The sequence below is a fragment of the Empidonax traillii genome, unplaced genomic scaffold, assembly GCF_003031625.1.
Source record: "Empidonax traillii isolate 1590-97213 ecotype Southwest subspecies unplaced genomic scaffold, ASM303162v1 scaffold745:size721762, whole genome shotgun sequence".
Classification (NCBI taxonomy): domain Eukaryota; kingdom Metazoa; phylum Chordata; class Aves; order Passeriformes; family Tyrannidae; genus Empidonax; species Empidonax traillii.
Genome location: NW_020955938.1, coordinates 453,261 through 588,931, shown reverse-complemented (window position 1 = coordinate 588,931; position 135,671 = coordinate 453,261). Strand labels below are relative to the sequence as shown.

Here is a 135,671-nt window from a genome sequence, read left to right as displayed (position 1 = left end):
AAGACCCCACAAAAAGACCTGGTTGATGTGCAGGTCTCTGGGCTGTGCCTTTAAATTTTTCTAAACACTGGAACTACACTGACATTACTCTAGTCTTTTGGAGTTTGATCATTTTTCTAAGATCTGCTAAACCATGGTGTTGGCTTGAGCTAGTTCTTTCTAGACTCTTGAGCATCAGCTGTCCGGGTGATCTGCAAATGCTGAATTCGAGGAGATCATGCCTCACATCCCCCATTGTTACAGATGGCAGGATTTATATTCCATCCACAGTATCATCTGGAGATGAATATATCCTCCTGCTTCATTCCAAATACAGAACAGAAATATCTACTAAACATTTCTGCCTTTCTGCACCAGTCACCATCTGGCACGAGCAGGGAAGAAGCGGCACTCAGAGCCAAGCTCCAGCGGTACCCGTGGGGAGCCTCGTGCCATCCAGACATCCCACACACCCCGCTGCGCTGGGTGGCCTTGGGGCACCCCACAGCCCATTGCCAGGACTCTCCCTGTGCCTTCACCTGCACTAACCAACCTGGTTCCTTTCTGAGCCTCGCTGCTGGCAGGGGGCTGGGGCAAATGTCCAGTCCTTGCCTGCTGCCTCAAGGCCAAGCCAGCAGTCTGGCACCAGCGAAATTCCCCATCTGACCCTGGGCTGAAGAGGCCATTACCATGCAAATAAATCACTGAGGCTGGAGGGCAGAGAATGAGTAGTCGCCTTGATGGAGAAGGATGAGATAAGGGGACTTTTCTTGAAATTCAGACATCTTTTATTCTTTTCCCACCAGCCAGTCAAACTGCAGCTGAAAGCCAAACTGGGGCTTGTATGAGGCTTGTTGGGGGAAATACTGTGAAACACTCAAACAGTGCTTTGAATGTGTTTCTTGGAGTGCAATCCACCTCTTGTGCTTCTCCAAGTCACCCCCCTCCTCTAGTCCCCCTTCATGGTCTGGAGTGGCATCCCCATCGCTGTCACACCAGCTGGGCTTGATGGTGCTTTCCCGGCTACCCCTGGTCCCTCCCAGCTGCAGGGCCAAGGGTGCAGAGCAGGCAGACCCACAGCCCTGCAAACCAGACATTCAGGGAACCCCAGAGCCCCGGGGCTGGTGTGAGTGAGATCCAAGGGAAAGGATTCCCAGCCTTTCCCTTGATCCTCTTTTTTTTTTTTTTTTTTTTTTTTTTTTTTTTTTTTTTTTTTTTTTTTTTTTTTTTTTTTTTTTTTTTTTTTTTTTTTTTTTTGCATCAGTGTTCTTTATTTACTCCTTATTGCATATGGCAAAGCCAGGAGGAGAGAAGAAGAGAAAAAAGGCACAAGTCTGCAGGGGAGAAGAGAGAGGCGTTATTGTGAACGTGTGTTTGTCCCTGGCTGGTGGCACAGCGATTCCGTGGGATGCGGGATTCCCTGCTCCAGGGGCTGCCTCGCTGCAGAGCCACAGGCAGTGGGGGCTGCTTGGGTTGGAGAATCACTGCAGGCAGCAGTCGCTGCACAGAGGGACGGGTTAGCCTGGCTGTGTCCCCCTCAGCAGCAGCACGGACCCCGTTAATAATTAACCAGGTGTGGAGACAGGCATCCCACGAGTAATGGCATCGCAGACATCCGACACTCCTAATGGCCTCCCTGCCCTCCCTCCCGCACCAGGGCTGGCAGCTGATCCTGCCGCTGCTCCTGAAGGTCATCCCTGTGGTGCCATCCCCTCCCGTGGGCTGTGCCCGAGCCCCCCTGCCTGCATTCCTCCCCCCAAATCCTGCCTCCGGGCTCCGAGCAGGATCACAGCTTCACCTCTGGGATGGTTTTTGAGGAGAGCCACCCTCTCTGCAGCCCCCCAGTGCCTGCAGGAGGGCAAGGCTAAACCAAGCTGGGGTCCACCAACCAACCATACTGGCGAGGAACCATCCTACCTTTCATCCGAATTAATTTCTCCACCAGGGAGAAGCCCTTTGCCGCGGGCCAGTGGTCCCTGTGCCAGGGCCACGATGTGCTGCATCGGCACTGACTGCACGTGCTGCCTTTGCAGACCCACACCTGGGGGATGCATCCCTGTGGCTCCTTCTGTGCTCCCAAGCTGCCAGAACCTGTCTGAGGTTGTGTGCAACGCTGGGCACAGTGAGGCAGGAAACGAGCCCACCGGGAGGGAAAGACATTTGGCAGCAGCTCAAGCGTTGCCGTGGACGCTGGGGCTCGGGCACAACGCCCCGTCTCCCTGTGCCAGAGGGAAACCTCTGCAGCAGTGCTAAAACCAGCTCTGGCCCTTAGGAAAACGGCACCAAACTTCAGGAGGTCCCCCTGAAGAGACCACCCTGCTGAGATGAGGCACCAAAGTCCCTGGAAAATGAAGAGGAAGGTTCAAGTAGGGGATTAACAGGTAGGATTAAAGGCTCAGCGGTTCTTGAGGTGGATCTGATCGCACTCTAAAGCAGCCCACCGCAGTTCTGTGCAGTGAGGAATTGCTCCTTGTCTGGTTTAATTATATCTTGGAGCAATTCCTTGCTTGCTGTCTGTGCTCACCTTTCCCAGAGGTCACAGTGAGGGCGCCCTGTGTATATCTGGCTTGGTCATCACCACGTTTGGGACTGGCACCTGGTGAGGGTAAGGAGAACAGGGGCAGAGCTGCCACCAGAAATTCACTTGGAAACGTGGAGGAATGTCTTTCATCCATCAAACTTCAGTCACCAACGAAGGGATTTAATTTTAAGAACCGTGTGATTTTAAAGGGCCAGAGTCTGCCACCACCAGTGACATCCTCGTGGATGTTCCCAAATGCCAGGGGAGGTTTGTGCCTCCCTGGAACCCCTGAGCACTGGCACTGCAGGACAGGGAGCTTTTTACTATGCAGTGACTTTTCACAGCCAGAAAAACTCTCATATTTCCAAAGACAAGTTGGGGGGGGGGAATGGAAGGGGCTCTGCTCAGCTGTGCACATCTCCTGACAAAGGGATGAAGGGCTGATCAGCCTTTTCCCTGGGAAAAGGGCTGATCCATTACTGATTCCAATGGTGGATATGTGGAAGAGTGTGGATGGCAAAGCAGCCAAATGGGGCTGGGTGAAGCCTCTGGGCACTGCCAGCACTGTCACACACAGAAAAAGCACCAAAACAGGAATTTCCTCTCAACCAAGACTTGGTCACAGCTCATCACCCCACCTGGATAGTGCTTGGTCTCTTGCTGAGCCAGGGCAGCCACCAACTGCACTGGGCATGCACCAGCACCCACTTTTGGAGTGGTTTCCATTCTTTTTCCAGCATCCATCCATCCATCCAGCTCCTTGTTGAGCCTACAGGGACATTGAGGTCTCTTATCTGAACAGCAGCTGAAAGCCCTGCATTGACAGTGAATGCTGGGGGTATTTTTCCACCGTGTGCTGCATTTTGCATCATCTGACTGCATTTCACCCCCTCAGCTACCAGTTTTGCAGCCCACTTGTGGCCCTGGGGACCACACTGGCTGGGGACACTGCAGGGCTCTGGGGGATGCAGAGGGGATGCAGAGGCGAGTGGGACAGGCACTCTCCTGTGCAGGGTTGCCATATCAACAGGTTCTCTGGGAGCCTCTCACTGCAGATGCAGCATTTTGGGATGCTGTGATGAGAGCTTGAGCCCTCCTGGCTGCTTCTGTGGCCCAACAACCCCTCAGGTGCCCTCTCCTCTCTGCCTTCTGGGGGCTCTGCCAGGAAACGTTCCCAGGTGCATTTTGCTTCTCCTGGTGTTGCTGATTTGCAGCCTGCTGATGGCATCCCTGCCTGCATCCATCCCTGCCAAGCAACAGCACCCAGTCATGATCCCAAGGCAGCAGCGTGAGCTGCTGTAGCTGGTGCTGAGGGGGTCAGGAGGGACACTGAGCCCACAGACAGGTGAGGAAGGAAGAAGTGGGGACCAGTGGCTGCTCCCAAAACCCTGCAGCATCCATGCCCTCACAGCAGGGCTGCTCTCCCCACCCCCCTCAGCCCACACAAGGCAGAAAGTGGGTGAAAGGCAGCTGCCTTTACTAATTTCAGAGCAGGAAGGAGAGTTTTATGGTCTGACACAAGCCAAAGCATCAGGCAGGTTCCCTATACTGGAGTGCCCTAAAAGCCTCTGAGCCCCTTCCAAGGCTGCTCCTGCCTCAGCATGCCTGTTCTCCAGGTGCCAAAATTGGTGAGAAATGCTGAAATCAGTGAGAAATGCTCCTTGACCGCTGGCAGGGTTCTATGTCAGACATTTTTCATCTGGCAAAACCGGTCTGAACTGAAGGCTGAGGCTGCCAGAACAGGAGGGGGGATCACCACCACCCTTAACTGGGGCTCCTGGATGGATGGGGTGACAACGTGGGCTGAGCTGGGAGGCTCCCAGGGAGCCAGGGAAGAGTCAGGCAGAGGGGAAGGAGGCAAACAGACGTGTGGGGTGAATGAAAAGAGGGGGCTGCAGGACAGCAAGGGGTGGACATGTCCCTGCAGATCAGGGCAGGAGGCCCCCACAGTTGATGTAGGAGGCAGAGTGGGAGGAATTTGCTCTGGAGGCATTTGCTACTTCAGATAGCTGGGATGCCGGAGTCGGGAGGGTGTTTACATTCCCTCTCTTATCTGCACATAGGCACCATGGGGCCCCTTTCCTGCTGAACAGGTTCTTTTTGGTGGGGGAGAAGTGGGGAGCTCGGCGCCAGTGCTGGCCCTGCACCCTCCTTGCAGGTCATCCTCTCGGATGGTCATTGCCGGACAGCAGGAGGGAGGGAGGAGGGAGGGAGGGAGCCGCAGAACTCTTGCCAGGACTAATGGCAGCTGGGCAGCGCTGCCAGAGTAAGGAGGGAACTTTCCAGGGATGCAGAGTCGGAGGGGGCTGTGGGAAAGGCAGAAGCTCCTGGAGCCCAGCAGGGCTGGCCCTGCCCCAAACCACGTCCCCACTGGGATAACCACAGCCACACGGAGGACCACACCTCCCACATCCAACAGCCTTCCAGGCCCTCATGCAGCTCCAACATCATCTCTCAAAGCTCTGCTCCTTCTCCCCAGACACCCCACGAATATGTTGAGCAACACAGAGCCCCCGGCAGAGCCTGCAGGCCCCCGCAGCTGCCCTGTGCTGGGATGACAACTGCCCCTTTATTCCTGCTCTGCTCTGTCTCTCTCGGTGAGCCTTTGATCCATGGCAATACTTTGCCTCTCGCTCCACGACAACTTAATTTCTATAGTAACCTCCTGTGCTGGATTTCTTAGAAAGGCCTTTTGAAAATCTGAATAAACTGTTGAGTGGTTTTTTTTTCTTCTACCCACTCTTTACTGAAGTATTAGAAGAACTCTAATATAAGAAATGATGCTGGATAGTCCTGGCTCAAGCCAAACATGTTGCAGTCATCCAGCCACTCAGGTTTTGGTAATTGTCTCTGCCAATTTGCCAAACACAAAGGATTTTTCCTCGTGATGCTCCTGTGTCACCAGCAGGGAGACCCCTGCCATAGCAGTCCATGGGGACAAACCTGGGGACATGTTTCAGGAGAGTCCCAACCCTGCCCAGGGCCAGCAATGAGGGGGACTGCTGTGAGCCACTTCAGCTTGCTACAAAATTTTAATTAATCTACAAAAATTTCCTATCCGCAAATAATTCAGACCTTATGAAATTCCAATCTAACCATTTATCACAGCTGGCAATTTGACGCTGGCAGCAGAGCTCTTGGACGCTCGGGGAGTAATTGATAGCCTAATATAATTTCAAATTAGGGTTTGTGTTTTTAATTTCAGCCCCCTCCGAAACCACCCCTTTGTTTGGACTAAACCCCGCTTCTCCCGTGACCCTGCCGGCACTGGGGGCAGAGGACCCCAGCATCCTCCGTGCAGGCTGTGACACGGGGAGCAGAGCAGGCTGGTGACGTGGCTGTGCATCCCCTGGGAGCAGGGGTGGCTCCCGAAGGGACGAGAAGGCTGGAGAGGGGTGACAGAGCTGAGAGCAGCCTGCACCCACGGGCGGGGCTGAGCACGACCCCCCACCACTTTTGCAGCTGAATACTCGATCCGAGTCATTTACACTCACGCACCCATCACCTTTCAGGGAAGTGGGATCCTTCTCTCCGTGCTGAGTAACATCCCTGCGTGTTGCTAAACAGCTATTACACCCTGTTGCGTTTCAGAGGTGGGAGAAGGAAAATGATCCCTCTACTTAACATGGTCTCAGTTCCATAACATGCTCAGAAGATACTGAGTAGTGAATGTGTAATGTCAGCTGAAATGTGACAGTCCCACCACCCCTCCACCACAGCAGCCACCTGTAATCCCAGTGACAAGAGGAGCAGCGAGGGACAGACCCCACAGCAGGGGAACGTCACGGGAAGCCCATGGGCACTCCAGTGCTGCACTCGGGCTCTCTGTCCAGGTAAACTGGGAAAGGGTGGTTGGTGACATGCCAGGGGACCTGGGAAGGGTTGGGACATCAGGGATAGCGAGACAGGAGAGGCCAGTACAGCCAAACAAGAGAGGAGGACGAGATGCAAGGCGAGAGCTCGTTTGATGTGGTTCATTAGTTAATGGGCACGCCGGGCTTTGGAAGTGCATTAAAGAGGTGCAAAGGATTTCATGTTTTAAATTATTTATCCTTTTTTTTTTTTCTCCCTCTTTCTAACTAGATGCTGGGAGGAGCAGCCCACGCGTGGCTGACCAGCAGCAGAGTGGCCTTGCTCGAGCCTGGCAGGAGGGAAACTAATGCAGAGCTGGGTTTCATCTGCTGCTGCCCAGCCCTGGGATTAGCACCGAGAGCCAGACCCGTGGGGCAGGGGCCATGTGTGGGGCAGCACAGCTGGTATATACTCACCCCTGGCCAGGCATCACCCAGGATGACATGGGGCCACTGCCACCAAAGGGCAGCTCTGGGGGCCTGGGACCATTGTATAGGGGTTCTCATAAATAACCACTGTCCTCTTCATCTCTGCCCCTGAGCAGAGAGCAGCTGCTTAACCCTTTCTTGGGGACCATCAGGACACTGAGCCAGAGGTGTAATTGAGCAGGGGGGGGCGATTATCGCATTGAAAATCTGGACACAACCCCGTAACAAGATTTGCAATTTGTACCAGGCAGGCAGGCAGGCAGGCAGTCTGCAGGGTACTTTCCCCATTAGGGGCCACATGCTGCTAGCAATCACATTAGTGGGGCTGGGATTTAGCATCAGGAAATCGAAGTGGTCCCTGCAGACCCCAGCCCACTGCAGGATGAGCCGGGCAGCCGAGGGGCAGGGAGGGGCTGCTTATCCCCACACACTCCCTGCTCGCAGCTGGACCAAGCTATGCTGAGGTCCTCCTTGCTCCTGCCAGCACTGGGAGCCACAGGGTCCTCCCACTTGGTCACCTGGTGGCTGAGCCTCCTTGGATGTCACCTGAACACAGTTTGCTCTGCTCCCAGCTGTGCAGAAGCCCCAGCAGAGTCCCAGCCCTTGCTGCCGTGCTGCTCTCATTCACTATTTTATTCTTCAGATCTACTGGTTAAACAGATTTTAATCTACACAGTCTGGAGCTATTGATACCATGCCGTGCTAATTTGTTAGCCGGCTGTCAAGTAGATGAAGTGAAATGCCAAATATTAAATGAAATGTATTGTGTAAAACAGGCCAGCGCCGAGTTCCCCATTCCCCATGTGGCATCCTGCTCCCACGTGGGGCTCAGGGAGATTTATAGGTCTCACCCTGAGCAATGAGTGCTCTTGGGCATGTGGGACACCTGCAGGACTCCCCCGGCCCCACCGTTTTGAGAGGACCAGGAGCTGCCCTAACCTGCACAAGAGATGGAGCACGCAGCTGCCTACATCCCGTCCCTTGGTCTCTTACTCCTCTGTCCTCAGTGGGGAGGATCTTCTGCATCCCAGCACCCATGACACCCCCAGCTCACTGGGTGACCTCTCTGCCCCCCCCAGAGTGTGGCCCGAGGGGTCCTGTCACCCCCTCAGGAGATGGCAGAGGATGCTCTGCCCTGGGGCGGCTGTGCAAGTGCAGGGGGCCCGTGCTCCCCGAGCGCCGCGCCTGGGAGATTATTTATTTGGTGAGTTATGACTTTGTTTTTCCCTGTGTAAATATCTGGGAAGCGCAGCTAATGTTCTGTGCGCGGCTGAGGCAATTAAAGCGCAGCTCCGTGGCCCCCCCGACCCCCTCCGGCAGATCAGCCCAGCCCAGCCACGCCCCTGCCCCGCGCAAAGGGAGAAAATCCTATTAAATCGCCACAGTGAAACACGGCCAGCGCTGCCCACAGCCCTCGGCAACCCCACTCCGGGCCCTTGGGGCTCAACATGCTCGTGGGGCAGCCCCACATGGTCCAGCTGTGCTGGGATTATCCTTCCATCCCTGCCGGGGCCATTCTTCCAGCTGTGCCCTTGGTGGTCTTTACAGCTGTTCCAGGGGCTGCAGAGGTGAAGGGGTGATTTTTCAGCTGTGCCTGGGGGTGTCTTTTCAGCTGTGCAGGGGTGGGAAGGGGCTCCAGCTGAGCAGGGTTGGCTTTTCCAGCTGCAGCAAGGAGTGCTCAAGCTGCCCCCAAAAACGTAAGGGAAGAAAGAGTCCCACGGCCTCGCACAGAGCAGGTACAGCCCAGACCTCTCTCCTATGGGCAGGAGTGGGGCTGATGCTCCAATCCCCCCAGCTGCTGGTTTCACCACCCAGAGCCCGGTCCACAGAGCCTGGGCAGCAGTTGTGTCTCCCAGGCCCCGGCCCCTCGACGACAGGCGGCCCCGAATCAGCTTCATTAAGAACCATTGATCTGTTTCCTGCTTAATATATTTTTCATTTCCAAATGTTTTTTTTTCCAGGCTCCACAGCGTTTGCAGCTTGTACCAATTAAGGCGGCAGCACAGAATGAGTGCTGCAGCCCATTAATTAAACTTACACGGGGAGATTAAGTGCCCACTCCAGTCTCCCTGGCAGGTCTCTCTGAGCAACAGGCGTGCCGGGGACGGAAGCAAGGCTGAGCATTCACGTGCCGGTCACCTGCCCTCCATCCCTCCCTGTCTGTCCTGTTCCCAGATGGCCATGAAGCCCCTGGTGACAGATGGCTCCACGAAGCCAGGCCTGGCGCCAGCCCCTGCCCCATGGGTGCTCACCTTGGGCACAGTGTGAGCTGTGGCGCTGCCAGAGCGGGTGGAGAGAGGGCTGCCAGGTCCCCAAGCACCAGGGCTCGGGGTTGGCTCCTCCTTGCTCTGCTCGGAGCGGGGATGCTGTGCTCAGTGTTGCACGTAGGTGCATTCATTTTGGGGAAGGATGCAGGGCACACGGGGATGCCGCCTTGCCCTGTGCCTTCCAGGGATGGGGGTTCATGCTGGCAGCAGGCCTGTGGCACCCGCTGCATTGCCATGATCCTGAGCAGCTTCTGCCCTCCCTGCAGGGCAAGGAGGACCCGAGGGAAGCATCCCTGGCTCCCCACACGCCTCCACGGAGCCAGCTGTGGGCACAGCTCTGCCCCCACGCTCACAGAGCTGGCCAGGGACCAGCTGTGGGTTTGCTGGGGCTCAGGGCAGCCCTTTGCATCCCACCATCTGCAGAGGGTTCCCACGCTGAGCTGTTCCCTCCGGGAGGAACACCCTGACGGGTGACCCGATCTCCAGCGCCGGCACCAACGCCGCGGAGCAGCAGTCGGTCCTTACGCTGTCACATGCTGTTGCCATGGAAATGATCACACTGTCACATGCTGACATCCTCCCACCCAGGGCACCTGGGCAGCCCCTCTGGCACTCGCTTTGGTGCCGATGATGCCGGTGGGCAGCCCTGCAGCAGGAGGGGGATGCGGCAAGAACCTCACGGGTGCAGCAGGGGCAGGTCTATGGGGGCAGGTAGATCACCCCGCTGCAGAGGTGTCTCGTTGGTGAGTCCTCCAGCCATTAATTTAGACAAAACAGGAGAAAATGGAGCCATGCCCAAAACATGTGCTGGAGGCAGAGCCAATTGCCCCTGGACCAGGATGGCAAAGAAAAAGGGATGGTGTGAAAAGCAAAGACCAGGTGGGGAGGTGCCGAGCTCAGCAAAATGACAGGGAGTTCTTCTGGGGTCATGTCAAAGATCCAGGAGGGGACCTGCTGTGTATCCCACCTCAGCCATGGACCCACAGCCTCTCTGAGCAGGAGCAGAGCCTGGCAGGCAGGGACAGCAGCGCCGGCAGAGCACCATGGATTTCTCTTCAGCTTCCACTTATTGCCACGTGACATTTTGATTAAAACCGTGTTTTATGAGGAATTAAGAGGGCACAGTAGATGGATTAAAAACCTGCTCATAGACAGATTTCCTAACTGGTCTTGTTAATGGGGAAGCATTAGGAAGAGGGCTGTGCCAAGGAGAGGCCCTGGGGACCAAAACTATTTACTCTTTGCAGCAACAGGCAATGTGAGATTGCAAAAACTTTGCTGGTTTGAGGAACGCTTGATTAATGACAGTGAGGAAGAAGATGGTTTGCTGCAGCATCACAGCCTGAGGTGCCAGGACATGGCACAACAGAGTGAGCTGCAATGTGAGGGGTGACACTTGGGACATTTTTAGATGGAAGGTTAAGAAGAAGTTGCGTTTCCTCCTTCCTGAAACAAATTTTAACACAGTTCTCTGAGCAAGGCACATTAACCTGGGAGTTTTCTATTTGTTTGGGTTTTTTTGCCTTCCAGCAAGCAACTGTTCTGAGATGCAGGAGAGGAAGATCCCATGGAAAACTTGCCCCTATCCCTGCTTTGGGACACCCAGTCTGGCCGTGGGCTCTCCCCTTCCCCTGACACCTTCTTGAACGCAGGGCAAAGGCAGGCTGTGCCAGCTTGGCAGGGGTCTGTGGGGCTGAGGAAACCTGCAGTAGGTGATGGCTCAGAGCAGGAGTGACAAGCAGTAAATCCAGCCTTGCCCGTGGGCTGCAGGGAAGTGCATGGGGTGAAGCAGGGGGGAGGCAGGGTGGCCCCCACAGGCTCAGCCACCAGCAGCGAGGCTGGAAATGACGCACAAAGCTGTGGGGTCAGGTTGGGGTGTGCCAGGGCAGGACCACCATCCCCTGCCTGCACTGTCACCAGCACTGGCATGGTGGCCCCCACTGCATCGCTTGGTGCTTCCCTGCCTCATTGCTTTTGATTTAGCAGTTGCTAGAGAAACTGAAAGTTGCAGTTTAGGGAGCATCTGCATTTTAATTAGTAATTACCAGCAGTGCTGCTCCGGCCCAGCTGTTGCCTGCAGGGTCCCTGCTGCCTCTTAGGGCCGCCCTGCTGGGGTAGCAGGAGATGCCCTCACCCTGCCCGCCCTGCCCTCCTCCCCGTGTCAGCAGGTGAGCAGAGGGTTTGGCACTGATGGTCCCCAGCCAGGGAGGGGGATTTGCTGGGCAGGGCTCCGTGTGAATGCACGGGGGTCCCAGTGTCCCAGCTGCAGCCCGAAGGGAAAAGAGCATCGCTGTGGCATCTGCGGCCGCAGCTGGTTTGGTTTGTGCTGCAGCAGCTCCCTCCCTCCCACCCACTCCTGTGACTCCCTCTGCTAATGCCTGCACTTGTCCCTGCTCCTCCACCTGATTAATTCCTCATGTGTCTCTGTGAGTGCTGCCGTGATGCCCAGAGCAGGGAGACCTGCGTGCCCCCTCTGCCTGGGAAGCCTCTTGCCCAACAGACAGCCTGAGGTAGTCCCCAGACACTGCAGTCCCCTTCCTTGCTCCCCTCTGGGTTGGTGCCTGATGCCCCCACGTGAACCCCCCACCCCATGCCAGATTGCCCCCTGCGATTCCTGCCCCGTGGCCCCAGGACCTGCAAGGTGGGTGAGGGAGCCAAGGGCAGAATCCCCCTGCAGAGCTCTGCTCCTGGCTGCTCCAGCCCCCTCCTCGGCTCACTGGGCCAGCGGTTCATTTTAACAAGGCTTTTAGACTTAAGTGCTGCTTGACATGACTGGGAGAAATTGATATTTTGAGAATGAGCTTGCGAGGGGCCATGAATAATTCACGCCGGGGCGGTTCCGTTCCCATAAACAGGCTGCTAAAAAAGCCAAACCCAGCGCTTAACAAGGAAACCAATTCCCATCCTGCAAAGCCCCAGACCCCAGCTGGCTCAGCCTCCGCTGAATCTTTCATCTCTAGAAAGGGGTTCCCACATGGCAGGGGCAGCGAGGGACGCTGGCCCCTGTACCCTTTCCAGATCATCCTGGCATGGCACTTTCTCCTCACACCACCATGAGCAGCACTGCCCAGGAGAACCCTGCTGGGGGTACTGGTGGCAGTGGCACTGAGGCCACGTGAGCCAGGGGTCAGCAGCGTGTCACCACCCCCACTGGCCTGGTTTGACCACTTTCTTTCTTCGGGTCCCTTGTTAAGGGTGACCCATGGGGCTGAGAGTAGGGGACAAGCGGACGAAGCCTGTCACACCCACACCTGGGGTGGCTCTGGGAACAGGGAATGAACACCTCCAGCCCCAGGGCAGGCAGCAGGGCAAACAACCTGGCTGGGGGCACAGGACAAGGAGCTGAGGAGGGGAACTGGGCTCAGGTATTCTGACAAGCATCCATTTGTTCATCTGAGGATGTCCCCATCCAGACCTGCATCCCCCAGGACTTGGAGGGCTTGGGATCTCTCTCTCTCTCTCTCTCTCTGAGCACTCTGTGAGGATGAGCACTCAGGAGGGCACAGCACTGCCAGGCTGGAACACAGCACTGGCTCAGGGATGGGTTTGAACTGGCCATGAATGAATTTAGGCTGGAAATTACAAGCAGGGTCCTCACTGCTAGAGCAGCCAGACCCCATGTGGGCCCAGGCTGGGACAGTCCAGGACATGAGCTCAAACTAGGCTGGAGAGAGAGCCAAGGGAGGGAGACAGGGAGGGAGGGAGGGAGGGAGGGAGGAATGGATGGATGGATGGATGGATGGATGGATGGATGGATGGATGGATGGATGGATGCTAGCAAGATTGCAGGAGCCATTCCCACGTGCCCTTCCTCCTGGGTGTGCCCACTCCAAGCCAGCAAGGCCAATCTGCCAATACTGTTGTCCTCTGCACTGTATCTGGGGCACCTCTGTGCAACCTGGGAGCATCCCCCACCTGCCCCCGTGCTGCTGCAGGCTGGGACTCCCTTCTCCCCAGAGGGGACAGGACAGGATCACCTGCTGCTCCCATCCCTTGCATTGGGAAGTGTCTCCACGATCCCAGGGCCAGGCTGGCAGCCCTGGTGTGCCAGAGCCACTGCGCGGTGACAGCAGCGTCTGTTTGCTGCCACTGAGGATCCCTCTCTCTCTGGCTGCTCATTACTGGACACCTTCCAAGTGACAGGGCTGGATGACACTAATCTGGCTGGTTTCACAGCAAGAGCCCACGCTGGAGAAGGGCTCATGGGCTGCCCCACAGTAGCTCTGCCAGGGAACTGGAAGCTGCCCAGGTTTGCCCAGGGATCCCGAAGCATCCCGGGGAGGAGGGACCCAGGGTGGCAAACACTGTGGCCACAGCCAAGCTGTCATGACCCTGACTATCAGCACTGGGGGCCACTTTCAGTGAGCTCAGGAAGACAGCTTTCCCTGTGCTCCAGCCTGCAGGAAAGGTGGACACCCTGTGGCCCAGCTGTCCCCACCTCTGGGCTGCACAGCAGCTGGGCAGGGTTACCCTGGCAAGTGCTGCCATCCTCACAGATGCTGGTCCTGTCCACCTGAGACCCCCAGGGACCAGGTTGCTGATGGCTTGAGGGGGATGATGGTGCGTGACAGGGGAACTGGGGATGCTCAGTAAGAGGGGAGGGGGACAGCGCAGGCATCTGGCCCCTCTGCAGGCACCTGCAGCCGTGGCTGCAGCAGGAGCTTCGCAGCCCCTACACCATCCCATCCGGGCTGGATGTGCGGTGGGGACACAGCCTGCCTCGAGCTGGATGTGCGGTGAGGGGGCAGAGAAAACCCCCAGTCCTCCAGCAACACCCATCGCCCTGGGGACAAGGATTCCCGAGGGCACTGAGGGCCAAGCCGGGAGCACAGGGGGGACACAGCATCCCTGTCCCCAGGGAGAGCGGGGGGAGCCCCGCGCCGGCGCCTCGGCGCGGAGCCGTGCGGGTGATTAGCGAGGAAGAGCCCTGCAGCCCTGCCTGTGCGCGGGGAGAATTAGCGGTAATAAGTCATGATCATCCCCTGATGACGAGCACTTAATGTGTGCCGGTTCTGCTATCAAAGTGCCTCTTAAACCCCAATCGCCCTGTCGATAGCGATGGCAGTGGCTGATGGATCCCCAGTCGCCCGGCCGCCCGGCCAGGTCGCTCCCGGCATGCCACAGGCAGGAGCATCGATTTCCCACAACTGCAAAGAGGCAAATATTTGAAAAGTGATAAATAATGGGAGCTGCTGTCTCGGCTGTGCACGTCAGCACCCGGGATTAAGGCAACGAGGTGAGACTGCCCAATTAAATCCCAATGAAAATGGCTGCAAATTCAATTTTTCCCCTCGCCCATATCCATCCCGAGGGCCTGGGGGGGGCTGATAACACGGGGGTCATCGATTGGCACTGCTGGGAAGAAATCTCTCTGAATTCAATTAGTTGGGAAAACACACAAGGGGCGTTGCAGGGAGCGGGGTTGAACCTGTGTGCCTTCACCTACCCCAGGGCATGGAGCACCAACCACCTGCTGCAAGTCACCAGAGGGCCACTGGACACCGTGGTGACAGCACCCGTGGATGCCCACACCACCCTGGAGAGATGGGGGAGAAACACTGTGCATTGGTGTTTCTCTTGGATTGAAACCCCCTGGGGAGGGTCACCCCTGGTCTGGCACCCCACCAGCATCTGCAGGACATGGTAGGAATGTGTGGAGGAATCAAACATTCCGGTCCCTCCGAGGCACTGATGGAGACTGACAGGGAAAACAGCTTGTGTGAGGCAAACTGTGCCCCTGGGCAGTGCCTGGCTGTGCCGACCTGCACAGAGCAGGGGGATGAGGCTGTGGGTGCTCAGCTGGTCCCAGCAAGGAGAGGAGCTGGGGGGTGCCAGGGCTGGGGGCTGCAGCTGCTCCCCAGCCCCTTCTTCCAGGGCTCCAGCGCAGAGGGATGACCCTGCCGGGATGAACAGCCATTATGTCTCATCACCTTGGAAACCGAGCAGCAGCTCTGAGGAGCCTCTCCACCTCCTCCTTCTCCTCCTCCTCTTCCTAGGTGAGCCCCATGAGAAGAGTCTGGAGAGAGATTTGGGGATTTGGGGCTGGGGACAAGCCCAGGCTGCGCTGCTGGGGTGCAGGCATGGCAGCTGCCTGTCCCCACCAGGCACACTGCTACCTGCTGCCTTGCTCGGTTTCCCCTCCCTGTGTGTGAGAAATCCCCCAGCAAGGCGCATGGTGCTGAAATTAGTGTGAGCAATGGAGAAGTCTCACTCTGTCCCCACACTGGAGACGCAGGGTGTGCATTCCAGGTGCTGGGACCGGCTCGGCACTGCCCCTGAGCAGCGGCTGCCGCCGGCCGGGCCGGGCTGCGCTGGGGTGAGAGGTGTTGGTCGGGCAGTGCCCTCACGGTGGCCTTTCCCTGCGTGACATCCGAGTGCTGTGGCGAGCAGGAGCACAGCCTGCTGGCTGCCGGCTGCACGGCCCGGCCCCTGACTGCTGCCTGCCTGCCTGCCCTCCGGCGGGAGCGGGACCCACGCAGGGCATCGCTGTCGTCCCAAACGCAGCATCCTCGTGGTCCCGCACAGGGCATCCCTGTAGTCCCAAACACAGAATCCCCGTGGCCCCACGCGGGGGTTCCCCACAGCCCAACCTGCCTGCTGCATCCCTGCCAGAGCACCGGCGCCCCCAGCCCCACCACGAGCCCACAGCATCCCCAGCAGTGGGGCACGCTGAATCCCCCACACGATGGTGGGTGAAGGGCAGGGGGCCCAGCTGGCTCAGAGGACAGGATCCCCTCGCAGCAATAGTGACAGTGGCTCCATCCTGAGACTGCAGCAGGAGCGGTGACACACAGCTGGGGCTTGCTAACAGTGTATGCAGGCATGGGGCCACCATCGCCTCAGCTGGGAGGCAGCAGGGTCAAGGCAGGTCTCTGCCTCCTGCTGCCATTTGCCTCATTGCCCTCCAGCCCTGCAGGACTGCGTTGCCTGGTAACCTTCCTCCTCCTCCTCCTTCTACTCTTCCTCCTCCTCCTTCTCCTCCTCCTGCCTGCAGCCCAGTGTGAACGTCTTATAAGGCTGAATAGGACTGGGGGTTGGGGGACAGCATTGCTGGGGAGCCCTGCAGCCCCAGTTCTGGTGCAGGCTTACCTGGCACAGGGGTTAGGGGTCACAGTGCAGTGCAGAGTCTCCCCCAGAGCATTTGTGGGTGGGTAAAAAAGGCCCATACAGGACCCATGGCACAGGCAGGTGGTGGCTGACGTGTGTTCCTGCTGCATGTGCCCCATACACACTCTTCTGCTGAGCCCACAGGAGCAGGCAGAGCTCTTTTAGCTGGGTTTTTCCCTCCTGCTGCAACGTCCTGGAGCGGCTCCACACCCCAAAGCTCCTGGGGCCTGGTCTGAGACTTGATATTCTGCCCGCTCCCCTACACACATTGGCAATTAGATCATAATTGTAATATTTGCATATTCATAACAGCTGAAATTAATCGCATTTGCATAATGGTAATGAAAGGGACTTCATTAATTACCGCTTTTTTTTCTGGGGATTTTGGATGTAAGTGGATTCCATTAGGCAGGTTGAGCTGCGGTGGGTGCAGCGGTGGGACGGGAGCCGAGTCACCGGCCTGGGATGGAGCTGTGAGGAACGATGGAATCGCTGCCACCCTGCCTGCCCCAGCCCACTGTGCCGCAGCACAGCCCCAGCCTGCCCTGCACTCGGCCAGCACGGCTACCTGCTGGCAGGGATGCAGGGGTGGGTAGAGGAGCAGGCAGGGAGAACAGGGATTTGCTGGCACAGCCATGCCAGAGCCAGGCAGGGGAGAAACCCTGTCCCAGGGAGCTGTGGTGGCCACAGGCAGTGGCCCCTGAGTGATTCCACAGCTCAGGGCTGGCAGTCACCTGGCACTTTCCTGTCAACCTTGTCCCCTCACTCTGCCTGTCCTCTGGGCAGTTGGTGGTGCCTGGGGAGCTCTGCTGGCACTGTCCCTAGGGCTGCTGGGAGCAGCGAGTGTGAGTTGGCAGTTGGCAAATGCAGGTGAGAAAAGTCTCAAAGAAGCTGTTGGTGGCTGGTAGAGACAGGATGTACTGATTGAAGCAATCAGAGAGACAACAAACACCAAGGAACAACCCGGTCTGGGAGCGGGAGAAAGGCAAAGAAGCTGCAGCATCACTCTGTCTGTCCCCGGAGGCTGAACACCTCCCTCTGCTTCCCAGCCCACCTGTGGGCCAGTTCAGACCCGTGTGTGCTGGTGCCAGCAGCAGCTGAAATAATAAACAGGGACCAGATTTGGGTGGAGCAGCTCCGGATTGGTGCCTGGAGGTGGCAGGTTTCAGTTTGGCCCGGGCCATGATCTGCATGTGGACAGCCTTGCTCTGCTCCGGGAGGATGCTCCAGCCACGGGGCACTTCTGCTCTGCTGCGGCCGGGGAGAGGCTTTCCCGGGAGATGGAGCTCGTTGCCTCCTTATTGATGACTCTTCCCCTCTTGCACGGCTGGGGAAGAGACCTGCGGAATAAATCAGTGCAAGAGTCAGATTATGGCAGCTAAAGACTCCAAATGAGATGATAATTGCCGTGGTAATGACAGCGAAGACCTGATGCTGCTTATAAGGAAACATCTCTTGTGCTCTTGGCTGGTGCCCGGCCAGGGGTTTGGCACAGGCGCATGGCAGGGGCTGTCTGTCCCCAAGGATACCAGGGACAGGCAGCAGCCAGGGCTGGGTGTCCACGGCAGGAGCGGTCGGTGCTGGTCCCCGCAGCGGCAGGGCTGGGTGTGCTGGGGGCCAGGCGAGGGGCCCGAGGCGGGCGGCAGCCCTGGTGGGGCCGTTCGTCTGGTTCTCCCGCCGGCTGCATGTCAGCTCTAATTAGGCGAACTTCTGTATTCATTGCGAGCCCAGCCAGCGGAGAATTCCACAATTGAATTTTAATGCCCTAAAAACACATTACAATCAGCCTGATTAATTAAGAGATGGCTTAACACGGTGACCGGGCTGCAGCCGACCATGCTGGGGAGGGGGGACACGCGGGTCAGCTCCTGCACCCCACGGCACGGGCCACGGGGTTGGAGTGTGCCAGGGCTGGCAGAGCCGGGCCTGGTCACTGAGCCCCGTGGGGTTGGGAGCCAGGGACTGGCTGTGCCCTGGAGATGCAGGGCTGCATGGGATCCCTGCACCTCCAGGAAGGGGACGGATGAACCCAACCCCTGCTCAGCCAGGTGGGCAGCAGTTGGAGCATCCCCTTCCCTCCCTGAGCCCTGCTCTGGCCCAACAAGTTGGCCACTGGGGCCCTGCCGAGTGCCTGTTCCCTGTGTCCCACCCTGTCCCCACTCTGGGCATGGGGACTGACATGCCATTGCCATGAGCAGGGCACTCTTGGGTCAGCCTGCTTACTTTTGCTTGTGGGTGAACGATAACAAGCTGGGAGGCTCCTATTAATAACAAATAACTATTATTAACTAATAACTAATACATACTATTAATAACTAATGACAAGCTGGGAGGTTCCAGTTAATTTGTCTCTGCAGTGATTCCCTGGGGTGCTGGTGATGCTGGCTAATGGGCTGCCACTTCCCTCAAGGCAGCTCTGCTCCTGCTCCCCAAGCCACCACTTGCTATCACTGTGCCCAACCCAGGCTGTGTCCCCAGACGTGTCACTGCTTGGGGTGGCTTCACCAGCCCACCCAGACACTGTGGAGCGAAGCGTCTCCAGGGGAACCCTTCCCGTGCACCCCACCCTGGGTGCTGGGTGGTGGGAGTGATCCCTGCACACCCCTGCTGTGTTGAATTCCACAGGGCGCTCCTGGTCGGGGAGATGATTTCACCAAAGCCCATCCTGCTGCAGCGTAATGAATGGAAAAGGGAGGAATCCATAAGCACGGTGTAAAGGAGAGGGTGTAACCAGCAGGACATAAATCAGAGGGAAAGTGATAAAGGGAGCCTCTCAACAGGAGGGGCCGGCAGTGGAGGGAGGGATGGCGACAGCATCATGAGGCCAAAAGAAATTCTGGCACGGTGATAAATCCTGGAGCGGCTGGAGCCGCTCGGGCACTAATGATCAGGAGAAAACACCAGCCACGTTTAACAAATATTTCTGCTCTGTATTTGGAGAGAAGCAGGACGACAAGCTTGAATCGTACAAGAGTGATGAAACCATCTATTAATTACTGCCGGGAATGTTAAACAACATCTGCCAGCTCAGCGGGCCCAGGCACCGCCCGCCCTGGCCTCCTCCAAGAGCTGGAGGAGAATTTGGCCTCCTCATTAATTTCCTGTGAAATCTTGGAATAACAAGAAAATCCTGGCCGGCCGATGGAGGGCCCACCGATGCTGGGAGCAGCAGGGACACAGGGGGTGCTCAGTCCTCATTTTGGCTCCACTGAGATTTATTTCACATTCCCACCCAGTTAGATCCTCCCTGGTGAAGAACAGCCATAAATTGGCAAAGGCTGTGCATTTGTTTCCCATATCATGGTGTGTAGACTTTTTTTTTTACACAAGTGGTTTTGGAGGCTGTAAGAAATCGAGGTCTGAGAGGGGTAACATGCTCCTTAAGGCATCTCTCATCACAGGTTTGGGAGGGACCGCTGTCTTCCCCTGCATCCCCCACTGTGCTGTGCAGTGCCTGGAACCAAAAAAAGGGAGGGAATGGAGGGACAGAGGGGATAGAGGTTTGGGGAAGATGAGGACAGAGGATGGAGGGGATGAGATATGGAAGGGATGGAGGGGAAGGAGTGGAGGAGGAAGAAGAAATAGAAGGCAAACATGAAGAAGAGGAGGAGGAGGAACAAGAGGAGGGAGAGGAGGAGAAAGGAGTTCCCATCAGGAGGAGGAGAACCCTACAGGACTGGGGCAAGCCCCAGCTGTGGCACAGCCCTGCTGCACCCCATCATTAGCAGTCCAGGCAGCTCCTTCATTTCAGGAGGAGGAAGTCACCTCCTCCACTGAGGTGACTGAGCAGCAAAGGTGGCTGCGAAGGGCACAGCAGACTTCGACAGCAGCAAAACAGGTGGCTCAGCAGCAGAAAGATGCTAATTAACAAATTAACTCTGCACGGGATGCACGGACCACAGTAAGAGGAGAAGGACCTGACAGAGCGACGATCCCACCAAGAAGTCCCCAGATGGCACCAGGGCTCGTGCCTCCCTTTCGTGCCAGGCTCTTGAGCCAACCCATCACCGGTGCCCAGGGCCATGAAAAAAAGGGAGGTCCAAGAAATTCAGGTGGGATTCTGGGCAAGGGGAACTGGGGATGTAGGTGCAGCTGGCAGGGTCACATTGCTCAGCAAAGCCTGCCCCAACATAGGGGAGCAGGGGTGGGGGGTGTTTGGGCACAGCCATCGTGGGGACACACTGGCTGTGGGGACACATGGCTGGGTTGGTGCTGGATCCTGCTGGAGAGGCTTTTCATCTCTTGGTCCCTAAGCATCCCGAGGGGATGGGTTTAAGGAAGACTGTCTTTGGTGAAAAATCATGAGGTTTAATACAAGCAGCTGCCTCTGGAAGATGCTGGGTCACGTGTGGATTATCTTTCCCAGCCTTTTTCTACACGAAAAGAGGCTAGAATTTACTCCCTATAAAAGCCCAACCCCAAACCTGGTTGCAAAATATTAGGGTGCTTTAAGCAGAGAAGGAAGCTTGGGAGGAAGGGATGCCTGGGGTGCCCCCTCCCAGCCCCAGCCCTGGATTGCCTCGCACAGCCACGGGGTGCAGAGGGATGGGACAGATCTGGGGGTGCCCAGGAGGGACAGGGATAACAAGTGTCAGTAGGACTGTGCCAGACAGCCACCCTAGCCCACAGCACCTCATTCCTCACGGCCCCCAGGGTGCCAGCTGAGCCACTTGGGAGCCTGGGACAGGTAGTTAAAATACAGAAATGTCAACTTAAAATTAAAACATGTTTCATAAAGGAGAGAGATAAAACCTTCCCTGCAGCAGCACAATGTGCTGAGGGATTTATGGTATAGGGAGGAGCGGTGCCCCCACTTCAGTGGGCTTTGGGTGGGGGGCTGGCTCAGCTGCTGCTGCTGTTGGCACCCCAAGGCACCGTGCTGGGGCGCAGGAGCACCCGCTGCCTCCCCACCCTGGCCATCACAGAGGCCAGAGCTGGATCTGCAACGAAATGTCAGCTCGATAATAAAATGGGCAGGAGCTACAGTGTTCCTTGTGCCCATAAAACTCCTGCAGCAGCGGGGATGCTTGGTGTGGAGCTGCCCTCCCACACCAGTTCGGCCCCCTCCTCATCTCCCTGGGGGACGCAGGTGCCTGTCTGACCCCACACTCATCATTCCAGCTCCCCAAACAGTGGGCACCGGGCACAGGCCCCAGCACCAGCGTGGCACAGGGCCCCAGAGCTGCAAGTAAATCCACTGCGTCCTGTCAAGGTAAAGTGACAAAACACGGTCCTGCAATGCAGGAACCACAGTTATAACAAGAGAAAATCAATGCAATATATTACCGGGGATATAAAGATGCCATTAATGCTTCAGCGCGGGGCCCAGCAGCTTCACCTGCCATCAGCAGGGCAGGTTTGCCTGAGGAGTCCCCACATTCCCATCTGGCTGCTGGGGTCACCCACAGGCTGGGGCTCAGCCCTGTGTTCATTCACTGACAACCCCCTTCCCCCAGCAAAGCTTCCCAGCTCCACACACCAAAAATCCTGGGCTTTGACCCTGCCAGGTGCCTGGGCTGCAGCTGGAGATGTGGCCAGGATAGCCAGGGCTGGAGCACTGCATGGCCTCAGCAAGCGCCTTTCCGAGCCCCCTGCACTGGGGACACGTATTAGGAGCATGGATGCCACTCCCTGCGATGGAGAGTTTGGATTATTACTCAGAAATTGAGCCAAGCCTATTCTAATTGATTAATCAATAGCTTTAATTGAGTTGAGACTGTAGCGGGTAACTTCATCACTGCTTTCCCCTTGGCTGGCACTGCCCTGACCTCCCACCAAAACCTGTTGCTGTGTCTGGCATCTGCCCAGGCGGTGCCGCCGCTGTTCTCTCTCGAAGAGAGCACTCCAAACACCGCCAATTCCTGGGCCTTGCAGTTTCCTGGGGCTGCAGAGGGCTACTGCAGCAGTCGCAGATGAGCCGGACCGTGCAGGGCAGGCAGGTTGGAGTCCCTATGAACAAGGTGAGTACAAAGGGCTGCAAAATGTCCCTGGCTCATGGTGCCCCTTCTGCCAGCCGCGGCACAGCCCCTGGGCATGGGCTGGACCCGACACACACCCCACCTGTGATGCTCCCTGGAGGCACAGGGAGCACCGGGATGGGGAGTGGGAACACGGGGACGAGGCACAGGCACCGCCGGGGTCAGACTCCTGCACGGCGGAGCCACAGCTCTGCAGAAGCGGAGACGAACATTTTATGGTAAAATATGCAGAGCATGGGACAAAAGGAGAGAGCGTTTCTTGCATAATGAGACGCTCTCAGAGACAAGCTCCCCGGGAAACCAATTAGCAGGGGCGCTCTGCGTGTGTCGGGCCAACACCTGGCGAAAACACCTCTCCCGGAGCGGGCGCGGGCCCCGCAGCTCCCCCGGCGAGGGCAGGACCCCCACGCGTGTCACAGGCGGCGGGGGCCGCTCACCCGCGGGCACGGAGCGGAACGAGAGCTGCGGGGGGAGCGGCTGAGCCCAGCCCTGCCCCGCTGACGGGGCTCGCCGCGCCCCGGGGCCGCTCCCGCACCGCCCCCGCCCGCCCCAGCCATGGCGCTGCGCTTCTCCGCCAACCTCTCGTGGCTGTTCCCGGAGCTCCCGGCGCTGCCGGCGCGCCTGGAAGCGGCGGCGGCCGCCGGGTTCGAGGCGGTGGAGGCGGCGTGGCCGGCGGGCTGCCCGGCCCAGGCGCTGCGGGCCGCGGCCGAGCGGGCGGGGGTGCGGATCGCCCTCCTCAACGTGCCCCCCGGTACGGCCGCGTCCCCCCGGGTGCGCGGGGCGGCCGAGACCCTCCGCTGAGCCCGCCGTTCTCTCCCAGGGGACCCGGAGGCGGGCGAGCTGGGGCTGGCGGCCGTGCCCGGGCGGGAGGCCGCGTTCCGGCAGGGCCTGGCCGAGGCCGTGCAGTACGCCAGGGCGGTGGGCTGCCACAGGTAGGTGCCGGGCCGGACCCCGCTCCTGTGCCGCCCTCCCGCTCCAGCTCTTCGCCCGAGCGGGGCTCGCCCTTTGCCCAGACTCCCTCTCTGGGAGCTGCCAGGCACTCGTCTGACTCTTCCCTTCCCCACTTCCACAACCGTCCCCAGGATAAACCTCCCTTTTTCTTCCCCAATTACACCAGTCGTTGCCCCCAGGACACCACCACAGTTGCTTTATTGAGGCCACGGTGCCTGGAGGCAGCAGAGACGCCGTAAGAGATACAATTAGCCTGGCACGCTTCCCTTCAGAAAACCAACGGGGCCCTTTTATTGCATTTACTTTGCATCGTTCTTTCCTGTTGAAACTCAGTCCAAAGCCCTGGAGAGGGCAAGGACCAGGCGGGCCAGAGGCTGCCCAGCCCCCTGCTTGTACAGGCAGAGTGAAAAGGTTTTAATATCCACTGTTCACCTTCCCCCGACGGTGGCTGAAGAGCCTTGCTCTTGGATGGACCTTGAGCTCTTCCCAGCAGGGCAGTGCAGCGTGGGCCCCTGTCCCCTCCCTCTCACAGCCAGTGAGCAGTGAGAGCACATGTCCAGGCTGTCCCTGGAAGAGGCAGCATGCCAGCTGCCCCTTGTGCTGGCCTGGAGGCAGCCCGAGGAGCAAGACCAACCAACCTCAGGGTGAAAGAGCTGGAAAGCAGCTGCTGAAAGAGGAAAGAATCAAGGTCTGCGATTTGTCAGGCAAAAGGTTCAAAGTCATCCCTCTGTGTGTTGAGGTGGAATAGTGCATGTTGCTGCCAGTGACTGATCTCTCCGCGCCTCTAGGATCCATGTGATGGCTGGGCGGGTTCCCCTGGGCGCAGACCGGGCTGCAGTGGCAGGCGAGATGGAAACCACCTTCATCGAGAATCTCAGATACGCCGCTGACCTCCTAGCCCAGGTAGGTAGGGAATGTGCCCTGCTCTGGGGGGGCAGCTCTTAGGGTACCCAGAAACATCCCAGCAGCCTGGCTGGGGTGACATTACAATGTTACATCACCATAGGGTGACATTACTATGTTACAGGAAAACATGATTGGACTGGTGGAGCCCATTAACAACCGCATCACTGACCCTCGCTACTATCTGAACACCCCACACCAAGGTAAGGCAGACATCAAGAGACTCCTGCAGAGGAGGATCCCCAAAGTCTGAAAGGCAGGAGGTTGCCTTACCAGCCCAGAGATGCTGAGGGAGCTCAGTTGATGAAGGGGAGTCTCGGGGCTTCATGAAGCTTCTACCCTGGGGCAATGGTCTCTTAATTTCTTGCACTCTTAGCTGCTGCCATCCTGGAGAAGGTGGGACGGCCCAACCTGAAGCTGCAGCTGGTGAGTCAGCACTGAAGATCTCCATGGCCCACCCTCCACCAGGGAATTTTGCACAGGCCCACAGGGGAATTCTGGGGGGTCTGTGGGCTTGTTATCCTCTCCTGAGAACGTGGAGAGAGAGGCAGGGCCTGCAGCACAGCGCACTGGTGAACAGCTGCATCCTTCCTCTTCCTCTCTCCCCGGCCAGGACCTCTTTCACTGCCAGATCATGGATGGCAATTTGTCACGCAACCTGGACACGTACTTCCCACTCATCGGTAATGCCCTGCACCCAGACCGGCTCCTCTGTGGCCGTGGGGCAGGAGTGGCTTTGAGTTAGAGCCCTCCTGCCCCAGGCTCTGCTGTGGCTGCCTGAGGGTGTGGGGCTGCTCACCTTGTCTCATGGCCAAAGAAGGCTCCAGGCAGGGCTGCCTTGGGCACGGCCTCTCCCGTTCCCTCCCTAGGTCATATCCAGATTGCACAGGTGCCAGGGCGGCACGAGCCCGACAGCCCTGGGGAGCTGAACTTCCCCTACATCTTCGAGCTCCTGGAGTCCCTTGGCTACACTGGCTACGTGGGGTGCGAGTATGCTCCCAAAGGTGAGTGGGCCTGCAGGTCTGAGCCCCAGGTCAGGGCCAAGCATGGACCAGCTGGCTGGGAACTGTGCAAAGACAGGCAGCTCCTGGGGAGCAGCAGGTAGTGGGTGTCAGAGTCCCTACCTGGGAATGAGAGCTCTGTCCTGAACAGAAGCTGCTCCAGCTTCTCCAGCTGCAGCAGGAAACCTTGTCTGTCACTGCAGGAGACACCCTGGAAGGTCTGGGCTGGCTGCGGTCCTACTGGGAGAGCCGAGGGCTGCAGCGTGGTGGGACCAGCAAGGCAGCCGAGTAAAACTAGAAAACCATGGGAATAAAAGACAAAGTAATGGCCTAACAGAGGAGCACGTGTCTTTTCTAGGACGGGGGGGATGGGATGATTCCTAGACCGATGTTAGGAGCATCTATGTCATATTTCCCTTCCCCAGGCCCTACTGGGTCAGCCCAAGCAACTGGACCCCCCTCTACCCAAGTGCCATCTCTAACGTGTCGTATTTAGGGATGGCTCAGGCAGCGCTGTAGGTGACTTCAGGTACACAGACTTTCCACATCCTAGCCTACAGCAACTGAGCAGAGATCTGGTTCAGTTTATTTCACAGATACACCAAATAGCTTAAATATACACCTCCATAAAACCTTCCTGTGGTCCAGTTCACCTTTCCTGTCCCATCCAGTGCTCTCCTGAGGAAGACAAAGGGCCAGAAGCAGTCAGCCTCACTGCCTGGAGCCCTGAAGTCCGGGAGTCTTTCCTCACAAAGCCAGAGCGCTGTGTGTGCTCCTCTGTGCCTCCCCAGCAGGCAGAACTCACCTGCAGACACCAAAGCCACGTCCCTGAGTCACTCTGCTTCAGCCAAAGTGGCCACGCTCCTGTCCTTGTGGTTCGGTTCAAGGTCGTTCGGTATCAAACCCACTGAAAACAGCACACGAGGGCCACACCAGCCCACCAGGCTCCCCAGATCAGTAGCCACGTGTGCCACTGGCGGCGCTGCCTGCAGTGCCCAAGGCACAGGTCCCCTCACAGACCTGCTCTTCCCCGTCGCCACCCGTGGCACGGCCGTGCTGAGGTCCGGCACGTGTCTTGCACCAAGGAAACGGGTGCCAGTGCTAGAGCAGGCCCGTCCAGAGGTTGAAGCAGGCAGTGTTGATAACTGACTCCAGGTGGTGGTATGTTGACACAAGCTGTGGCAGAGGACTCTCGCTGTTCTGGGGCTGCACGGGGAACGGCTCCCGGAAAACCACGGTGAGGCTCTGCCGGGAGGGAGGAGAGGATCAGGGGGGGCAGGATTCAAACAAGCACTGTGCAGTCCCTAGTCCAGGTGTGTGAGCACTTCTTTTGTCAGTTTTAGGCAAATACCGGGAGAAGTCCCAAAATGCCAATAGCACTAATTAGGCTAGTGCCTTCTCCTGTGACAGAGCATGTTTAAGCCTCCTCCCATTTCTTCTGGGGGAAATTAGGTGCAAGGACTTGCCCACTCTGTCCCTGCTCTCATGCATCTGCAGTTATACCAACCCCAGCAGCAGCCTCAGGAGAGGAGGGGATCCTCCACATAATAATAATTTCAGGGATATTGGAGGGAAATTTCTTCTTCCGAGGCAAAGAGTAGGAGCGCAACTAATGGGGAAAGGGAGGAGATTAAATGTAATAACTGCTATCCTAAAAATAAGCGCTGCCTGCTCCATTCTGATTAGTGACTGCACTTACAAGGCAGGGCAACGGCAGAGGGAAGCAGGGAACAAGGTTCAGAAGAACAGGTTGCAGGACCTGAAGCAGAAGAAATGCGAGCAACTCTGCGCTCAGATCAGCAGCATGGAGGGGACTGGATGTTCTCCAGAGCTGAAATGCAGCATATCTAGTAGCCAGCGTCCCTAACAAACTGGTAAAGCCATGAGAAGAGCTCATGGGGGAAAGAGGGGAAAGAAAGTGATTTGTGAACCCAACTCCAACAGTGTGCAAGGTTTCAGAGCAGGCTGGGAGAGAAAGAACCGTGAGGGAAATGCAGCTCAGTGTTACCAAAGTGATGTGCTAACGCTAAATTTCTCTTTGATAAGGTAATATTTCTAGACAAGGGAATCATGGTACATCTTATCTAAGCTTCAGGAAGGATTTGATGTGGTGCCACATGGGAAATTTAGGGAAGCTGAAAAGATGGGAATTAACTCAAATTATAAGGTGAGGATGGCAGTGCTGAAAGGGGAAAGAAGAGAGGTTACAAATGGAGTTCCTCCAGGACAGGCTTTGGGACTCACGTTGCCCAGTACTTTAATGAGTCTGGTACACAGATGAGGAACGTGCTGATAAAATTTGAAATTTGAGGTACTAATACAGAAGATAATTGGGATAATGCAAAAAAAAAAAAAAAAACACCAAACCAAAAACCAAAAAACCTTGAGAGAGTTTTGAGAGGCCACAGGAATGGGATCAATGCTAAGCACAAAATACAGTGTGAGGAACACAAGACGGGAATCACTAGGAGAGGGGATGGAGGGTCTGGGTGTATCATATCTATGATCACAAGGTGACACTATGACCATTAGGTGGCAAAAGGCACTGAGAAGCCTTTCCAGCAGGCACCACCTCTTCCGTCTCCCCTACCTGCTTTTGAGACGGAGCACAGTTTATTTACAAAGGGATCAGTTATGCTGCAGTCTCTGCAAAAGCCTCACTGTGGACAGAAGCCTCTTGCAGATGCCCTGCTCTCTCATGGAGTTGCATTCCCTGTGACCCATCCTGTGCCCTGCCTGGGAGCACAGGTGAAAGAAAAGTGGTTTTGCCCTCACGTCCAGTGAAGGCAAAGGTCCTTGCAGGTTTAGTGGCACCCTCACAGTGCAGGTCCCCTTCCCTTCTGCCCAGGTAGGAACAGCCCACAGCACTGGTGACCCCTCCCAGCCAGACCCAGTGTGATCTGGCTTGGACTAAAAACAGAAGGACTCTTTAGCCTGAATAGAGACAGCTGAGAGAATGATCTAAAAGCAACCCTGTTGGTTGGATCAAGAGTATCAAGTGCTCACTGTTTTCTAATGCAAGAGCAAAAGGGCATCACGTGGAAAGAACAGTAGAAGCTTCATAAGCAAGTCAAAGAGCTCACCTAGACTGCAACTGCCTCATGGAGCTGCAAGACAGAGGAAATCATGGATGCAAGAAATTAACCAAAGGAAAGCTGTGGAAGGCTATTAAATAAATGAAAAGGCTGCTTCTAGATCAGGATGGGCCTGAGCTACAGATTTTCAGATGCCGGGAAAGTATTTAAGGGAGGTGTTACAAGCTCCTTGACCTGCCCTTGTTCTCATGCACACCTGGCCTTGGCCACTGCTGGATCAGTCTAGACAGATTCTTGGCCTAAGCCAACATAGCTGTTCTGTTCCCAAGTACTTACCGTCTTTCCTGAATGAGAATCCAGAAACACAAGGACGAAGCAGTCTGTGAACTTCTGGTTGAGCACGACCTGTCAGGAGAGTCACAGCACACATCAGAAAGGAGACAGAGATCCCAGGACGGGGACACAGGGAGAGAGAGGCTGCAGGTGGGTGACGGGCTGTGTCCTACCAGATACTGGGTGCCGGTTTCAGCGTTGTGGAAGTGCCGACAGCTCTGGGGAAAGCGGCTCAACAGCACTTTGATGAGGCTCTGGTACCAGGAGACTGTCATGGTGAGGAAGCATTCCTGCAGGCATGGAAAAGGGCTGATTTCAGCCTCCCTCTGGTCACGGCAGCCATAATGCAGCAGCAGCCTTCAGACCCTGGATCTGATGCATCCCTCACAGCCCACTGAGCCATGCTGACCGAGAGCTATTTACTCTCCTCAGACAGGTCCATGCAGTCTCCCCCCCTCTCGCTGCCAGCTAGGAGCTCTGTTCCTGCCTCTACCTCCCCACCAAGCAGGAAGGGACGTGTCCTGCAGGCCCTTCACCTGCCACCCCACTCCGCCCCGAGCTGAACAGCAGCTGCTGTGCACTGTGACTCCATCCATCCCTGCCGCTCACCAGCTGGGGGTCGACATCCGCAATGGATTTCCCGTGCACGGCGTCGAGCAGCTCCTCCAGCTCCACCAGCGAGAGCTTGCCCAGCTTCAGCTTGTCGGACGCCAGAGGCTCCAGAAGGAAGAGGCGCTTCCAGAGGTTGTCCCTGCGGCAGTGGCACTTGGCCAGCTGCACCATGCTGCTGAGCTGCTTCTGGGCTGAGGCCACCTCAGAGGCCAGCAAGGGGAAGAGCGGCGAGGTGTAGAAGAGCCCCGGCCCCAGTTTGACTTGTGTGCCCCCCGCGTAGAACTCGCCGCCGTCCTCCACGTCCTGCCACAGCTCCCGCTCTGCTGGCAGCTGCCGCCCCAGGCTTGTCTCCGGCTCCGCTGCCTCCCAGGCTGCCCGGCCCACCACGGGCTCCAGCACTTCCCGCTGCAAGCGCGGCAGCTTCTTGAAGCGCCGCATGTCGGCCGTGAGCCGGGGAAAGAGCTCCCGCTGGCTGGTCATGATGACGTAGAAACGCAAACTGAGGGCAAGGAGACACTTGTGACCTGGGGAAGGGCTGCTCCCCTCTCAGCTGCACTGCAAAGGAACCACAGGCCTCTCTGTCCCTGACAGAAAGGGTGCTTCTCTGCCCAGACCAAGACAGACACCACACCGCCCAGGTCCCCACAGCAATCCTCCCCCAACACCAACAACCCTGCCTGTGTTGTCCCAGACAGAACCAGTCCCTCCCAGAGCCCTCCTCCCCAGCCGGGAGGCTTTGGTGTCATGGGCCCCCAGTGCTCACCGGAGCATGCGTCTCTCTGCCTCGCTCTGCTCCTCGAAGGGTGCTGCACTGTGACACACCAGGAGGGACACATCAAAGTCATCGTGATGACGCAGACCTTCAGAGTCCTTGTAGGAGCCCGAGCTGGGAGCAAAAGCACATCAGTATGAAGGGAACCTCACTTGGTTACCCCAGAGCTCTTGGTCACAATAGAACCATTGGGCATGGGGAATTCCACATAGCAGGACTCCCAAGGAGCGCTACGGGAAATATTAAATGCACGAGCACAGATGCGCACCCCCCCATCTCAGAAGAGCTGGCCAGAGCTGCTGTCTGGCACTGTGTAGAACAGCCAGCTTTTGCTGGCACCTTGGGGCAGTGTCCCCAGGACTGGCAGGTCGCCACCAATCTCCAGCAGCTCCAGGAACCTGCAGCAGATGCGCACTCACCTGTTCCAAATAGAGACCAGTGCATATTCGTTCTGCTCCGTGCCCGGTGCTCCCTTCTTGCTGTCGTTGCCCGTGGCCGGTCGGGCCATGCGCAGGGGTTTCATGTGGTAGGTGTTGGCATGGTCAGCGATGTAGTTGTACAGCTGGTGTGCAGTGATCATGTTGGTGGGCAGGGCCAGAGTGCCTGGTGGAAAAACACACTGCTGTCACAGGGCACTCCCTGCCTCTTACCTCGGCAGGGCAGCGTCCTACAAACTACTCCATGGGACAGAGCAACCTGCACCCCACAGCAGGGCAGCAAGGACTTCCCCTGGAGCTTGGCCCCTCATGTCACCCTCACCCTGCCATCTCCCTGAATACTCCAAAGGTCAGGTTGATTTGGGAGCCTTATGCCAAGTTACGGGCTGGTGATCAATCCCAGGTCGATCACACGTTGAACTACATACCCTGGAAAATGTGGTTACGGCCGAATTTGGGGATATCGGAGTGGTGGGCAATGAAATCCTCCAGGAAACTGGTGAGATGGTAGCCTTGGCGGAGGGTCATGTGGGAGCCCAGCAGGTACTGGTGGACTATACGCAAGTGGAAGTCGTAGCTGAAGGAGTGCACGTGCATGAGGTCCCGCACCTTGTCACACTCCTCCGTGAAGAGCATAGAGAGCTGTGGAGGAACAGGGAGTCAAGGTAGGAATGTTACCAGGCCCCTCACACCCTCCTGCAGAGCCCTGCCGACCACAAGGCACTGCAGAGCCAGCACAGCTGCCCCAGCTCAGAGCAGGATGCAGCCCAGAACCTGTGTGCACAGTGCAAATAGCAGACCTGCAGGCCTTGGCCCCAAAGGATCCAGCCTGGTGGCTCATTCCACACCTGACCTCACTCCTGGTCTCCAGCAGCAGCACAGACTAATCGGCACTGCCTCCCTTTTGGCCTGAGGTTCATCCCTGCCTTGAGCTGAAAGCCACGTGGCTGTGGAGGAACGCACAGCCTCCTTTCAGCTGAGCACTGCTCCGCACTGCCTGATTCCCAAGGGCTACAGGACGCACCAGGGCTGAAGCCCCAGCAAGTTCTGCAGCTACAGGCAAAGACCAACTCCCTGAATGTCCCTTGAGAGCAGGAGGCAGCACAGGGGCCTCTGTGGAGTGGCTGGACCCAGAGATAGGCAAGAGTAGCTAATGCCCTGTGCTCAGTAACTAACAGGCACCCAGGCTTGCTGCAGGGAAGGCAGATCCAGTGGTGGCTGCTCTGTCACAGCTGTGCCCAGAGAGGATCCCTCCATCATGTGGCCATCTCCAGCTGCATAGTGTGCTGGTTCTTCACCAGGGCAGCACCAGCCTTCACACACTCACCCCTGGCCATGCTCCCAGCACAACTGCAGCCCCTGTGCCGGGCACAGCACTGGTGAAGGCCTCAGCCTTGCCCTCATGCCAGGAGCCCACAGTTTTTTTGGCTCTTTGGACATTTGACTCACATCACAATCCCTTGGTTTAAGAGGATGGCAAGCAGGGAAAAACAGCAGGTAGAAGGCACTGGGAGGAGAACAGGCTGCCCTGGCTCTCTGCATCACCTGCACTGCTGCTACATGAGCCAAAGGGCAAATAGCACAGCCAGGATGAGCCCAGAGAGGAGCAGAGAAACTCATCTGCCCAACCTGAGGGAACTGAGGGCTGGTCCCGGCACACGGGAAGACTGGCTAGGCCTCTGCAGCAAGTCCCAAGCCTCTTGCCTGCTGCTCCTAGGACCATCCCACTACAAGACCAGGCAAAATCTTTCCCCAAGTCAGCCAGAGAGAGCCTGGATGTTCCCTGCAATACCAGATGCAGCCTGGTAACACCCCCCTGTGCACATATGAGCTTTCCAGGAAAGGCTCAGCAAACCCTCAGACAAGGTCCTGGCAGGCTTAAGCTTAGGAGAGACACTCTTGGCATAGATTAAGATGCAGCCTTGCTACAGAGCCACCTTGGAAAGGACACTATGGTCATGCATGCCTCCTGTCTCAGACAGGGTGGGGCTGGTCAGCCTCAGGCAGCCACCCAGCGCCCTGGGGACAGGCAAGGAGGCACCCTGACACATCAAAAGAGAAGGGATCAGGAAGCCCCGCAGTGTTGTAGAGCAAGGCACAGAGGTACAAAGGAACGGGGCTCATGATCTCCTGTGGCAAAGGGCAGCCAATTATGTTCACAGATCCTTGTTCCCATTTCACTTCTTTCTTGTTCCAAGGGAAGCAGAGAGCTTCTGGCTTTCCATGCACTGACTTTCCCTGGAGCAGTCATCTTTGCCAGAATGGCTCCTATTCCTCCCCAGTCTGTTGTGTCTTCTTCCCCAACCTAGGACAAGAGTCGTTCTCGTGCCAAACCTCCCACCCCCTTTCACAGCACTCCGGATCTGCTCAAGCAGCAAGCCGTGGCGAGCACGTGGCTGCAGAAGGCTCTGCCCAGTTCTGCTTTTCCCTAAAGAGGAAGCAGAACTCTCCAGAACCTTCTACACCTCAAATGTCCACTCTGTTCCAGAGATCACTGCCTCCCCCAAAGCATTTCCTGACTTTGAGGAGCACCAGCCGTGCTGGCCAAGCTGTTACCTGAGAGTTCACCGACTGGCCCATGGGGATCCGTGAGCACTCCAGCGCGTACTGCTTCACACAGAAGTAACAGCCCTGCAGGAGAGAGCACGTGAGCACAGAACAGACCTGGGAATTCTCCAGGGAAGGAGCACAGTCCCCAGGCTTCACCCTCTGGGCTGGGTCCTGGACGCTCTCACCCCATGTTCTGTCCTCCCCTCCTGTCTGAACGAAGCCAGAGCAGACAACACGTGGCTGAGCACAGAGCACCCTAACTGAGTGATGAGCCCTTCCTTATCCCTCCTCCAGGCAACTTTTACTGCTCTGAGCCCTGCAGAATCATCCTCAGCTGATCCACGGTCCTGCAGGACCATAGAAGAAGCAGGACAAGAAATTGTGTGTCCCTGCTGCACTCCTCGTCACTCCCTCTGTCGCCTCTGAAGACTGTCCCTGAAACCCCAGAGAACCTACTTTGTTTCTTGTTCTTTCCTACCTGGAAGGCCAACTCCATGAGCACAATCCCACCCGGAAGAGCTCTCTGTAGATGGTAGGTGGCAACAGCAGGGCTTGTGCTCTGTGAAAAGAAAGACAAAGCTGAAGAGGCTCTCTGGCACACCAGGGTGTGAGGCTGCCACAAGCCCCCGTGGCAGAGGGGGAAATAGAGGAACCTCATCAACTGAGCAATCTCACTGGAGGGAGGAGAGCAAACATGCCAGAGCTGACAGTGATAAAAATCCTAACAAACCTAATAAAACAGCCTTTGAGAGGGCACACCAAGCACACTGCCCCCCATCACCTCCTACTTGCTCAGGACAGGATGTGTCTATAGTCTCTACAGTCTGAGGACTCTGATAGCCAAGGAATGACACTGTCCACAGAACCTCACTCCCTGCTGAGGTCTCCCCAGACCGTCCCATCTGCCTGACACAGCAATCACAGACACCAAGTCTGGACTCAGAGTTTAGCTGCCAGCAAATTCATCCACTCTTAAGTTGCCCCAGCAGACTGCTCTCTCCTCATTTTAACTGCAAGGTGTTATCCACAGTCCTGCACCAACATCAGCCAAAGGCAGGTGCCAATAAAATATCAGAGAAGGTGAGTAAACGCTATGTGATCTCATCATCCTGGGTGATCAAATGAGGCACAGGTGGTTTCTGCCTTCCTAGACACTCCAATGGATTCCTCTTCCAGGTATTTGCCTATTCTGTCTTGTAAGCTCATGTTCACCAAACTCAGGTAAGCTCTTGCTGTTTATAAAACCTTTTGATGATGCCCATTATCTGCTGCTCAAAGAAACACTCCCTTTAGTTTTGAAACTGGCTCCAAACGCTTTTATTTGATTGGTGTCTAGGTGTTGCACTGATTTAGACAGCAAAGTCAATCCCTTTCTCACATCCTTTCTGCATGAAACTGATTCAAAAGTCAACCAGGAGAACCGCTCCACCCCACAGCCTGACTTCCATCCTCGTTCCAACCCTTGTAACACACATGGCACTCACCTTTGGACTCCCCTCCGTTTTTGGCTTCGTGTAGGAAAAGGACCCTCTCCCCTCCACACCCATGGCTGCCAGAGCTCGGATCCGGCTTGTGCTACTGGAAATGAGAGCAGAGACAGCCTCGAGCAGGGAGCCAAGACCTCCTGCTGCATCAAACCAGGGCACAGCTCAGTGTGTTGGCTCTTCTCCAACAACAGGATTCCCTGAACATCACTGACCTGCGAGTGGTAGGCGAGGGTGGCCGCACCTGGACCAGGATGAAGCCCATGCTCTGCAGGTACTGGATGTACTGCTGCAAGAAGGCATTGCACATCTCCTGCAGCCAAGGCTCCTCCTTCCCCTTGCAGGGCAGGGATTCCGCCGAGTCACAGCTGTGGCTGCGGTCTCTGCCCGACGCCGTGGAGTCGTTCGAGCGGTGGCGCTTCTGGAAGGGAAAATAAGTTCCTAAGGAGGCCTGCTGTGACTGGCCCCAAAAGATGACACCAGGTGCCCTGGCTGAGCAGAGGGCAGATCTGTCTCTGCCAGACAGCACTAACAGCTGTTTCCCCAAACACTGCCACTGCATGTACCAAAACGCAAGACCAAGATTTACCCAGCCGTGGACTGACATAACAGCACTGCAACAGCCTGCAGGAAAAGGGGACCTGGCAGAAGGGGAAAATTCACATCTGTCCCCAGAGAACAGCTTTCACCAAGTGTTAGTGGCTCACAACTGCTTCAGGCAAAGCTCAACAGAGCTTCAGCTCCTATTGCTATGGTATGAGTCCAATCCCCTAATGAATCCTGCTGACTTCTCAAGATTTACTAGGAGTTCAGTAGCACTGAAAAGGAATAGTGTTTCCTTCTAAACATTTTGAATCCTCCTCTGGATGCCTTTGTGCTGTGAGAGACTAAGGTTTCCTTTCTTCATCTCTCTACTTCAAGGCTGCAGCTTTGTTATGTGTTTCTATCTGCCTTTCTGTCTATCTATTCCACCTACCACAAGGGCTGTCCCTTTACCTGGCATCTCTCCAGGTACTCTCTGACCTTCTCCAAGTCTCTCCAGTTCAGTGCCTGTGCCACAAGATGCCTGGTCTCACACTGTCCAGATGAAGACATTACTACACAAGTATTTTAGCAACTTATTAGAATATTACTCATAATATTAACACTCCTTTCTGAGGTACTCTAACCAATGTGTTTGCTGTATCCAGCTGTTCACAAATTGAAGAAATCCACTTCAAAGTCAGAAGATACAAGAGAGCTTCAGTACAGAGATGTCTGCTCTGTACAGGCTCTGCAGTGAGTGTACAATACAGGAGGGTTCAAATTTCTCGCCCCAGTTGTGGGTTTGCTGGTTTTTTTTGCTTATTGGTTTTGGGTTTTTTCTCTGTTTTACTGGGAACCAGGTCCCAGCTCCCACAATAGCTTTCATTTCACAGGCTACTCAGGTACCTCTTGAGTTCCTTGCAGTCTTTGTCTGTTCTGACCTATCTGAACAGCCCTACTGCACTGCAAAACCAGGCATCTCGTATGCACCAATAAATGACCTGGAGGTACAGAACCCAACACACCACCTTGAAACCCCTGCTGCCAGGCTCTTCAAATTCAATAACCCGTTTTCATTTTGCTCCGTTGCAAAAACAAAGTGAAGTTTTCATTCTGTGATGATGCTTTCCCTTTCACTCATGAGTGCTCAATTCCTGTAGCAACCTCTGCTTAAAGACCCTGTCAGAATCCTTTTGACATTTTGATAAATTACAACAGCGTGTTCTTCCCTTCTGACACACAAATAGTCCGTGAACAGCCGGTGTGGGATCTGCACTGGTTAGAGTCTGTCAGGTTGCAACCTGCTAGGGATTCAGCTGGTTTGCTTTCAACTGTTCCAGCTATTTGCTGGGTCCAGGAAAGGTTTACCAGGTCTGGCTGCTGAATGCATTGGGGAAGTTTTGCTTCCCCAACAGTGCTGGTGTGGCTGCAGGAGAAAGGCTTTGAGGACCCAAGGACTTTCTCAGTCTCCATCTTACAGGGTACAAACTCATCCTGTAACGCAGGGGTGAGGTCAGAGCAGCCCTGCCTTGGGAAACGGTTGCAAAGCCACCCCTTGTCCCAGTGCACAACTCCCAAGGCCCCTGGTGCTCGCTGACACTCACCTTCCCCTCCACCTTGCCCAGCTGGTCTGTCTGGATTTGCTGCCGGAAGGCTGGGTCGAAGAGCAGAGGGGTGGCACAGTAGTGAACCAGGCGCGAGGATTGCTTCAGGGTCTCCAGGTCTGCCAGCTGCACGGTACCAGAGGAGCACAGTTACAGCACACACCCCTCATCAAGGCTGGGAACAAGTCGTCCACACCACTGCACTGCTGCCCCAACACAGATCAAATGGGGGAACTCGCTGCCTTACAGCCTTTCCAGTGCTGGGCAGTGAGGTCCCATGCCCAAGTGCGGTGTCAGGGCCCAGCAACCCCAAAAGTTCAAGGAGAGAGCCACTGCTCCACTGCCAAGCACCATCCTGACCATAACACCCTGCTCAGAGTGCCAGTGCTCCCTTTGCCCCCAGGAAGCTGGTGCTCCCAGTGTGCTATAAGAAGGCCAAGCTACCCCCTGCCCGGGCTGCACTCACACTGATAGGCATGTTGGACTGCGCCGACCTCTGCTGCCAGGTAACAAAGAGATTTTCTATCTTCATCTGCTTCTCCAGTTCTGGAAGAAATGGAGTAGCCACAAGAGCATCAAGCCACTCTCCTTCACTCCCACCCTAAACAGGCCATAACCCATCCCCACAGAGAACTCCCTGTCAAAACTCCTGCTCTTTCTGAGCCCCTTTTCCAGAAGTGAGACGATTAGGTAGGCTTTACCTTTCCTCTCCATGCTCTTGATTTCCAGGAACTGGGCCCCGTGCCAAGCCACTGGATCGAAAGGCCCCACGTCAGGCCCGTGGGGTATGCGCTTGATGGTGGTGACATCCCGCAGAGCTTCGTCAAAGGGCACCACGTCAGGGTGGAAGTGCAGAGGGGGCAGATTGCGGGCAGAGCTGCTCAGCCGGCCCTGCTCCTTGCTAGGCGGAGGACATGGGCTCCGGATCAGTGCATCCACCTCCAAAGTGGAGTTCAGGAAAGGATTTGGCTCCTAAGCAAGCAGACACAGCCATGAAAGCCTTCTTACTGCCAGCCTTGGAGCAAGAAACCACAAGAACAGAGTAAACCCAATTTTGGCTATCTGAAGACATCTCTGTTAGCCTTCTCCACTGCCTGTCCCAAGAAGAGCAGGCCTAGCCCCAGCATGGCCCTATGGTGCGCTGGGAAGCCCATTCCCCAGCCTCCTTCACCCTAAATAATTCAGTCACAAGTAACTGCTGCCAGCAGCAGGACCTGGCTTCCCTTTCCACCTCCATCTCCAAGAGTAGACAGCAACAGCCCGGCTGGACATGGTCACAGTGAGACATATGAGTGCTGGGGATGCCCTGCCAACCAGCACACAAAAGCACAAAGGTACCTGCAACCTCCCCCAGATCCCCAGACTGCCAAGGCCTCTCCTGACGTCAGAAGAAAGGACCATCCTGCCCGCTGGGGTGCCCTACCTGCTTGCTGTCCTCGTGCCACGGCGTGTCCATGAAGCAGTGGTGGTGGAAGAGTCCCAGCTTCTGGCTGAGCAGGCAGTGGACGATGTGGGACCGGGCATTCTGCCACTGCAGCAGGCGAGTCAGGGAGCAGTTCAGGTTGGCCCCCAGGTCTGGGGACCAGTTATAGGTGTAGACTGTTATCTGGAGAGAAAGGAGGGGAAGGAAGGGTAAAGGACACGCTCAGAGAGGGCCTGCATGGTGGCACAGGCTGCCCCAGGTGTTCTGGGTGGTACTTGCTGCAGCCAGTTTCAGATGACAAGGCTGGGGCAGGGAGAGTGACAGCAGCTCAAGTTACAGCCCCCTGTTAACAGCCACAGCAGTGGTGGTGCTACTTGCACTGGCAGCACAAGTGCCCAGATGTGAGCAGGGAAAAGGCATTTACAGCCCACAAAAGAGCAGCTCAAGTTAGAGACAGCGAGGGCTGCTGCCCCTGGCACTTCCCAGAGTGCTGCAGAGAACCCACAGCTCTGCCTGTGGCACAGACACATCCTGCAAAGCTGTTTTGGAGGACTATTGCCTAGGGAAGGCTGGCTGCCTGGAGAGGCACTCTTCCTTCCCTGGGCCAGCTGGGAACAGCCTTTCAGGAGCAACATCACACAGGCACCATTGCTACCTTCTTGTCGATGATCTCCATGAAGAGGAACCTTTGCCGGGGCACCAGGTCTCGACCAACAAGGCTGGGATCAGAGCCCCTCTCTGCTGAGCTGAATTCCATGGCCTCAAAGCGCTGGAGCCCTTTGTGAGCTGCAAGAACCCACAGTTATGACCCTCAGTACCAGTCCATCCCGCTCTTACATTCCATGTGCCACTAAAGTGGCACGACAGGATGTTTTGCCACAGTACTGCTCAGTTCATCTTGAAATAAGCTGATACAAGCAAATTTGAGAATAAGATCTCAGGAGGCAAAACCACTGCCCACCTCTGGGCACAAAGAGTCTGTCCCAGCAAGGAGAGGAACCTTGTTCATAAATGTCCCCACACAGTCCTGGGGACCGTGGCCAGGCACTCACCCTGTTCTGTGCTGCAACGCCACTGCTGGAAGTTGCGTCCCAGCAGGATGAAGTGTCTGATGGTGGCAGGGCGAGGGGTGGCACTCTGGCCAGGCTTATAGGGCAGGAAGGCAGTGCCTCGATGGTAGCTGTAAAGAAGAGCCCCAAAGGCGGGTGACACGTAGAGCCATGGCAGTAGAGGCACAGCTGATCAACGTTTACTGGGGTGCCAAACAGCCGCCTGTGAATCCTGTAACTCACCAGATCTGCTCAAACACCTTGACAGTGGTGTCGCTCGCCAGGGCAGTGACCAGGTTCACCACTTCCACTAGGATGGAGGACAGGAGGAAACGGGAAACCATCTCCAGCGAGCACTGCTGCACCGACGGACACCCTGTACGGAAAAACTACTGTAGGACTGGGTGTCCAACTGCCCCAGAGCCACATCCTGCCCACACAAGTAGAGGTGAAGGCTACAGTCCTGAGGCAGCCAGAGGTGGAGAACAAGAACCTTACATGGAGAGGATGGAGGCTGAAATAACCCCTGCTTTCAGGCTCTGGCCCAAAAGAAGGCCCTTGACCAAACTCACTGTATGCTCTGAGCACAGTGCTTTATTCCCACACTAACTCCTTGTTCCCTAGCTTACTCCTCATCAGAGGAAGAGGAGAGTTCTACCTTGCCAGCAGGAGTGGGAGAGGATGTACAAACACCAAAGTGAAAGGTAACCAGAAAGCAGCAACCAGGGCAGCCACACAAACCCAAATCCCTCTTCCTCTTTCTCCTTCCCTGCAAGAGTAAGGGTCTCCTACGGAACCTCACAGTTCCAGACCATGTTGCAGAGGCTCTTCTGGGAGCTAAATCACTACCACAGCTGGTTGTTGGGAGTCCAAAAGCTGCTGCAGCCAAGTCCAGGAAGCCCTGGACAGGGAGCATGGCAGACACAGCCACAGGCCTTAGCAGGTTTGTTTAGATGCAATGACACGTGCAAGGACTCCTGTCACAGCCTTCTAATGCTGATGCTGGCCTTGAGACCCACAGAACTCTGGTGAGGCTTGGGGACAGACAGGGTGTGTAACTAGGTAGGTATCAGCAAGGGATGAAGACGGATGGTGCCATATGAGGACTTATCCTGAGAGCTCTGGGCAGAAAGGCCCGTTCCCAGCCCACCTGGAGGAGCTGGGGCCTGAGACACATACCCAGGTGGTTCATAAATGCCATCCACTGCTGGCAGGTTTGATTGAAGAGCGGGTGCATGGTACCCACATCCCCTTCTTCCAGCTGGCAGGTTCGGCGCCTGGGAAGAGGGAAGGGGAGCACAGTTAAACCAGATCAGTCAACAGCAGTGAAGGCACAAAGTGCACCAGCCCCCTGCCAGCTCCAAGAACAGAGCCCCAGGAGCCTCCTTTTTGTGTTGATACAATCCCTGAGCTGGGTTGCTCTTGGTCAGTAGCCATATGGGTGTCAGGGGTTGCACAGGGCCCCCACAGTGCAGAGAAGGGATCTCTGGCAGCGAGAACCAGCTGTGCTCCCAGAAACGCTCCAGCAAAAAGGGCTGAAGCTTCGTGTGTGGAAAGCAGCTCTCCTAAACAGTCTCTGTATGGGAGAAACTACAGGGAAAAGGAGTGTGGTCCAGAGGGCTGAGACACACGTAGAGCCAGCAGGATGTTTGGCTGTGGAGTGATGTACAGGAGATGGGGGAACAACATCCTGGCTGCCCAGGCTGCAGGCTGTGCTTGCCTCTGTGCCTGTTCCAGTTCAGCCGTGGCTGTGGCCCGATCCTGGCTCAGGTGCTGCTTGACATTCTCAGTCTTGTGCCGCCGCCTCGTTCGAGCCTCTTCTGGCCTCTCCAGCACAATGTCATCAGTAGTCTTGGGGCTGCCCAGCTCTGAGGACTCTGCCTTGCTCTGGGAGCGAAAAGGGTAAGTCAGTGCTGTGCACATACACAGCCTAGCCAGCGCCCTGATCTCGAAGCCTCTGCTGCCTGCCTGGCTTCCCACACCCAGCCAAATCACTCCTCCCCATTCCTCCTGGTCTGACACACCTTGAAGACTTACAGGCCCTGTTCCCCACTGGTCCCTCAGCAACATTACCAGCATGTCCCAGAAGCTGCGGCGTCCCAGCTTGCTCGTGGGCGTCACCGGCTCTCCAGAGCTGGGCGAAGGGGCAGAAGTGAAGTGCAAGGGTGGAGGACAGCTCCTGCCAGCCCCACCACTGGCCAGCGCCAGGCCCTTGGTCTCTGACATGGTCCTCCTTAGGCCTCCTGTGGAAACAAAGCAGATCAGACTCCACAGAGCCTCCCACTGTCAAGTTGCTGGTGTCCCCCTGTTCTCTACTGTGTCTGGCCAGAGCCTGGCTGGAGAGAAGGGAGAGAGCTCTCAGTAACAGCCAGCAAAGTGAATTCAATCTTGGGGAGCAGATTATGCCTCTTGCAACACTAATACTCATGATGCTTCTTCCCCAAGACATCACACAGCAGAGTCTGCAGAGGGCAGAGCAGCTTCCTCCCTCCCGGCCCGCCCAACCTGATTTCCCCAAGCACAGAGAAGCTTCTGCAGGCCAGTCAGGAGGAGCAAGGCTGGCTGGAGGCTCAAGGGGGCCATCCTGGCCAGGCTCTCACCCGCAGAACTCAGGTCCTCCAGGTCTGCAGGACTCAGGGGGCAGGCGGCTTCCACGCAGAGCGGGGCTGGCAGCACGAGGAACTCCATGACGGCGTCGCAGAGCGCGTGGCGCAGTGCCCCACGCAGCTTCTCCGACAGCTGCAGCAGGCTGATGTTGCCCTTCTCCCAGATATCCAGGCGCACCAGCACGCAGGGTTCTGTGGGGGTAGGGTAGTCCTGCATGGCTCTGCAACCCCTGCCTTCACCAGCCCTCCTCGGAGGCAGCAGGCTGTCGGCAGGTGATGGCCTGTTTCACTGCCTACCTGAAGGCAGCGTGTCAGCCTCTGGCTGGTGCCTGCTGACTGCGGTGAGGCTCTCGAAGTCAGTGTCCTGCAGCAGGCCCGTGATGGGTGAGGAGGAAAGCAGCTTCAGAGGGTCAGGCCTCTCCCCGTGGGGCAGCAAGGTGGGGCTGCCGTGCTCATCCACGAATGTCAGCGCGATGCACGCGATCCCTGCAGGGCAGAGCCCGAGACAGCCTCCATCAGCCCAGCACCAAGTACACCCCTACAGTGCCTGCCTACAGCCTTGCCACCCCACAGCTGGGATGGTCACGTCCCCTCGAGTTGCACAGTGTCACATGGCAGGCAGGGCCCACAGGAGGGGAAGCAGCCAGGGAAGCAGAGGGGGGGCTGTGCCTGTGGGGAGCCAGGGTAAAAAGCACGGCATTTGGCACAGGGTGTCCCCATCATTCCAAGAATCTCACTCCTGTAGAGAATCACAGCAGATTTCGCCTTGTCCTGCAGGAGCTTTCCAGGTTGCCCAGCCCCATATGCAAGAGGAAAGTATCTCCATTTGCACCAGGAGGGCCTTTATGCAGATTGATCCAGGATGGGGCTCACCACCCCTGTCTTCTTAAAGGGCAGAGTACGAAGCCCAGATACTCTTCAGCAGCCCTTTCCAGGCTGTGAAGGACCTCGAGTCCCTGGAGACATGACACCTCGTTGCAGATTACACTCACAGCCCCCTCCTCACTGCCCAAGCAAGATGAGGTGCTTCCCCACGCACTCCAACAGCAGGACTGGGGACAAGGCAGGCTGACATCTGGTCAGCCTGGAGTCACTGCAGAGGAAAATTCAGACCCTGCCTGGCGCCTCTCTATGCTGAGCCCTGTGAACACACACCAGGACAGTTCAGAGATGCAGAGCAGCAGTGTGGGTCCTGCTCCACAGCCCACACGCTGTGAGCCCTGGGCCACACAGGAGAAGCTCTGGTACAGACCAGAGCAGAAAACAAGAGCTGACTGCCCATGGCCCAGCTCAATGGCAAGGGCACCAGGGAAGCAGCAGCACGGAAGCAGCTGTGAGGTACAAACCTCACACTGTAACCCTGGATGTTCCCACTTCCTCTCAAAGCCCCTTGACTGACTAAGCCAGCACTCAGGTGCCACAGCAGATGAAACACCATGTCTCCTCAGGGAAGAGATGCCTCTTTGAACCTGTGGGAAAAATGATGCAGGACTCTGGAAGTCACTGCTTGCAAGCTAACAGGGCAGCACACAGACCCTCAAGCAGCTGGGAACTGCAGAGCTGCCACCTCAGGGCAGCAGGTTCTGTTTGCTCATTTATCCAGCCAGCAAGAAACAGGAGGCTCAGCTAAATGGACACACCCACACAAACACACAGAGGAGTCAGAGCTGAAGCCACAACACAAGGAAAACAAGAACAGCAGGGACTAGAGGGGCCAGGGAGCTGCATGGGAGAGGGACCCAGAGTAAAACTTGGAGCCACAGGTGCTACCTTGGAAGTGGGAGAGTGGAAAGAGGTGCTGCACAAGGTCCGACATGGTACCTACACAACAGAAGAACATTCAAACAGTGCACGAGGGGCACAAGACGCACAATGGCCAGGTGACATGTGGCCTGGACAAAAGAAAAATGACATGACAGCCTGCTGCAGGATGGGTCCTATCCAATCCCTCCTCCAGCATTCCAGAGAAAAGAGAAAGGACATTGCCACACTGCCCACGTTCAGTTACACACTTCCTGCTTTCCTTTTGCAGCGAGGCTCCTGCAACAACTGTCCCTGCTCCCTGTCCCCTCCAGCCCCACAGAGTCTCTCTGCCCCACATGGAGGTGTCACTGTGTCTTGCCCCACAGCTGCTGCAATCTAGAGCTGCTCCCTGCAGCAGCAGGTCAAGTTTAGCAAGCTGATCTATGGGAGGTCTTAGTTTGTTCCACCACGCACGCAGAGGCGTGCAGTCCCTCAGGCACACCTCACCCCCCCTTCCAGCCATCAGAGGAACACACAGCCGCAGCACTGGCCCTCCTCAGTCACTCATAACTCTCCAGCATGGGAAGCAGTTCCCCTGGGCACAGCCCCATACCCTGTTTCAGAAGAGCTGAGCACGATACCTTTTCCACCAGTGCCTTGGCCGCCCGGCTTGTTGTACAGATAGAGATCCTGGTCAGGGATGCTCCCGTTGTGGTTGAAGTAGTGCTGAGGAGAACAAGGAGGAATACGGACAGAGATTATAGAGCTTGCCTTAACTGGAAGCAGAGGCCCATGCATGTGCAGAGCTCATCCCCAGACCCACAGCAAGCAAATCCAGACCTACTCGAAACATTTGCCAAACATAGCCTTTGCCACTGGTTGGCCAAAGGAATCCCTTACAGCTCTCTGCAGAGTTATGTGGCACTATATATCTGGCCTCACCCTCTATCTTTGCTATGGTCACGCTGAGGGGCGGGTTCCTGCTCTCAAATTTTTATTAATCCTGATGTTTCAGTCCTTAGATCTGAGAGAACCATGAGCAGCCAGGTTCAGCTTTGAAAGGGATCTTCTCCCACGTTCCTGGGAGATGACTGGTGAGCATGAGCTTTGTGGTTGCTGCTTTTTGCACAGGAAGTGATCGCTTGTACGAAAGCAAGGCCTGTCCAGGCCAATTAGGATGTGCTCAGTCCTGTAAAACTCCCACAGGCTTCAAGATTTAGGGCAGGGTTAGGGAGAACCCGACATGGCAGAGCTGGGAACATGGTGTCTGGGCTGCCAAAAAAAAAAAAAAAAACCACCACCCCCGGCAAAAGGTAGAGGCTAGTCAGACTGCTGTCCCAACTGCCAGCCCTCCTCACCTTGAAGTGGTGCTCCACGTTGCTGTCCGTGTACTTGGGGGTGTGCAGGAAGATGAGCAGGTTCTGGCGCAGGTAATAGGCCACGGCGTGCAGCCAGGGCAGGGCCGAGGGCGGCAGCGTGAACTGCAGGACCTCTGTGGGTGGCGTCCCGGGGGGCTGGATAAACTGCACACACAAGGTTTTCAAACTCAGCTGGGACCAGCAGGATGCCCTGGGACTCTAATACCGATACAAACTACGCCAGCTGGCTCTGCAAAGGGAGAGTGTGGTGGGCAGAACCCACACACAGCGCCCTGAGACAGAACACAGAATATCCTGAGCTGGACGGGACGCACAGGGATCATCGAAGTCCAGCTCCTGGCCCTGCACAGGTCAGCACTAAGATGTGGGCAGACATTCTAGAAGTACTCACAGGGAAGCCCAGCCATGCTGCAAACCCAGCAGAGGGGATCTCCCACCTGGGCTGGCACTCACACAGTATAAATCTCAGTGAACACCGGCCTGACCAAGCACTGCAGCAGGGAACAGGACGCAGCAAATTGTCCTGGTCTTCCTTGGGGCTGGGACAGGTCAAAATGTAGGAATGTGTTCTGGTCTCTGGGACGAACAGAGCAGGTAAGCAGTGAAGGTACCTCCACATCTGCTGGGGTCAGCTTGCAGTTCCGCACCAGCATCACGGTGATGATATCCAGGGTGGCCTCATCCAGGCGCCTGCGCAGCACCTTCACCAGCTCGTCTGTGATCTCGGGCCCTGGCAAGTAAGCAGAGATACAAGCAGCTTTTTCACCCCATCCAGTAAGAATGGCCAGAGCCACCCCTCCCTGCCTATTCAGGATGTGCCACCCTCACTTCCCACTGGGACCACGACTTTCCCCACCATCACTTTCTTCAGACGCCTTTTTCTACGGGTTCAAGACTGGTGGTGCAGTAAGCAAAGACAAGTGCACTCCTGCATAGGGAAAGCTGGCACAAGCCACCTAGTCTGCAGGAGGTTTCATTGTGGGCTGTGGATCCTTTCATTACATTTTCACCCACGCAGAACAGAGAGCAGCTCTGGGCTAAGGAAGAGCAGCTTGTTCAGGAGAGAGATACTTCCTCTCTTCTTCAAGCAAAGAGGACAGGAAGCAGAGCTCCATTCCTCTGCTTTTTTACATCAGCACAGTCCATCTGCTGCCAGGTTCTATTACACATACCTGCTGGGGCAACACCATGGACCATCAGCTCGATGTGCCTGTCTATCTGTCCCACAGGGCGGGCAGAGTCCACACTACGGCACGAGGCTGTGTCCAGAGAGGAACGAGAACCCTGGAGAAGCAAAACCAGTTTCCATGTGAATTCTAGATCCATAACTGTTCCAGCCTGCCAGCAGGGTCAGGCAGAAGCCACCCACTGTTACCCCACTCCACAAGTCTACAATGTTTTATCCTACATATAATCTGGGTTCCTGGAGCTACCGAGTTCCCTCCCCTCCCGTGACCATGAGCACCCAGAGGCACTGCCAGAGAGCAGCAGACTCACCATTAGATCCTCAGTGTAAATGGGCTCCTGGCTGCGTGTCAGTGCCAGCGAGCGAGATGCTGGACTAAGGCTGCTCTCTGCTTCCCACACCTTCCCACTGTAGGTGGTTTCAGTCAGCCTGAACACAGGAGAAGGGCATGTCAGCCTCCATTCCCAAGGATGACAGCATCGTACGTGTACAGAAGAACCACGTCTTCCTTGCTCTCCCCTGTGCACTTTCTGGGGGCTAGTTCATAGGACATGGAGTGGCAAAACTGCTCTCTGGCTCCCTCAAAAAAACCCATCCTTTTCCCTTCAGTGTAACGACTTAGGGCAGGGAGAGCAAGAAGGGCCTGGCTTGATATGACTCTGACTCATCAGAAATCAGATATTTGCTGCTTGGGTCACGGCGTGGTCCATGAGGCTGGGCAGACACTTTCTGCCCCAAGGAGCTCTCAGTCTGCTGTAACACACATAAGCAGGACAGGGTCAGGCCAACAAGTAACTCGCTGGCTTCTTACCGGAGGTAGAAAACAGATTTAGTGGCACGTTCCTGGTAGACAAACATATTCTTCCTGTTGACCACAGAGAAGGCGTTGAGCACCGAGCGAAGCGCCTGGATAGCTGTGGGCAACGTGGGACATTAGCTATCCCACGTACCCTCCTCTGCTGTACCAATCCAGCCAGAAGCCAGACTCTTGACATGCAAACCGAGGGGGGAACGTGGGCTGCACGTACCTCGCGAGACCCCCATGTTGGGGCCCATCTTGAGGCGGGAATGCACGTGGATGAGTGTGCTCCACACCACCTCACAAGCAAAGTGCCCTGGCATGAACTGCATGGTGGCAGCCAGGTAGTCCCGGGGCTGGTAGCTCTCCTCCACAGAGTAATCTATAAAGAACACAGGACATAGCATGGAAGTTGACATCTTCTTAGGCACCCACTGAGACATGGCCAAGGGAATATTCATACCATCTGTGGGCATGACGCGCTGCCTGTACGAAGTATAGGGCGTTTCACTCTTCCAGATGTCCTCCTCACTTTCTGCCACCAGTAATGAGTTGCATATGTGGCTGTCATGCAGGTCCTGCAGCAGCAAGCGCTGCAAAGGATGAGGAAAGATCGGTTCTGTTGTGTGCACAGCCACAGAAGGCAGCAAGAAGGGCTTAGGGTCAGACTGAGTCCCTTTTCCTTTGACTCCCAACCTGAACTGGTTCCCCAGGAAGTCCTCAGAGTTGGGCCCAGACCAGACAATTTCCAGAGGTCCCTCCTCATCTAAGCCATCTCATGACTGGCAGCTCTGTCTGCGCCCTCTGCAGATTTGTTACCTGATTGACAACCCTGCAGATTTCACTGATCTTCTTCACCACCACCTGGTTGAGACTCTGGCACTCCCCTGGTTGCTCCTCTTCTGTCTCTGCTGATGCTGCCTTCTCCACACTCAGGCTGCTTTATGAAGAACGGGAGAACTGGGGTTAGCAGGGCACCTGGACAGTGCCTGTCCCTGTGTGGTGGGAGCAGGAACACAGTGGGAAAGAAGAGCAGTTTTCCCTTTACAGAGTCTAGTCCTGCATCTTCTCACTCCCACTGGGCTGGGAGGAGATCCTGTCCAGAGATGACTGAGTGGCAACAAGGTCACGGTACAGAGAGGCAGTGGCAGAGAAGGGACCCTCCTTACCGTGTGTGGTAATAGACCTCCACTCGGTCCTGATGGATTTTTATGATGAGCCAGAAATCCGGCATGAGGGGACACCTGGGCTCCTGGTCGCTCATTAACGCTTCCTCATACTCTGAGTCACTGCTTCCCCCGTCGTAACCTGCAATGTATCCTCACTTCAGCCCCAGGCCAGCCTCCTCCCTGGGCACCACAGCCACTCACAAGGCCTGCCCTCGGGGCTCACCCCAGCCCAGGCACACAGTCCCCCTGCACCACCGTGCCGCTGCCAGCACCTGGCTGCACACTGCTGGTCCCCCCTGGCCCAGCAGACTCACCCAGGTGGTCGGAGTCCATGCTGCCCTGGCTCGACACGAGGCTCTGCACGCGGCTGGGACGCTGCTTGCCGGAGCCTGCAAAGGGAATGGGGGTTTGATCATGGAAGTACTTGCTAAGCCCCTTCACACGCCCCACGTGCTGAAGAAACATCACACCACAGGAAAATCAGGCAGTGACAGCCATGGGGAGGCAGTGCTGGGGAGTGGGGCTCTCACAGCCATTACTGAAGTCACCAGGAACTGCATGTCATTAGGGATATCAGTGCAGCAGCACAGCCTTGTACCCAGGTACTGTTAAGCAGTGAATTGCCAGCATCCTGGCAAGGAAGAGACCAGTGGTCCTGGGTACCAATTCTGGGACTTTAGGGACTGGAACAGGAGTAGCAGTCACATTACGTATGCCATAGCCAGAAATAGGCTCGTCTCTTAAAAGTTTTTAAGGCTGAGGTACATGCTGTCCACGTTTGCAGCTCCTACCTTCCCTGCCCTGTGTCACAGAGTCAGTCAGGCTTGCTGCAGATGGTGTCACCAATGGTGATTTCTCACTGTTGCCCTTCTCGGAGGATGAGGATGGCAACGACTGTACGGTTGTCTCTGGAGGTGCCTCTTCCAGGGAGTCATGGCCTGGTGCTCTGCTTTGTTCAAGTCTCAGCATGTCTCCTGGAACCTGCATAAAATGACCAGAAAAACAGGCACTGAAAAAAGTCCCATCATCCTCCTGCATCCTTCTACCTCCTGTTACCAGTGTCCCACACCTTCCCACCTACAGACCACCCAGCGCTTCTCACCTCACCCTGCGTGTGGCTGCCTCCACCTGCAGGGTTTCCTGTGTCTGGCACAGTGCGTGTCTCACTCTCTGGCCACTCCCAGAGACCCTGGGCTTCTTCTGGGAGGACGCAGCCTGTGTGGTGTGACAGCTCAGAGCCCTCTGCCTCCGTTTCGCTGCTCCCCTCCTGGCCTGCCTGGCCCAGGGCTGTCCTGGGCTGTCCTTCGGCTGGCTGCTGCAAGCAGGGTGACCCTGGAGGGTCTGGAGCTGCCCGCCTGGAGTGCAGGCGGCTGATGGAGATGTAGTGGTAGTCGTTGCCCTCTGCGTTGAGCATGTAGCCTGGCAGAGCCATTCTCCTGAACTCCTGCAACACGGGGAAGAATAAGCATCCTGCCAGCAAAGCGTTAATGACGCTGCCTCAGGGCTTTCTCCTTACCTCCTTGAACTTCTCCAGGGAGTGCTCAGGCCCGAAGACAAACTGGAGCAGCACCACCTCGCTGTGGCAGCTGGGCCGGCCCTTGGAGTTGTAGATGTGGGTGGCCACCCGGTGCAGGATGGAGGTGCTGATGACCTGCGAGTGCCGCAGCGCTGACACGATCTCATCGTCCAGGAGCCAGCGAATCTGAGCAGGGCAAGGACGCAGAGGAAGACCTAGGTGACCTGCATTTGCAAGGCTGCCAGCCCCAAGTCTCATACAAGCCCCAACAGGATGAAGGCAGCCTCTCTCATCCCCCAAATCCCTCATCTCCTGCCTAAGAAAAGGCATTTAGAAGAGAGCTCTGCCTGTCCCACCCCAACTGCAGTGAGAGTTTCGTCAGGGTAATCCCACACTTTTGGGGTGCACAAGGCTAACAGCCTGTGTGACACCAGTAAGACCTAATAATGAGTTCTCCTGACAGGCTGCAACTTGGAGCAGGCTAGGAAGCGTGGAATAACAGCTGAGTGCTGCGGCCACACTGCTCCAGCTGGAAGCAAGAAGGAGGCAAGTCTGGCTCACCTCATTCATAGTGGCTTCAATAGCTTGTCTGTGCACTCCAGGGAGGTTGGAAAGGGCGGGGTGCCTAGGAGAGAGGAGACCAAGAATCATCCAGTCACTCTCATTCAGGCAGCCACCACAGGCAGCAAAGGGAACCTTGTGTGAGGGGCTCAGCACACCTGCAGTGCCATACCTCTCATCTCCCGTGGAAGGGAGCCGTTCCAAGTTGTGCATGATATCCTCATCTGAGCGGAAAGAGGACGGCTGCCCTGGGGAGCGCGTGAAGGACACGCTGCTCTCCGAGGTGCATCTGTCACAGGAGAGAGAGCAGGCTGAGCACCAGCTTTTGAGCCAGAGAGGATAAAGAGACACAGAACTAGATAAACTGGCTCCAGAGAAGGGAAAAGGGATCTCTATAGAAGGCAAGCCTATCTCGAAGAAAGTTTCGTTTTCTTAAGGCTCTGTGGCAGGCTCTGTGAGGAGAATCGTGAGTCTCAGCACGTGGAAATGAGCCAAGAATGGTTTTCTGGGAAGGGCGGGTGAGTGACTGGGCCTCTTTCCACCTACCTGTTGTGGAGAATGTCTGTGTTCACAACTTCTATCTCCAGGGGCAGTGTCAGCACAAAGATGTCCAGGGTCACACAGAGGTCACCCAAATCAATGGTGTTCAAGCCCTGGCAGCTTTCCAGGCAGCCCAGAACTTCTCCTGAGGAGAGATCACAGACCAAGGGACTCAAGCAACAAGCACCTCTTCTTACACACATACACAGCCTGGTGGCAAGTACAGAGACTGCAAGAGGCAGCTGACCCCCCCCACACGTGGACAGGCTCAACAAGGCCACCACCCTCCATGATCCTTTCAACCCTCCCAATCCCACACACCAATCCCACACAGCAAGTGTGAGACCTGGTGGAAAAGCCCTTGTCTGACCCTGGCAGACCTTGGGGGCTCTGTACAGGGAGGGCTGGTTCAGAGTGACTGCTGATTGGGGCACAGCATGTTTGTTCCAGGGGCTGCTCACCCAGCAGGAACATGAAAGAAGCCCTGATGCCATTTAACCTCACAGCAAGGACTGCTCTTACCTAGACAAGTTGGCAGGGACTGCACGGGCATGGAGCTGTGCTGGCTACGCAGCTTCACTGAGCAGGTAAGGTGCACAAAGAGAGGGGGCATCTCCTGCTCCAGGAACTCCTGCTCGTTGAGTGAGTCCCCTCCCAGCACGCTGAAGGAGTCGTCATCCTGGTTCACCGTGTTGGAGTCCGAGAGGGAATCTGTGTCCGGGAACTCGTGCTCCAGCTTCTCACGGTACTCCACCTCCAGCTCTGGGTCACTCTCTGTGGCAATGCAGCATCCAGACACAGTTCCTGTTGATACAGGTTCCCTGTTAGCAAACCAGGTCCACATCTCCAAGAGCCCAGCAGACACAGCCTAGCTCTGAAAGGCACCATGATAGCAAGACTACAGACATTTTCTTCTCCAAGGCAGAGCGAGCAAATTTTACCTTCTTCAGCTGCCAGTTCTGCTTCTGATCCTTCCATGTCCTCACTGCCTTTCCTGTCTGCCTGATCCCGAGAAGCCTCTTCCTGAGACAGAGAGAAAGGGTAGATAGGAGAACCACGCCAGGCAGTGAAGCGGGTTGTTGATGGGCACCCCACACAGACTAAGTCTACCCATGGGTCTGCCAGCCTCAAATCCAGATCTGACACCAAGCAAAGCTACTCCACAAGGACTAGGTACCTGCCAGGGCAGCACCATGCCTACCTCTTTCTTGGCTGACGGTGGGCAATAGAAGAAATAGTGAGGATTTGATGGCACCGGCTTGAAATGTAAGCTTCCAATTTCCAGGAATTTTTCCTAAAAGAGAAATCCCAAGTGTGAAGCAGACATCCTGCTCTACCCTCCTGCTGGAGCCAGGTCAAGCTTGCACATTCCCCACCTGGATAATTTTGTGCAAGTCCGGGTGTGCCTGGCAGGGCTGTCCAATTTCCAGCAGCGAGAGGGGAAACTCTGAACAGCAGCCGGTGCCCACACTGCTCTTTGGTTCCTCCGTGGGGCTTGCAACGTTATGGGAGTCCTGCTCACTGTAGTCCTCCATTTCCACACTGACAGGATCGTGGACAGGTCAGACAAGCAAAGTGAGAAACCAGACTTGTTGTGCGTGTTCTCTCTCCTGCAAGCATCCGCCTCACAGATACCCAAACCTCATCCGTGTTAACATGATGTGACTTACCACCCAACCCCACAGCCACAGGAAACCTGCCACCCAACCAGGCACCCAAATTTAGTGGTAAAGAAGGCAGATTTGGGTGCAACACATCACAAGCTCTACATCCTTCAGTAAAGTTTATATGGCCTGCGTCGGGACAGGTGATTCGCAGTATCTTACACACACACACACAAAAAAAAAAGTTCCCACAGTTTTTCTCAGGCAAAGCAGCGCTTGAAGAAGTCATCTGGCTTTTCAAACACTGCATCTTCTTCAAAACCATGTACAGTATAAGAAGAAATAGGATTGGGGATTCCTAACAAATGCTAGTGAATGCACATAAAGGAGCTGTGCAGAGGACAAAGGGTCAAAGTGTTTCTTTGAGAGACACTAAGACACAGCACTTTTTTCCCCTCCTTAAGTTTCCAAAGGTGATACATACCTCATAAATACCCTAAGGAATAGAAAGGCAGAAGTTTATCATCAAGCATATTTCAATTCTGCCTCGGTATTTCTCTTGTGCATTTTTTTAATTAAAAAAAGTGACACTATTCATTAGGAAAAGATAACAAAGCTGTCATTTTCACCAGAATCAACATGAAACTCAAACGAGTCAAGCAGCAGGAAATTTCTCCAGAAACAAGTCTAAGACTTACTTGCAGACAAACTGCCCTCCAGCTCAGGCCAGATGGGACAGTAATGAGCCAGGACTATAAGAGAAAGCGAAAGGATGGATGTCACCAGAGATTATAAGAGATAGGAAGTCCTAGTGGACACCATCCCAGGTGGGTATCTCACTGGAAATATCTGCTCTTCCATGTGGCTTTGTTAGACTCTGCCCTACAGCATTCCTTCTAGCAGGCACTAAAAGATGCTTGAAGAAAGATCTGTCCTCGCCCAATGCTAATGACAGGAGTGTGCCCTTACCTTGACTCAGAAACCAAGACCCCTCGTTCCCTGGAGCTCTGTTCCTCTTCCTGCTCTACGCTGCCCACTTGGAAGCTGGCTGCCTTGGAGTGCGTGTGGAAATGCTGGTGGCTCTCTCGGAAGGAGCGGACGTGGCTGCACACCGTCAGCAGGAAGTTGGTGATGTCAATCTCTTGGAGCAGCTCCTCACAGTAGTCCATGGCAGTGAGCAGGTCCTGGGAGCTGATGCTGTGGGACTGCTGAAGGCTCTTGAACAGCCCTACAGATCAGACAGAGTGCTTGACGTGAGGCAATGGCAGTCAGGCAACAGCCACATACGGATCTTCACCAAGTCCCCAGCACAGCGTGGAGTCAGTGCTGGTGCTGGGAGACAGGAGTCAGCCAGGGCACCTGATGCTACATTTTAGTCTGGGCTTAGGTGATGCCAGAGTGCCCAGGGGATCTGTCACCCTGAAGGTGAGAGGAAAGCACTCCACAGGTTTGGGAACAGCCTCTGCAAGGCCCAAAGGGAACGCACAGAGGCATCTTTAAATCCCTCCTGGTGGGACATTGGTCCCACACCTCCTCGCTTTGCTCGGTGTAAGATCACAAGGAAAATGAGACATTGTTTCCCTAAAAGACGCAGGGTCCAGCCCCAACCCAGGCCTGCCTCAGGTGCCACCGCACCACTGCTCACCTTTCACATAGCACTGGTGGGAGTGCTCCTGCAGCAGCGTGCAGTAACTCACCAGCTCCTTGTGCTTGTGGTCCAGCCAAGCAGCAGCTGGAGGACGTTCCAGAGACTGGGACCTGGAAAAGACAAAACCATAGCCTTTAGTGGCAAGTGAGCACGTTTTAGACTACAAATAGCTCTAACACCGGTAAAGCAGGGCCCGAGGGCACACACAGGTAGTGGCTGCTACAAGGCAGAGAGGCCAAGCCATGAGAACAAGGCAGGGCTAGAGCCAGACTCTTGGCAAGGAAACCCCTCTGTTTCTCGTCCAGGAACCAAGTATAGTTGGTATTACCTGAAAAAGATGTCCCGAGGAGGACGGTGTGCCCGGGGGCTGACAAGCTGCTCCCGTAAGAGCTCCAAAGAGCAGCTGTAGATGTAAATGGGGCAGCGAAATCGACGGCACTCGCCCAGCTCAGACTGCGAGTTCTGGCGACAGAAGGAGATGTGCACATCTCTCCGTGAGGGGCCACTCTGCTCTCCAGGCTCACGGTTCCCTTCTGCAAAAGAAACAGTCCTCTCAGATAAAGGCATTTGAAGGGTTCGTTGTTCCTGGTCTGAGGCGTCACAGCCCTCACAGAAGCACCTACAGGAAGGTATTGGTCTTCCAAACTTCTTACCACTCAAACCCCAGTCCTGCCATTCCTAGTAGCTTCTATCTACCTGCAATCTCCTTGCCCACTGGAAATCAACCTTGGGCCTTAGGCACTCAACTCACATTACACTCCTTCATCCCCCTATAAACATCACTCTGCCCCTTGTGCTGACTCTGCTGACTGCCAGGCAGGAGTTGACAGGACAGGCAAGAGCTGATAGAGCCCTCCTACCTCTATCTGCTCAACAGCATGCTCAAGAACAGCAAGGCTACTAATAGTTTAGCAAGGTGCTGTTGGTACCATGGGCTGGTGTTATGCTGAGGGTAGGTAATGGCACTGCAGCATCCCCTTCTTCAGCCCTGACTCGCTCTGCACAGACAGGTCCCAGGGTATCCTCTCCAGACTGACTCTCATCTTTTGGAGGTTTGTCCAACCCACAAGCCATCAGCTTCTGCACATCTGGAAGAAAACAAAATAAAATCACCCTCTGTCCAGTGAGAACAGCTTAATCCCTCAACCTACATTCCCAAGACAGCAAAGTCAAACAAACAACTCAACACCACATCCCCCACCCGAAAACCCTTCATGGGCAGCACCATGTCCAAGGGGAGAAGAGCAGGACATCCAGCACTTGGTACTAATTCTATTCCTGGCCATACAGTGCGAAAAGACTGGGTATGAACATCCTTGTTCAGTTCTCTCTCCATCCTACAAGAGCTGATCCTGGTTTTGCTGTTTTCCTGAGGAGGTGCTTGGCACTGCTGACTCCTCTTGCTCCCCACAAGAGGCTGTCTCACCTGAGAAGGTGGCTGGCAGGAAGGTCAGGAACACATGCTGTGGGTTGACCAGCTTGGCGTAACATCGCCACTGAGGGGGAAAGGGCCCCGTCGTGTCACTCAGTGTCACGTCATCCTCAGGCAGCTCGGTGTTGCCAAGGCTCTGAGGAAAGAGCAGAAGTTGGATAAACTCAGCACACGGCAACCCCACAGAGCAAGCTCTTCCATGAGTGCTGGTTGGCACAATGCTGAAATCACCCTGGTCACCCCTGCACATTCCAGAAGCAGCCTGGCTCCAGGAAGAACAGCACAACACTTAGGGTATCTCAGCCAGCCTTGCTGGGGCTGGTTCTGACCTCCAGGCAGTGACTGCCCCCAGTTTCTGAGCAATGTGTGCACAGCATCAGTACCAGGCACAGCTGTAACAGGCTAGGCCCATGGTGAGTGCAACTATCCACACACCTTCCAGATTCCTGCTTGACTTCAGCCACAGGCTACAGCTTAAACTGCTGCCAAATGTGGGGAAAAACACCCACCTTCCCATCTTTCTCAGCCCTTTTAACTCTCCTACTCTTGAACAGCTGCTGCCTCGCATTCTGAGGGGGCTCAGGAGCAGGACAGCAGCACAGCAGTACCTGCAGAGTACTTGTGGAGCCAGTCATATCCCTGGTGCCATTGCTGCCAACAAGATGATAGGATGCAGAAGCATCCTGCTGCTCCAGGGTCCCAGAAGCTTTCAGGGTTTCTTCTGAAATCAAGCACAGAGAAACTAATCTGAGAAACACCCCCCGAGGATGAGATTTGAAAGCAAGGCTCCTGAAACACCTCAGAGCTCCTGGTGTCACACTCCTGGTCCTCACCTCTGATCACAGGGAGCGTGAAGGGGGGTTGATGGCCATCACGATCCCGTTGCAGAACCTGCTCCATGAAAGCCACGTGATCAGCATCAGCCATGGGGATCTCCCGGTCACTGAGGTCATGCTGCAGGCAGCCATGGAAGAGGTTTAGTAGCATTTCATTGGGCACAAACGAAGAGTCCTTGGTCACCTCCTCGTTCTCTGCTCCAAAACAGAACCACGGCAGCTTCAGAGACAGCATCTCCACAGGCACCACCTGCCCAGGACCCCGGGAGACAGTCCTTTGCAAAGCAACACTTCTATACAGCCAGGAATCCCCCTCAGCACCTCTGCAAGACGGACTTGGAGGGTGTTGAGGAGGCCCTGGGGTTTCAGCATCATTAGTTACCCTGCACTGACTCACCCCGCTACTATAAATATTCTGGAGATGCTGGGGGTACAGACAAGAAACTACCACCACAGAGCAACTGTCGAGGTTTGATGTTTTCAAAAGCAACTCCTCCAAATTATCATCCCAAGAAATACAGCAATACAGCTGGGCAGCCCTGGGGCCGCAGAGTCAGGAAGAACAGCACTGAAAGAGCTGCTGAAAGAGCCACAGCAGTGCTCCCAGCTACCGCCCAGGGAGACAAGCACATGGAGCAGGGTGCCCATAGCCACACAGGGAGGACAAGGGGAGGCAGCAGGTGAAGAGGCACCTACCTTTTGTCAGCATTAGGAAGAACATTTCAACCTGCTGGCACCTTGGCAACAGCTTCATGAGGTTGAACTGGAAAGGGATCTCATGCACTCGAAAACCAGGCCCCATGTCTGGATCTGCAACAAGAAGTGGGAATGTAACATGCCTGTGGGCACAACATATCCCTGTCTCCCAGGGAAGGTCATCTGGGCCAAGCTCTGCTCAAGCAGGGTCACCTCATCACCTCTCCAGCATAGGCAGAAAGCCTCAATGCTTCTTTGGCCTTTCCAGGATGAAGCCACTTCTCTGGTAGGTTAGCACAAGTGCAAAGTGACCCACTACCATCACAGCCTAAAAAATTGTCAAAATATCTGTTCCATCTTCCAGAAACCTCTGAGACACTCAGGGCCTAGCAATCTTTGCTCCATCAAACTTGCTAGGACGTAGATGCTGGACTCACCTTCAGCAGCTTTGGTGTCTGAAGGAGGGCAGACCCACTCCTTGTTCTGGCACAACTGGCTGATGTACTCGAAGGTCAGCATGGTGGCAATGCACGCAAGGTCCCGGGGATAGAGCTGCAACAAGCAGTCAAGGCTCAGCTGTATGCAAGCAGAATTATTACCCCCAAATGCAGGAGAAAACAGTCTAAAAAAGCAAGGAGAGGAAACACCCATAATCCTGTCCCCTGACTTGCCCTATTCTCACTCATCTGCTCCCTCCTTTTCCACCAATTCTTTAGCCTGTTTTCACCTTGCTCAGGAGGAGTGTTAGCAGGACTGCCTGCAGTCACTGCTCTGGTCCAGCTTGCTCCCCTCGTCACAAAATAATTTGTGTTTTTCCAGCTGTCCCAAAACCAGCATTGCATCCACTGCCTTGCAATACAGAAACTTATTACATCCAGTGGCTCGTTCCTCTTCTAGAAACGTCAAGCTCTTCTGTGAGCAGCACTCCCATCTCTTCTGGCCCTCAATATTCACCTGCAGTATTGTGGTGCACTCACAATAAACCCTTCTCCCTCCACAGAAGAGCCCATGCCCCTCCCCTTTCAGGGACTCACCGCTTTAGGTATTTTCTGGTAGGGCAAGCCATGGAGGTGCTTCCAGTTCTCAGCAGTGCTGTGGACATGGCCACTCTGTGGCTCTACCCAGCACTCAGTGACCAGGTTCAGTTCTGTGTCCACCTCAATGGCCTCTACCTCTGTATCATTGTCATCATCTGTGGAAAAGCTGCAGGAAAGAAAAAAAGGCAAGTCCTGTGAGATGGCACAGGGCCAGCAGCCCACTGCAGGTTTGCAGGCAAAGCTCCAGCTAACTGCTGATCAATCCATGACAACTAGTCATCTGCACCAGATAAAGGCAAGTCTGGAGCTGTGACTCCACTGCCAACCCTCTCTGGGAGCAGAACAACAGCCTCACCTGTCTTTGGTGGAGGTGGAGTGGGGTGGGAAGAGGATGTATTGGACGACACAGGTGTGCTTCTCCCTGTCACTGCTGCTCTCACTGGAGCCATCAATCTGGAGGGGAGACACTGCATGAGCCTGGCCAGCAGCAACAGATCAACCCACCCAGTACCCCCCAGTACAATACAGGCCCATCACCCAGCTCCACCTGCAGTGGCGGAGAGAGGGAGCCTGTTCCAGGCTCAAGAATTCCTCCAGCACAGCACACCCCTGCCAGCAGAGCAGCTCTTTAACTGCAGATGAAGACAGGAAAATGCCCAACCCACAAGCTGCTTTAGTTTCTCCCTGTACACGTTAAGGGTGTGTGCTAGAAGCAGATGATAAATCCTGTCACGGGAAGGCGAATCCACCCCAGAGCCAGCAGTGAAGGACTGTCCACAGTGCAGCACCCATGCTCACCTGTATGGGCAACTCCAGCACCATGTTGATAATTCCATCCCCGCTGGATGCGAAGTGGAAACCCTCTGACAGACGAACCCTTGCAACAGAGAGCCAGTCAGACCTGGAGGACTTTTCCACCCATCCCACAAGCCTTAAACACAAGATTAACTGTACCCTTCACCCTCCTTCCCGAGACAGGAAGCTACACACAGGGAATGGGAAGACAAGACACTGCACAGGATATTCCAGGCACAGTAACCCCTCTTGCCCTTTTGCATGTTTTCCAGGACTTTCGTTCTCCTCAACTGCAGGTTGAGCAGGTAAAGCATTGACCCAAGTAGCTCTAGAAGCCGTGTTCAGGACCAAGCACTCTGCAAAGGGGTTGTTCCCTTTAATAAGGTCTCAGATCCACCTTGCTCTGCCTGCATCCCCAGGACTAGCTGGAGAAAGGACTCCTGTTCAGGTGTGCAACTTACTCTGTGAGCGTGGAAAGCAGCTGGGCTACAGCAGTGATGGGCACAGCCGGTGCCATCCCTGACTGGACACTCCAGATCCAGCGCTGGTGGTAGAAGTATCGGGACAGCGAGGCCAGGGTGGACGAGGCAGTACGATTGGCCACCATAGTGAGCGGGCCAGACACCGGGGGGTGCTCCAGGTTGAGAATGAAGGGGGCTCGATAGTCAGAAGGCAGCTTCTCATACCTAGGGGAGGGCAGAAGTGTGGTGTGCTGAGACAGAAAAAAATCCATCTTTTTTTTCTGCTCAGGGCCAGAGCTGTCTAGATCCACAGTCCACTTGCTGGGTCCAGGACAGAGCCCTCCAGCAGCAGAACATGGCTGGCCCAGCACAGGATCTTGCTCAGGCAGCAGTAACTAAATTTACTTCTACATCACATTCAATTAGGCGCAACAAATTAGTCAGTCCAGCAATAACCCCTGCTGCAAGTCACAGCCACACAACACAAACCCACCACAACAAGCATCAGCTTCACAGTGCTCTCCCCCTAAAACTGGCAGCACCATCCACAGACCCTCCCTTTTCCCACTTCCCGGGGCAAGGAGACTGTGCTGACGGCCTGGATCTCCATCACTACCTGATAAGCAGCTTCTCCAAGGGTTTGTGCAGCACAACAAGGCAGGGTCTGTCCGAGAGGGCTGACTGGGCCCCAGCCACAGGCGGAGACTTGGAGGGAGAACTACTGCCAAACGTTTTCCTCTTTGCTTTTGGAGTTGCCTCCTTGCTCTGGACCCTGTGGGGAAAGCGCAGCTGCAAGATTCGGTCCCGTAACTCCTCCACTATCTGTCATGGCAAAAGCAAAAGGTAAACGTGACCATCTTTGTCTGCAGGCATAAGCTACTCAAAATAAGCAGCCAGAGCAAGAGCCTGACTAAAAAGAATAGAACACTCCTTGAATATACAGGAGAGCAGGAGTTGAAGGTCATTTTACTACTGAGGCACCAGCAAGATCAAGATGACACAAGGTTTTTTTGGTCCTTATTTTAACAACTACAAGTATTTTTAAAAGCAAAAGAAAGGTCAAAAAAACCCAAAGACGATTTCAAGGCTGAAGAAATTGCCTTCCAAAACTCAGATGAAAAACAAATTCGCTGCATGCCAGCTCCTCCACAGAAGCAGTCCGAGCACCCACTCTCATTCTTCTCTCTTCCTCAACAGCCTACAGTAAATGTAAACTAGTCTGTATCAGCTGTGGGAACAGTCTGGCTCTGTCTTATGTATTCCCCCACGATCACATTCACGTGTCAAGCCTCTGTGGTAAGAGGTTTCAGGTTATTTTTTAGGTTAATTTTTTCCAGTACATTTTCACAATGACTTCCTGATTACTCTTTTTAGCTTTTAGCAGCTCTGAATATGGTTCTACCCACACTAGCATCTGATTCTCACAATAGCCCAGTGTTTTCTTTGAAATTTCCATGGTTAGGTTTCTTTTCACAATATTTGTTCAACTCGTTTCAATTTCTATTACCACTGTAGGCAAACGAAGAACAGCAGCTCTTCATCTCCTTCCTCAACACTAATTATTTCAGTAACTTTCCCCATCATTACTATGTCTTTTGCAGGGAAAGGAGTGTTCCCAAATGGTGAACAGAGCTCTTTTCCACACTATGCTGCCACTTGGGTCCCCTTTTGGTTTCATATTAATATCACAGGATCACTGATGGCGTTTAAGCTCTCAAATCCAAGGTGCATTATTTTGCAGTTACCAACGCTGGCTTCCAGCCAACATTATACTGCTTAGGTGCCACCAAAGCACGAGGCTGAAATAGCTTTGTGCCACCTGCACATCTTCCCAGCTCATTATCTGCTACCTTTCTACAAATGAGTTCCCTAACCTTTGACTGGAAAAAAAAAAAAAAAAGATTGGAAAAACCACAAACAGCTTCTGCTGTGCTGAGAATGCAGCACTTTTTCAGCTTCCTGTTTCAGGACACCTCATTCTTTCTACAGTTGTGCCCTATATGAAGTCTCACCAAAAGCTTTCTGGAAGTCAGACTGTACCAGGTGCTTTCCTTCCCTTCAGCATTAGAAACTTGAATTGCTCAGCACAAACAATGCAGGCTAAGTTCTACTGCCATCCTCCACACTGGGTAGATAACCAGTCTTAGGGCAGGTAAAAAAAAAAAACAAAAAACAAAAAACAACCAACCAAAAAGGATTGTGTATGATACAATCTATGATTTACATACACCTCCTCCTGCAATGATCTGGAGCTTGCCCACAGCTGCATCTCACACTTTCTTCATGACATAGATAGTAACTTACACCTGTCAGAAGGAACCCCTTCATAAAACCTGTCATTTGGCATTACCAGCCCACATGTTGGCCCAGCAACCAGTGCCCAAAACCTGGATCCCCTAAAGACATGAAGGGGCAGATCCTCCAGAGCGCCAGAGCATTTAGTGTTATCTGGGTTCATTATCTCAGAGAGAGATGGTCCTTCCCATGTTTGTCAGCTTCTCCTCAGACTAATCTCTAACACTTAAGTTAGACAAACCAAAGATTTCTTTCATGAAGGTAAGAGATACAGGTTTAATGATAAATCTCTTGTTTATAACAAAAACTTCACATAGTTTAATAGCAGGACATCTTTCTCCTACTGATGTTTTACTGAAGAATACTTAGACTTGTCTCAGCCTTTAGTGCTGGAGAAACAGTCCACACAATAACTCCACCTTCTGTATCTGACTAAGGTAGACCATTTCTTTTGATACAAAAAGCTTATTAAAAGCAGACTTTTATCTCCTGAAAACATTTCCTGGGTATTTTTTTTCCTCTCCCTGTACTGCTCATGTCAGGGGGGCATTGTTGGCATTTAAAGTCTTAACTCCTCCCTACCTAACAGGTTAAATATACATAAGCAATTCACCATTACTGGAACAGATTGTCCAAGGAACATGTAGTACATCCATCACAGAGGTCTTTACAGATGAGTCAGACAAGTTCTTGATAGATGCTATTGATTGTGCTTTGGTCACAAGGGTGGACCAGATAACCTCTGAGTCATTCTGATCCCCACAGTTGAAATAAGCAATGGGAAAAACATTCATGTGACCAGCTATTCTATTGATCTTTGAGTCTTTGGGTTTAAATATTCCACAGACTTAACAGAGAAGGTTTGTCCAAGCCGACCCTTTCTGTTACAGTAGGTTCACACCCATCTAAGCCTTAACATAGCAGTTACTTATTGGAGGGTACCTGCCCACAGTGTTGCCTGTGATATACCCACAATTTCCACATCCAGAAGTTCTTGTGCTCTGCTCCTACCCCACGAAGCAGACAGCCGGCTCTCACCTTGTTCCTGGCCTGTGCAGGTGTGCCAATGGGGAACCCCAGCCGGAGAACCATGCAGGGAGCTTTGGAGATGATCCGTACCACATAAAACGAGGAAGGCGTGAGATCCTCAGAGCTAGGGAGGAGGGATTAAGACAGAGCTGAAATAGCACAGATCTTGCTGCTCTGTCATGCCAGACCAAGGGCAGGCCACACAACTTCACAGCGTCAGTTCTAGCAGGCAGAAACCCCCCCAGCTGGCTTCCCTCTCCCTCTGGGCTGCGCCTGGAACACAACGGCGTCAGTCCAGAAATCGCGGGACTTCACACCCACTTGTCCAGCCCTTATCCTCTCCAGACATCTGCTTCAGGCCCATCCCCGCACACTGGTCCAACCAGATCTTTGCTCTGGCCACATGCCACCTCCTCAGAGCCTCTCACCTGTGCATCAGTTTGACGTAGGAATAGCCCTCCACCAGCACGAAGCTGCTCCAGTCCCGCAGCAGGGACGTGAGCGCCGAGTGGGAGATGCGGCACTGGATGGTGCTGTAGCGGCCGTTGTTGCCCGGCGTGTGCAGGTGCTTGGGCACAGGCCTGCGGGAGGGGGGGAAGAAGGTCATCTCAGAGCTACAGTTTCTCTTCTTCCCCCAGAACCCACAGAGGCTTTGCTACACCCACTGCAACTCACTCTCCGACTGGTAGAACAGCCTTATTCAATCTCCACAGCAGCCAATGCACAAGCACCTCCCCTAATTGTGCACCGGCGAGAGCTACACTCCCTGAGCCACAGGGATCCCCAGACTGCAGACAGCACATCCCTTGCTGTATCCTTTCTATCTGCCTCCATTCAATATATGACTATTATTCATGTAACTCTGCGACTAGGACCCCCCTCCCCATCAGGAAAGCAATGCTTTTGGGAAAGACGTTCTCCAGCAGCAAACAAAAACTCCCAAATGGACGTTCCTACGCCCCCTGCAATCAGGAAATCCAAACCCAAGAGGGACTTAAGAAACAATTTATCCCTCTGAGAACAGCCCCCACTCTCAAACAACGTGACTTTCCAACCCCACCATCCCTCCCAGATAAATGAGCCTTCACCATCCGCCAAGTCCCAACAGCAAGGCCCTTTCCCTCGGCCACAAAGCAGCTGCAACTCCACAACTGGGCTGAACTGGACACCTGATTTCCCAGGCTGGCCCACACTGCGCACATGAGCTCAGGCCTGCCCATCACGTACGTGTCATGCTCCAGAAGGACAACGATGCGATGCATGTGCAGCCACCTCTGCCAGAAGTTGGCATCCATGGAAAGGATGGGCTTCCAGTAGGAGGCAAACTGGGAATGGCTCGAGTCAGACCCGCTGTGCTGCAGGGACAGCACCTGAGAAAGTGACAGGACAATATTCAGCAAGGAAGAGCCTGGCTCCACGCAGAGGGAGCAGGGATTTCTCTACAGTTGAGCTGTGTAGGCCTAAAAGGCCACGTCCCTGGCTCTGGGTGACTTCCTCTGAGCAGAGTAAGTGTGTTCACACTGAAGCAGGCAGTTCAGTGTAAGCAAAAATAAATCAGGCTCATGAAATGTCAAGTTAATTAGGAATTTGACTACCTAGCATCAAGTAAATCAACCATGAAAAAGATGGCATATGTAATGGTGTGCTTTCTGATTGAGGGGGGGATATATGGCTTGTGTCAGCAAAGCAATTAAACACTGAGATTACTCATCTGAGAGTACTCATGCAAATAGGGTGCCAGAATGGGTGGCATTGGGCAACTCTAACGTGTTTGTAGGGTAACACTGATTCCACCAACTATAGCAACTCTGCTGACACAGAAACAGTGGTGGTTAGCCATAAGATGGGAGGCTCCAGATACACTGTGGGATACGTAAATCTACATAGGTCAAGTGTATTAGGCAAACCTAAACAAGGGCTTAAACAATAAAATTAAAGGGATAGTTCTCTTAAATTAAAGCTCCCCTAGCTTTTGTATCTGCTAGTCCTTTTCAATCAATGCCAAGGACACTGCTAGCAGGGGGCTGATAACATGTTGGCACTTCTGCTCAGTGAGCTTCAATGGATTTGGATCTTGCAGTGGAAACCATTAGCTCATATTTTGTTTAGTTTCTGCTGTGCAGATGACAAGTATCTCTCTTGCACCTTCCACATGAGTGCTCAGAGCAATGAGCCTATCGAACAACTACTCAGCACATCCTGTATCTTCCTCTGACAGTACTGAGCTACATCACCAGCTCACAAGACTGCCAGTAGCAACTCCACACCTATGAGGAATCCACTGAAAAAGCAGGGCAAAAGTAAGTGTGTCAGCTTCCCCATCACTCTCACAGCACACTTGGGAGACTTGTTGTTGGGCTTAAGAGGTGTAGCTGCAGCAATGAAGATGCAGGATGATGTCTCTGGGGGAAAAATGTATGGCACGGGATGTTCTCTGCCCTACACTTGAACTCGCTTACTGAGAGGGACAAGATGGGCAAGAGATGAAGCCTGAGTGCAAGACAGAACAGGCATGTGGGACAACCTATCCCACATTAAACAGGGGAGAGAGGGAACATACCGGAGTGGTGGAGCCTGGGGGGATGTAGAAGAGGGGAACCCCATTCTTGGTGCTCTCGGGAATGGTGAAGTGTTCTGGGACTGTGTCAAAGGACTGCAGGTGAACCAACATCTGATCTGTCTGGTTGATGCTGAAAAAGGAGAGGCAGTTAGCCCCAAAAAGCCCATGCCCTCCCCACTGCTGCCCCAGCCAGCCCAGGGCCTGCACACACAGCCCCCCCTGTGACTGGGAGCCCATCTACAGCAACAGAGCTTTCTCGGGCAGTGCTGGGATTCAGTGCCATGAACATGTTAAAGGGGTTCCAGTGGAACAGCCTAACATATAAGAACAATGACCAGAGCTGGAAATTAAGTGCTAGAAAAGGAATCTGCCGAATAGTAGGGAGTAATAGTCATTCTGGTCACAAATGGTTGTAATATAGCGGCCCTTCAGCCCTAGAGATGTTTGCTGCTCCCAGTGTGTCCACAAAGCACAGCTCTAAAAGGGTGTGCTGTAAGAACTCATGACCTCCATGGGATGGCAGTCAGAGGTAAGGTTTGCAACACAGGATCCAGATTTGGGAGCAGCAATACTGTCACCATGAACCATTGGCACAAACTAGGTCACAGACCAGTCCCAGTCTTTGCTTTGGCTTGACAGCAAGCTTGTCGCCAGTCACGCCTCTTCCTCAGAACACCTTCCTTTTGGACCTTGGGCTGGGATGGCCACTGCATAACCCACATCTTAGCACACCAAGGAAGCAATCACTGGTTACACTGGACACTGGAAACTGCAGGGGATAGCACAGCTCACCTCTGCAAGGTGTTCCAGAAGCGCCGGATGACCGTGGTGCGGTACAGGCTGGTGATGGGCTTCCTCATGGTGCAGCTGATGTCATGCAAAATGTCGTAGCTTCCCTCCATCGTCACCTCCACCCACGTGCTGCGCTTCGACGGGTCCAGGGGCCAGGGAGTGACAGCTAAGTACTCGATCCTCATGTTGTGCTTCCAAAGCAGCACCAGTTTGACCTCCAGCTGGGACCCGCCTGCATGGGAGCAGAGGAGCAAGTTCAGGTGCTTGTTGAATCCCCACCTGAGCTTTACCTCTGACCAGGGATTCCTGAGAACCCTGAGATCATTTGTTCCCTGCGTGGGGAACAAAGTAATCTAGCAACTGTTTGCTTTCGCTCAAGTCTCTCCTCTGCAGTGGAGAGAGGCTCTGCTTGCACAGCAGTATTTGCTGAAGAGCTCTCAGTTCTTTAAATGCACATGGATTGTATCTACACTAGAGAAGGGAACAAACTCAGAGGAGGTGCTGACATTTGCAATGGCCTCTTCTTCACAGCTTCATCTTGGTTTCCAAGAAAACTGTTGCTTTGCACAGATGAGCAGGGCTGTTAAGCTATCAGTTTTCTCACCTGCGCTGTGCAAAGTTAATCTATCCCACTGCAGAAACATGGATATTTGGACATAATGGACAGAAATCATGAACAACCTGGAAGGTGGGGGGTCAGTGCTTGAAATGACCTCCGTTCATCCTGCATAGACCATATTTCATGCAATCTAGAACTTCAAGCATCACAGCTTCTCACCATGTTTACCTTCTCCTCCCAGAGTTAAGATGCTGAGAACGAATATTCACCTATTCTTTCAAACTGCACATTTTTACCCTTTCCTTTAAGCGGGCCATTGCATTCTCTATCAAGATCAACACAAACACCTGACACACCAAGCCTTGCTGAGCCAAAAGGGCAGAGGACTGTCACACTCCTGCTGACTGTGCAGGTGTATTTGTACTGAAACATCCCAGGCAAACACATGACCACGCTGCGATTTCGACTGCTCAATCATCCGTTCTGATGTCCAGCCTGCTCTGTAGTTTGCCAGACCTGCAGCATTCGTGTGATAAGTGACTGGACGTGCTGGAAACCATCCGAACAGATCATCAGCCTGGATGCTCTGTTTCCTGCAGAGGCTGCATTTGCTGCTGTGGAAGGCACATCGTGCCATCCCCCTTCACAGGCTGATTGCACTCCACTTCAAAGCCAGCTTTTTGTTCCCATGGTCCCTGCTGGGAGGCTCCCTCAGAGTACTCTTCCCCTGTCAATGTTTAGAAGAAACCTTCCAGAGTACATGCCAAATTCATGCTCGGTTGTTCTTTTGATTAAATTATCTTCATTCTGAGAAACTTCATTTCCATAACATTGGCAGGGAGTGTGCACTAAGAAATCCTTACCCAGTGTCAGTTGTTATTACGACAGAACATCCATTCCCCTCAACAGTCCCAGACCGTCCTGCACCTCAAGAATTTATCTTTCCTGAACAAAGATGACCAGAGGTGAATACTATATTTCACCTGTACTTCATCTGAGGGATTACTAGGTTTTTATTTAAGGTCATTAATATTTTCCACAATGGGTGCTTTGCATTACTGTAAATGCATTTTCTGGGGTTGTACCACCTGCTGTTTCCTATGCAGAGTGTTTAGTTCATCAGACAGGCTAAACAAGAATTTATAAATTCATCTCTTTCCATTTCATAGTGTCACCTCACTTTTATTGCTTTAGGGCTCATCCGCTGCTTTCTGCACAATATTTTGGTTCTCATAACAAATCCCTTCCGCTTCATCAACGGCAAACATGATAAGCAAATTCCTACATTTTTTGCTTAGATCATTAATGAAAATATTTCCATCCTTCACCTCTGTTTCCATTAGTCATCCTGGCTTCTCTCCTACAACACCACACAAGCAAAACTAAAAACACAGGCAAAATATTTACTTAGTTGGAAGTAATACCCAGATGAATATTTAGCTTTTTTTTTTACTGCAAAGCAATCTACTGGTTCTTGACTTTATTGTCCATAAAACTTTTTGTTACTTTAATTTCCTTCATTAAAATACAGCTGTCTTTTTTCAGAAAGCTCACTTTGTTTTCCCTATTCTTGACACTGAGAACAGCCACTCTTCCTGGCCAGCTAGTTCCCAGCCACTTTTGGGGCTGGACTGAATCACAGAGGAAGATGATGTTTTGAAAACTGTCCTCCAGGCTCTGCTCAATACACAGCAACACAAAACAGTCAGTGAGATTTTTTTGTTTCTTTTTCTGTTTAAGAGGCAAATCCCCTGACACTATCCCAGAAAGAAAAAGGAAGAGATCTGGGCTCCATCACACACCATGTCCCCACAGCTTCTCTCCCCTTCCATACCTTCCAATCCTCCCCCTTCCACAAGCGTCTCTGCATTCCTAACTAACCATACAGTTGCCTCCTAAACACCTAAATATCTAAAAACTAAACAGCGAGAGTAACCAGAGCACTTACAAACATCACAAACAACCTCTCCAGGCAACTCTGAGCACAAAGCTAGCTATTTATTCTATTTTGCCTTTAGGAAAGTGAAGGAGAAAAGCAACAGTGTCAAAGTCAACAACTGCACTCTTTCCCCTTGCTTCACAGCCAGCTGGCTCCTTAACAACCTTTAGTTTGCAAGTTTTGGCAATCCAGGTTAATTAACTGTTCTTTGTTATGCACTTTTGAGTAGAATGACCCAGAAAGCCCTGATTAACAATGTGCTTTTCCTTAGCAAATGCAGCACTTGATCATTTGTGAATTCTACTGTTCAACAATTTTTCTGATCACAGCCAGCAACTCCCCGGAGCACTTAGCCTTTCCAAAGTGTAAGTAACATTATCTGCTACTACTCTGAAGGCTGCATAGAAATACTCCCTGTATTTTTGATACCTCTGACATTTCATTTTTAAATTCCTCCTAAAAAATACACAGAAGTATTTCTGGCTCAAGGAGGCCCTGAGCTACAAAGAGCTAGAGAGTGCTCAAAGGGAAGGAAAAAAAAAAGGAAGGGAGAATGGAGATTATCATGTATGTTTATACTATTCTTACTCCTCCCTGTGCACCTGCCCGTAGCTGTTCACCACAGAAAGTAACTGATGCAGTGCAGCTGCTTTTGTAAAAACAGAAGACCAATCCATTTACCATTCCAGGGGGTAAAAGACAGCAGGAAGATACCCAGAGGAAAGTGCAAAGGGCATGGTGAATGTGTGCTGACATTTCTGATACCTCTACAACACAGGAATTTGCTGCTTTACTATATCCTGAGCCAGAGGCTGTGGCTACACCTTTGTGCAAAAGGATCCATGAACTTGTCTGACTGCTTTTTGAGTGATTCACACCTGGTGAATGCTCTCCCAGCACTTCCATGTGGGACTACAGAGTCACCAAGAGCACTTCACCATTCCTGCCAGATTAAAGAGAAAGGCTCTTTATCCAGGGCTGTTCCAGCTGTAAGTGAACTGGTGCACAGAAGGATAAAAGACACTGAGTGTGGACAGGAGCTGACTTATCACACTGTTTCACAGACAAGGAGAGTGCAGTGGATCTAATCTGCCTGGATTTAAGCGAAGTATCTCATGCCATATCTATGTTAGTGAAATCTGCAGACATTGCTAGAACAACTGTCTCACTGGGAAAACTTAGCAGATATTTATTTCTAACAGAAAACTCCAGAAACAAGAAATTAGGGAGATTCATGGAAGACCAACTTTAGAAATTATCCCAACCTAATCTGATTGTTAGCAACCTTCCCCCCCTCCCAGAAAAAAAAAAAAAAAAAAAAAAAGAAGTGATTTAGATTCACTCAGTTTGTAAGATACATCAAGGCAATAGAACTGCAATTCCCAGTCATCACAGAGGAACAGTGAGGGGAACTGGGATGAACTGCGGAGTGAAGGATAGCACACTTAGGGACAATTAAACAAACAAAACGCAATACAACAATCCCAAGGACTCATCAGCTGGAAGAAAAGGTGCATGAGAGATTGAGGGATTTCTGTGATAACAATGCAATGCAATCATGGAGAAAAAGCCCATGTGATTCCCAGTCTATCACATCAGGTATTTTCCTTCAGAAGCAGGGAATTATTAGCACTGCTGAACAAGGCACCAATAAATCCACATTTACAACACTCTCATCAACTGTTTTGAGAAGTATGAGACCGAACTGAAAAGAGAGCATCTGAAGGGAAGAAAAAATGAATGCTATTAACCTGAATAAACAAACAGAAAGCCTGCCCTTACGAAAAGAAGGTGAAACATGAGCTTGCTTAACCTGCCAAAAGGGAGGTTACATGGAGAAAGACATCGTTCTTAAATATGTTTGTGTAAGTCAGAGGAGGAGGATAAACCTAATTAAAGATAATAAACTCACACAGGTCTAATTTGGTCTCAGGGAGTTTAGAAAAGAAGCTAGAGAAAAGAGCAATGAAGCCCTGGGACAATCTTCCAAGCAGAGCAGTGGCATAAGGTATTTACGTGGTTTTAAGGCAGACCACGGTAAATTCATAGAAAACATCATATGGCAAGTTTGGAATGACTTTGGAGTTATATCAGAGACATTGATTCTCTAATATAAGACATTATCTGTACAAACAGGCTTGCATTTGGATTTTTTCATCTCCCCTTCACTGAAAGTACTACCACTAGTCACAGGTAGAGATGGAGAGTTAGGTAGGATTTACTGCTTAGGATACCCCTCAAGGTTCCTAATCAGCTGCTTTGTTCTCACACTCCAGGTGCCATAAACTCTAGTGAGTCATGAGAGAACAGGATCACTGGAAGGTTTTATGGTCTTTTCTTGAATTGGTCATGGTCCTGACTGGTCTGACATTTTAACCTAACAGCAGCCTTTGGAATTTCTTCCTTTGGAAGGCTGTTGTTCGGAGATATTAAGTTTGCTGTACCAAAGTGCTCAACACCATGACAGTATTTTGGAGTGCATCTAGCAAAGGACTAGAAAGGGATGGAAAAAAACGAGAAATACAGATCAACTCCCAGGAAACCCTGCAAACCCAAGTTCTGTCATCAGTTTCTTTGCAACTGAGGGGAATTATTTCCAAGACACGGAGCACCACTGTCTGTCCCTCCCCAGGCACTTACAGCCACAGAGGATGAGCCTGGCAAGTGCATAACTGCACAACAACACCGGGCAGCCCTGCGTCACGAAAACAAGAGTTTGGGGAAAACAGCTCCTTCCTCCACAACATCAGCCACTCTGCCTGAAGGGGCAGGCCCTGTACTGCCCTCTCAGCAGCTGAAAACGAGGGTCCCGCCCCCGAAGCAGCAGTCACCTTTTGTGATGTTGACCTCACGGATGCTGTAGCCCTCGCGCAGCCGGACCGAGACGATGCTCACGAGGTCAGCGTGCACCTCCTTCTCCGTGTGCTTCTTCCTCCGCATCGCCAGCGCGGGGTTGCTGCTCGCAGACACCAGGTGCTCGTTGAACAGCCTGTGCTGGGACACTGCAAATGGCAGAGGTGGGCTTTGTGAGGCAGCGGCTCCCCGCAGCAACGGGCCTCCTAAAGTGCTTCATGAAAGCTGCCAGGAACACTCGCCCTGCTGGCCTGAAGAACAGCACATCCTTCAGGCACCACTTGCACCCTCTCCTGATTCTGCAGCGCAGCGAACAGGTTCACAAGGGTGGCCAAGAGGCCTGGGAGAGGGGCTGGGTGGGGTGCCAGGCCCTGCTTCCTCTGGGACAGCTTTCCTGACAAGGCACACGTTGGAGTTACACGTTTCACCCGGACAGGCAGGAACTGCACAGCTGTTACAACAGCTGCACGGCAGGCTTTGGGGCTTTACCAATTTCCCCGGAAAACCTGAACTCCCAGGTGCTTTCTAGAAGGTATCAGGATGCGGGAGCCTTGAGCTTAAACCCTTAACAGCTGATCTTTTTAAGATTCAACATTTCCGAGTCCCAGGCCAGCTCTCTTCAAACTTGCTACCACGTGTGGCTTCTGCTGCCAAGTTACAGAAGGTGCAGATGGCACCAGCACAGTGCCAGGGCATGAGAGGGCGTTCCCATGTTTTACTGGTAACTAAACTAATGTGTCCTGGCACACTCCCAGTCAGTAACAGCCACAAAATAAGGAAAACCAAGAGAGGCATTTGGGATGGTTCTCAGGGGCCCAGTTTTTCAATCCCAGCTGATGTCTGCAAGCCCAGCTAGGATAAGCTCTCCAGAATGTTCCCACCTGAGAGCTAACCAGTGTTCAGGGAAGGGCGGGCGAGAGCTTCTGACCCCCTCCACATTCCAACACAGTAAGCCTAACTGCAGATTGCTGAGCCAAGACCACAGAAAGGGGAACAGTGGTCCTCCCAATCCCTGGAACCAGGAGGAGAGTCATGGATCAGGCTGTGTGCCCAATTGTGCCCAGAGCCCTCAGAAGACACTGCCCAGAGGGGACAAGGGAGAGTATCAGCATAACCACGCCTGGGGGAGTCACCCCAAAGAGAGGTGCTGTAAGACGTCCAGCTGCTGGAAGGAGGACATGCAGGTTCCTCACCACAGTAATATTCTGGATTCAGGGACTCCCCAGTACGCAGAAAGGAGTAGAGCAGAAATGCCTTGTGATACACGTTCAGATCCAGGCTCAGGGGATCCAGCTCAGGGCACGTGGAGAGGTAAGCACCAAAAGTGGCCATGGCGATGAATTTCATCAGTTCCACGTTGGGAACGTGGCCAAAGCTGCAATCATACGAGTAGACACCGCCTACCTGCGGGATGGCAAAAAGAAGACACCTGAGAGAGTGCAGCAGCGCCCAGGACAAGGCAGAGGGCTGGTAAGGGACTCAAACAGGCAGAGAAGGCCCCTCTTCCCCTCTGGAAGTGAATGCCACCACCACCAACCTACCTGCCTCCCTCTGCCCCACTCTGCCAGGTAGCAGACATACCTGCACAAAGGAACAGGCCACTGTGCCACTGCGCAGCTGGTTGAGCAGAGTCTCGCACACAGCCACGTCGGGGACACTGGTCACACCGTCCGTAATTATTATTATACCTGTGAACAAGGTAGCACTTAGTGCATCTTCCATCTCGAGCAGCTATCAAATCTCCCAGTATACCCACCAGAGAGAAAGTTTTAGGCAGGGCAAAAGCAGAAGGGAAATCCCGAGCACGGTTCAGAGCTTCCAAGGCGTTAGGGGGCTGGCAAACATCATGACTAGGTACAGAAAAGCACTCAGCTCTGCACATCCCGGGTTGTCCTGAGCAACAGTCACAGCTGTCCTTCCTCACAAACTCCCCAACGCTGACACACAGCACATTGTTGTCCTCCCCATTCCCATCAACACAATTTGCCCACACCGTGGAGAGGAAGAGCTGACGTTGAAATTTCCTCCCCAGCAGAAGGGTCCAGGCACCAGCCCTCCTAAAATTAACCTCAGCCTACGGCAGGAGGAACACAACCGGGCAAACCTTAACCCCGAGGATGCAGCCAACCTGCACTGGAGTTGGAGGGCAGCAGCTGCAGTGCCAGGATCCCTTGCCGGACCATGCTGACCAGGCCAACATCAGCAGTGACAACAGACACGCTGGGCTTCCTCCCGGATGACTCCTGCACGTCACCAGGGCTCTCTTGGCTCAGGGGTGACAAATCCATCTGGAAAAGTTAAAAAAAAAAAAAAAAAAAAAAAAAAAAAAAAAAAAAAAAAAAAAAAAAAACAAAAAAAAAACCACAAGGCCCCATGGGGATGATTTCAGCCTAGCTCTAGTTCTTGCTCCTCCAAACACCCTTCAGCCTGGCAGGCCCGTGGCACCACAACAGACTCCACTAGCAGCTTTAACTTCCCGGTGCTCTCAAAATCCTGGTCATTTGGGCCCGTTAGAACAGCTGGGCAAGGCTGCTTGGGGGTAGGGGAAGGGGACAGCACGCTCAGAGCTTTATTCTAAGCTGATTTCTCACGGAAGAGGAAATATGAGATACTTCAGAGTCACTTAGACTCTTCTGTAGAGCAAAGCAGTTCCCAGTAAAAGAGACAGTGAATACCAATTTTTTCCCCTTGTCATTTAGTGGAAGCTGCAGCTATTCAGCACCTACTTAATCTACTCTTTTCAGCCCAGAAAGGCTGGAGAAGCAGAGACAGCTGTGTCTCACCTGTGAAGCACTGCAGCAGAGGGAGCAAGGAGCCTTGTAAGGACAAAGTCTAGTGCCTATGCATTTACCTCTGCTCAAACAGCACTTGTTATGCAGTGCTGATACAAACAAATGCAGGTAGGCTTCTCCTCAATCTTCTATGAAAAATATCTCCCAGGCAAAGCCTGAAATTTGTATAATTACACCAGTGAGAAACCTGTGTTCATAGTCCCCTCATCCCCAGAAGGCTCTGGCACTTCAAACCTGTAATAAAATACTGCTTTATTTTTACTGCTAAGACAGAATGGGCAAGACCCTCCCCTGCAAAGCTATAGGGGAGGACTGGAGCTGGGAAAAAAAACCTGGGACCAAGGAAACTTTTGTTATGCACAAATGGGAGCAGTCTGTGGCTGCGAGCAAAGAACTCTATCCATCGCTTTAATTTGCCAGATACCTTAAATTCAGACACTCCTTAACAATGATACAGCTAATACAACTTCAAAAGTTAAAAAAGTTTCAGTCCCTGCCCTTCCCCTGGGGCCTCCCACCTCCACCCCACAGCCTGTGGCAGGACTCGCCAATCCCTCTGGCCTGCAAGAGCGTCTCTCTCCCCCATTTGCATGGAAGAAGTTATAGGGTAGTTTACCACGAGAGAAATACTGCATCAAGCAGGAATGCATACAAAGCACTGCAAAAACACCATCTGGACTCACTAGTCCAGGTATTTACTTCCTGCAGTCTTCCTTCTGTTCCAGGACTGACAGTCTTAGTAACCAAACATACAAATTTCAGCTGGACTATGAGATTCGGAGCACTCCAGATATGGAACTGCAGTACATCACCAGTAGCCTCTTGCTTATCTGATTTTGAGACTTTTTTTTCCCCTTTCTGCTCAAACTCTAATAACTAATGCTAAATAAGGACTAAATTACCTCAGACAGGCCAATAATGACTTGGGTTGCAAGAAGATGAAAAGCAGTGTGGCCAGCAGGTCGAGGGACATGACCTTTAAAAGTCTCTTCCAACCCAAACTTTCTATGATGCTTCCATTACTTTGCTGATACACATATCCATGATTACTAAACAGCATCTGCCACAGATTTCAGGGAGCAGTAGAAACTGCACCAGCTGCTTATTCAGTTTCATGGCCAGTTTTCATCATAACAAGGAAGTATTTTCATTCATGAAATGTAACAAGGGTTAAGGGCATATTCACAGCTATTTTTAGATTAACAATATGGGCATAATCACCTCTCCTACAATCTTCTTCAGAGAGAAAGCACATCCTACCATTTATCCCATGATGTCAGACAAGCCAGGCTGTTTTACTGCACAATAATCTGAGGGAAAGTAATCACTCTCATCAGTCCTTCTAAACACTTACTGGTGCTGCTTTCCTCAGTGTTCAGGTCTCGTTAGTGCACCCCACAACATTATCTTGCCAGCTCCTCAGCTGTTCCTTCTGCAGACCTACCCTGCTGTTCCTCCTGCCACCTCACCTCAGAGGGGCCTCTGAGCGCAGATCTCAAGGGAGCCAAGAGACCCCAAGTACCTCTGCCCTCCTTACCTGAGGTTTGGGCTCGTACTGTTGCTGGAGCATCTCTGCCACTTTGTTCTCAAAGGCACATAGCTGTGTGTAAACTTGGTGCAGAAAGGCCTCGCGCTTCGTCTCATCCAGCTGGCAGCCCTGGAACAGCACCTGGCCCAAGGACACGCGCGTCAGTCAGCGAGTTAAGCTTTTATAGCACCGGCCCACGGAACGGTACACAGGAACACAGCTCTGTCTGGTGAAGTTCAGACACATCCCTGACAAAGAACAAGGTACAACACTGGACATTTCTCTCCGTTCCTACTCATAGCAACTGCCTCTGAGCAGTGGTGTCTCATGGCATCTGCAATTCACTCCGCAGCAGACGCTCACGTCGCACTTTGGGAAATCTCCTTCCTGGGCAAGAAATTTCTACTTCATTTGCCTTCTTCCAAGTTAGGCAGTTGTCAGGAGAAGAAAGGGATGTGGGATCCTTGCTAGAAGCCATTAACTCCGGTCTGATGTTTCTAAGGAAGGGCCTGTTTGTTCTAATCTAACTCACCTATAGACTGATTCTCATCTTCCAGAAGGAACGGCAAATTGAAATAAAGAAAAGAACAACTTAGACTGGACGTTACAAAAGAGGCTGAGTGGTGTGATGGAGTGAGCCTGCCGCCACAGAAACTCCCCAAGCTGATAGGCATGACACCTGTGTTTACAGATGTCACCACTGTACAGGCCATCTGTGCCCACAAGCAGGAGGCAAAGAAAATACAACGTGCAAACAAAGAACTCAGCCGGGTGGGGAGACGCTGCATGTTATCCACACTCCCTCAACCTCAGATGGGCAAGACCTCTTAGTGACATAGGAAAAGTAAATAATTACCACAGAGACAGGCTTTCCTGGATGAGTGATACACACATATGCCTTTTCCTCCATGCAAGGAACATCATTATCCAGTTGTACCCAGAGACCACAGACCGTGGCCTCATACCAAAAAACAGAAGGAATTTCAAAGAGATTCAAAGAAGAAAAATGTAGCCCGATATAGTGTAAATAGGGGAGATACTGAGGAACAGCGTGATGGTGGTCTGCAAGACTGCTGGACAAGATGACACACAAAATACCACTGGTAAATGGAGAAGTTCCTGCTATGCTGGACCAAAGTGAGGGCCACGTTCCTCAGGCCCTACATAGACCCTGGCAGAAGGTTTGGGCAGGGCAGGCTGGGGAGGGAGAGAGAGGGAACAAGCTTAGACTAACAGGCTCCTCCTGTTACCACCCACTTTCTCTGGTATTTCCAAAAGAATGAAACACATCATCAGAAACGTGCAAGTAATGTGAAAATACAGTAAGGCGGAAGAGATCAAGGATGAGCTTAAAAAAGAAATCACACTGGCACCATAAACCAGACTTGAATTTGTTAAACAGACCTGCCCTGACACAAGTAAAATCTCACTGATAATCTCAGTACTGGGGCTGGCTGCTCCCTCCAGCAAGATACCAGTGCAAAGAGAACAAGGTTTGCAGGAAGGGGCAATTATTTTTGAATTAACCACTTCTACACAGCTGCAGTAGGCAGACAAGCTTTTGGGCACATGGGCTCTGCTTGGATGCTTCAAGCTAATTATAACAGGCAAAAAGAATTAATCAACAGAAATTAAAAACAACAACAACAACAAAACAACATCAACAAGCACACTTCTGACATGAGGCAAATATCCCCTGTGGCCCAATTCTAAGGCCATGCCTGCAGGCAGCGTTCCCCAGAGAAACCTCTGCTTTCTGCCCAGAAAGGAGAAGTTGCTCACACACCCTTCACCACACCAGGCCACTTCCTAGTGAGACAAGCCTGCAGCATCCCAGATCACAGAGCCCAGCTGCCACACACCCCTCCTTTCCTCTGCCCTCACAGGACCCTGAAACAGCGAGCTGAACCTCACCTGGTGGGACTGCAGGCCAATGATGGAGGAATATGCCTGGATGGTGACAAAGATCTCTGGCTGGTAGATAATGTCTGAACCAGGGATACGAAAGGGTCTTAACAATCCCACCAAGCATCGGGAAAGGGCATGAAACACTTCATCAAAAATTATCTCCCCCGTTGAGTCATCCTGCAGAAACAGAGAAAGGGAACAGCTTTTTCATCATCTAGGACCTTCAATCTCATCGCTGGTTGTCCCACCCTGCAGAGCCAACAGTAAACATCCTTCTGCAATGGCAGCTGGATTAAAGCAACAGCTCCCCTAAACAAAAATCACACACTGAGCTTCCAGTGGAGAAACAGGACCTGCCATTGTGCTGCTCAGCCAGGAGCACAGCTTTCCCAGCTCCCTCCTGGGAAAAGCAAGACTTCTGCAAAACTTAAGGTTGACACTGAGAGCAATAAGCCTTCTCAGCAAGCAGAAGTGGGCCCAGCCTTTTAACGCAGAACATCCCGGAGAGGCAGTTTCTGCACTTACCACAATCCCCGTGGAAGGGCTCAGGTCAAGCTCAATCACGAATCGGTACTGGCGGGCCAGGAAGGTGACCCGTGTGGAGGGCACCAGGAGATAGGGCCTGGGCTGGACCGGCTCGTCCGGCTGCCACCCGTTAGGGAGGATGCTGAGAACATCAAGCTCGTTTTCCGACTTTACCTGCCAGAACAAGCAAAGGGAACATGAGAGAACATCACAACAAAGGAAGAATGAGGGGAAGGAGCCGGGCTCGGATGCTCTGCAGGGTCTCAGGGGCCCCCGGGCACCGACTCACCAGCTCGGGCTCGGGCACGGCCCGGATGACCTGGTGCAGGCGGCTGAGCACCCAGGCGAGGCGCACGTTGCGGGAGATGCGGTAGTCCTTCTTCATCAGGAGGAACACATGCCCTGCCTCCTCCACCTGCGGTGGGAGCACAGGTCACCCGGCTGTTCACCCCGCGCCGCCGGGGCAGCCCCACCGCGGCCCCGGGCCCCGCACCACCCTCGCTGAGCCCCTGCTCCCCGGCCCGGCCCAGCCCGATCCCACAGCCCCGCTGCCCTCCGAGCCCGGCCCGGCCCGCTCCCACCTCCCCGTCGGGCCGCTCGGCCCCCGCCATGTCGGCGCGGCCCCGCCCCCGGAAGCGCCGCGGCTGTGCCGGGACAGCGGGGCGGGGCCGCGGCCGCCATCGCCGCTATCGCTGCCATCGCCGCTATCGCCGATATCGCCATGCAGGTGAGGGCCGGGGAGCAGGGCCGGGGGGCTCCGCGGGGACCAGGCACGGCCGCGGTTGGGGCAGCCCGGGCGGGAGGCCGAGCCCGCGGTGCTCCCCTCCGCGGGGCGGGTGGCGGTGTGTGCTCAGCCGCCGCTGCAGCCCGGGGTGAGAGCCCTCATCGCACCGAAGGCCCCCCCCTGCCCCAGCGGCCTTGGCTCTGCCACCAGCCGGGAACTCGGAGCGCAAAAAGAAGTCGTGAGAGCAAAACGCGCGCTGCTGGGTGTCATTCCGCGTAGGCTGCTGCTGGCGCATCCCTCGCGTTTAATAGCCCGGAATGAAACTTCATGAATGGGAGAAGGACGTGGTTACTTTTTTTTTTTTTTTTTTTTTTTTTGAAGTGCTGTGAGTTTGTAGCATCCACGATGCGCAAGGAAAAGAGTTGGCGGAGGTTAATGAAGGTTAGCGGGCTGTAAAGATCTACCTCCTTTGGTTTGTTTGAAACCGCTGCCTGCTGGCTTCGTGCAAGTCTCCTCGTTGTCCTACTGGAAAAGAAAGTTAAAATGGATTGTCCTGCAATTCCTTCCCTATAGGGGTTTTTACACTGTCTCTCCTTGCGTGTACCAGTCTCTTTACTATTTTTAATTGATACATTTATGGAACTATGAATAGTCTTGATCATGCTCGTTGCCTTTATTAGCACGTATTCCTACATTATCCCTTTTCAGCAGGAGGGACAAGTGACTTGTAGTATTCAAGATGCAAATGAGGCACGTGCATTTATGCGGTCACATAAGGATGCTTAGCTTTCTGTTGCTTTCCTAATAAATCCTATGGTCACTTCCTTGACTGCCCTTTGGGCCTTGGGCAGATGTTTTCACGAGTTATCCTCAGATAATCCCGAGATCCTGTTGATGAGTAACAGGGTTATCAGCTCGGAGAATGTCATTGTGTACGGAAAGCCCGGCGGGGGCGGGGGTGTTCCCCTTTGTTTTGCCAGTCACGATTATTTTTTTTTTCCCCCCTTTGTTTTGCCGCATGCATTGCTTGCATTTACCTACTCTGAATTTCACCTTTACCTCTCAGTTGCTCCCTATCAGCAGGTCCTTCAACAACCCCTCCAATAAGCCCTATCTTTACTACCTCGGGGCAATTTAGTGTTGCTGACAAACTCCTTGAAGCATTCCCTGTGAGAGGCACAAGAGGCAGGCACGGCATTCCTTAGAACCACCGGTCACATTCCGTAGAATCACTGGTCAGTCTTACTGTACCGCGTGCTTTGCGCTGCTTACATCTGCTTCCAGCTCTTCGTGGCTTTGGGAAGAGCCTGGGAAAGAAGGAGGCCTGGAGCAGGCAATGGGATTTCATTCATTTTCTTGAGGGCTTCTTGGATAAGCACAGGCAGCGGGCCAGGGGGAATTGTCGTGGGTGCAGATGCCTGGCACCCCTGCAGTAAAGCACTGGCTACCAGCCCAGCCTGTAATACAGGCAGTAGTTAATCTTCTTGCACCAACACGGTGCACACAAACAGTTGTAGGCTCATTTCTTAATTGGGCAGGAACTGACTAGTCCTGTCATAAGACAGAGGAGGGTGCCTTTGTCTCCAGGGGGGACAGCCAGCAGCAATCGCTTCCATGAAGCCACTCCATGGACAGGGAGTCAAATTTTAACAAGGTTGGCTCAGCTGTTATTCTAAGGTGGATAAAGTGAAGTCCAGTCAATGATTACCGACTTGTCAGAATATAAATAAAATAGAATAATATTGTGTTCTCGTGAACACGGGAGATGCCTGATAACCTCTCCTGTGAAGCTTTATTTAAACAGTGCAACAACAAACCCAATAGCAAGCGTGCCAGCAGCCTGAGTCACTCTATCTGCTCTCCCAATCGGTATTCCCTTTCTATTATTTGATTGCTTTGTCCCACCCTCCTCGTGGATTATTATTGTACAGTTCTCAACTTACATGAGCAGTTCATTAGGGCTGGAACTTTAATTATATTTTGCGCAATACCGTAGCGTGAGTAAGTTAGAGTAGATAGGATTTTAGGGGGGTTTTGCAAGAGTCAAGGACATGCCTTGGTGTCTTTGACATCAGATCCCCTGTCTTGACACTTTGTCTGTCAACGTCCTCCCTCACCCGGATGGGGATATCAGTGGAAGAGATTATTTAAACAGTGTAATCCAAGCAAAAGGCAGGAGGTGAGGTGTGTGTGTGGGCAGGACACGGGTCTGTGTCAGGGCAGGGCCTCCCGCAGCCAGCAAGGCACAAATACAACAGAGCTGCCGGTTTCTTGGGCAGATGGAGGTGGCAGTCGGGCAGAAAGAAAGTAAATGAGGTAAAGAACACACACACTGGAGTCTTTAGGCCACGGACCCAGTACTCACTTTGCAAAGGCTGTTTTGGATGAAGACTTCACTGTGCCCACAGCTGCTGTCAGAAAAGACTCAGAGAATGCTACTCTACTTTGAGCTGAGTTGGCTTAAATGGCTCACAAAGGTGGCACGAGCTAACTTTGATGATTTTACCTGATGTGGTAAAAAGCAGATGTAAGTGATGATGTCTTCACTACACTCATCTAGACCTTACAGAGCACAGCCGGCCAAACGTTTTTCTCAGGCACAAGTCTGTTGCCTAAGTGTCCCAAGGGGAAGGGGTCAGTGTGAAACCATAGGATTCTTATCTCTGGAGTCTCTGTTTGCTTCCTTTGAAAGGGAGGCCGGCTGTAGAACCGATTGGATTATGGATGCATGGGTGTGGATTCACAGTGCCTTGGGAGGATGTTAAGCTTTGTCCTCATCCTTTGTCTTTCTTGCCTTAATTTAGAGAGAGGAGAAGCAGCTGGAGCTGACCCTGGAGGCGCTCATCAGTCAGGTGGCCGACCTGAAGAACTCTTTGGTCAGTTTTATCTACAAGCTGGAGAACGAGTATGACCGACTCACGTGGTAAGGTGTCTCTCTTGGAGCTGGGGCCACTTGGTCACTGCAGCTGTTCTGACTTGGCTCAAAGGATTAATTAGAAACCATTAGCTTAGTGACAGTAGGTTTAAATTTGCTTTTCATATTTGTGCTGGAGGAACAACTACCCGTCTTCCACCAGAAAACCAGCTGAAATCCATTGGTTTCATGCTGTAGAGTAATCAAGTCATCTGCAGTGACTGGAAGTTCTCAGATGAAATATCTTAGAGACCCACGTGCACTATAAAATGAGCAGTGGTTCTTTCTGCATTTCTTGACCTTCTCTGGCTTTTTCTGGCTCTGATATAAACTGAGCTTTTGCGTTTTGCTAGTTCTGCTTCACCACGCAGCTTGAGAGACTTGCAAGATGCCATTCTCTTCCTGGTGGAGCATAAAGATGTTATAGCTGCAACTTAATAAACTATATGGTATCTCAGTGTCTGCCGTTGCAGAAAGCTTCAGAGGCAGTTAACATTTGTAGTTAATGTTGCAGAAGGCAGGAGAGCTGGTGAATCCCCCCATGAGAGCCAGCTGAAGGGAACCTCCTTGACAGGATTATCCGTTACTTTTCTTCATTATTGCTTAGTGTGGATAGCCAAGCCATAAATATTGTCTCTCCTGGCTGTACTGCTTAGGAGTTAAATTATTTCTCAGACCTTGCTCTAGAATTGCACTGAGAGAGTTAGTGATAAGGAGAGAATTGCTCCTCCGGATGTTACTGAAATCCCAAATGACTGATGCTTCCAGCAGTGCAGCTTATAATATCCTTGAACTATTTGCAGCATTTGAGACATTTGCAGTCGGGGCTGGGGTTTGTCCACATCTGCATAGTCAGCCCTAGGTTTTACTGCTTATTGTCTGGAGTAGACTGATTTGAGGAGTAATAGTGCTATTTCCTCACTCCTTGAATGAAGAAAGAAAACCCACCTGTGGCATACCTTTCCATGCTTTTATCTTCTTTATTGCTTTCCCAGGCCATCAGTTCTGGACAGCTTTGCATTGCTCTCGGGGCAGCTGAACACCCTGAATAAAGTGCTAAAGCATGAGAAGACCCCACTGCTGCGAAACCAGGTTATCATCCCCCTAGTGCTGTCTCCAGACCGCGATGAAGAGATCATGGTAAGACGTGTCCCTTGGTTATCAGAGAGTGCTGGTGTATCTGCTCCAGCCTGCCACTCCTCGTGCTGGGCATTCCTCAGCTCTGGGTGCAGAGAAAGAAAAAGCAACGAGTGCTTCTGTCCCCGGGAGCTGCTTGGCTGAGGGATTTTCACCTACGAACACGTGCACCGGGTGCACTTCACAGGAGGTGCTCTATTCATAAACACGTTGCTCTGACTGAACGGTCACAATGCAGATTCCTAGGCAAGTTGTTGAAAACTTGCTGATGCTCCCCAGATCGAGGTTTCTGGCCTTGTTCCAGCACCATGGCCTGTGCCCTGGGCTGGAGGCAGAGGCTCTGAGTGGGGCTTGTCCTCTGTTGCAGCGGCAGACAGAGGGGCGTGTGCCCGTGTTCAGCCATGAGGTGGTACCTGACCATCTCCGGACCAAGCCGGACCCTGAGGTGGAGGAGCAGGAGAAGCAGCTGATCACTGATGCAGCTCGAATTAGCCCCGACGCAGCACAGGTAGGTAAAGAACAGTTTGATTCTTCTGCCTCTTGTCCCTAGGGCACACGATGCCCTTTAACTCTGCTTCCTTCACCCTTCCATTCTGAAAGTTGTTTTTTTTTCTGCTCTGTCCTTTCCTGTCTGAGATTTCTCCAGCTGACCCTAGCTGAGGTTTGGTTTCCTCCACAGTTTCACAAGGGTATCTCCAGCTCTCTGGTGTTCACAGAAGGTGCCATCAGACCACTCAGAGAGGCAGAAGTTATCCCATCCCCACAGTGCCCTATGTGCTTTAGCACTGGGCTCCCTAAGCTCGGCTACCAAAATAGTTGGTTATTACACAGACCCCGGGAAGAGAAAGCTTGTTCGCTCTCTGTGATGATTTGTGCTGAATTGGAGGTATCCTGGCAGTTTCTGACGGTTTTCGTTTTGCAGAAACAGATCCAAAGCCTGAACAAAATGTGCTCAAATCTGCTGGAGAAAATCAGTAAGGAGGAGCGTGAATCTGAAAGTGGAGGTATGTCACTGAGGTGGAAGTGGGGTACAGGGGTTCCAGCAGCAGGCTGCAGAGAGTAAAGGCAAAACAGGTGTAGCAGACAGGCAATATGGGAATTGAGGTTGAGCAGCACAGACAAAAGCATTTCAGAAAATGCAAGATTGGCTGTCCTGGAGCCCCCTAATTTGAGAAGGGTGCCATGTGTCCCGCCTGTGTGTGACCTGTGCATGGCAGGAGGGTCATCCCAACCCTTTTCCGTATCCCTCTTTGAGGAGGTGGTAGCTGTTTGCCAAGAAAACATCCCAATCAATTTTAATTAATAAAAGTAGTTGTGAAAATGCAGTGCCAGTGAATGGGAAACCCCTTATCTGTGTTCTGAAGGAGGCTACATCGTTGGCAGGCTCTTGTATGATGCCCTCTAGATGATGGGATGCTTGAGACTCATGGCCAGCCTTTTCTGGTTGTGGTGTTCACTATTCCCATGAGTGCTGTGCACAACTCTTAAAGGCAGTGGCATTGTTTTTATTATCTTTGACACACATAGTGTAAGCAAGGACCCAAGCACAGGTTCTGTCTAGTTTCTGGGATTAACTGGGCACATGTGTGGCAGAAAAACTTGCAGACACCATACTGCTCATGAGCCTCCAGAAGTGATGTTGCCATTGTTTTATCTAAAACACAGTGTTAAGTGCCTGAGGATTCAGCATGGAATAGCCTTTAGTGGGAACTTCTCATGGGCATGGAGAAGTGAGCTCCCTCTGTCCTCCTTCCCTGAGCAGATTATGCCCTGCTGTCAGTGAAAAAGCTCTTGGATCACCCTTGTCCCTGGATTTTGCAGCTGTGCTACTTCTTAGACCTGGATTGCTAAGTCTAAAAAAAAGTAACTTCTGAAAATAACTTCTTTTTCTACAGGTTTACGACAGAACAAGCAGACTTTCAACCCTGCAGACACCAATGCACTGGTAGCAGCTGTGGCCTTTGGGAAAGGGCTGTCGAACAGGAGACCCCCAGGCTCGGGGGCATCTGTCCAGTCAGGCCAGCCAGGAGCTGGTGCCATCATTGCAGGGGCTTCGGGCATCCAGCAGGTCCCAATGACAGGGGCACCAGCTCAGCAGCAGCCAATGCTGGCAGGAGTGCAGATGGCACCAGCAGGACAGCCAGGTAAAAGAAGTTGCATATCTGAGATCAGCTGAAATCCGTGGAGCAAGACAGATAAATGCAGATGTAGAGATTCTTCCCCGGTCGCCTTTTAGGTGTAGCCAAGTATGAGTTTCCTTTCTAGCCCTAATGACATGAGTCAGGTTACAGCAGTGGAGCAATACCTACTTAAAATTAGCTTAGGTTGAAATGGATCCCAGCCAAACAGCTTCAGCTTCTTAACTCCCACTGCAATACTATTTTAATAAGAGACTTATTAAAGGGATCAATATGGAGGGAGATCACAGTGTAGTTTTGCAGGGATCTATGGGTTTCCTGTCAAATTTAAGTTGTGGGCAGGCAATGAAGTGGAAAAGTTTGGTGGCAATGAGTTATTTAAGGTAAGAAAAACCCCCAAAGTTGTCTGTAAAAAGTCAGAAGGATTTCCTATACCAAGCGACTTTGCTTAATAGTAGTAGGTTACATTTGTATGAAACACAAAGTGAAATACATGGGTGTACAAATTGGACTGTACATGTCCAGCACCTGGACTCTAACCTAGTTACTTGTATTTATCAAATACATCCATGACATGAGTTCTGTAAAGACATCAGTTGGGGCAGAAATGCAAACCAAATGTTAGCAATTGCTAGAAGAGAAACTAAGAGGAACAGATGATATCTTCAGGCCACTCTGTAAATCCGCTGGGCACCCACACCTGCAGTATTATGGGCGGTTCTGATGCCTTCTCTGCTATTGGCCATAGCTTTGGGCTAGGGAGAAGGAAGCCTATAAAATCCCAAATTGTTTACAGCAGGTGATTGAGGGATGATTGTTCACCGTCTCCCAGGATACAGAAGGACTGGTGAAAGCGCACCAATGAAAATACGGGCTCGTGGGCTTGGAACAAAAGGGAGATGCTTTTCTGAGGACAAAATGATTAGACTGTAGAGCACATTGCCTAGTGTGTGATAGGTAGATTGTGTTTATATGAGATGGAAAAATAAGTAAGCACGTACATTTCTGGATGAAAAATCAGTCAACAGCTAATCTTGAAGATCCCAGCTCTGATTCCATGACCCTGAGCCCCACAGTATGTTAGAAGCAGAGGGAGTATTCTGAAGGGTTATCAAGCACTGCAGGCTTGCCCTGTTCTGCTATTCCTCCTTAAAAGTCTTCTGCTGTCACGAATGGATTTGGCCTGGGGGACATACAGGCCTAACCCTGTGCTGTCATAATGTTAATTGGGATTTAGAATATCAGATATCCTAATTGGTGTTTTCTTGCCTGTGTAATGACTGTTGTTCAGAAATGAAGTTGAGCAACAATATTAATCCTAAGTTAAACATGTATTTATGTAAGATAAATTAATTTCCATTGTGATGTGAAAACAAAGAAGACCCCATAAACAGTGTATCCAGGTTGGAAAGACAGTCCCTTCTGTAGCCCAAGCAGAGTGCCCTGGTAACAAGAGCTCCTGTCCAGCCTGTGTTAGGGGTAAGGTCCCTTCTGATAAGAGCAGCTATAGTGGGTTTTACCAAAGGTCAGTCTCACTATTCTGCTTTTGATTGCCTTAGCTGAGGCTGAAAGAATACAAGAAAAAAGTATATCTTGACAACAGTCATTTTTTAGGGATTTTAAGCCAGGGTTTTGTTTGATACCGGGGGGTGCAGCAGCCATTAATTTCTGCAGTTCCTGTTTGAAATACAGTTTAGACTTCTACAACACCTATAGCAATAAGTCCCACAGCTCTATTGCCTGTTTTGCTTTTAAAAGAATCCTTTTCGTGTTTAAATCTTTAGCTTGATAATTTTCTTGCGTGTTTCCTTTTTACCCACGTTGTGCAAAATGGCAAATAATGATTCCTCACTTACCTTCTCCATACTAGTTTTCGTGTTTTGGAAATCTGTCATGTCTCCTCCCTTTGTCCATTTTTAAATTTTTTTTTCCCCCCTAGCTTTTGAGTCCTATTCTCTTTAATATGACTTAGTGTGAAAATGATAACTTGGACCATCCTTATCACTCTTACCTGCACTTTTTCTGTTTGTTTCCAAACCTGGGAACACCAGAATTGCTCAGTGTCCCAGATGGGGGGGAATCACGCAGTCCTGTTACCTGCTTTTGGAGTAATGTCTAACAGTATTTGTGGGCTGCTTGTTAGCACTGAAGTGATATATCAGTTGCCTGCCCATTTATTGGTGGCAATGGCCCACTTTGGATATGCCTGAGAAAGTTTAATAATCTTTATTCTTTTAGGCACTTGCTTATCAAATCTTTTCTTTTCTTGTCCTGCTGTACTACATTTTAACTTCCAGAAGTTGTCCTTTTTTTTTTCTTTTTTCTGTTTTATTTTGAAGACACTGAAGGAGAGTTCTTTGAATATCCCTCTGAGCTACTCTTTAATCACTGTTTATTTTTCAGGTCGTTTCAGTTTTGTCTAGCACTGTACACTTACTGTAGGCTGCTAGTAAGCTGTCTTTGAACACACTCCCAAGTGTGATTGGTACCAGCGAAGAGTAATAATGCCCAAGAGGTGGATGTGGTTACAAGAAATGAAGAGATCTCAGAGAGGCTTAGTAATTTAAATATACGCCCTGACTGTAAATAATGCTGCATGTAAGGGGATACAGGCTCTGTGTTTGCCTCTCTGAAATGGAAGTGGAGATCAGTCTGGGCTCTTCTGTGAGTGCTGCTGCCAGCAACTTCTGTGAAAATGAGTAACAGCTCCAACACTGCTGTAGGAGCCTCCTGACAAAGAAAAGCTTGCTTAGGGTGGAACGAGGATAGAATTTGAGGGGATAACAGAGGGACACAGGAGTTGTCAAGAAGATTTCTCAACAGGGAAAGATGCCAGTTTGTAGAAGAGATTGATTGTGTTAGGTCAGAAGCTGGAAGATGCCGTAGCAGATAAGCCCAGACAGGGTTGTTGTGACTCTTGCATGCTCCTGAGCAAATGTTCTCCCATATGCTGACTTTACACTGCTTTTTCTTTTTTTTTTTTCCCTCTTTTCAGGAAAAATGCCAAGTGGCATAAAAACAAACATCAAATCTGCCTCAATGCATCCCTACCAGAGATGAGCTGAGATGAACCAGACCCGGGGAAGAGCAGTGTTGTTACTGCTGCAGCCACCCCACTTGGATTCCTTCTAGGATTGCCGAGTCCCTTTGCACAGCCACACACCATATCCAGGGAGATAGGGCTTAAAGGCCCTTCCCTGGCTTTTCTTTATTGCTGGGTGGCTTGTGTGGAGCTGCTGGTGGCCACGTTTCCTGGATACCACTACATCTCTGTTCAGCCAGAGCAGAGGACTTTGGTTATGGGTATTGATCCCGTCTTTTCCAGGTCTGGCCTGGAGGATAACTACCCTTTCCTGATACAGAACCTGAAGAGCTGCATGGAGCACTCTGCTCCTTGTTTTTTTCTTAGTCACTCAGTGTGTTCTTTCTCTACTCCCTCTTGCTGAATAAAGACCTTGTTACGCACCATCCCTCTCTCAGGAACTCTCATTTCTCTTTGGGGGAAGCACGGGGCATCCCCAGTCCAAAATACACTGAAAATGCTGGAGGCTGAGTGCTGGTGCTGCAGGTTTATGGGTAAAGAGGTGTTGGAGAGTGAGTCAGCAGGGTACAAACACAAGCAGCAAACATAATTCTGGCTATTCCCCAAAAAGCAGGATACTGGGAAAGACTATTACAAGGCCCACAGCAAGAAGGCAGCACTTCAGGAACAGAAGCACAGAGCTTTTGTATTCTGATACTGCAGCAAATCCCAGCTGGATCTGGTTTCATTTCCATGCTTGTCTGCTTCTGTGTTTCCTATAAAGTTTCTTAGCTGCTTCAGGATCGATTTATCACTTCAGAGGCTTATTTCAATCTGCTCAGGACTGTGGCACTTCTGGATTGGCCATTTCTCTTTAGAGCTGGGCACTGTGAAGCCACCCCTGTTCTGCTTTGTTCCCTTGAGCTGTAACACCTAATCTGCCCAGTGAGAGATTCCTCTCAAGACTAAAAGGTGGGGGTGCATGCCCACGGGGCACATCAGTACATGCAGCATTATCCTGAAGGAAAACTGTCCTGCCTCTTGCTGCACTTGCCTGGGCTTCCTTTTTTGACTCGTGGTGAAAGCCAGCACTGTGTTTTGCTCAACAGCATCTGTCAGCAATCTTCGGGTGAGGAAATCTCCACTCAGCAGATACAGCCTGCAGCTGCTCCTGCACTGCTTGCCCCTGAACTAGTCAGATCCAGCTTATTTGCGGAGGCTGTGAGCCCTTCTCCCAAAACAAAACCTTCCACAAAGCTGTGACTAGGGCCAGTTACCGGCCCGTTTTGATGTGCTGGCCCTTGAAAAGTGCTGAGCTGGGAAGCTCAGCCAGACTGAGGGAATTGCTTTTTTTGCTCTTAAACAACGAGGAGGTCCCGGCTCTCTCGGAGATGCTGACTGCAGCGTGAAGGCAGAGGAGGCATGTTACTGGCTCTGGTGTGAGGGGTTTGTGCTAAAAACTGGAGCCTGCAGGGCTGTTCCCTGCGATGAGCCCCACGTGAATGGCTGTGCCCCGCTCTGACTCACGTCCCTGCTTCGGTTGGGAAGGAAGGCAGAATGCTGCCGTGTGTCAGACTCCTGGCACTCTCCCTTCATGGCGCCTCAGCTCTAGGATGCTGCTTCCCTTCATCCCCCCCAAGACGGGCTTCCTTATAAAGCCAAAATGCCCCGGTGCGGGAGTGCCAGGGCCGGCGGCTGGCCAGGGTGATTCGGGCAGCGTGGGACACGGGCACGGCATAGCTGCCTGCTGCCCACGCTAACCTGGCTCTCCCGAAAACGCCTCCAGTGGGGCCGGCCAGACCTTTCACACACTTGGACGGGAGGAAGGGAAACACAGGCAGGGTTTTTTGTTTGGTTGTTTTTTTTTTTTTTCCGTAGATTATAAAGCCGGGGAGGCTGGCTGGGCTCGCCAGCGTAACTTCCTGCATGACACAGGCTGCTGTGAATTAGTTCTTGAGAAAATTGGAGCACTGCTGTCAGGAAAAAAACCAGTTGATCTTGAACTGAATGTGTCTCAGCTACAGTGGCTTGGTAGGTCGTTCTAAAAGCTATTTTTTCTTGTTGCACCTTAGATTGAGGCTGTGTTTCTTTTAATTCCCTTCAAGTCAGTGAATCTTCTCAGCCAGGGAGTGACCCCCTGAGCTGTTGGTCCCAGAGAGAGAAGTCGTACATTATGATCAAGCTTTCCCGATTCTTTTTAACGATAGACCGAACTGATGGAAGCCCCTTTTGCTTTAAGGCATATTTTCCATTTTCCACTCCTCGACTCGCATCCAAATCTCCTTATGCATCTGTGTCCTTTGGGACACTGGGCTAGGACACACTATTTTGACTGTGGGAATGGGAGTTTCAGATGCAGAGCGACTTTAACCTCTTAGCCGGTTGCTGCCAGTGTTTGAATGTTTAAACAGGGAACGGGAGCAAGCCTTTTACCCATAAAATCACAGTGGAATTCATGGTCCACTGCTTGTCACTGTGGTCTGCAAGTCCAACAGGGGTTCAGCATTCCTGGTGCACCGTGTCAGAATAACAGCACAGCCCTGCTGGGTCAGGGCAGAGGCTGGGGCTGTGTCCCCCTCTGCAGGGGCCAAGCAGGCCTTAGGGAAGCACTCCCTTCCTGAGAGCAGGGGACTGTGCTGCTGCACTGAGCCCTCAGGGTCTTTTCCCTTGCCTTATCCAATCCCTTTTGAACTCCTCTCTTCCAAGTAGGATAATTTAGGCAGGGAGGAGGCTCAGTCACAGTACAGCAGGCGTGACTGCTGGGGTGTCTGGGCCCCAGCTTGGGTGCAGGAGTGGGATGGAGATGAACACTGGTTTGTTCTGGCCCCCCAGGTCCCTCCTAAGTACCAGCTGGGCTCTAGTGCACACAATGGGCATCTTGCACTGTGTGGCCCCACTGCCCCAGGGCTCCCAAGGGCTCCCAGGACATCGGGCTGTGCCCATCATGACTTCATTTCCCCCCAGGTCATCAGCTTTACACTATTCAGCACTCCCTGCTCCAAACACATCCTGGGTACCAGCTCCAAGGGGGAGCATCTCCTCCGCTGCACCTGTGAGCCTGTTCCTTGATCTCACATGCCTCTGTACCAGCCAGCTTGCTCTCTGATATTTAAGAACATGCAGAGCCAAAAAAATGATCGTGTTCGTCCGAAGGTTTATTGTCTCTAATCCCTGATGATTGATATTTATATTTCTCCGCTTTAAATCTTTATCAATACGATCACATATTTTTGGTCATTATTTTGCATGTGATGTCTGTCAAATAGACACACCTGTTTACAAGGCCATCCTGTTTACTTTTTTTAAATGCTGGCATAATATCAGCTTGCTTGTTCTCTGGAGCTTTGCCAGGCTCCCTTGTCTTACTGAATCTCACCATTAACAGTTTGGATTTTTAAAAGCAGATTTTTTTTTTTAATATATTTTTGAGATGTGGGATACCCAGACTGCTGCGTTTTCAATGTTTGCCTTATGCAACTGTTGTTGAACATCCTCCTGAGTTACTGTTAGAGTGGAAAGCATTTCACCCTCGTGACAGGAATGCTTCATCTGGCTTCCTCCCAAACGCAGGAGAGAGATATTTATTGCCTTTCCTTCCTGCCCAGCTATCCACAGGCCCACCGTTCCCAGCCTGTATTACACATCCAGCCGTGCTGGGTGGTGCCCACAGCCTGTCCTGCTGCTCCCCCCGGGGCCAGTTTGCCTCTGGAAGCCGTGAAGCTCAGCCTGTTGCCACCACTTCCCTGCATCTCTCTGCATCCACTGATTAGCAGGACAAACGCCTGCTGCTTGTTTGTTCCCTTGTCCCGTCCCCAAGTGGAGAGGTGCACACGGGTGTCTTCTTTTGTTTAAACAAGCAAAACATAACACTTTTGTTTGTTTTGTTTTGGTTTGTTTTCTTTTTTTTAACCTACAGATATTTTAAGTGGGTGTCATTAAACCTTTCCAGTGGAGGGGAAGTACAGGAGGTGTGAGGGAAGCAAACAAAAAGATAGGGGGACAGGAGAATTATGGGACCACTCTGCAGTTCTCCACTCTCTATAACACAGCTAAGGTGGGGGGCTTTCAGCATGGGCTGCAGGGCTGGTTTCCATCCTCCTGCTAGGATGGGAACTCTCTGACAGAAACCTCTGGAACCAGAGGATTGTGGTGGTTGGGTTGAGAGAGCCTGAGGACTTCTTGGTGCTGAGGAGCGACATAAATGGGGTGTGTGCTGCCAAAGGGTGTTAAGCCAAGTTTTGCATCTGAATTGCTCCCAGAGCAGCTTCACCTGCAGCTGACAGAGGACAGACAAATACATAGAAACAGCAGCAAGAGGTGGGTCTTAACTGGCCACCGAAAAACCTAGAAATTGCTTGAAAGTCAAAGGCACAAACAGAGGGAAAACAGCCTAGTGGTGGAAGCAGACCCCCAGTCAGGCTTTCTGCTTTCCCCTGAGCTCCCCAAAAGAGCCTGGGGGCCCCAGTAGAGGCAAAGCATGTCTGTGTGGCAGCTGGCACCTACAAATGAATACATGGGTGCTTTGGAAAAATCCCATGGAGCTCCTCCTTCCACCAGAGTGCAATAAATCTTCATCTGTCTTAAAAATAAAATGTTACCACTTTGTACCTCACACGGACGCTGTGGTGGTAAAAATACATGCTGGAGAAATGGGATGTTTGAGTGTATTTGTAATACATGCCATAAAAATAGTTCAAGCTGATGTGACTCCACAGTTTATTTATTGTCCTTATGATACTGCAGCGCTCTGGCTGGATCCAGGAACACTGCCTTGGTGGAAACCTGCACTTAAAAATTAATGAGAACCTTCTGCAATTTCCTCAGGGGTAACCCTGACATCAGAGTAATGCAAAGCGTGCTGGCTGGCTCCTCTGAAGGAGAAGCCTGGGTCTTTTTTTCTTTTATTATTATTTTTTAAGTGTGTTTTTTTAAAGAAAGGAAATTACTGCATGCATTTTTCTGACTGAGACACATATTTTCCAAGGTCAGGGGATCAGGAGCTGTGGTTCCTGCAGCAGCAGCAACCTTGTCACTGCTGCTCAGATTCTGTCACTGATTTACCTGCTTGCTGTGAGGCTTCTCCCTTTGCTCCCATCATGTCCAAGCAGTTTCTGCCACAGTCATCGTTATCATCATCATCATCATCAGTGGAATGTGCTGGATTTGGGGCTGTCAGAGGGCACACAGCACGGGCAGGGCAGGGAGCTGGGCAGCACAGGGCCGTGGGCAGGAGGAGCCAGGCCAGCAGGACCTGCAGCCCTGGACTGTGGAAACCCCACAGCAACTGCTGAGCCAGGAGTGACTCACAGAAAGCCTCTGTGGGTGCGTCCACCACTGCTCTTAACTGTTTGTATTCGCTCACATAGGGAGTAAAACCCCTAGGAATTAATAGGAATGCTCCAGCCCGCGTTTTGAGCATGCAGATCCCCCTCCTTTGCTTCTTCGTGTCCTGTGCTCCCTGCTGTGTCTTGCTGGAGCTCAAGTGTAAGATGTTTGTCTCCCCACACACGCATCCAAGAAGGCCTGTGGTGTTCACCATCAACAACACTTTCTGGAGAGGCATTTCCAGAAAAGGGGTCACTATGTTCTCTGCCCATTATCTTGGAGCAGTTTACTGCACACCTCTGTTTCCCTCCTGGTTATCTGTCCCTAGCAGAAACAGTGCAGCCCCTCACTGTGGGAGCTGCCCCACTGCTGCTCTCCCCTTCCCTCGTGTCCCTTGGACGTGCCAGGCAGGTGCGGGTGGCCATGGCAAATGTGCCACGAGTTCTCTTATCCCTCAATTTCTTTTTCCTCCCAAGCCACTATGAGTCTCACAGCATGCACTGTGCTGCTGACTGCACCACTGGACAACCTTAGAAGCGGAGAAGATGCCAGGCAGGCCGGGGAGGACGGTGTCCCCCACCAGCCCGCAGCCCAGACAGGCAGGCAAAGCCCAGCCTCGGCTGGAGCTAAACACGGCCTCATTTCACAGCAAAACAATTCCCCTTTGTGCAGCCTGTTCCCCCAGAACAATCCTCCGCTCTGACAATGTCCTTTCTGTGGCTTAGTCCCTGCAGAGTGACCAGCAGCGCGCTCATGCCAGCGCCGGCTTAGCCCCACTGCCCCATGGCCGAGGGGGCAGCACCCGGGACCCCTGGCCTGGGCAGCCTCTGCCTGGGACTCCGTGGCCACTTCAGGTCAGGGCAAAGTCCTCCCAGGAAAGTGTCCAGCACAGCCTGGAGCATTTGGGAGGGGTTTTTCTTCTGGCTTTGTGTGCTCTGTGGAGCTGTGTGGCACTGTGTTACGAAGGCAGCCCTGGGACATGGCTCTGGAGCGAGATATGTGGGTGTCAAGTCACCAAATCCGAGTGTAATCCCAGCTGCCTGCCAAGCGTGGAGGAGTCACCTGACTTTGCCAAGATGCTCTCTCAGGCTCCAGGCAGTCTGGGACAGGTTGCCAGAGATGATCACTTCAGATGGAAAGGGCATTCTGGGGATGAGCAAGACCAGGGCCTTTTTCATCACCTGCATTTTCTCTCTTCAGGAGCACGTGCCCATGAGACAGCCTTAGAGGCTCCCTGAAAAGGGGCAGTTTTCAGGTCCCTACCAGAGACAGAGCTCTCAGAACTCCCGTGGCCTTCTGCTACGACACACTGCCTGTGGACAATCACCAATGCTTGCACAAGTATCCAAGGACTGCTGTTGTGCTGCTGCATGTGCTGAAGCCCCCAAGCCTCCTGACCCTTTCCAGCCTCCTACCAGTCCACTCTGGGCCATGAGTTGGCCCTGCTGCCATGCAGAGACACTGAAAAATGGGCTTCTCCAGGCTTTTGGTATCCTTGCGTGCCTTGCTCTGGCTACAGCTCTGCTTCCTCACCCCTCACCTTCCCCGTGATTTGGTGGATTTGAAACAAGCACCATTATTCCATAAGCTTATCCTGTAGGCCACGGGAACAAACAAGGATGCTTTAACAGATCCGGAGTGGGCCAAGATTCCTGGTGTGTCTGTGGAGGTGCCAGGGGGTCCTGTGATGTTGCCAGCCCGCAGAGGTGGGTGCCAGGGCTCACGAGAGGAGAGGCTGTTCGTGCAGCTGACAAAGGTCCCGGCAGGAAACCGCAGTCATGTGCGCTGCCCACCCCAGCTGGCAGGCAAAGTCCAGCAATTAAACACGCCGGGGGTGAAAGTCTGCCATCAAAGCTCCCAGGGCAGCACCACGGTGCCGGCAAGCTTCCGGGTGATGCTTCCAACCTCCCCTTTCATCTCCCGGGACGCCTTTTTCCAGGTGATGTTTTAGTGTGAAACTACAGCGTCGTGTTACAGCAGGGGTTTCAGTGGGGTCACGTTCATGCCTGCTGGCTACAGAAATGCTGTGAGTTGTTTGCTGGTAGCTTGAGGGACTTGTAGGAACCATGAATCCCAGGAATGAAGGTATTTCTTTTTGGCTTTAAGGGGAAGAGGGCGACAGTGACAGGGTAATTGGCCTTTGCTGCCAGTGTGATGTAATCAGGGTATATAACACATAAAATTTTGCCCAAGATGAGTCACTTAAACTTGGTATCAACCACGGAAGGAGGCAGCACATCAGCCTGAGCAATACATGCTTGGGCACGGCCTACCTGCCCAGCTCCATTTATTGAAATCACAAAGTAACACTTTGGCATTTAATGGTCCTTCAGGTTCCCAGCGGTGCAATCTGTCTCCGCTTTTAGTGGTCATGAAAGCCTTGTTTGATTCTCTCAGTATAGACAGAGGTGGCGCAGGAGCATTTCTTGGATGATTTGAGATTCCCAGGGTAATCAACCTGTAATTTTTTGTCAGGGTGTCACAGAGAAAGGTGTGCAGCAATGAGGTGTGTGGTTGATAGCGCTTTAGGGTCCAACCTCAGGGAAAGGGAAGAAGAGTTAAACAACATTAGAGAGTCAATTTACATTCAGTGGTTTCATCTGATCACATGCAAAATCACTGGGTTTTCATTATTAAAAAGAAAAGGACAGGAGGGTCTGGGAATCATCTTCTCACTCCCCAAGTGTAATAAGCTAGGTAAATTTACTCTGTATGTCAAATACATCACTGAAAAATTACAGGGCCGAGTGGATATGTTTTTAATTTCACTGAATCCATTTTGTTCTTTCATTATATTTTAGATTTTTCAAGTTGCATAAGGTCAATGCATTGCCAGATAAAACTCTCACCATTCAATTTATCAGCATTAAAAAGCAATAAATTCATAGCTATGAATTCAGTGAATAAGAGAATATAAACTTAATATATAAGCCAGACATGATCAAAAAGATATTTCAGTTCCCCAGCAAGCCAGGATTTTAAGAATTTTTAAATCTACAAAAAAACTGAGGAACTTAAATCCCTGAGGGGGCTGAAACTCTATTTTCCCTATCCAGCTGCATGGCGACTCTAAGCCAGTCCTCAAAACTGGCACCAGAAAAGCTGCAACACCAAGAAATTCATTACATCTCTCATTACACGCAGAAGAAATCATCATTACTAATCTCTAAGGTCATAACCTCTCATTGAACTTCACCCCTTTTCCATTGCTCAGTTCCTATAGACCTTCCCTTCCCATCTGATAGTCTGATAATCCTCTGCAGTGATGATGGCTTCAGTCTTTGTGCCTTCAGCAAGTTACATTAACACACGCCTGCTTTTCGCACCAAGGCAGAGTGGCAAGGGAAAGAGAGGTGCACCTGGCTCTGCAAGGAGCAAGAAGGAAGGAGAAGACAAGAACTGGTGAAAAGGAGCACAGAGACCCACAACCAGCTCCATCTGATCAGATCTCCACGTCAAAAAGGATCAGCAAGACCCTCACTAGAGCTACAGTGGAAATGGTGTGTTGTTCTCCAGGATAAGAAGGGGAGGAAGGAGCTTAAGCTCTCCTGAACTCAAGCCTAGTGCAGCCCAGGCTGCTGGGACCAGGAGCACAGCAGCCAGGTTGTCTCCTGCACTGCAGGTGAAGAGTTAATGACCTGTAGGGCTTTGTCTGCTGGAGGAGTGGCTGGTGCAGGCAGGACACCCTTGTGCAGGCATGTGACGAGATCATCTCTGCTCTGGCGGTCCAGAGATGATCACCAGTCAGGGTGACACGCCTGGCAGGCTGCAAACAGCTTCTCTCTCGGATTTTCAGGTCACACAGGCAGGATTCAAGATGGAAGCAGGAAATTATCCATTTATGAAAGTCTTTCTCCAGACACTTTGGGAACATCTGGCCTTGTCTCCCTCGCCTCCCTTACTTTTGAGGGTTTTTCCTTGCTATGTGTGCTTGTGCTACCCTGCTTCCAGAGAGGCTGGAAGGCAGGAACCTGGATGCACAACATGCAGATTAGTCAGGTCCTTGCTGGAGGCCTGTCCCCAAGGGTTAGGAGGGGGATCCTGCATCACTCCCTCGAACAGGAGCTGCCGGATCCATTTGCCTGCAGCCAGGGTGCTCTGGCAGAGCAGGGTCCTGGCTCCAGCTGAAACTCCTGCCCAGGCTGCTGCAGCTCCAGGGATATGGTGGGAAGGGGGAACTCTGAGGAACTGCAGACTCCTGCTGAGCATGAGAAGTAAAGAAAGGCCAACACACAGACAAAGGTAACCCATCAAAGCCAGCGAGCATGAAAAGCAGAACTGACCGCTGGAGGAGAAATAAAATGGTAAAATCTGTTTGATGTGTTGGAGAACCGAGGAGAGAAACAGAAGATGCAGTAGCGAGGGAAAACTAATGAGCAAATACCACACAGGAATAATGGAGGAGATGGCAGACACAACAGGGAAGTAGAGCCCAGGACTAAGAGAGGAGAAAGAAATTGCATTCAGAGCAGAAGAAAGAGAGTGACCTGGAAATTTATTCCAATAGCAGGAAGAGGCTGGGCTGTGCAATTTGGGGCTCACTGTTAGAGCCTGACAAGCCTGCCGGCACGGGTGGATCCAGAGGAGAAGAAGGAATGCTTGGAGAAAGCTATGAGATCTGGGATACAAGGTGGAAAAGGATCTAGTCCTAGGGAGTGTGAAGGAATCCACTGGTGATCTCTAATTTCGTGACAAACTACACAGCAAGATTTCCACTGAATTATACCACAGGTCAACTAAAAATAGAGAAATGGTGCAAAATAAAAGGAGGGCAAAAAAAGAAAAAGAAGTGAAGAATAGCAAACAAGACCTAACCCTGTACTTAACAAGGGAGAAAAAGTGATCCAGAAAGCTGAAGCCCTGCCAGTCTGATGTTAACAGTATCCAGTTAAAGAGTAACATAGCACACGGACAGGAAATGGGGGATAAAATAAAAGTTTATTATGTCTGACTAACCTAATAGTTAAAAAGACCCACAACCCCCCAACCTTTCTATAAAGCTATAGTTCCTGCAGGGACTGCAGTGAAACAGCTGTGAACCTTGGGACCAGTTGGGAACCTCGGTAGATGTTGAGGCAGAAATAAGCACAGGAATTTCATGTAGGAAGGAGTGGTTAAGGTCAAGATAAAAGCAGAGCCTAGGGAAGGGAGCAAATCAGGACACACAGAAGATTACTACTGAGGTACTTGTGCATGTTTTGATCAATTTATTTCCTTAAGGATTGACTGGCACAAATATTAGGTGCAACTGATGAAGTCAAAATGTGGTGTGTTAGCAGCGTAGGGGAATGTAAAAGAATGCTGTAGAGCCAAGAACAACAACAACAACAAAAAAAAGCATAAAAGTCACCAGAAGTGCAGTTCTTTACTGCATTTTGGGGACTTTGTGAGCTGCAAGCATCTGAAGATGAGAAATCACAGGAATAACCAACCATAGAGTGACACTGAGCTGCCACTGCAAAATGGGACTGTGAAGGGCAAATGCAACCCTGGCTGTGTCCAGCTGGGAAATTCTTAACTAGATGAGCACAAAGTCTGCAACTGCTCCTGGCCCCCCGTTTTCAGGAGAGGAGCCTTGAGCAGCAGCCCAGTCAAAAGAGCTACCATGGCATTAGGTGCAGGGACAGGCAGGCTAGCAGGAAAATGCTGGAAAAACTTGTTTAGTCTTCCATGTAATGGCTGAGAGGGAGATGATTGCCGTCTCCAAATACACTGCAGCGTAAACACCACGGCAGGAGCTATGAGAGATAAATTACAGCGTTGGCACAGGAGCAAAATGGATATTAACCAGCCGTGCATCCAATTAAGCTGGAAATGAGAAGATGATTCCCAACAATTAGAGTAGCGAGCTCCGAAAACGCCTTCAGACCAGACGAGCACGAGCCGAGGCCCGGCCACTTTTTTAGGATGCGGCTCGGCGTGGCTGTGAGGACACCATAGGATGAAGGTGCTGGAAACGGAGCCGGGGTCTCCGGGGTGTCCTCCTGTCCTGCGTTCCCAAACGCTCGCGGTGGCTGCTGAGGTGTCTCTGGGGGAGAAAACGAGACACCTGTTGATGGACCCGTATTGGCCTCCCCCACGCCGTCACCACCACCTTCGAGCCGGCCCTGCGCACCCCACCCTGCCCGTGCCCACACCGGGTCCTTTCCCCATCCCTTTCCCTGTCCCCATTCCTGTCCCCATCCCCATCCCTGTCCCCTTCCCTCTCCCCCCGCTCTCCCTCAGGCGGCGCCCGCGCGGCCTGGGCGTGGCCACGGGCCGGGCGGGACGCGGCGGCCGCACCGATTGGCCGCGGCTGCCTCGGGGGCGGAGCTCTGCCCCCCTCGACCAATGGGCAGCTGCGAGGGGGGCGTGGCCCCTTGGTTTAATGGTGGGGGCGGCCGTGGCGGCGGCAGAGTGGGGTGCGGCCGGCGGTGAGTGCGGGCGAGCACCGGGCCGCGGGCACGTGGGGCGGAGGGCGCGGGGCCCAGCACCGTCCGGTGGCGGTGGGCCGGGGGTGCCCGGGCTGTCCCGGAGGTCCCTTAGGGTGTTTGGGAGGGGGCAGTTTGGGTGAAGGTATCCGGGGTTGGCGAGTCTGGGCTGGCTGTTGGGCTGTGCCGGGGGGACTTTGGGTGCTGGGAAGGCCTTAGCTGGGTTCAGCTGCTTTGGGGGTGAAGCTTTGCTGCCGGGGTAGGTGGGCCCTGCCGCGGGGAGGTCATGCGCTGGCTTGGCACCTGCTGACCAGGCTGCTGGAGGAGGCTGCGTGTGCGTTCGTGTGCCCGTCGGCTGGGATGTTCTGTGTGCCGGGAGGAGGTGGGTGGTGTCCCCTCACCACAGGCGTGGGGGGAGCGCGGTGGGGGAGGCCGTGGCCTGATGGGTGGGGTGGATGTTGTGACATGGGGTGACCACGCTGGGTGCGGCTGCCACCAGCGGAGGCTGTCACCCTCCTGGCGAGAGGGGTGCCCATAGTGGCGATGTGAGTCCTCGTGGCAGCGCAGAGGTGTGCGAACCTGGCCGTGCCAGAAGGAGGGAGACAAGTGGAGTTCGAGCTGAGTTGCTGAAGTGTATTTTTTTTTTTTTTAAAGCAGCTGGGTCCTGACGCTGTGAGGAGCTGCGCTGCTCCCTGGCTCACAGCCTGGTGCCACTGCCCCAGCGCTCCCCCCATGGTGCCAGGGAAGGGTGCAGTTAATTCCCTCCCTGGGGCAGGGCCGCCTGCTCTGCGCGGGGTTGGGATGCTTTCCCGGCCGGCCGGGAGGAAGGACGGTCCTCGGCGCTGTTCTGTGCCGGGGCACAAACAGCGGCCCCTGTCCCGGCAGGGCTGTGCCCGGCGGCCGTGCCGGGTCCGGCCGGTTGCCCGAGCCCGGGGGTTCTCTCGCTCCCCGGCTCAGGGACCGGCAACTGCGCGGCCTCTCGGGGCCGGGATCGGCACCGCCGCGTTGGCGCTTCGGCGGGGGCTGTGCCGCGACCCCACAGGCGGCGGAGCGGCCCGCGGGGCTCGCCTGAAGGTGGCCGAGCCCCCTCCCCACACGCGGGGCCTCCCCGGGCCCGCAGCGGCCCTTGCCGGCCGCGCAGGCCCCGCTGGGCCTCGGCTCCGCTTCCGGGCCCGGCCGCGCCACACCCGAGCCGGGCCGGGAGCCGCCCGGGCGGGGGGGGCCGGTGGGGCCTGTGCCGGGGCCGAGCGGGGCGCTCCCGGCTCGGAGCTGCTGGTACGCCGGGCAGCCCCAGGAGGGCTCTGCTCTGCTGGGGCTTCGCTGCAGCGGGGCGAGAGCAGCCCCCGGCGGCCGGGGAGCTCTCTTGTGCCCAGCCCTCGGCATCAATGTAACCATTGAGATGGCTCTTCCCTCCTCCTCCGGGCAGGGTGGCAGTACCAGGCCTCCCCCGCCGCTGCGACACAATGTCAGCTTTGAGTGCCGGCTCGTGTAGGTGCTTGGCCTCCCGCTGGCCCTCGCTCTGGAACGCGGTGGCAAGAGGAGGAGGAGGTCACTGTCACCCTCCTGGTGGCAGCAGTCCCCTGGCTGCGGGGTCCTCTCGCACTGGTGTGGCCATGCTCAGTGGTCTTCACTTGGTGGATAACCTCAGGCTTAATAACCACTGGCTATAGGTCTCTTACATGGGCTTCTTCCTCTGTTGTAACGAGGAGGCAGTTGGGAAAGCTGCTTCTTTTTGGTCTTATAACAGACTAACGAGGCTGTATAAATTGGCATTGCAACATGCGGGGAAGCTTTGGGGGTTGCAGTCTGTGCCTCGGTGCCTGGGCTGCTTCCCACAGGGGAGCTGTCAGATGCTTTCCCTGTGACTGACCACCTTGGTTCTGGAGTCCTAAAGGCAGGAAGAAGTGGGGTGAATACCCCTTCCTGTGCTCAGTGGGCAGCATGAAGTAACACAGGATGCTTTACCTGCTAGTGCATTTCCTTAGAGCATCTATTCCCCTCTTGGAGGCCAGGATTGCCTGTGCAGCAGTGCATCTCTCCTGCGGTGCTGTCCCAAATTGACCACCTTCTCTTCTGCCAGAATGCAGCCGGGGCAGATTCCTGGCTGGCTGGAGCTGACCTTCCCACCAGACCTGCCGGGCAGCTTCTTGAGGATGGCTTAGAGAGTCCAACAGCTGGCTGAGCCCTCAAGGCTTGACTGACACTGCCGTGTCTTATCTCTTCCCTAGGAAGCCCCTCTAGCTCATGGGTGTGAGCTGCTCGTAACAACCTGTTCCTGTGAGCAACAGCAGTGATGACAGCTGTTGCAGCATGTACTTGCTGCATCTCGCTGTGGGGATTAAGCCATGTCACCCACACAGCCTGGGCCTCTGCAGTCCTGCCCTGTGTTTTATTCTCACTCCTGTTTCCTGAAAGTCTGTTGGATTGGGGGGATTCTGTGGTCCCTCAGGGCAGAAATGTAAAATGAGAGAAAGTGCTGTTAAAACTAGGGGAGTGAAAGCTCACTCTGGCCTAGAGCTGTCTCTCACTACACATTAGAGGTGAAAATAAGTGAGCTTGCTGAAGGTGCATAGTGTCTCCTTTCTCTTCTGGTGGAGAAAGAGAGGTTCCTGAGGCACCTCCAAAGCTGGTGTCAGAAGCAGGTACATTGCTGCATACTTGGCTTGGCACTGTCCTTGAAGCTTACAAGCGAGTGCTTTCCTCTTCTCTGCTGAGATTACAGCACTGTCAACACTCAGCCTGAGATCCTTCCTCTAGGGAGCTCACAGGAGAGACACACAGGGAGTGGTACCTGTGATGGCCCAAGAGATGCTCTGTGTTTCCGTGCTTCTGTGTTGGACAGATGGTGGGAGTACTTGGGCTGGAAAGTCTGGTTCTTGCCAGTCAAACAGGTGAGGCAGCTTGGGCTCCTAAAGGGAGGAGACGGTCCCCAGGAGCCAGGACTCTTCCCTGCAGGAGTTGTGGGGCTGCTGTTGCTCGGAGATGACAAGTTGCAGCTGCCACAGCCCGCTCCTCACCATCAGACCTGTGTCTGCATGCTATCTGAGCCTTCAGTGGCTTGAGGATGGTGGAGGTGGTAACTGGGTCTGATGGTTCTTGATTTCCCTTAGTGTCTCATGGGGTTTTTAATTTCTGGTTGCTTCTTCCCTGTGGGATGGATCAAGGTGGTAAGCTGTCACTGGCAGCAAGTTCTCCAGCTGCACCAGGAGTGCTCTTACCCTGTGGCTCAGACCAGCTAGCTTTGCTCTCATCGTTTGTTAATAGTGCTCTGTACACTCACAGATTTATAACTCATGCTGTTTCTACTTAACCCTAAGAGGCTTTCCCTGTCTGTACAGGACCAGCAGTAGAAGCAACAACCTTGACTTTGAGTGGTCCATCTGTGCCTGTATTGAGATCATCATGCCTCGTGCTTCATTTTTTTGTACTTAAATGGCTGGAACCTTCTTAAAGGTGGTCTCTAGTAAGCCTTATGCTTGTTGGGTTCTAGGTGCACATACTGTGCTGCTGGAGTCCAATATCTGCCATACTGCCAGAAAACATCTCTTTCTCTTGTTAAAAGGCGATTGTGTGGCTGAACTGCCTTCCTGGTGTGGAGGGTACAGGGGCCTAAAGCTGATGTCATGGTGAGTTCCAGGCAGTGACCCCTTGTTTCATTTGAGAAGTGTCTCTAAGTTCACACTTTGGCTTCTTAAAAAGTCCAGATAAAGCTTTGTGAGTCTTTCCTTTCTGCATCTTGCTTTGTAGACTTTTAATGTCCATCTTGTCTTGGTGGGGCTGTCTAATTAAGGCACAGGCCTGAATGGGGCAGAGCACAGTAATCATTTCTGTGTCATGATTACAGCCACTGTTGTGAGAACGGAGGTGAAGCCTTTTATTGAGGCATTTGCATGATGATGAAACACAGTGATGATTGCTGTGGTTACAGCCTGTCCCATCTCTGTATCGGGGTACTCTGTTCCTTTGCTGGAGGGGTAGAGAAGGCTTGACCTGTTTTTAGATGCAGGTGTGAGAAGCTGGCATTGCTTGGTCTCGTCCTGCCTGCCCTGCTCTGTCACCTGCCTAGTTCTGTCCTTCCTGAGTGTGCTCTCTGTGCACCCTGAGGGGCTGCTGGATGCCACCACTTCAGAGAGGGTATCTCTACCTTCTTCTCCCTTCAGCTGGTGCTGCATGAGGGAGTAGACATAGATCAATATGGTTAGCTCAGAAAGGAAATACCTTATTTTCCTCTTATGTAGGTATCTAACTCTGTTTCTTTTGTTCCTTTACTACTTTACTCCTTTGCTACTTGCAGTGTCACACTTTCTGCTTAATGTTGCTTTTCCTCTGCTTTTTCCCTGCCTGCTGTCATCTCTACTGATACCAGCTCCTTGAATATGCAGCCAATAGCTCTGAATGTGATAATTAGTAAGCCTATTCTTAACAACTTGAGGAGGTGCTGTCCCTGAAAAAACTGTGCTGTGCATACAGACCTTTTACTGTAATGAATGCTCTTGTGGGACCTTGAAGTCTGATTACCTGCCGTGGTTTTTGTACAAGATTACCAGTACCTGATGCGATGGGTGTCTCCCTTTCCCTAAAAGCTTGTGAGGTGCCACACTGACTGCCCAGGCTCTGCAGAGCTTGCCTGTTAACCTGGGAGTCTCCTCTTGCTTTCCCTGCTTCCAGTGAGCATGGGAAGGGGAGAGCTTAATCTGTTTGTAGGATGCTGTCCAAAGGCCTCGGGGTTTACAGGTGCCGCGTGAGATAGTGATAGGGTATTAACACACACTGGGTGAAGATGGGGAAACTGCTCCACTTCAGGCAGGCCACTTTCTGCCACTTGGATCCAGCGTGCCAGGAGCAGCACCCAGCCAGCGTTGACTCCTGCGGCAGTTGCAATGTGGCAGCTCTTGCAAGAGCTGTTATGTATCGTGGGTTTGAGAGTTTTCATCCCTTATCCCCACAGACCTCCTCTGGGGACTTCAGAGCAAATGGTACTGGGCTGTTAGCCATGTCCTTTGACACTCAGCGTGAAGTTAGGTCAGCCAGAGGAAGTGACAAATGGATGTGATTCAAGTAGGAAAACCTATCTGGTGGTGTTAGCATGAAGTTTCTGTGCAGACGTTCTAGTTATGTTGTGGACTGAGTTCTGGGACTGGTTGTTCTCAAACTCTGATCGAGTCTGTCCCAAGCCCTCAGAGCTGAGGAGAGCTGCTTTCCTGCTTTGGCCTAGTTGGTTGGTATGGCTTTCCACACTCGAAACACAGAAACTCCTTCTCTCCTGCTAGACTCGCCTTCTGTGCCCTGCGAGTTGGCGCCAGGCATCTCTTCAGGCTGTGACTGCTTTTGAGAGAAAAACATGACTTTAGGAGTATGTGGACAACACTACCTTAACCGAGTCTTCAGGGAATGGCTGAAATCATTAGCAGTAATGCAGGTGTACTTGAACACAGCTCTCCTGTTGAGTGCTCTCTGCTGCTCGTGCTTGTGCTGCTGTCCTGAGATGCTGTGTGTGAAGCAAGTGTGCACTGCCTGGTTACAGGCCCCCTGCCTTTTACCTGGGCACAGAGTGGCAGACACAGGAGATCCAAATTCAGTTTTCTGTGCTTCCCTGTAAACTTCAGTCTTAGACTGATCCCACTGCAGGGTTGATAAAGAACAAGGGTTGGCAGGTTATGGCTGTCTGGGCTACTTTCCTCTCTTGTCTTGCTCCGACTGCCTTGCTGCTCATGTGTTGTTCAGGGCAGATATGGTTTTGTGTTCCCAATCTTGCAGGATTCTCTTGTGCACCAAGTTAGGAAAGCTTGTGGAGCTATGACTGTCAGCTCTTGCTGATGGCTTGAGGTGCCAGCCTTGTGTCTGCAGTACACAGCCCTGTCTGGGCCCGCTCTGCTGCTACCAGAGCCTGGCTTGGTCAGTCCCACTCTTCTGCAGCAGCAGCTGCTGGCAGGTGCTTCTGAACCACAAGTTCCTGGTGCTTATGATGGGGAGCTGGGAGAGAAAGATGCCTTTTCCTAAAAGGTTGTGGAGCTCAGAGCTGCATCAGGCAGCAAGCCTCGATGCCGTCTTGCAGGTCAGGGGGTGTGAGTTGGTTTCACATCTGGCCAACTGATTATCTCCTGACCTTTGAGGGCTACTACTCCCTTGGGCGCCCCAGAGGGGCCAGGCCTGCTTTAGCCAGTTCAGCAAGGGCCCTGTGCCAGCTCTCCCTGGGGTGGCAGCTCTGTGGCCACCTACCAGACTGTTTTGGTGCTACCTTTAATTAAACTAGTGGGGAGATAAGGGTGCTTACTTTCACGCTTATTACAGGGCTGATTTCTGACCCGAGTGCTGAGGAGCAGGAATGTTGGATGTCTGTGGCAGAGTCTGTTGCTTGCAGATGGTTGCTGCTCGGGGAGATATGTGCCCTGCAAGGCTGTTAACAAAACTAACTGCATTGAGCTCTGGTCTCTGTCAGTGTCACGGTTCTGACAGTGCTGTTGTCTGACTGGGGCTGGTCATAAAGGGCCTTGCTGTTGTTGCTGAAGTTGCACTAATTAGCTGTATAGCTTGTTGGAAATAAGCAGTGTGCGCATTGCTTGGTGTAAGCAAGTACCTAATCCTTGATGTTGGTTACTGGACAGATTATGGCCTGATACTCTAGTTTGCTAATAGTGGGAACTTTTCAGATGGGGAAGTGACTCCCTGTTGCTGAGAGGTGGAAGATGTGTTGCAAGGTCTCTGTATATTGTGCAGGGTGTGTTTAGGCCCCTAGGGTTCCTGATGACTGGGGATGCTTAGACCTGTTTGCTTGACTTCTTTTCAGCTCTTCAAGGCTCAGCTTTGGGTTCCTCATTTCCTCCCAGCTCCTTGCCTAAGAGAGTCAGGATTTGGGAGGAGCCAGAGGAAAGCAAGTGTCTCCCATGTGCAGAGAGGACAGATCAAACCAGTGAACTGTGAACACCTGCAGTGTGTGAAGTGTGGCTTAGCCTAGAGTGCAGTAAGAGCAGATGCCTGTCTGGATGGTAAACCCCTCTCAAAGTGCAGAGGGACATCAAGTCCTGGTGTTCTGCACAGGGGACGTGAGAGGGGAGTTTGGGTTCCCGGCCACTTGGTGCTCTGAGCTGGAAAACGCCTGCCTGCAGCAGAAAGGCTGGCATGGAGCAGCCATGGCTCAGGCAGGACAGTGCACTTCACATCCCCCTGCTCAGTGAAGGTAACCCTTGAGCCTGCCCTACAACTTGGCAGCTCAGCTGTCAACACCCCAAGGCCAGTGGCTGCCCCTGGAGGGACAGAGGAGGGTGAGACATACCTGCATCTGCTCACTGGGCAGGGCGCTCTGGGGCTGCTCCCTGGTGCAGGACCGTGTAGCATGGCAGTGTGGATGGATGCCAGCTCTTGCAAAGACCTGAAGACCTGGGGTTTCCCTGGAGACGTGGTTGCTCTGTTAGCTGAATTTAGCAGGATGTTGTTCTGCCTAGAGAAGCGGTGGAAAATGCATAGGTCCTGTTCATAAGGGCCTCTAGCATAATTTTGCTAGTTCTGCCCTGTTAGAAGTCTTGGTTCTTGTGTTCAGGACAAGTCCAATGCCTCCCATCTTCCTGGGGCACATATGGCTGTAGGAGTGATGGAGGTGCTTCACAAGACACAGCAATAAGAGGGGCTTGTTGCTGTTTGCACTGGTTGGGACTTCTGTGCTCGTGCTGGATTGAAATGGGCTTTTCCCACTGCTGGGGTGGATAGCTGTCATGGACCCCAAATTTTTTTAAGCTGGGGTCCTCGTTGGCCAGTGGTACTGGAGCCTTGGTGGCATCAAAGTCAGCGAAGTGATCTGTAGTGCCTGAGCTGGAGTGTTTCCCTGCAGTGTGAGATGCAGCTCTGAGCTCGGAGGTGGCTGATACTATCTCCTCATCCTAGCCTGCCCAAAACAGGAGAGTACCCTGCAGGATTTTTGTCTCTGCCCTGGACCTGTAGTAAGGCTGACTCACTCACCTTGATAAGATAAACACAGAGCCTGAATAGTCAGTCAGGTACCTCTGCTGGGAGCTGACTCTTGAGGGCTCCTCAATCTAGCAAATAAAGGTGTAGCTGTATGTAGTGGTTGAGAGCTGAAACTAGACAGACAAGTTCAGAGCTTGCTTTTAGCCATTAAAGCAACATAAAGCTCAGCAGCTTTCAGGACTTGTACTTACTGCGTTTCCTACAGCTGCAGCTGTGAGTGGCTCTCAAGGATTCCGTAGCTCCTGCTGCACTTTTTGCTGGCCTTTGCTGCATGTGGACAGTGGATTATCTTGGCAGTGCCCAGGACCTTAAATATTACTGGTATCACAGTGATACTACCAGTGAGTATTGCTTGGTATTAAACCCCTGGAAACCTTGGGTTGGGAGGGCTTTGTCCTGTTGCTGCAGCTGCCTCCAGGATGGCACAAGGAACTTATGTGAAGCACAGCAAAACTTCTTGGGCTCTGTCCTTGGCTGTACAGGCTGCTCTGGAGCCTTACTTGGAGGAAAGGATATTTTGGGGGTTGAGGGTAAAGGAGGAGACCTCCCCACCGCTCTTGCAGGGAGGTTGGGTGGCACTCCCCATTTCGGAGGGACATGAGGTGCTATGACTGGGCAGGCACAGTTGTTGCTGCACCAAACTGATTTGCAGGGAATACTCCAGTAAGCCAGAACGGTGTGTGCCAGGCCCCTGTGAAGATCACTGCCAGCAGTGCCTGTCATGTAGGTGCTCGGTAGCACTGCACAGGTTGTCTGCTGCCATCCTACCTGGAGCCAAGAGGACTTTGAGCTCTAACTCTTGCCGTGAAGCTGAAGGGGCGATGCTGGTGCTGGCTGGTAAGGGCTCGAGGTGGCAGTGGCTGCTGAATACTCCCAGCTGAGACCTAACTGGGAAGAAGGATACTCTGGCTTCAGCCTGCTGGCTGCTGGTTGGGAAGAGGCTGTGTGATTCCTGGTGGAGGCAGCAATACGCCTCCCGGGGAGACTGGGCACCCATTTCCCCAGGCCTGTGTGTGGGCAGTGATTCCTGTGTGCCTTCTGGTGGAAGGGGTAGGTGGAGTGTCTGGTAGCAGCTGTGGGGAATGCCTCCCTCGCAGGTGGGTGAGTCAGGTGAGGCTGTGCCTGTGCTCTGCCTCTTCCTGCTGCTCTGGTGTCCTGTGGGCTGGGGAGAGGTTGGGGAGTACAGGGAAATGGGTGAGGGTGTTTCAGTCTTGCCTGCAGCAGTAAGAGCCTGGGCCCTTCCTGCCTTTCTGGAGAGCCTCTGCCTGGATCACTGGTGTGTGCTCACAGTGAGGCTGAGCAAGTGTGGGCAGTGCCGGTTCTTCTCCCTGCAGCCTGTCCTTCTCTTGTGGCTTTCTGCTATCTGGAAGGGGAGTAGAAATGCCATTGCCAAGCAGGATGCACCTTCTGAGGTACTGGGTTATGTGGTACTAGTTTCTTGCCAGGAGGGTTTTTTTGCAAGGATGTGAAACCAGGAACTTTGACACCAGAAAGTGATGTTTGTTTCTGAACCCATGGCTTTCCTTCCTCATGCAGTGGGTCTGCCTGCGATGGCATGCTGCTTCTGTGGTGGGGATCAAGGAGCAGGAGCCCAGGGTTGGTTATAAAGGCACTGCTCTGTGGAGGGTGTGGGCCAGCTCCACATCTCCCTTGTGCTGAGTGGGGTGCCAAGGCTGATGGCAATGTCACGATGGCTGCGGGTGATGATGCTCAAGCCCCCTGCTTGAGCAGGAGCAAGATTAAGGAGCTGGAGATACAGTGCTGAGGTTGGAAGCTTTGCTAGCTGGCTTGTAATGTTGGGATCCTGCCTTGGAAGGACTGCTGGTGGTGGATGATGGGGCACCCAGCAGAGCTGGGGAAACAGGACCAGGCTCAGCAAGAAGTGTGGGGCATGTGGCTCGGCTGGAAAGTGGGTGCTGATGTGTGATCAGCTGAGAGCAGTGCTGGCCGGATACACATGATTGTTCCTCTGAAGCTGTGCTTGAAATTTGCTGATCTGCAGGACTGTGCTCTGCAGGCTACCCTCCTGGGAAAACAGCTGCCTGATCTGCTGTGCCTCTCTCCACAGAGATACTGCCACCACCATGGAGGGGATTGTGACCATGTATCAGGACTTCATGAAGAAAGCAGGTGAGTGTTTGGCTTTGCCCACAGTAAGGTAGTGCCTCACTGCCACGGGCACTGTAGGGATGGTTTGTCATCCCTGAAGCAGTCCTGGTCTGGCTGCATCCTGCCTCTACCCTTACACAGATGCATCTCTGGGGTTTTTGTGCTGCCTGTTATGAGGCTGTCTTGCCTCAGGGCCTGGTGCAAGTTGTTCTGGGGCACTCATGGATCTCCAGGCTGCCCTACAGTGTGGCTTCAGGCTATACCCTGCTGAGTCTGGCTGTCTTCACCAGCCTCTGCTCCCAGACTGCTTCCCTACCTGCAGTCCTGTCCTAGGAGAACAGGATTGCCATGTCCTTGCCTCCCCTCTGGCAGTGGCATTGCTGGCAGCAGGTTGGGGTGAGGACTAACTGCTCTGCACCCCGGCTCTTTCCGCAGACCCCCGCATCGCTGATTATCCACTGATGCAGTCCCCATTCCTTGTGATGGGCATCCTTCTGGGATATGTCTACTTTGTCCTATCCTTGGGTCCCCGGCTAATGGCCAACAGGAAGCCTTTAAACCTGAAGAAGTTCATGGTGCTATACAACTTCTTTCTGGTGGGACTCTCACTTTACATAGTCTATGAGGTGAGTTGTTGGCAGCTTGGTCTAGCACGGATAAAGCAGTGTGTGCAGGCTGCGTGGGTGATGGGGAGCCCTTTTCCAGGCTGTTCTCTGCCCTTCTGTGCAGAGCTTGACGTGCAGTGGGTGATGTGTTGGGCCTCACCCCAATGATGCTCTTGTTGCAGTTCCTGATGGCAGGGTGGCTTACGGGGTACACCTGGCGATGTGACCCTGTGGACTTCTCGCAGGACCCCAAGGCCCTCAGGGTGAGTTCTCATCCCTCTCCTGGCAAGTGGGGATGGCCTTTAGTGCTTCTGTTTGGAAAGCAGGGTCACAGCCATCTGCCTCTCCCAAGGCAGAGGATTTGCAGGCTCTGGCTCTTGGTTTCTGTAACTCTGGGGTTACTGTGTGAAGACCTGTGGTCACTGGACATGTCCAGGCTGAGGTGGGTCTCTAATGTTAACCTGTTCTGTTACAGATGGTCAGTGTTGCTTGGCTCTTTGTCTTCTCCAAGTTCATCGAACTGACAGACACGGTGAGTGAGTTACTGAGAAGGCCTTGTTGTCGCTTGCTGGGCAGGGGGTTTGGACCCAGTGTACTTGGGGTAGGTGCTTTTGCAGCCCTTCCGGTGTGACCTGGTAGTGCTTCTGTTTGACATCACTGCCAAAGAGGCCACTCTGGGATATTGCTGAGGCCACTCTTGGCACGCTACAGCTCTGGAAGCTGTGAGGTGACCTAGTGTGTGATGGCAGCGAGCATGGAGGGAGAGAAGCATCCCTGAGATCAGACACTGAATTAGTGGCCCAGCCTGGTGTAGCTGCTCCCAGGACTGCAGGTCCTTGATGCTGTTGGGCTTTCATTGCAGGTGATCTTTGTCCTGCGGAAGAAGAATGAACAGGTCACATTCCTGCACCTTTTCCACCACTCTGTTCTGCCATGGAGCTGGTGGTGGGGAGCAAAGTTTGGTCCAGGTAAGATGGAAACTGTCTGGGTGCGTGGCTTGGGGGAAAGCGTGGGGTTACCCCAGCATGCTGAGAAAGGGTTTTTGGCCCTGCTGGGCTCTTAGAGCTCCCTATGGTGGTGCTGATTGCTGTGGAGTATTGACTTGCCCTAATGGAAGTCTGTCTTAACAGGGGGAATGGGCTCATTCCATGCCATGATCAATTCCATGGTGCATGTTGTCATGTACTTCTACTACGGGCTCTCAGCAGCAGGACCTGCCTTTCAGAAGTACCTGTGGTGGAAGAAACACATCACGGCCATCCAGCTGGTGAGTCTGTGCAGGGGAGCATCCAGGGCATGTGCTGCAGTCTGTGTTGTGGGGGACAGGCCAGCCCTTGTGCATTTGAAAGGCAGTGCCAGCAGCTGTAGTTGTCTCCTCTGCAGTATATCACTGAGCTTCTAGCAGCCCTGGCCCAGTGTGGGCCTCTGATAGCCCTACCAGCCTGGTTAGTGTGTGAGTGCTGCTCAGCCTGCTGCCCCTGGGGCTGCAGCCTCGTTGGGAGGGGGAGAGGCCCTGAGACTTCTGCCTGCCTCTTCCAGCTGCTGCTGACTATACCTCTCTCTCCATAAGGACCTCTACTTCAGAGTGGGAAAGGAGCCTGTGGGTTTCATGTAGAAATAAGTCTCTTGTGGTTTCCTTGACCCTGCTCCCATGGATAACTTGTTCTTGCTCTGCCTTGCTCCCAGGCACAGTTTGTGATTGTCTCCGTCCACATCTCCCAGTATTACTTCATGCCCAACTGCCAGTACCAGTTCCCCATCTTCATCCACCTTATCTGGATTTATGGGACCATCTTCTTCATCCTCTTCTCCAACTTTTGGTACCAGTCCTACACCAAGGGCAAACGGTTGCCCAGGGTGGCCCAGCAAGCAGCCCAGCACAACGGCAGCAGCATCCATGAAAATGGCACTGTCACCAACGGCAAGGTCAAAGCCAACTAGAGGGCAAAGCGCTCCCAGAGCCAATGAGAGCCCCGGGGCAGAGGCAGCTGGGACCTGTCCCTCTGTCCCTGGGTGCCACTAGCCAAGTCAAGTGCCTACAGACTGTTGTACCCCTGTGCCCAGCCCTGCTGTCCTCTGTCTGCATGCCCAGCCCCTCTGCTCTGAGCAGCCACGGGCCACTTCTCCTGCTCCGGGGAGGGCTTGTGCTGTTTCTCAGTGTTGCTGAGCAGAGAGGCAGCTGCCTGCATCACAGCTGTGGGGCTGCAGTCCCATTCCAGTGTTTCCAAAGGAACTTCCCCCAAGTGCCTACATCTGGCCCTTCTGCCTTAGGGGCCGTTTCCTTCTGAGTAGGACCAAAAGAAGAGACCACTTCCTGTCCTGGTGCCCTCTCCTCTTCCCTGTCTCACAAGAGCCTGTGTGGATGAGCAGATTTGTCCCTGGCTGCTTGCCACTGCCAGCTCAAGTGTGAGTGCTCCTGCTCTACCATGCCTTGTGCCACTTTGTGCCGTGCCACAGTGCTGCATGTCCCTGTGTGCCCAGCTGGGGGGTCCTGCTCTGGCACATCTGTGCCCAGGTGTGGCTGTGGAGAGTGTAGGGGCAGTGCATATGGGACTTGAGGGCCCAGACCTGCCCAGTACAGTACACATGCCCTGTGCCTAAGTACATAGCAGGGGCTGTGACATCCTGAAAAGGCTTCCCCCACGTGATAAGCCCAGGTTGCTGTGCCTTTCTGTGCCTGGGCTGGGTGCTCAGTGTGTGCTTTTAGCCACACTTAACCTGATCCTCTATGGCAGCTGGTGGCTTGCTCCAGAGTGGGGGAGACCAAGCTCGGTCTGGTCTTGGACCACTTCCATTCCTGTAAATTCAAGACTTGAGCAATAAGTGCCCCTTAGAATCAGCTCCTGGGCTCTGCTGCTTGGGACCAGCCCTGCTCTGGCCTAGCGTGAGCACACCAGAGGGTGGTTGTAGCACGCCCTGCTGTGGTGTAACAGTGAGCACCTCTTGCCTCTTTGGATCTGAGTGGGCCTGGGTGAAGGTGTACTCTGCCCTACAGCAGGGCAGTGCAGCAGCTCTCCTGGGCCTGGTGCCTGTCACCTACTCTGGCTGTAACCAAAACATGCTGATGGCCTTGAGGATGAGGTGAAGGAGCCAGGCCCTGTCAGATTGGGCTGCTCTTCTATCACAAATAAACAGGCAGAAGGAGAAATGGCTCTGTCCTCTTGTTTTCTTGGCTCATTGTACACAGAAGCTGTTCCAGGTGCTTGGTCCTGCCCAGTGTGGTTGGAGGCAGGGCTGGGAGAAGCAGCTGGTGTAGCAGGTTTGTGTGTTGGGGGAGAGAGTGATAGCTGTGTGCTGATGAAGCAGATGGCAGATTGTTTCCAAGTGTTTTGGTAGAGCAGTGCTCAGGGCAGGAAGTGTGTCAAGGCTTCTGTTGTGAAAGTGACTCCACCCTGTCAAAGAATGGCTGGGGTGGAGTGTGGGTGAGGGCTGGGCACTGGGCCACCTGCCCACGAGAAGCTGCTGCTTTTCAGAAATCCTGGGGAGCTGAGGTATGGTAGAGCAGGGAACAGAGACTCTGGGAACTTGAGTGATTGGGAAACAGCAGTTTGTTGCTTTCTGCCTCTGCTGAAGCGAAAACTGCTGCCATCTGTGAATGCCTCTGCAGCATGGATCTGTGTGGAGTGTTTCTCAGGGTGGTCAGAGGGAGGGTTATATTGTTGCTGCCTTACTCTTGCTGCAGAAGTGCATCCCGCCTGGCTGGGCTCTGTTTTCTCCACTGTTGTCTCATTCAGGTGTCCCTTCAGTGCTGTTGGGGTGCTGGGCTGCCTTCCCATCACCCTGTGAGTGGGGCCCTCCTGGGCACAGAGGGCAACCTGGGTGCTGACTCAGGCCTGGGAAGAGGAGTGGGTTCTGGCTGGGCAGCTTGTGGCTGGCTGGAACGTGTTAGAGCAGCGGCCTCCAGACGCTGAGTTTCACTGTGGGCTTGGCTGTTGGGTGGGAGGGCTTTAGTGGATGTCCAGCCAAAGCCCTGGAGCAGGGCTTGGTGTGAGAGGAAGCTCTGCTGATCTTTCCTGGGCTGCCGTACACCTCAAGGCCGTGCTCTGAAGCGTGTAGGAAAGCATCTTCAACTGACCTGAACTGGTGTGACTAATATGCCTGAACTGCACATGGCATCACCCTGTTTTACAGGCCTCAGTGCCCTTGTATGTGTGAAGCCGTAAACTGGGATTTGGCTGCTGCACTGTGTGGTGTTCTCCCAGTGTTGCTGCTTCTCTGCGAACAAGGACTTGCACGAAAGCTTGTTCTGGTCCGTGTTGAAGTGGTGTGTAACGTTAGTTCAGTGCTCAGAGGTCACCACTTCAGGAGCTGTCGTTGATGGTCCAGCTGGGATGGACCTTTTCCTGTCAAGCCTCCTTCTATTCTCCAGTTGGCTCTTGGCAAAGACAAGGACTGTCTTTGCTTTTGCCCAAAATAGTAACAATACTTTAAACTACTTATGCTTGGTATTTTAGAATGGGCTGTTCCCTCCATGTGGCTCTGCTCTCCCTTCCTCCAATTGTTCCTGTTAGCTGTGCTCTTCTATGGGCTGGCCATGGCACTTGGTAATTAATATGCTGTCATGCTGTGAACTGAATTCACACCTTATAGGGTTGTGTTTACTGGGCCTGCTGGATCAGTGCCCAGCTCCTTCCTCTGCTCCTCCTCACTCCGGGGCAGCAGGACCAGTATGGGCCAAAGAGATTGCAATACCATTATGCTCTAGTAACGCTGAGAGGATCTTCAAGGGCTGTGCAATGCACAGCTTCAGGGAGTGGGGTATGTGCTAAGGAGAAGGAGCCTGTATTGCATGTCTGAGAAAGCTGAGCTGCTCTTACAGCAAGTGAAAAAATTACAACAGCTTTTGGGCATATAAAGCCTTCCTTCCACTCAGGAACCGTGGGAGGGCTTAATCAGCTGTAGGGCTACAGGGCAAGTCTGTGCTAACTCCCAGCACCGAAGTGCAGGGGTGTGGGACAGAGCTTCCACAACAGCAGCACAGCTCTGGAGAGGAGTCCAACCTCTGGGTCCCTGCTTCCCCCTTAGACACAGCTGCTGCCCTGGGATCTGTGTGCGAAGGCAAAGGAGAGCGTCTTCCTTGGACCTCCTGTGACCTTCCCCAGGTGGCCAAGCAGGGATGCACCAGCAGTGCTGCTGGGAAGGTGCTGGGCTCAGCTGCTGCAGGCTGTTTTTTGAAACTGCCTCCTCCCCATATCGGCGTGCGGTGCAACCTCAAAGGCCTTGGCACAAGCCATGCCCACCTTTGAAGGTTCCAGCTGCCTAAAGCTCTGGAGACAGAGCTGGTGCCAGGTACAGCAGGGTACTGTGCTGAGGGGAAGGTGAAAGCAGTTAATAATCCACCCTCAGCTAATCACAGGCTGATGGGAGGCACAGGCTTTGTGGAGCTGCTTTGCACAGGCCAAGGTGCTAATCAGCTGCACAGTGTCCCCAGCAGCCCCTGGCTGTGCTGGTGCAGCTGAAGGACAGGCCTGATGGGTCTGCTGCAGCCCCACAGCCTCAGACACTGTGGCTCCAACAAGCAGAGCAGCGTGGCCGTGCTGGCTCCTGCTCAGGTAAAGGCTCAAATACGTTCCCTGCAACTCGCACCAGCATAACTCAGCCTGGAAAAAAAATGCATTTTTCTAAGTGCAGGGGAGTCAAGCTCCAACAAATGTTAGCTGAGCCCTGGTACCTGCTTCCCTGCATGCCAGCCCCAGCTTGGCACCAGGGCTTCCCCTCAACCAGAGGGGAGGACAGAGATCAGGGCTGCTGGAAGAATACGTGACTAGGGGCTGCACACAGAGTTGGTGGTCCTTTGTGAGTCTCTTGCACGCCATCCAGGCTGGCTGTGGCAATGTAAACTAACCCTTTGTTTTGCATCAGGCTTTACGCCATTGCCAGCCCCTCTCTGGCCTTTGGGGTGATTACAGCTGTTACTCTATGTTTCCAGCCCCTCCTCCCCCCCCTTTTTTTTTTCTAATAGCAACTGGCTCTTAACTTCAGTACTAAACCACTGCAGAAGCAGCTATTCTACTCCAGCACCATAAGCAGCCAGTGTGGAACAAGACAAACTAGAGTGCACAATTACAGCTCTGGAGTAGGTGAGCACTGCAGATCCAGAGTCATGAGACAGGGCACAACAGAAGCTGGGGCCACAGCCATACCGTGCTTTCACTGAGCCTTGCTCTTCCCCACCCCAGCTGGCACCAAACCAGGCTCTGGCTGGGCAGAGGGCCCTGCCTTAGGCATGGTCCAGCTCAGCAGTGGATCACTGAGGCAGGTTAGAGCTCTTTCCTTTCAACACTGCTGTAGGGGTGGAAAGAGGGGAGCTGCTGTGCTTGTGGTCAGCATCAAGATGGGGCAGGTGACATACATACCTTAGCTGGGACAGAGAGAGAAACACAGCCAGTGCACAGCATCCTTATCCTGGGACTGCAGGGCTGTGCTAGGCTTGGTCTGCCTGTGAACAGGCAGGCCCTAAAGAACAAGGGCTCCACCCTTTGCCCAGATCCCAAACCACAGGGAGGAGGGTTCTGGGAGCCATGGCTTTTTCTCCCATCAGATTCCATAAAAAAGAGTCAAGTTAAAGCACTTTATTAACATTTAAAATACTGTACAGCATGTAAACCAAAATACCCCCCCTCCCCACAACAACCCTGTGCTCTCAACGGATGCTCTGGTGAATAATGCTGGTTTTGGCACTGTTTGCCTTCTCTTTCTCCTTCTTCTTTATGGGGTCCATCTCAAAACAGCGCCAGAGCCTCAGTGTTTCATCAGCAGCTGCTGAGGCCACTGTAGTACCATCAGGGCTCATAGTCAAGTTTAAGATTCTGGCAGTATGACCTGAGGAGGAGGAGTTGTGCAGTCACCCCGTGTGCATTTATTTACTCCTGGGTGTCCCCCTGAGTCCCCCCAGCTTGCAGAGCTGTCCCCCCACTGTGCTGTGGCAGCACCAATCAGACCCTAGGCATGCATTTGGAGAAAAAGTGTTTCTTCCAGCAGCCTGTGGGCATCCCTCTCTCCAGCAGCATGCCCCTGCATACCATCCTGCAGCAGTGACGCTGCAGGCTCAAACCAAGGATTGCATCTGCCTTCAGCCTCTAGCAGCCACTCCCTTCCCCAGGCAAAGGGGCCCAGCCTACCTTGCAGCTCTGCAACCTTGGTCATGGATGGATACTTCCATATAACCAGCTGATTCTGTGCAAAGCCATGGCCCGAAACGAACTCCTTGTAGTTTGTTGACCACAGGATAGAACAGACCTGAGAAGAGGCAGTAACACAGGTAAGACAAGCTGCTTGTGCTGATACTCACCAGCCACAGCTGAGCATGGAGCCCTCCTTTCCCATGCCTCTGGGCCTCAGGAGCCAGCAACTGTGTAGGTGTGCTGCCAGAAGGTGTGTGCTCCAAGCTGATAATTCACATCTCACCTGGGAATGGGCATCCACAGTACTGAGGCAGGCGCCAGAACACACGTTCCAGATGCGGATATGTCTGTCGCTTGTCCCACCTCCGGTGGCCAGAACGTTCATCTGCCACGGGCACCACGCCACAGCCTGGGAGAGAGGAGTTCGTTCTACGACAATGCAGGAGGCCACCCAGGCACAGCCAGCGCTGCACTCTGCCTTGCCCACCCACGTGTGCCCAGCGCTGCCCCGCGCTCACCTTGACAGCGCCCTGGTGCTGCGTGAAGGTCTGCACAGGAGTGATGTCTCCACCGCTCCCCTGGCTGCATGGCCAGACGTTCACCAGGTTGTCATTGCCCCCACTGGCCAGGTAGCGGCCGTCGAGGGACCACTCGAGCCCGCACACCTCCTGCGTGTGGCCAGCAAGTGTGGCCACGTGGTGCTCGGCCACGCGGACGTCGTGGTGGTGGATGTGGCCGGTCCGTGCCCCGCTGGGGAGAGAAGAAAAGGCTTGTGCGGTCAGGCTGACACATTTTCACCCAAATCCATTTCTGTGGTGTTGCAAGACTGTCGTACCTGCCACTGGATTTCAACCAGTGCTACCACATCCCCGGTCTGTTGGTGTGAGTGAAGCAGCCACACAAGCTCTTCACAGCTTCAGAACAAGGGGCAAGACAGAAGACCCAACAGCACGGCTGAGTAAGAAGCCCAAATCAGGGGAGAAACTCCTCTCTGCCATCCCTAACCCACACTACTCACAGATCTAGGGATAGGAATCTGCAACAAGTGAACACTGTCCTTGAGCCACCCACCCCCTGCTTTACCTGGAGAGGATGTAGCTGTTCCAGCTGAGGGATCCCACGCGGGCACAATGGCTGGTCATGTTTCGGAGGCGCTTCTGCTGCTGAACATCCCATAGCTAGGGAGGCAAAGCAATAAGTTCTCCAGAGGATGAGGAAACCCAGCCCCGTTGCCGTGCCTTAGGAACCTGGCATTCAGCCTTCTCAGTATGGGAGCAGAGAAAATTTGCATCTCATGCCTATGGTACAGAAGATAAGTCTAGGTATCCAGAAAAGCCCCAAACCAAACTCTGCCTTGCATGCTGTGGACAATTCTACCCCATAACCAGGCAGGAAAAGCTGGGTGCATTACATCCTTCCTGTGCTAGCCAAACCTTTGTCCCCATGCCCCACAGCTCCATCAACCCCTGGACAACACATTTAATTTTACTCCTGCACTCACCTGAACCTCAGCATTACTTGTGCCAACAGCAAGGTAGTTTCCTTCTTTAATCCATGACAAAGAGGAAACATAAACATCTGGATGCTCTATCTGCAGCAGCTGGATAATCTCCCCAGTGACATCATTCCACAGATAAACAGAGTTGTCCAGAGCCACTGCCAGGAAGTTCCGGGAGCTCCAGTCAATGAGATTCAGATCTAGAATTTGGAAGAGCAACACAGGTCACACTATGCTTACCTGGAGAGCCTTGCCCTTCACCAGTGCTGATGCCAGGTCTTCCCCCTGCATCAGCTGTGTGTGTGCACAACTAAGGGGCAGCTAGTGGGGTCAGGTAACCCTGATACAGGTCGCCTACACAGCACTTTGGACCACTGTTCCTATGAGGCTACACAGGAGCGCTCCAGAAGTGACTCTGTGCCAGTCTGGGTGCATAAAATAACATAAACAGCCCAGTTACACTGTCCTAGGAACTGCACTCCAGGGCAGAATGTTGCTGATGCCCAGCACTCCACACTGCAGCCTACTTACAGTAGTCATTGCGGATCTCCGGTGCATCCAGGATCCGGTCTGGCATGGAGGGAACATATCTGCTGTTCTTCCTGCTGGATCCAGGTGTCATTTTCTGACTGTAGAGCACTTTTAGGTTATTCTGATAGCCTGTGTGCAGAGGGACAGATTTGTTGACCTGAATTACTGTTTCCTTCCAACCTGGTGCTGCTCACCCAATTAGGAATTCCCTTCAGTGAAAATGAAGTCCTAAGAGAAGAGATCCACTCACAAAAGTGCAGTGTGCTAAGCACCTTTGGCAGTAGGAACTGCTGAACCAGGGTGAGCTACGCTTTCTTTAGTCACAGAAATGAGTTTAAGAAACACTTGGTTTTTTGTATCCCATTATGTTTAGTTACAGTTCAGCTAGGAAGTGCATAGCAGAGAGTTTGAAGCTCTTGCAGACCCCAGGAAGGTTTGTTGCCTCCAGTGTATGTGAGCAGCTGGCAGTTATTTCAGCTTTCCTAAATAAATTCACTATAACTGCTCTGCTACCCCTCAACCTTAGGAGGTTCCCCTGACCAGAGCTCCCCGGTTGATTCCACTCACATGGATTCTGTGTCATACCTTCTGGAGCGTACTGTGGCTTTCCACTCAGGCGGAGGATCTTTGCCTCTTCTACATCAAAGCCATTCAGATTCACTGCCCAGGCTTTCTGTTGCTCCTACAGGGACAAACCACTCTCAGTGCAGGGCATTTGAAACACAAAGCCCACACTGCAGTTAAAACAGACACCTAAGCCCCCTTCTCCCAGAATCAGGAGGTGTACAAACAGTGCTGCAAGAGTCAGCCACAGGCAGGTCAAAGTAGTTTTCCCTCAAACATTGGCACACTGTCCTGCTCACATTTTCATACAGGGGCAAATTCAGTGTCACTGCCAGTGGGAAAAGCCATAGCCCCAAGGGACCAAATGCTTCATAAACAGATTTCAGAAACACAGCATAAAACATTCCAGAATTGCTCCCCATGTAGACATTGTCCTAGAATAGCTACCACCAGCAGTTTTACTGTGCATAGGCCCGCAGCTTTGCATTTTTGCAGCCTGCTATATTTTAAAGCCTCGTTAGCCAAAAGCTGAATTTTGCTACCAGAAGCAGCATAGGCTAGAGCAAGCGACAGGCTCTACAGCTTCCATCTCATGCCAGGCCCCTGAAGCCCAGAGCTGGAAGTAGACATGGCCACATGTGCCCACTGCATAGAAACTACAGTTTACTTTTCTGTAAATGAGCAGGAAGGATTAACTGTTTGGAAGTGGTTGTTGAGGCAACTGTGCCTTGGCAACGTGCTCACCTTCTTGGTAGGGGATTCCTCAGCAGGGTCATTCTCTTTGGTTAGGAGGAAACTTGCCATGTCCATCTGCATCGTGCTGCGGTTGGGAATGTAGCGATCCCCTCCGGCCCTTGTTGGGGTGCTCTGGATTTTGGATCCAGATTTCCCTGCATTTACATACATAAATATTGTCTCACAGCTTTTTAACAGCCTGTATTAAAGCTTTCACAAGAGCAAACCCAGCACGCTCCCACATCACACCCACCATTCAAGTTCCAGAGCAGCAGGACCCTCAGACCTCGTGCCATTCAGTCACAGCTGATATCTCCCACCCTGCCCCCAAGCTCCTGTTAGGGACTGCCAGGAGACAAGTTGGGTCTAGCTCAACAGTTCCAGAGATCACAGGTAAGGGGGAAGAATACAAAACAGTTCCACCAAGGAAAGCTGTCAGCTGACAGTCCTGCCCACACTTGTCCCGACACACAGCTGTGCCACCAAGGCTCAGCAGAGGGATCAGCAGTTCACTCAGCCCCGGAGCTCAGCAACCGGGCAGCACAGTCCAGTCCAGCCCATCCCCTGCTGACCCACCAGCCGCCGAGGGTACGCGGCACAGCCCACAGCCTCGTGGCTACGGGCAAGCAGCCCGGACTCGCCCACCTGGCCTCGGCCGCCGCTCACCGGGTGTCTTGGACGGCGTCTTGCTGGAGCTGTGGGAGCGATTGGCCGGCTTCATGGGCGACACGCCGAGGGGGCTGGGCCCGGGGCCGCTCTCCTTGGCCTTGCGCTGCCACCGCGCCGGCGGCGCGTTCGGGATCGGCGTGTCCAGCTTGAGCAGCCCCTGCAGGTCCGCCTCGAACAGGAACTGCGCCATGGTCCTGCGGGCGGGCGGCATCAGCCGGGCCCACCGGGACCCCTCCCGGGCTGCAGCCCGCTCCGACAGGCCCTCCGCACCATCGGGACCCTTCCCGGGCTGCAGCCCGCTCCGACGGGCCCTCCCCACCACCGGGACACCCCCCGCGGCTCTCCCCGATCGCTGCTCGGGGCCCTTTTCCATACCCCCGACCCCCCCTCCATCCGCTCCTCGGGGCCCTTTCCATCTCCCCCGACACCCCCTCCAGCCGCTCCTCGGGGCTCTTTCTGCTAACGGACATCCCCTCCCTCCCCTCGCCCGTTCCTCGGTGACCCCATCCCCACAGCCATGCCCCGGGCAGCCCCCCGGCCGCTGCGCTCCCTCACCGCCTCCGCGCCGCCGCTGCCGCCGCCGCTCTCCGGCCCCGCCCGCGCCGCGGCATTTTAAAGCGCGCGCGGACGCGGCCCCGGTTGGTCGCTTCAAACCCAACGGCCGCGCGCTGCCTGGCGACGGCCGCGCGCCGCAACGCCATTGGCTGGGCCGTTGGGGGGGGCGGGCATAGGGGGCGGAGCCATCGCGCGAGGGAGGCGGAGCGATGGCGCTCAGGGGGCGGGGCGAACGGGCTCGGGGGCGGGGCGACGAAAGGAGCAGCAGGCGGGTTGTTTGTGTAGGGTCGCGCGTTTATGGCGGGGCGGGGGTGGGAGCGGGGGTGGCCGCGGTCCCTCGCGGGTCCCAGCCGCTCATGAGCAGGTAGGACTGGTTGGCGATGTCGGTGCTCGGCAGGCGGCCTCCAGCGTGCTCCGGCGGCGGGCCCGCCTCGCCCCGCGGGCCGGGCAGCACCTCCAGCAGGCAGGGCAGCACGGCCTCCTCCGGCGGCTGCTTGTCGAAGGCGCTGGCCTGGGGGGACACGGAGCGGGCGCGGTGGGGGCTGCCCTTCCAACTGCCCTTCGAGCTGCCCCCGGCGGGGCTCAGCCCTGCCCCAGCCCCTCACCTGGCTGTGCTTGCCGCTCTCCTGGAGGAAGCTGCCCAGGGCACGGTGCAGGTCAGGTACGGGCGGCCAGAGTTTCTGCTTCACGTTGCTGGGTACAGGGAAGGGGACATCGAAGGCAAACCCCAGCCTTGGGATGCTCTGACGCCCCCCTGCAGCGTGCCCAGGCCTGGTGCTGGACCCTCTGCCTGCCCCTGGCACAGCCCTTACCTGTAGAGGGAGGGGAAGGTGCACCGCAGCCCCAGGAGCACTGCAGTGAAGAGCAGCGGCACCACCGTAACGCTGGGGATGATCCAGCCTGCATCGGGGGAGGAACGCTGGAGCTGTAGCCCTTCCCAGCCCTGCCACCTCTGAGTCCTTTGCAGCCCTGTCACCCTCTGCCTGGTGCTCCCCATCCCATTTCCAGCACTGTCCATCTCCTGCCCCACGTGGCTCCTCTGGCTGCAGCCCCCACCCCTGCCCTGTCCCTCACCTGCATCGGCCATGGCATCAACCACGACAGGCTTGGACCAGGCGCTCCAGCTGCCCTGGTACCACGGCCCGCTGGGCTGGGCCCGCACCTGGGCCTGGTAGCGGGTGCCCGGCCGGAGGTCCAGGACTTCTTTCCTGGCTGCCTGTGGAACCTGCAGGACCTGCAGAGAGGCTTGACCGCTGTGGGATGGCCAGAGGGGTGTGGGGCCATCCTGCCTGACCCCGTGCAGGCCGTGTGTTGGCAGCGGAGGTCAGCAGGGCTGCTCGGGGTGCCCTGGCCAGGCCTTACCTTCCAGTCCTGGCTGTTCTCCACAGCATAGCGGACCTGGTAGTCCATCTGCTCTGCCAGCACCTCCAGGGGCGGGAGCCACTGCAGGCTCAGGCGGCCCTGCGACACTGTCGCCTGCACGAGCTGCGGGGCGTCTGTGAGCACTGTTGGTGTTGGGGACGGGGATGTGTCGCTGCCACGGAATGGGACATGGCACGCTGCGTCCCCTGAGTTGGGCATGGACGAGGGCAGTGGCCGTGGTGGCACTGAGACTCACCAGCCTGGTGCAGCCAGAAGGGCTCCTTGAAGAAGCTGAGCGTGGGTGGCATCTGGGTCCGGGTGATGTTCACCAGGACAGAGATGGCACTGTCAGCCCTGGGCTGGAAGGTACACGTGTGGGTGCCCTGTGCCCCCACTCTCAGCTCCTCGCACTGCTGCCATGCAGCTTCCCTGCGAGAGGAGTGGGGAACCAGTCAGTCCCACCATGGCATCCCCACAGCCACTACAGCCTTGCTCCTCCTGCACTTGCCTAGGAGAGCTACTGCTGCCTGTAGTCAGAGGTGCAGCGTGTCCAGGAGAGGTGGTGGGGAGGTACAAGGTTGATGGTGGCAGGGCAGGACAGAGCAGGGCATGGGCAGGCGGCACAGTGTGGGATGATGGGACACAGCAGGACCAGTGGTCCCTGGGATGTGCCTGCCCGAGTGCCACATGCCCACCATGCCCCTTACCGTGTGCCAGCCCCGCTTGGAGGTGGCCGGTAGAAGAGCTGGTGGGAGCTGCGGGGCTCTGCGGGGTCCCAGGTCCACTCGCAGCGCACGTTCCGCAGGTCAGGGGTGCTGCAGCGCAGCCCGATGTCTCCTGGGCAGGCGAGAGCCAGGGCAGGGAGGGGAGGCTGCTTCCCCTTGGCCCCCTAAAACTTGGGTGCCGCACCTCGCCTTCCCCAGGACCCCCACCCCTCGCAGCCCGAGACGCGGGTGCCTCCCCGCTGTTCCTGCCGGCAGAGGGGGTGGCTGCTCACCGGAGGAGCGGGGCGTCTCCGCAGCCACTGCCTGCGACCAGGGCCCCCAGACGCCATCCATGGAGGTGCCGTCGGGCTTGCTGCGCACCTGGATGTGGTACCTCACCCCCGGCCGCAGGTCCCGGAGCACCACCCAGGTGTTGGCCTGGACCAGCCCCTGCGGGAGAGGGGCCAGGCTGAGGAGCAAGCGCAGCCCCCAAATCCCCCTGCCCATCCCTGGCCCCTCTATGTACCTGCCCCACTCCTGGGGAGGCTGTGGCTGCCCCTGCCCTGGGTGTTTGGGTGCTGACGGATGACTGGATGGAGGGGTCCTCAGGGTGCTCCCCACTGGGGTTCCATGCGGTGCTGCAGGGCATCCCCGGGGAGCTGGCAGGGCAGCACTGCACCTCGTAGAGGAAGAAGTTCGGGTAGTCGGCGAGCGGCGGCTGCCACGACACGCAGAGCTGTCCCGCAGCCCCAGCCCAGCGGGCCGAGATGTTCACTGGAGGGGCGATGAGACCTGCGGGGGACGTGCCAGCATGTTTGCCCTCCTGCTGCAGCCCCTACCTGGGCAACCCCTGGTCCCCCCCGGGCTGTCTCTGTGCCCAGCACGCGAGGCACAGGGTGTTGTCAGCCCCCGTGGCCAGCAGAAGGGCTGGGGGCTGTCCTGGTGGCACAGGGTGTTACCCGGCAAGAGGGACTCACCCACCGCGTCCACGCTGAGCTCCCGCCAGTATTTTGTGTGGTTTGTGGCGGCATCCAGGACGCGGAGGTGGAGCTGGGTGAAGAGCCGCACGTCCTGGCTGGGGAAGACGCAGACATGCCGCTTCCCACCAGCCCCTCGGTGCCACGCAGAGACCATGCACGCCGTGGGCATGTCCCTGAGGAATGGAGAGCGGGGTCTTGCAGCAACTCATATGCCTCCTGCCTCGGGCCAATCTGGAGGAAAGGGGATGTGGGGCACAGCACCGAGAGACCTCAGTGTCACCGGCTCCTTTCCTGTGCCACCACCCACTGCAGGACACCGTCCCCATGGCACCGAGGGACAGCCCTGCTGCAGGGTGTGCAGTGGCTGCTGTGTAGCTCCCGTGGGCTCTCCATCATCTCTCCTTGCAGCTGGGAGCCACTGGGATGGCACAGATTGCTGTGGCACCCCGACCCTGCTGTTCTCCGTGCAGGCAAGGGGGAGGCTGGGCTGTGTCCCCACCACCTCCTACCTGCTGTACCAGTAGTAAAAGTGGCACATCCCACTCGTTGCCTCCTCCTCCTCGTCCCAGAAGCAGGTGAGGTCCTCGAAGGAGCGGGAGAAACAGAGGATGTCCTCGGACACCCCTGCCAGCAGTGCAGCGTCTGGGAGGAGTGTGGGCATGAAGGAGCCCCTGGGCACAAACCCATCCCCATCCCACCTCCACCCTCCTGCCCCATGCCCCCTGGCCAGCTCGCCCCTGAGGCCAGGCTGTGTCGGCACCCGGGGCAGCCTGGGCATGGCCCTGGCACAGGTGCCCCCCTAGCTTGGCACGGTGGGGAGGGACACGGCACTCGTGCTGGCTGCTGGCTGGCCTGGGGTCCTGGCCTTGGCAGGGCTTCCCCGCCCCTCCCCCCCCCCCCTCTCCTCAGTACGGGGGGTCCTTCAGGACAAACAAACATCCCGAAATAGCCCTGCGGTCGGAGGGGGGCTCAGGGCCCGGCGATCAGGGGGAAGCACCCCTGCCCTGCTCGTGCCGGAAGGTGCGCGGAAGTGAGATAAGGAGGAGCAGGGAGAGGGAAAGGGCCTCGGGGCTGGCATGGGGATGTGTGGTCCTGAGCAGGGGGGGATGCCCAAACCCCAGCCCAGGGACTGCTAGGGGCTGGGGATTTCTCTGCATCCCGCAGGATTTCTGTCCCAAGCACTGGTGGCTTTGCTGTCACATGGGTACCTGCCCCTGTTGTCATGGAAAAGGAGACAGCCCCCAGATGCAGATGTGTGATGCACAGGGGTGGTCTTGCTACCCACAGAACTGCTCCAGCACTCCCTTCTCCCCCTCTGCCTCTGCCCTGAGACCTGTCCAAGCCCTCTTCCTCCTCTTCTTCCTTCTGGCATGTACTGCCTTCCCCAGGAGCTGACCCAACAAGCCCCCTGCCAGTGCCTGGCTCTGTTCCATGTGCTGAGAGTATCTGTTCTCTGCTGTGCACCCTCTACGCTGCCAGTTGAGCCCACCCTGGGCCAAGAATAAGTGACAGCCCCCAAATGTCCCTGCCACCTTCTTGGTGTCCTTCTGCTCTCCCTGTCCCTGGTCTTGTTCTCACTCCCTCAGCCCTGTTCCTCATTTCCCAGCCTTGTGTTGCCTTCCTCCCCCTCTCCCATTGTCCCATCTCCCCCACAGCCACCCTCCCCATCTGTTCTTCCCTGTTTGCCCACCATTTCCCACCCATTTCCCACCCCAGGCCTCATGCTGGCTCCAGGTTCCCCCCAGCTCGGAGCACCAGGGGATAAGGTGGCCAGGTCTCAGCAGCTGAGTGGCACAGGGACCCATGGCACTGATGGGAGGCCAACACTGGCCCTGTGGGCTACCAGAGCATCTTTGCTGCAGATAGGCCATGTCCTGAGCATAGTGGCCACCCAGCTCTGCAGCCCACCCCAGCCGTGCTTGGGCAGTGCTCAGGGCACAGCGATGTCACAGAGCCTGGGGGCAGAGAGGATGAGCCCAACCCTGACCCTCCTCCCACTGTCCCTATGGGGGTGACTCCAAATGTGCTCTGAAGCCCACCCTGACCAGACACTCGGGGTGGGTCTGGAGAGATGAGCAGGAGATCAACAGGATTTTGTTCAGTTAATGCTTCTTAATGGTGCTACAGAGGGTGTTAAGGGGGCTAAAGAGGAGCTCAAAGAAAGCATGACCAGCCCTGAAATGTGACCAAGTCATGAAGTGGCTCTGCCAGGTGCAGTCAGCCAGGCTGGGGCCAGGTGGAGGATGCTTGGCAGGGCGAGATCCTGGCAAGGCTGGTGTGAGAGCACTGGGATTAGCCTGGCAGTGCCACTGCATTACTCGTGGTGCAGGGCTGAACCATGAGATGTTAACTTGAATTTCCCTCAAACCCTCATCATATCAAAACTCCAAGAACATCTGATGAGCAGGGAGCCCCTCTGCTGCCTGTGCAGGACTGGGAGCACCAGCCTGACATCCCCAAGAGGCTCTAGGGCTGCCAAATCCTGCTTGCAGAGAGCAGGGATGTTCCTTTACTCCAAGCACCTCAGGGTGTCCCACAGGTGAGAAGGGCACTCCACTGCCCACCCCGAACACCCCCCCCACACCCCCCTTGGGATGCCCCTTCCCAATCCCACAGATTTTGGCTGCTGTGAGGTGCTCACTGCCGGCACCTGACATGCCAGCTCTTCTCTAGCCCATCCTTAGGGGGAGGAGATATCCCCAAGGACCTACCTTGGGATGTCACTGGCTCGGGCGCTGACGGTGGGCTGCGGAGGCTGAGCAGGATGGCCGGGATCAGCGAGAGCAGCCAGCCCCAGCACAGGCAAGCTGCCATCCTGCAACCCCTGTGCCGGGGGCCACACGTGCCGTTCTCGGCCCTTCCCAGCGCCCGGGGAGCTGCCGTGGCTCCTCCAGGCAGTACTTTTTTATCTGGGAAGTGGTGGCTGTGCAGCTCAGGAAGCCTGGCTGGGGGGCTCCCCCCACCTCATCGCCAGCACTTCCCTGTGCCTGAAACCACCACGCCGCAGCCCCTGTGCCGCCAGCCGCAGTGCCAAGGGAGACTGCTCCTATCAGATAGGGGCATGTCCTGCCCTTGTGGCCGGGAGGCTGGGGTAGGAAGAAAAACAACCCCGGAGAAACCAGGGAGGCCCCCGTGTGGGGCAGGGCAGGCTGTCGGGGGCTGCTGCCATGTGGGACCCTCCGAAGGGTCACTGCTCTGGCTCCATCCTGTCCTGTGCCACCTGGCACCGCTGTGCCCTGGGTCTGCTCTGCCCCTGGCATCGTCCCTGTGGCTGTGCCGGGAGGAGAGCTGCAGGCACGGGGGGACTGGCAGAGCCCACACAGTTGCTGGTGGTGCTGGTGCAGAGGCAGAGCCACCCTGGGGGGGTCCTGCAGCCACGCTCAGGATCCAATCCACCACTGCTGCCTGGCACGGGTGGTCAGAGGGTCTCCCACTCTGCCAGGGCACAGCACAGTAGCACAGCCTGTGGGGCACCATCCAGGGCACAAGAAGCCACTGAGCAGCCAGCACCAATCTGCCACAGCCAAATTTTGCCAAATCAGCCCCACTTCCTTTTCCATCTGGGTGCGGGGCTGTGCCATCAGGGAGGCAACAAGCAGAAGGACCTTGGTGCAAGCAGGACTAGTGACACTGCCTCAGACAGCATGCCCAGCGGGGAGCAGAGGAGGCGCAGGGGCAGTGGCACTTGTCAGGCTGGCTGTGAGGGCCCAGTCCCCATCACTGCTTCACTGGGGACCTCAGGGATGGGGCAGAGAGGCTGTTCACTAACAGCTGCATTTGACACCAAAGAGCACAGGAGGCCAGAATGGAAAATCATCAGAACGGTGTTGACAGGGTTCAAAGACCTTCTGGGGATAAAAGACTCTTGCCCAGAAGGGCAAATGCAAATGCTCCTGCCTCTGGCTGGGTCACTGTGCACTGCAGGAGCCACTCTTGCTTCTCACAGGACTGCAGAGGACAGACAGTGGGGCAGCTGGATGGCATGCCCAGGGCTGAGCAAGCTGAAGCCAAGAGAGGTGAAGCCCACCCAGTGTCAGTGTAACAAACAGCAGCAGTGCAGCTGAGGGACCACAGCCTGGGACAGGCACTCCCGTGGGAGGGTCAGTGCAGAGCCCGGCTGATCCACGACAATCACCCCGTGTTGTGACAGGCTGGTCCAACACAGCGGGCCCTTTCAAGACATGGGAAGTCACTGATTGCTCAGCGCAGTGCTGGGCAGGGTAGGAAGGCTGTGGAGCTGCACAGCCCCAGTGGGGCCAGCCAGAGGAGCGGGGCCACCCCCTGTGAGGAGCGGCCAACCAAGGGGAAACTGCAGGAACAATTTCCAAGCATGCAAGAGGCAGCTGCGCAAAGGAAGGACACAGTCTGTTCTCCATATCCCTCGGGACAGGACCAAATCTTAAATTGTGTATGGGAGTGAAGATCTCCGCTGGATCATAAGAAAACCCATCTCCATGGCATGATGAGATCATGGCCTTTCCTGGGCATCATCAGAGGACTCCAGGGGGGACAGGTTTCCGAGGAGTGCCCACCACAGCAGCAGACCACTGGGGCCCCGTATCCTGTTCCACAGTGTTGTCAGCAGGGCAGAGCTCACCACCACTCCCCTGGATCCAGCTGCCCGTTGCATGATGTTTATTGTCTGTAAGGCAGAGCTGACACCTCCAAAGGGTCACTGCAGAGCTGGAGGCTGTGCACAGCCAAAGCCATCCCTTTGCACCCACCAGGGTGGCCCCATCCCACGCCGTCAGTAATGCTCACAGCCCTGCTGGCACCACTTTAGGCCCAGAGCACACTGAGAGTTGCAGGGTGGGCAGATGCTGGGTTGCTGCTTCCCCCTCTTGCCTCAGAGCTTGAGCATTTGTGTCCATGGGCTCAGGCTCCTGAGAGCCCCTCTCCTGCCCACTCTGCTGCAAGCACCGTGCTGCTGCTTGTCCTTGGGGGCCACCACAGCGTGTCCCCCAGCAGCGTGGGGCTGTGTCGGTGCCTGATGCCACGGCAGTGTGGCCAGCACATGCTGCGTGGGCAGCCAGGGAGGAGGGGATGGCAGAGTCCTGCTGCAGGGAAGGTGCTCTTGGAAGGGGCACCAGCATTTGGCCACTTGGCCCTGGAGGGGGATGAGCAGCCCATTGTCCCCACAGCACTGTCCCTGCAGGCTGGTGCCAGCATCACCCCTCTGCACGGTGCCAGCGCAGCCTCACGCCTCCTCAGCCGTGGCATCGATCCCCGCATAGGTGAAGTTCTCAAACAGGGCCATGTTCACGTAGGCCTGTGGGGGAACACCAGTTAGGAGCCATTTGTGACACCGCCCCCACCTACCTCCCGTCCCCACTGGCACACTCACAGGCACTGTGCCCTGAGGGGGAAGGCAAGAGGGCTCCCCACACCCAAAAAGCGATGCTGGGGTTACCACCACGCGTGGTGGGGGTCACACAGGTTCTGCTGCTGGCTGACCCCTCCTCAAGCCCAAGGCATGCTCCAGCATGTGGACAGCCCTGGAACAGGATGAGCATCTGCCACCACTCACCTTCCTGGCCTCCAGCATGCGGATGAGCTGCATGGAGATCTGGGCGAAGGGTGGGCGCTCGTAGGGGCGGTCGCGCCAGCACTGCCGCATCAGCTCGTACCTGGGGGCAGAGAGTTGTGGGTGGCTCAGTGTGCCCAGGGGCAGAGGGGAAAGAAAAGCTCTCTGTGGGAGATGGGGGGAAGCAGGCGGAACACTAAAGCCTGGGAAGGGCTTTTGGGATGTGAGCCCCCAGCTCACCACACAATTCAGAGGGAACCAGGCAGAAGCTACTGCAAGGCGGCGGGAGCCCCGGGGGGCAGGGGGGTCAGGGGGACGTGGGTGCCACCATCAGCTGAGGCTTTGCCCACTTACACCTCGTCGTCGCAGTTACGCGGCTTCTCCATGCGGTAGCCCTGGGGCAGCTTCTCGTAGAGCTCGGCACATGTCATCCCGCAGTACGGTGTCCCCCCTGCAGCCAGAGACACACAGATGAGGTGGGGACGGTCCCCAGGGTGTCCCCTCCAGGGCTCCAGGAGGACCAGACCTACAGGGACCCGAGTGGAGGCAGGGGGACAGAGAGAAGTCTTACCCAAGCTGACGATCTCCCAGAGCAGGACGCCGAATGACCACCTGAAAGGGCAGATGAGGCTGTGACAGTGCGCAGTTGAGCCCCACGGATGGGCACAGGGCAAAGCCCAGGGTGGAAGGGACAGCCAGGGCTTGGGCTGAGCCAGCAGCTCCCCAGGGAGATGCATCAGCATCACCTCCTGCCCTTTCAGCACCCAGAGCAATAGCACTGCCAGGTTAAATGTGCCAGGGAGGGAAGGAGGAGCCCCAGCCACAGCCCAGCCCCGGTGCTCCCGCCCGCAGGACTTACACGTCGCTCTTGGTGGTGTACACGCTGTAGTTCAGGGACTCGATGGCCATCCAGCGAACTGGCAGACGGCCCTGGGGAAGCAGAGGAAGACTGTCAGGGGTGGGGGGATGCCCTGTAGATGGAGGGCAGCTGGTCCCAGAAGGGTAGGTCCTTCACACTGGTGGTGGGTGTCCTGCCCACCATACCATGGTGCAGACCCCATGGAGATGCTTCACTCCTGCCTCACCATTGTCTTCTTCACATAGACTTCCTCCCCTCTAGAGAGGCCAAAGTCAGCAATCTTGGAGGCCAGGTTTTCTCCCACCAGGATGTTTCTCGCTGCCAAGTCCCTGTGAATGAACTGAAAGGGGCCAGCAGTCAGCCAGGAGCCACATGCTCCCTCCTGCTGGCCCCAGGGACCTCACACCCTGATGGGGAGCCCCCCCCCCGGGGGCAGGGGAAGGATGCTCTGAAGGGCTTGCTGGGGATGTACCTGCTTCTCGCTCAGGTACTGCATCCCCTTGGCCACATCTGAAGCAAACTGGAGGAGCTGCTGGGAGGTGAGTGTGGAGGCAGTGCCGTGCTCCTTGGCAAAGGCTGGGTCTGTCTCCAAGACTCGGCTTTTGCGGAGGAAGTCGAGGAGGTTTCCGTAGGGGGCGTACTCAATGGCGATGTACAGGTAGCCTGAGGGGCAGAAGGAGGTTGGGCTACTGGGGCTCTCCTCAGAAAAGAGGAATACAGAGCTTGGGCAGAGGCCGTGGGGCTGGGGAGAGGGGGACAGCCCTCACCCTTGTTCTCGCAGGCACCCAGCAAGTTGATGATGTTGGGGTGGTGGCCCAGTTTGCACAGCACCTCCAGCTCCCCAGCAAAGTCCCGATGGTCATTCTCTGAAGCAAACTCTGGAAGCAAAGAAGGGACAGACACCTCAGGCCTGCAACAAGCACCCTTCCTCTGCTTCTCTGCAAGTGACTCCTGACTCTACTCAGCATGAATATGGCCCAGGACGCACCTGCATCCCTCAGCCTGTCCTGCTCGTCTCCCCTGACACTCACCTTTCAGCATCTTGATGGCTGCGTTCATTTTCAGGCCATCCTTTTTGATCATGGCCCTGATGACCTGCCCAAAGTTGCCCTCTCCGATCATGTCCTCAAACTTGATGTCTTCCCACTCCAGGATGGGGTAGCTGAGCGGCTCAGGCTGCGGCTTGGGCCGGCGTGTCAGGGTCAGTGTCCCCGAGTTGAACTGCAGGATGGTCTCTTCCCCCTGGCAGAGGGGAGTGGGTGAGGTTAGAGGCCCCGGGCACCCCTCTGCCCACGCGGCAGTCCCGGCAGGGCAGGAGTGCTGGGCAAGGGTGGGCTCCGCACCCTCTCAGTGTGGAAGTGAGGTCTGGCTGCATCCGGACTGGAGGCTACGGAGCGTGACCTGGGCTGGGCTGGGACGTGGGGAGCGGGGGACACGGTCCTGGCGGGGCAGGCGGCACTCACCGAGCCAGACTGGTACGTAAAGGTGCGGCGCCGGTGGAAAAAATTCTTCTTGATGAGGAAAAGAGCCAGGAGAGCAAAGAGGATGGTGAGGCAGGTGACAGACACGGAGCCAACGATGGCCAAGAGCAGCTGCTGGTCTATTCCTGCCTGCTCAGTGCTCTGGCTGCCCAGGCTGGGCGGCACGCTCAGCGCTCCTGCCAAAAGGAGGGATGGAGGGTTGTGGTCCCGGGTCGAGCCCTGCCCAGCCTGCACGAGTGGCCAAGCACCAAAGCAGACATCTTCCAACACCCAGCCACGCCATGAAGATACCACAATCGCATCCTGAGCCCCTGCTGCCACAGTGGCACAGGGGAGAGGGTGTCACTGCCCGAGCCCTGCCTCTGAACCACTGATTTCTGCACCTTCAACCAGCTTTGGACCCAGCCACCACCTCCTCCCATCCAGGTCTGCTCTGCTCCTCTAGCCCCTTGCTCCACATCACCCTCTGGCCAGGGCAGAGCCACCCTGTGGGTGCCATGCTGTCACCATGCTGCCCCTGTCCCACCAGGACTAGGAGGAACAGGTTTTCTGGACACCCACGAGAGTTTTGGGCTCGGTCTGCTGCTTCAGAGCCACTCTGAGAGGTCACCGCAAGCATCTCAATCGTTCTTTGCTGGCCCAGATTCTGAGCCCCAGCTGCAGCAGAGCTGTGAGCCTCCTGCCTGCTGGGACACTCCTCTCACCATCTCCCAGGGTCTTGGCTTTCACGGGCTGGCTCCATTCCCCCGGGACGTGGGAGTTGGCACGGACACGGAACTGGTAGCTGGTGCTGGCGTTGAGGCCCCCAATGACCTTGGTGGTTTCGGCGCCGCTGTCGGTGTCGATCCACTGGGGTTCGCCGGTGCCCCCCACCTGCTGCAGCTCCACGATGTACTTGGTGATGCCCCCGTTGGGGTACTCAGGGACCTGCCAGGACAGCCTGACAGCGGCGTCGGACACGGACTCTGCCGAGAGCAACCGTGGGGCAGAGGGCCCTGGGACAGGGAGAGCAGAGAGTCAGGCCCAGGACAGGTCTCCTGGCGCTGCTGTGAGGACCCTGTGGATGGCAATGGCAACCAAAGCTGGGCCAGGTTTGAGGGACCTCCAGGGACCCTTAACCCCTGCTTGGAGGAGGTGGAACTGCTCCCCAGGAACAACAGTGGAGCAGGACTGCACTTCCAAATGCTCCCAGCTTCAGAGACCATCAAGCTACATGCCTCTGTATCGACTAGCCCTTGTGATGGTTTTTTAGTTCATCCCTCCCTCATACTCTGCCTTCCCACCACCTCCTCTGAGTCTTCTCTTGCTTGTTCACACCCCTAACCCCAAATCCCCAAATCATACAAAGCTCTTACAAACAGGGAGCAGAGGAAATCTCACATCCCTCAAGCCTGACGCCTACCAGTCCTCTCAACGTGTACCAGCCGGTGCCAAGCCTCACCAAAGGCCCCCTGCATGCCTTCTCCCCTGGTCACCAGAGATCTTGGTCAGGCTGATGCTCCACCTTCCCAGAGTCTCCCACCAACGTGGGGGGCTGTGTGGATGTGTGTGTGTGCCCACAAGTGGGACTGCAGGGCTCCCCAGGCCCCAGGGACCACCCAGCAAAACTACCTGGCAGCAGGGTTAAAGTGAACCAAAGGGAAATATTTTTTTTTCATGCAAAGGATAATTATATCGAGGGACTTGTGTTGCTACGGGGTGTTGTGAAGGCTGCAAGTATAGACAGGTCCTTCAGGATTTGGGCAAGGGTGCAGAGGACAGATCTGTTTGGGAGCGTCACTTGCGATGGCCTGAATGTGATGTTCAGCTTGGGATGCTTCTGGGCTGCTTGCTGCTGGAGGCTGCAAGGGTCTAGCAAGGAAAGGAGCTGTTCGTGTTTTATCAGAGATGGAATACAGGAGCAGCCAGACCTGGGGATGGTTGCTGCTACGATTATAAGTAATTTACCTCTGTAATTCCCTGTAATAATTCCCTGTGTTCCACTGGACCCACCTTTGCTGTTGATCATGACCTTATAGGGGTCAGAGGGCGGCCCCAGGCTGGTGCAGTGGTACACCAGCACCTCCAGCCCATACTCCTTGTTGAACTCCAGGTCTCCAATGCGGGCTGAGAGCACAGAGATGGACGTGATGTTTTTCTCGGAGACCAGCCGCCTCGCAGAGTCGAAGAGGTGGACTATGAAGCCATGTGCTGGCTCGTGGTTACTTGGCAACTTCCAGTTGACGTGAAGCGTGTTCTTCTCTTCTATGGACCAGCCTTCGATCACAGGCTTGACCGTGGGCTCTGCAAACAGAAACGCAAAACCTCACGGCACATCAGCTCTTGGACTGCAGGCTCTGTGCTGTGCAAGGGTCAGGGTCAGGGTCAGGGAGATGGAGGCTCACCAAGGCACTCAGTCACCATGATGGCTTCAGGTCCCTTGCTGCCCTCCCCACCAGCCCCTGGCCGGCTCAGCTGCACCCTGACAATGTAGGCAGTCACCGGCCGGAGGTTCATGAGGGTGATGTTCTCGCTGTTGTCGACTGTTGGCCAAGAGGACACATCAAAACCACACCCATGACCCACAGTCTGCCCTACCACTGGCATTCTCCTCAGCATCACTACAGGGGGCCTGGTGTGGAGACCTCTTCCCACCCCAGGCCTCCAGTGGCTGGGGCAGCCATCACCTCCCACACAGGTCCTGCCTGTGTCCCCCCAGCCCTGCAGACACATACCCACAATGGATGACCATGCTGAGTTGTCATCCTTGGGCTTGTAGAACAGCTTAATGGAGGTGATGGGTCCGTCACCAGAAAAGTAGTCCACGGGTGACACCACGAGCTGGCGGCTCTGCTTGGCCAGCAGCCGGGGGGGGCTCAGGGGCACTGGTGGCACTGCGGGGGGAAGGAAGGACTGACACTGGAGAGACTGGGAGCAACGAGGAGCAGACTGTGGAGACATCTGCCACCTCTGGACTCCTTCCAGCTTTGTCAGGAAAGCCTTTTATAACCACCCAAACCTGTCTGCTGGCACTGCAGCATATGATGGGAAGCACCCAGTCCAGTGCAGGGGGTTTGGTGTTGCCACACCGTGCTGTCAGCCTCCCCCAGCAACCCTGGCTTATCCTGCTTGTTGCCACCACCCTTTCCTCACCTCGGATG

At 54.2% G+C, this 135,671-nt stretch overlaps 7 protein-coding genes across 19 annotated transcripts in view; 3 read left to right on the top strand and 4 right to left on the bottom strand.

The window, feature by feature from the left end:
- The first annotated feature begins 22,687 nt into the window (after window positions 1–22,687).
- On the top strand, window positions 22,688–25,317 carry HYI (hydroxypyruvate isomerase (putative)). The gene is made up of 8 exons (XM_027900655.1): window positions 22,688–22,883; window positions 22,953–23,064; window positions 23,872–23,986; window positions 24,111–24,189; window positions 24,363–24,412; window positions 24,600–24,669; window positions 24,856–24,990; window positions 25,191–25,317. The coding sequence occupies exons 1-8, from the start codon at window positions 22,688–22,690 to the stop codon at window positions 25,277–25,279; spliced, it is 846 nt and encodes a 281-aa protein (XP_027756456.1). The 3' UTR covers window positions 25,280–25,317.
- Window positions 25,318–25,555: 238 nt separating this feature from the next.
- SZT2 (SZT2, KICSTOR complex subunit) lies at window positions 25,556–78,265 on the bottom strand. 9 transcript variants are annotated; one of them, XM_027900646.1, is made up of 72 exons: window positions 78,181–78,261; window positions 77,889–78,014; window positions 77,600–77,773; window positions 77,081–77,251; window positions 75,176–75,307; window positions 72,975–73,134; window positions 72,428–72,534; window positions 72,040–72,250; window positions 70,825–70,995; window positions 65,496–65,727; window positions 64,704–64,833; window positions 63,371–63,513; window positions 62,572–62,724; window positions 62,153–62,267; window positions 59,436–59,641; window positions 58,820–59,044; window positions 58,362–58,440; window positions 57,919–58,016; window positions 57,561–57,729; window positions 56,964–57,078; window positions 56,527–56,640; window positions 55,828–56,028; window positions 55,603–55,715; window positions 54,989–55,130; window positions 54,492–54,650; window positions 53,891–54,095; window positions 53,560–53,672; window positions 52,884–53,142; window positions 51,687–51,852; window positions 51,512–51,604; window positions 51,252–51,333; window positions 50,833–51,117; window positions 50,317–50,455; window positions 49,943–50,059; window positions 49,771–49,834; window positions 49,210–49,395; window positions 48,796–49,137; window positions 48,485–48,674; window positions 48,008–48,082; window positions 47,694–47,832; window positions 47,344–47,464; window positions 46,988–47,117; window positions 46,754–46,906; window positions 46,537–46,639; window positions 46,037–46,154; window positions 45,712–45,823; window positions 45,151–45,269; window positions 44,519–44,683; window positions 43,802–43,886; window positions 41,715–41,903; window positions 41,412–41,609; window positions 40,885–41,054; window positions 40,532–40,698; window positions 39,991–40,088; window positions 39,055–39,187; window positions 38,815–38,942; window positions 38,418–38,548; window positions 37,763–37,945; window positions 37,041–37,311; window positions 36,806–36,885; window positions 36,340–36,465; window positions 34,426–34,631; window positions 34,211–34,304; window positions 33,205–33,285; window positions 32,733–32,807; window positions 30,605–30,818; window positions 30,159–30,342; window positions 29,731–29,853; window positions 28,965–29,466; window positions 28,529–28,645; window positions 28,359–28,427; window positions 25,556–26,232 (listed from the first exon to the last, which is right to left on the bottom strand). In XM_027900646.1, the coding sequence occupies exons 1-72, from the start codon at window positions 78,208–78,210 to the stop codon at window positions 26,089–26,091; spliced, it is 10,920 nt and encodes a 3,639-aa protein (XP_027756447.1). In that variant the 5' UTR covers window positions 78,211–78,261; the 3' UTR covers window positions 25,556–26,088. The 9 variants fall into 9 exon arrangements, with proteins under 9 accessions (XP_027756447.1, XP_027756450.1, XP_027756451.1 ...); XM_027900649.1 differs by having other exon boundaries at window positions 34,211–34,301; XM_027900650.1 differs by having other exon boundaries at window positions 47,344–47,461.
- On the top strand, window positions 77,921–87,977 carry MED8 (mediator complex subunit 8). 2 transcript variants are annotated; one of them, XM_027900657.1, is made up of 7 exons: window positions 77,921–78,031; window positions 81,128–81,246; window positions 82,233–82,377; window positions 82,742–82,882; window positions 83,297–83,378; window positions 84,270–84,518; window positions 87,508–87,977. In XM_027900657.1, the coding sequence occupies exons 3-7, from the start codon at window positions 82,375–82,377 to the stop codon at window positions 87,570–87,572; spliced, it is 540 nt and encodes a 179-aa protein (XP_027756458.1). In that variant the 5' UTR covers window positions 77,921–78,031; window positions 81,128–81,246; window positions 82,233–82,374; the 3' UTR covers window positions 87,573–87,977. The 2 variants fall into 2 exon arrangements, with proteins under 2 accessions (XP_027756458.1, XP_027756457.1); XM_027900656.1 differs by lacking the exon at window positions 77,921–78,031 and adding an exon at window positions 78,261–78,326.
- An 11,238-nt stretch (window positions 87,978–99,215) lies between these two features.
- Window positions 99,216–113,095, top strand: ELOVL1 (ELOVL fatty acid elongase 1). Of its 2 annotated transcripts, none has more exons than XM_027900663.1 (8): window positions 99,216–99,272; window positions 109,300–109,361; window positions 109,776–109,966; window positions 110,128–110,208; window positions 110,421–110,477; window positions 110,808–110,913; window positions 111,076–111,212; window positions 111,632–113,095. In XM_027900663.1, the coding sequence occupies exons 2-8, from the start codon at window positions 109,316–109,318 to the stop codon at window positions 111,884–111,886; spliced, it is 873 nt and encodes a 290-aa protein (XP_027756464.1). In that variant the 5' UTR covers window positions 99,216–99,272; window positions 109,300–109,315; the 3' UTR covers window positions 111,887–113,095. The 2 variants fall into 2 exon arrangements, with proteins under 2 accessions (XP_027756464.1, XP_027756465.1); XM_027900664.1 differs by lacking the exon at window positions 99,216–99,272 and adding an exon at window positions 100,079–100,154.
- Window positions 113,096–116,502: 3,407 nt separating this feature from the next.
- CDC20 (cell division cycle 20) lies at window positions 116,503–121,721 on the bottom strand. 3 transcript variants are annotated; one of them, XM_027900669.1, is made up of 11 exons: window positions 121,631–121,721; window positions 121,064–121,261; window positions 120,407–120,552; window positions 119,684–119,780; window positions 119,099–119,227; window positions 118,571–118,767; window positions 118,153–118,247; window positions 117,588–117,819; window positions 117,353–117,478; window positions 117,067–117,184; window positions 116,503–116,767 (listed from the first exon to the last, which is right to left on the bottom strand). In XM_027900669.1, the coding sequence occupies exons 2-11, from the start codon at window positions 121,254–121,256 to the stop codon at window positions 116,589–116,591; spliced, it is 1,512 nt and encodes a 503-aa protein (XP_027756470.1). In that variant the 5' UTR covers window positions 121,257–121,261; window positions 121,631–121,721; the 3' UTR covers window positions 116,503–116,588. The 3 variants fall into 3 exon arrangements, with proteins under 3 accessions (XP_027756470.1, XP_027756468.1, XP_027756469.1); XM_027900667.1 differs by having other exon boundaries at window positions 121,064–121,260; window positions 121,622–121,638; XM_027900668.1 differs by lacking the exon at window positions 121,631–121,721 and adding an exon at window positions 121,577–121,625 and having other exon boundaries at window positions 121,064–121,260.
- Window positions 121,722–121,916: 195 nt separating this feature from the next.
- On the bottom strand, window positions 121,917–127,496 carry MPL (MPL proto-oncogene, thrombopoietin receptor). Its single transcript, XM_027900681.1, is given in 13 exon segments — window positions 121,917–122,132; window positions 122,227–122,314; window positions 122,434–122,521; window positions 122,696–122,855; window positions 122,984–123,126; window positions 123,240–123,412; window positions 123,691–123,851; window positions 123,854–123,958; window positions 123,961–124,137; window positions 124,214–124,479; window positions 124,665–124,840; window positions 125,177–125,309; window positions 127,379–127,496. Coding segments are annotated over 13 exon segments (1,989 nt in total). The 5' UTR covers window positions 127,482–127,496.
- Window positions 127,497–129,287: 1,791 nt separating this feature from the next.
- TIE1 (tyrosine kinase with immunoglobulin like and EGF like domains 1) overlaps window positions 129,288–135,671 on the bottom strand; it is a 14,110-nt gene continuing 7,726 nt past the window's right edge. Inside the window, exons 5-19 of the mRNA XM_027900665.1 lie at window positions 135,664–135,671; window positions 135,246–135,404; window positions 134,916–135,053; window positions 134,524–134,814; window positions 133,236–133,526; window positions 132,514–132,707; window positions 132,082–132,292; window positions 131,818–131,928; window positions 131,523–131,713; window positions 131,277–131,390; window positions 131,051–131,121; window positions 130,763–130,803; window positions 130,546–130,642; window positions 130,195–130,294; window positions 129,288–129,936 (exon numbers count right to left, since the gene is read on the bottom strand). The exon at window positions 135,664–135,671 is cut by the window's right edge and continues 137 nt beyond it. Of these exons, the coding sequence (XP_027756466.1) occupies window positions 129,865–129,936; window positions 130,195–130,294; window positions 130,546–130,642; window positions 130,763–130,803; window positions 131,051–131,121; window positions 131,277–131,390; window positions 131,523–131,713; window positions 131,818–131,928; window positions 132,082–132,292; window positions 132,514–132,707; window positions 133,236–133,526; window positions 134,524–134,814; window positions 134,916–135,053; window positions 135,246–135,404; window positions 135,664–135,671 (2,089 nt within the window). The 3' untranslated portion in view covers window positions 129,288–129,864. The remainder of the gene's footprint in view (window positions 129,937–130,194; window positions 130,295–130,545; window positions 130,643–130,762; window positions 130,804–131,050; window positions 131,122–131,276; window positions 131,391–131,522; window positions 131,714–131,817; window positions 131,929–132,081; window positions 132,293–132,513; window positions 132,708–133,235; window positions 133,527–134,523; window positions 134,815–134,915; window positions 135,054–135,245; window positions 135,405–135,663) is intronic.

What these genes read in the sequence shown, in the direction of transcription:
- HYI (XM_027900655.1), top strand. Translation starts at nt 22,688, where the DNA reads ATGGCGCTGCGCTTCTCCGCCAACCTCTCGTGGCTGTTCCCGGAGCTC. An exon ending in AGGGCGGTGGGCTGCCACAG is followed by an intron (nt 23,065 to 23,871) that starts GTAGGTGCCGGG and finishes CCGCGCCTCTAG; the next exon opens with GATCCATGTGATGGCTGGGC. An exon ending in GTGCGAGTATGCTCCCAAAG is followed by an intron (nt 24,991 to 25,190) that starts GTGAGTGGGCCT and finishes CTGTCACTGCAG; the next exon opens with GAGACACCCTGGAAGGTCTG.
- SZT2 (XM_027900646.1), bottom strand. Translation starts at nt 78,210, where the DNA reads ATGGCGGGGGCCGAGCGGCCCGACGGGGAG. An exon ending in CCTTCCACGGGAGATGAGAG is followed by an intron (nt 49,835 to 49,942) that starts GTATGGCACTGC and finishes CCTCTCTCCTAG; the next exon opens with GCACCCCGCCCTTTCCAACC. An exon ending in CCCTCGCCTACCACTCGCAG is followed by an intron (nt 34,305 to 34,425) that starts GTCAGTGATGTT and finishes TCTCATTTCCAG; the next exon opens with TAGCACAAGCCGGATCCGAG.
- MED8 (XM_027900656.1), top strand. An exon ending in ACCGCGATGAAGAGATCATG is followed by an intron (nt 82,378 to 82,741) that starts GTAAGACGTGTC and finishes CCTCTGTTGCAG; the next exon opens with CGGCAGACAGAGGGGCGTGT. An exon ending in GGCACCAGCAGGACAGCCAG is followed by an intron (nt 84,519 to 87,507) that starts GTAAAAGAAGTT and finishes CCCTCTTTTCAG; the next exon opens with GAAAAATGCCAAGTGGCATA.
- ELOVL1 (XM_027900663.1), top strand. Translation starts at nt 109,316, where the DNA reads ATGGAGGGGATTGTGACCATGTATCAGGACTTCATGAAGAAAGCAG. An exon ending in GGACTTCATGAAGAAAGCAG is followed by an intron (nt 109,362 to 109,775) that starts GTGAGTGTTTGG and finishes CTCTTTCCGCAG; the next exon opens with ACCCCCGCATCGCTGATTAT. An exon ending in AGGACCCCAAGGCCCTCAGG is followed by an intron (nt 110,209 to 110,420) that starts GTGAGTTCTCAT and finishes GTTCTGTTACAG; the next exon opens with ATGGTCAGTGTTGCTTGGCT.
- CDC20 (XM_027900669.1), bottom strand. Translation starts at nt 121,256, where the DNA reads ATGGCGCAGTTCCTGTTCGAGGCGGACCTGCAGGGGCTGCTCAAGCTG. An exon ending in GGAGATCCGCAATGACTACT is followed by an intron (nt 118,768 to 119,098) that starts GTAAGTAGGCTG and finishes TCCAAATTCTAG; the next exon opens with ATCTGAATCTCATTGACTGG. An exon ending in CAAGGTTGCAGAGCTGCAAG is followed by an intron (nt 116,768 to 117,066) that starts GTAGGCTGGGCC and finishes CCTCCTCCTCAG; the next exon opens with GTCATACTGCCAGAATCTTA.